The 144,179-nt window shown below is 43.7% G+C and overlaps 1 protein-coding gene across 1 annotated transcript in view; it reads right to left on the reverse strand.

The window, feature by feature from the left end:
• The window catches only part of ST6GALNAC3 (ST6 N-acetylgalactosaminide alpha-2,6-sialyltransferase 3), a 392,299-nt gene extending 391,952 nt beyond the window's left edge, over positions 1 to 347 (reverse strand). Inside the window, exons 1-2 of the mRNA XM_036754108.1 lie at positions 336 to 347; positions 1 to 27 (exon numbers count right to left, since the gene is read on the reverse strand). The exon at positions 1 to 27 is cut by the window's left edge and continues 168 nt beyond it. Coding sequence (XP_036610003.1) covers positions 1 to 27; positions 336 to 347 — 39 coding nt within the window. The remainder of the gene's footprint in view (positions 28 to 335) is intronic.
• Positions 348 to 144,179: the final 143,832 nt, after the last annotated feature.

Consider the following 144,179-nt stretch of genomic DNA (forward strand, 5'->3'; position numbering starts at 1 on the left):
GAAACTCACAGCAATCACGGACTTCCTCTGGAAATTCAAAAATGAAGAAGGAAAAATTAATAAGAATAACAATAATAGTACATGTGTATGTGTGTCTGTCTATGGGGCAGACAGATTGATCAACTTAGGGTACGCAAAGCACTCTGCACCTCTGAACTCGCTGGATCACACAACAGCCCTGGGAGGGAGGTGCTGTTGTTATCCCCACCATGCGGTTTCTACAAGACAGCACAGAGATCCCTCCTCACTCCAGCTCTAAGGCACCAAGACGCTTTCCACAGGAATACAAGGTGGAATAGAAAGCTGTAAGGCAATTTGAGGAGGACAGCACTGACCACTGGGGGCATCAAATAAGGAGGAGATATCTTGTACAGGCAGCCAGGCAAGGAAGTGACAGATGTCAGAAGGGACAACAAACCAGCCTAGATCCTGAAGGCAGAGGCAGAACAGCCAGGTATGTCTACCCAAAGAACAGCTGTGGACTCTCTCAATGCTCATCTAGGAACCTCTTGTCCAACAACTAGATGCCTTCAAGAAGACTCAGCTAGAATGGACATCTCCAGGTGACATTTACCCTGCAGTCCTAGAGCACACGTAGTGCCAAGCTCTGGTCCCTTTTCCTGCTGCTAAAGTCAGCTTGGGCTCTGGCTACAAAGCCTCCTACTGCCGAATCCAGTGATGGCGAGCAGCCACACATACATAATGTATACATGAGAGAAAATAAATCAGCCGTTTTGTGAGAAACTTCAAAATTGAGTGGAAATGATGGTTGCGAAAGCGAGCCCCTGGGTAATCCATGCCCACCCTGGATGTTGCATCTGAGCAATGAGGCCCTGGGAGGGGTAGAGCAGCAGCAGGGACAGAGGGCGGCACCTCCTCTTCTTCCAGCCTGACTGGGCTTTGATTTCCCCCATGCCAGATGGAGCTCTTCCTTCTCAAGTAGTGTATTTGATCTGAGTTCTAGTTCTTTTCTTGGCCCTGGTTTATTTGTGTGTGTGTGTGTGTGTGTGTGTGTGTGTGTGTGTGTGTGTGTGTGTGCAGAATGCAGGCTATGAAAATGCCACTGTTACAGACAGAACTACCCTAAAATGACATTTCCCAACTTCTAACCAATTGACACATGGATTGTCATTTATGTACCCTGGGAGAGGTAAGCAGAGGCTTGTGGGTGCCTGACCCAGAGTGAAGAAAGTGGTGACATTGTAGTTAAAAGAGAGGATCAGCCAAGACATGGTGGCTGCCTCTTCAGATGAGGCTGCTCACTCTGGCAGGGTCCTGATAAGATGGCCAAAGGCTGATCCTTACTTCCAGAGAATCAGATCACCCAGAGAAAGGTGACTCACCATAACCCTAATACACCTACACAAGTCACGGCACAAGGACGAAGGACTCGCACGTACAAAAATATTTCTAGTAGTTCTTCTTGTGGTGGCAAAGAATTGGAAATTGAGGGGATGCCTATCAATTGGGGAATGGCTGAACAAGTTGTAGTCTCTGTATGTAATGGAATACTACTGCTCTATAAGAAATGATGAGCAGGCAGATTTCAGAAGAACCTGGAAAGACTTACATGAACTGATGCTAAGTGAAGTGAGGAGAACCCGGAGAACATTGTATACAGTAACAGCAATATTGTGTGATGATCAGCTATGAATGACTTAGCTCTTCTCAGCATAATGCTCCAAGACAATTCTAAAAACTCATGATGGAAAATGCTATCCACATCCAGAGCCAGAAGATCTATGGAGTCTGAATGCAGATTGATGCATACCATTTTTTTTTCTTTTTGTTTTTTTTTTTCTTTCTTGTGATTTTTCCCTTATGTTTTGATTTTTCTTTCACAACATGACGAATGTGGAAATGTGTTTAATATGAATGTATATGTGAAGCCTATAACAGATTGCACACTGTCTCGAGGAGGGGAGAGGGGAAAGAGGGAGGGAGAAAAAAATTCGAACACAAAATCTTGAGTGAATGCTAAAAATTATCTTTACATGTAATTTGAAAAAATAAAATACTATCGAGTGGGAGAAAAAAAAATAAGTTATGGAACACCTGTAGCAGAAGGGTGGCCCTCAAGGTAGGGCTGCTTCTCTTCTTCCAGGCCCCATAGGAAGTCAGAGTGGGTGAGGCCTATGGGCCCCACCATTATTGTGAAATATAGTTATTAATATTTTTTTCAAGTTTACAAATTCCAGGTTAAAAGCTTCTGCTTTAAGGAGCCTGGAAATTTATTCATTCCCTCATTCATTCCTTCACCAAGTACTTCCTACATGCCTAACTAGCTGGACCCAGAGTGAAATAGGAGAAGGAGGGCTGGTAGGTCCCTTTCCACAATTTTGAAACCCTCCTACTGACCCCAAACTTCTCTCAGAAGTAAAGGTTGACCTTTGTCAACATTCCACCAATGGTGTCATATGGTGAGACAGGAGACACCACAGCCTCCAAGGAGCTGACAGAGAGTATCCCATTCCCCGAGGGCAGCAGAGGGGGGAAAGGAGAGTGGGTGTGAGCAGGTGTAACACATAACAAATAACAGCTCTAAAGCAGCACTGGAGGAAAGAACATCCAAGGGCAGAAGTACACGTGGAAAAGAAAATGAGTCAGTTATGGGTATAGAGATGTATAGGGATGGATGATGGATGGTCTTCCGGCGCTGCTAGGAGAGGAGAAAGCAAGGAAGGCCCCTCCTGTTGGGCAGACTTCCTATGGAGAACTTATGGGAGTACATGGATAGGAGTCACATGGAATGGGCATCATTGGGGAGAATTTCCAAACCAATAAGATCACACGTGATTCAGAGTATTTGATCATACATCAGGCACTTTGCTAGGAATGGAGACCCCAAGACAAAAATGCAGCACTCCCTGAATTTGGGGAGCTTTTCTTCTACTTTGGGATGGTGGGAACATGCACCCAGATAGGTCAAAAGAAGGTCCCTTTGGCAGCCATCTATCCCTCCATAATCCAAACCATGAGAGTCTAGAGCACCAACGCACAAGGCCACGTTCCCTCAGCCAGGGAGTCACAGCTTCCCTGAAGGCTCATACTCCAAAGTAAAAGGGCTTTAAATTCCCATCTCAAACTCTGGGCAAGATTACCTCTGAAAATGCTTTAAGAGAAGCATGCCACAGGATACTGGCTCATCCATCCCAGTCCCATAGATTTAGAGTTGAAAGGTATTTGAGAGGCATCAAGTCTAACCCTTTGATTTTACAGATGAAGAAACCGAGGCTAGAGAGACTGAGTAACTTTCCCAGAGTCACATAGCTAGTAAACCAGGAGACAGGCTTGAAACTCAGGTCTTCCCAATTTCAAGGCAAGCACTCTATGATCATGTCACCCAGCTACCCAGGAACACTTCCCTCTCCACAGCATCACCTCTGGTCACTAGAAATAGGGCTCTGAAGTCTTACTACACAGATAACCAGGTCAACATGTGCCACCCCTGGCATTTCTCTTACCCGGTGTCTCCACATTATTGTTGTTGTTCAGTTATCTTGTGTCAAATTCTTTGTGACCCCTTTTGGGGTTTTCTTGGCAAAGATACTGGAGGGGTTTGCCGTTTCCTCCTCTAACTCATGCCAGGTAAGTAAACCAAGGTAAACAGGGTTCAGTAACTTGTCCAGCTAGTTAGTGTCTGAGGCTGGATTTGAACTCAGGTCTTCCTGACTCCAGGCCCAGTACTCTATCCACCCAGCTGCCCCCAATGCCTACATATCCTCATCTATAGAAGGCACCATGGCATAACAAACAGTGTTAGACTTGGAATCCAGAAAACCTGGAGACACATCCCATCTCTGACACCTATTAATGTGAACATGGGCAAGATACAACTTCTTGGAAGCCCAATTTTTTTTTTTCATTTGTAACAATGGTAGCATGGCCTGAGAGTCAGGTTGGCCTGCGTTCAAGTGCTTCCTCTGACACAAAATGGATGTATGACCATAGACAAGTCAATTAACCTCTCAGAGCTCCAGGCCCCTCTTTAAGACTAAATGTTACAGAGAGGTTGCTGAGGAAGATTCCACCCTAGGAGTTTCCTACATTGGTGAAATGACAAGTCCAGACCAAAGAAAAACAAAAAAGCAAAACCCAACCCAGAACCTTTCTCATATAGTCTTTGTGAGCCTCCAATGAGATAATGAATGTAAAGTGTTTTACAAGCTATAAAGGGCTGAATAAATGTCAGTTACCATTACATCCACAAATATGAGGCTGTGCTTTGGAACTACGCAACCTAATTACAAGGAATTCATCATTCCCAAGGAGTAATCAAACAGTGCACTGAAAGTTGTGTGAATCACAGAAACATAAAAGCCAATTTAGGGCTGGAAGGGATGGAGAAGGTGCCATCTTGCCCCAGAAGCCCAGAAGGCAGACATTGGCAGGGATGGCTGAAGTTACTGGGTCTGACCCATCCCTGAGCACAAAAGCCCACTCCACTAGACTCCTGGAGCTTCTGCTTCCAGAGGGAACCCACCGCTGCATTGGAACAATTCTGAAATCCCATCTACCTTCACTTCTACCTTCTTCGGGGACTCCTGGTTCTGCTTTTGGAGGCTGAGCAGAATAAGGTTGATCCTTCTTCCTCCTGGCAGTCTAAACACTCAGAGACAGCTAGCACGTTCTCTCTAAGTGTCTTCTCTAGCAAGGCTCCCCTTTTCTCCAAATTACTTCGTGGCCATTTGGATCTACTTTGCATGTTTTCCTATCTGTGTACATAGCTTGGATTTTCCCATTCAGATATAAGATCCTTGAGAGAAGGGTCTGCTTCCGGGTTTTCTCATTTGTTCGTGTTTTCTTTTCTTTTGTTTTTTTTAATCTAGAGCCTAGTACAGTGCCATACGTGAGGTGTTGGACTGAACCTGTGAAATGAAATGTTATCTGTGAAGTGAATCTCCCCATTGTGACATCAGACACCCAAAGAAAAATATCATGAGACTCACCCATCAGAGTAAACTCCATGTAGGAAAAGATTGAGGAAATATCCAAGTCAAAACTGAACTCCATTGTTGCTAAAGACAGAGCCTGAAAATCATCAGGAATTTGACAACAGAACTGTAGCTTCCACAGAGCAATGCAAAGGGGACTGCCCCCTCCCTGCTTTGGGGAATAACTAGATATCAAAGACATTTAAAGCTAGTTTTGTTGTTGTTGCTGTTGTCATTTTAATGATGGGCTGAAATTCCAGACATTGACACTGGCTCTCTCCTCCAGTTCTCATCTATAGATTTGTCGGTTAACATAATGCTTTTCCCTTTCTTACAGGTTGCCCTCTTACTTCCCATGAGAAAATATCTATCTTTTTAATACTAATATTTTACAGATATTGCTTTATAGCAGCAACATGTAGAACACCATTGCCTCCAAAGAACTCCAGTGAAAATCCAAGAGAGGGCAATGGAAAGGAACATGGTGGACATGAGTAGATTGCAACATATCACCGATGAGGGGGAAAGGAGGAGGAGAAAGAGGAGGAAGAAAAGGGAAAGGAGAGAAGGTGGTGATGGGAAAGGAAGAGGAGGCACTGGAGGGGGTGGAGAACAAATGTAAGGGGGGGGAAGTGGATTGAGTCAAATAATTAGCCCACTTCGCTTCACCCTGATACATTTACCATATGAGAACACAGAATGATTGAATCAATCAGTTGGGGCTATGAACTAGGAGTCAACAAAGGCTAGATGACTGTTGAGTGAATACAAGGTATTTCAGCCTGGTGTGAGAGGAAATCTGTTTGAACTGGTTAGGCATTTGTGTCAAACTGGCAGTCTAGATTGGAACTGGGAAGCATTTTCAGCACCTGACATTGGAGAATAGAGTCATGCCATCCAAGACACTGAAAAGGAATCACTTAGGGGGAAGTAGAAGAGGAAAAGAGCCCTGGCCTCAGGCTCAGCCTTGATCTCCTCCCCAACTATATTAAGGAAAAGACTTTACCACCTTCAGCGGACCAAAGGATTTGGAGTTTTTCTTCGGTGTCATAGCATTGTTTCCAGAATAGCAGTACCTAGAAAGAGTGGGGACGCTGGCAAACTCAGGATAAACTAAACAAAACAAGGAATGATAACTTCTAGACTCTAAAACAGGGGTGGGGAACCTGCAGCCTCAAGGCCACATGTGGCCCTCTAGGTCCTCAAGTGAGGTCCTTTGACTGAATCCAAACTTCAAAAAATGAATCCCCTACATAAAAGGATTTGCTCTGTAAAACTTGGACTCAGTCCAAAGGCCAAATCCAAGGACCCACCCTTGCTCTAGAAGGATCCCAGTAGAAAGGCTGTACCATGCCTAAGGGGAATTTCACCAGTACCTTGGGAATAGGAGAAAAAGACTTCCAGCAACACAGAGTTATGTTATCCCTTTGCCACATGTACCCACCAAGTTTGGGAGCACTGTACTTTCCCAGGATTCCACATGTACCTGTGTGAAAGTATGTTAATAGATATTTAAAGGAATGTTTTGTACCAACCATCCTTACTCTATCACTTTAGTAAATGCTCCTTTCTAAAAACAAATTAGATCTGACTGACTGGTGATAGTAATTGATAATTATGCTTGGAGAGAGAACTAAGCTAAAGCATTAGAAAGCCATCTCTAATCCCTCAGGACTGCCTCTAGGTCCCTAGGGGGAGAAGTAGCATCCCAGCTCTCAGGACCCTGGGGATGTATATGACGCACTACAAAAGGATGCAATTGTAATTATTATAACTTAAAGAGAAGAATGGCTGGTTACATGACAAGAGCAAGTGATCTCCTTTGGACAGTCCAAGGGCTCAGCTGGTTGCAGTCTACACCCCTGAAGGGAATTTGTGAATCGATGAGATCAGAGATACATTCAGATATTGAGAAAACTTGCCAACTTCAAGCAGAATGGAAGCTCCTTGAGGGTCAGGAATATTGACTGGCTTGTATTTGTCCTCTCAATATATGGCACATAGTAAGCACTTAATAAATGTTTGTGGGATAGTACTGATGCCTCTGGTGCTGAATTATAGGCTTTGGAGGAGTCACTTAACCTCTGAGGTTGTTTGGATTTTTACACCAAAGCCTAGCAGCCCTTTTCTACCCCAGTCGGAGATACTGAAAGTATAAGGGAGGTGAGCTACTCTTGGTCCCATTTGGGGGTGTTAAGTTGAATAAAATTAAAATGTTTAAATGCTCCTTACTCTGAGAATTGTCTGCCACAAAGTACTTAGAACAAAGCCTTATTCTGATTATCTTCCCAAACTCAACACTGGACACGTTAGAGCTGCTACTCCTGAAATAAGAAGTCTCTAAAATGAGAAGGGAACACAATGTCAACACAAGCGCAACCTCCCAGCTCTCTGATAGGAAGATGGACAGCACCTGCTGATGGAGATGAGCTTCTCTAGTGTGTGCACCATGAAAACCACACAGCATTTCAGCAGCTACAAACGCTGGAACTAGTTGGTGTAACTTAAGAATGCATTTTTTAGTAAGAGTGATGCTGAGTTCAAAAAAAAGCTGATGAATTGCTTTAGGACAGGTGTCATCTCTCTTCATTCTTCACTTGGGGCCGGTATAAACAGAATTTGAGCAACAGAAACATGGAGAATCAAACTCCTTTTCTGCTGGAACAAACTGAACAGAGTGTGGAGTGCCCTGGTCTCTTTCTTGTGCTGGTGGTGGTGTCATATCTGACTCTCTGTGACCCCATTGGGGGTTTCCTTGGCAAGGATACTAGAGCGGTTTGCCATTTCCTTCCCCAGCTCATTTTACTGATGAAGACACTGAGGCAAACAGGGTAAGTGACTTGCTCAAGTTCACACAGCTAGTCAACGTCTGAGGCCAGATTTGAATTTAAGAAGATGAGTCTTCCTAACTCCAGGCTGAGCATTCTGTGCACTATGATGCCCTCTAGATGCCCTTCCAAGTCTGGTGTGCTATACGCTATGGGGTTCTTTAGGCCTCTTCCTAGTTTTGATAAATCAGTGTCCAGAGAAGAGAGAACTCTTGTCAACCAAAATCTGCTGCAAATACCTGGTAGTGGACATCAAAATTCCAGCAGAGACCTAGACCCACCAAGTTCACCAGCTACATTATTAATGCTAGTATCGATTTGTTCTTCGTATTCTAGAGAACTGGGCTCTGATCAGAAGAGGGCAGTCGGACAATGGAGCGAATGCACGGCCCAGAGAGAGGACAGATTTGAGCCCAACATCTCCAACATGTACTGTGTGATCCTGGTACGTCACTGGAGGTCTGTTTGCTTCCATTTCCTCAATGATAAAATGAGCGTAATGAAAGCATCCACCTCCCAGCGCTGCTGTGAGGATTAAACAAGGTGACTTTGTAAATAACGAAAACAACACAGTGCAGAGTCTTGCATCTAGTAGGTGCTATATCCATGCTTATTCCTCTAATCATCCAATTCCAAAACAAAAAGCAAAGGAGAACGAGGAGGAAGATTACATCTTAACGTGTGGTAGTCAGTCCAATAGGGGTGCTCACAATACTCCAGCATGATTCTGATCTCATCGATTCAAGCATTCTCCTCAAGAACATAGAAGGCAACAGCTGTCCAACCTGTACATTTCAGGCAAATGTTCTCAAAATCTGCCCTACACTTTCATCGAATGGCATGGCACCTTCCTCAGCTTCTCTTGACATCAGAAGGATGCTAGTTGAACGGAAGGACTTCCAATCAGTTCTTTGCTTTCACTATGTGGTTCACCCAGATTTTTTTTTACTAATTCCCTGTTTTCTTTGATGCCATGATGCACTGTGGGGCCCCCATTCAGAGAGCCTTTTTCAGGTGCTTTAGCCTGCTTACACTCACCTGAAGCCTTTACTTTTGACCTATGAATCAAATCATATTCAATAGCCAAAGTATCTGCACAAGGTAAGAATTGCACCAACAGTTATAAATTGCCTACTATATACAAGGTACTACATTGGATTCTGGAACCATTGGTACAAGAGTGGCAAGACTTGTGGTCTGAACTGACTTTGGACTAGGAGAAGGTTCAGGAAAAGGGCAGGATGGGGTTGGAGGACTAGAGAACACAGCTATAATAGTAATTAAGGTGGGACTTTTTGCTGTTGACCTTTAACGATTCTGGCCTTTGTTTGAATGGGGCAGATAAAGTGGGATGTTTTTGTATTTCTCAAAAGCGGTGAGACAATTGGAAGCCATTGATAGTTATCTGATGTGATATTGGGGATGAGGAACTTCTCCATGCCCAGCCTAGGTGAGGTCATGGCCCTCCGGGCCCTGAACAAGATATATAAGTGCAGAGGTTAGCATTCTCTCTCGGAGCTCTTAGCCGCAGCAGGAGTGGAGCATGACTCTGGACAAGCCATTATGAGCTCCCCGGCTGAACACCCAGATGTTGATAACTACGAATTGTATTTGGTCTGTAATTCAGGGTGCTGGTTTTTTTCCCCTGAACTCAGTAAATTATATTTGTATGCTGGATTAAAGTAAGATTGTTAACCCCCCTTAATGTTGCTTTTCTTAGTAAAGCAGATCAAAAGGACCTGGGCTTGCAGCGTTCTGTGAGCTGGTTGCTGCTGGCTTTACACCCGCACAGCAGCTGCTAGCTGGATTGTTGATACAACAGCCAATAAATAAAACTTAGAAAGTCTTAACAATTTCATTGACAGAATTTTCCAAATGTAGTGTTCCTCTTTAGTGAGGAAAGAAAACTTCCAGTGGTTTAAAAGAAGAGACCTTTCGAAGCCTCTGAGGAATTCTGTTCAGCAAACAGTCCTACTACTGCTACTAAAGGTCCCATTTGTATAGGTCTTAAGTGTTTAAAAATGCATCACCTACCTTAGACTTACTAAGCACCGACTAAGTGCAAGGTGTGATGGTGGGTGTTGGGAATTCAAATGCAAGAAAGAACATTCCAAGAATGCACCACCATTTGGACTGTATTGGCCACTGGCTTCCTGGAAAGGTTTCAGCGACTCCCTGTTGCTTCTACAGGCAGATGTTAACTCTCCAGCCTTCTAGCCATGATGTTTAGGGGTGACTGGCCATGATTTGTCTCAAAGATGAAAGATCTTAAATAATTATTTATACTTTTAAAATATTCTGCTGCTAACAGAAATTAATAAATAATATGAAGAGATGAGAAACTGAGTATGAAAAAAGAAGTTTCTCCAATTTATTAGATGCATATGTCCTTCATTTATTTAGCTTAAATCATGAAAAGACATATATTCCTTAAGGGAAGGGCCTAATTAATTTATTTCTTTGCTTTCTAATTTATAGCCCAGGACCAAACTCATGAAAGTTCTTAATAAATGCTTATTGATTGAGAAAAATTTAATAATAAATGAGATAATTTAACTATTTCTAATAAGACCATATCACCTCAACTGGGAACATAGGAGAATTCCAAACTGTTTTTTTTTAATGCTTATTTGAAACCCAACATTATTTTTCTCTCCTTCTGGCAATAATCAATATTTTTCAATTCAGCACAAGCCTGTGATACAAAGGCCAAAGCTCTGTGTGTGTGTGTGTGTGTGTGTGTGCCTGTGCATGCATGTGTGTATGTGTGTGTGTGTGTGTGTGTGTGTGTGTGTGTGTGTGTGTGTGTAGGTATGTAGGGGTGGGGGCATGTGCCCAAAGTCACACAGGGAATGTCAGAAATGTAAGTTGAATATAGGTCTTTTCACTTCATAGTCAGTGTTCCTTCCACTGTGGCTGATCACCTTTGTTTTACATATAAGGAAACTGAGGTACAAAGTCATAGAGAAGGCAACTTACTTGGGCTCATACAGATAGCAATGGAAGAGGTGGGATTTGAGCCCAACCATAGGATCATTGTATTATATGATCACAGACTGAAAGCTGGAAGGGTCCATTTTGTCCAACCTCCTAAAAGAGGCATTGTGGCATAATGGTTAGAATACTGGATGTGGAGTCAGGAAGATCAATCAACCAATCAAGAAATATTGATTAAATCCCTACTATATGCCATGCACCATGTTGGCCATTGGAGATACAAGTGCAAAGAAGGAAACAATCCCTACTCACAAGGAACTTATAACCTAATGGTAGAGCTATCAAACATTTATCGACTATAAAGAGCATGAATATTGAACACACACATGTGTGTTCCATGTATATATACAGAGACACAAGTAGTTAAAAAGGAAGTCTGAGAGGGAGACCATAATTCCACTGAAGGGAACAGGAAAGACTTTGTATAGAAGAGAGTACCTAGGTTGCATTTTAAAGGAAGAGGAAAGGGACTCTATGGGTCAGAGGTAAAGAGGGAGAGGTTCTCAGCCATGGAAGATGACCAGAGTCAAGGCACAGACATAGTACATGGAATATTGCGTGTGAAGAACAGTGAGAAGACTGGTATAGATCAACCAATGGGCGGGTAGCACTGCCCATAGTGGTTGGAAAGGTAGGTTGAGGCTAGGTTTGGGTGGTTTTAAAGCTAAAAAGAAGAGTTTTCATTTTCTCATAGCAGTGATAGGAAACCACTGGATTTGATTGCATAGACATGTGATACAGTCAGATCTGCACTTAAAGAAAAATACCTCATGTAAGATGAATTGACATGGTTAAAGATGCAAGGCAGAGTGACCCACTGTAAGGCTACTACAATAATTAAGGCCAGAGATTATGAGAGCCTGACTGAGGAGAGAGAAGGGAAGGGATGAAGGAGATGTTAGAGAAGGCAGGAATGATAAGATTGGATAAGGGGTTGGATATGTGAGGTGAGGATGAATTAGAAGTCAGGGATAATCAGAGATTCCAAACCTGAATCATTAGATCTTGGTTTGGATTTCATTTCTCAGTCATACTTCCTGTTACCATGGAACCATTACCCAATTACCCCCAGCTCTCTAAAACTTAGCTAATAACTTCTAGAATGTTATGACTCACCTCATTGGAGGGAGTCACTGTGTGAAGACATCTCACACCCTCTCTTTAGTGACTCATAATATTTACTAGAAGAATATTTTCAACTATGGATGAAACTTTGATGAGTCAACCAAAGAATAAAATTGTAGACCTTTTGCTATATTGTTGCATAGGAATGGCTAATCTGAGTAGAATGGGGGCAATACTTTGAGGTGTTTGAAGGTTCCCAAAGACATTCTTAGTAATAATCAGACCACAAAACTACATGTTACTTTAGAATTCGAGTATGATTACTAGTTTACACATTGTTAACCACATTCCAGTGTTCTGAAGGAAATGCTTGTGCCCCAGTGGGAATTTCAAGTTCAAGGAACATAGACCAAGACATTAGATTTCCCTGGGATACCTTTCTCTTATAATACAATTTTAAAGAAATCCATTTTGGTGAAAGTCTTCGGGAATCCTGTGTGTTCTGGTGTGTTTACACAAAAGACTTTTTCTGAAACATGGAGGTGAAAGCTATTGAGAGGTTAGGGTTAATATGAGCGTTAAGGGTATATTAGATGACCTAACAAGGGAATGATATTAAGCTTTTAGACCCCTTTTATGATTAATATGAAAAAAGCCTCTCCATCACTTTTTAATATACCTGTAGGTTAGCCTTGTTTTATTAGAAGAATGGTATGAACCTTGAAACAAGATTGTTTTTACTCGGTTACAATAGCAATTGGAAACAATCAAAGGAGGTGGACCAAGTTGCCTTCATTTTGTGAACTGAACAAAACCAGTTTTGTTTCATGGAGTCTCATCCAGTCTTTATCACCTTGATTTAATGCTGCTTCTCATCAAGACTATCTCGTGAGTGTTTTCTAAAAATACAAGATGGAGTTGATATAGTTATTTGGTGCTTATGAAAGGCAGCCTGGTAGAGTGAAGAGAACACTAGACAGACAGCCTGGATTCAAATCCTGACTTAGACAATTACCAACTGGGGGATCATGGGAAAGTCAATGAAAGCTTCTGAGACTCAGGCAATTCTCTAAGACTTATTTACTAATTTGTAGGTCACAATGTTTTTTGATCTATCTGAAAGATTCGAAAGAGGTTATTACCTTTGTATTATCTCTACAAATCTGTTTATATCTGCTCTATTTTAAGTTAATGATTCAAGGATCCATGGCTCCGTGGGTATAGGCCATCCACTGGGTCAAAGGATCAAATGGTCACAGATTTCAAGCTAGAATGGACCTAGAGGATTTGTAATACAACGCCTTCATTTTACAGGTGAGAAAACTGAGACCAAGGATTTTAAGTGACGTTTTCAAGATTACAGACCTATTAAGTGGAAGAGATGAGATTTGAAACCTGGCCTTTTGAAACCAAATCTAGTCCTCTTTTCACCTACCCCCATTTTGATAGAGTAGAAAGTTCTTAAGATTTGCTACAGTCAAAACTGCAATCAGTTTGCAGCCAGCCTAATGACAAGCTGGTCCTCAGATGGCAATGGATCCATACTCACAGAAATTCAAAATCATCTACTCCAACTCAAGGATTCCTGCACAAGGATTCCTTTTACCATATCCATCCCAAGTGGGCATCCAGCCATTGGTTGAAAATGACTGGTGAGGATGAATCCACTGTCTCCTGAGAAAGTCATATCCTCTTTTGGATAACTGAAAGAATGTTGTTTTACTTACACTAAATTTGTGTTTTTCTCCAATATCTACCCATTGCAACTATTTCTGCCCTCTTGGCCAAATCAGAAAAAAAATCCAATATGACTTCCATATGACAGCTCTAAAGATGTTGAAGACACCTAAGACCTTCCTCCACTAATATTCTCTTCTCTTTTCTAAGCTAAACATAATTTCCATCAGTTGACCCTCAAATGGCATGAACTCAAGCTACTTCTTAGTCCCTGTTTCCATTATCTGGATGTTTTAAGCTTATTAATGACACCCTGCTATGAAAATGATATGGTCAGCTCAGTGTCCAGTGGGGCTGTCCCCTGTCTCACTCTGAACAATAACACACTCCATGATGGCTTCATCTTTGCTGGCAGCCATTTCCCAGTTTGATGCTCATATATTCTGAGTGTTTTGAGCTTGATAGGGACCACCAGAGTCTGCATGCCCCTCACATTACCTTCAAGAGCACAGAGTCGCCATCTGAGGAGCATTTTACTACTCATCACTGCCCCCCCCCACCAGTTAAAACCATAACTTAAAAGTTTTTTCGTTGTTGTTGTTGGTTTTTTTTTTTTTTTTTTAATGTGGAAAGGTTAAGGAGAGATGGAGGGTAGAGGGTTGTGGGATAAGAAGAATACCTATTAAACTGTTTTTGTATGAAGTTACTTTGATATTGCTGATGGGATTTGTTCATCTGACTCTTAGTAATCCTGATTGGTAGCATTTTTCAACAAAACTCAAGCTGTTTTCTATCCTGCCCCAAATACAGTATAAAATTGTGTCCCAAATCAAGTCCTTCACAACTTGGTCCTTTTCTACCTTTGCAGTCTGTTACACATCAGACCCTTCCACGCACTTGACAGTTCAGCCTTTTTGCTGTTCCTCACACAATACTTCAGCACAATGACTTGCCTAGAATCCCCCAAATAGTAAGCAGCTGACCTCAGATTCAAACCCATCTCTACCAAGTGCAAAGCCAGAGTTCCTTCTCTCATCCCATAGTTCTGCATGTTAGGTAACGGTGAAGCAATCATCCCGCACTAATATTGCATGCTTCTGTCACATGAGCTGGTTGCAGATCAGCGACCCACCCAGGTAGCCTGTCGAGTAAAACTAATGGCTTTAGAAAGAGCTGCTACACGCAGGTGTTGGGAGCTATCCTTGGTCCTGGAATGATGCTTATTTCTTATCAGAAAGCCAGACATGACTTCAGATGCACACACAAGCCCACAACAGCTCCAGTGTAATTGAAATAGAAATGGGGTGAGAATTTGTGAACTTTCAGCTTGGCAGATAGCTTCTGCCACTTACCAAAGCTCCCACCCAATTGCAGGTATTTTGCCCCTGTGGAAAAGAAGTTTATAGGGGGGAAAACTATTTCCCAATTTTTTTTAATCCCTGGGCTGATTCTCCATCTTTTTTCCCCCAGCCAAATGACTAGAATAGGAATCAGATTTTCTGGGTGTCAGAGAGAATGTAAACCATAAATCTGACATCTGCTCAGCTCTGGCACCCATAATTATCATTGTAAATGTCTATCAAATTTCTCTTCTGAAAAGGCCAATTCTTGTAAGAAATGTTGTCTTTCCAAGCCAGGGTAACAGGTGATTTTTCTAGGTCTGCAGGTTTCTTATCAAATGTTTGATGGCTTGAATAAAGTGGTGCCAGAGTTGCATCTGTGTTGTAATTGTATCTGTAAATCCTGCAAACAACAGTCACACTAGGGTGCCTAAGTCTGTGTCACTCTACTCAAGAACCTTCAGTGATTCCCTAGTACCTCCAGGAAAAACATACTGCCAAGTTTGGCATTCAAAGCCCTTCGTAATCTGCCTTTCCACCCTTATTTCATACTCCTCTCATTTCTGCACTTGCCAAGGAAGTACCATTTACCCTGATGCAGGTAAGGCCAGTTTTTCTTTCAAAAATATTGAAACCACTGTCATTTAGTTGTTTACAGTCATGTCTGACTCTTTGTGACCCCTTTGGGGTTTTCTCAGCAAAAATACTGTATTGGTTTGCCATTTCCTTCTTCAGCTCATTTTACAGATGTGGAAACTGAGAAAGAGTGAAGTAATTTACTCAGGATCACAAAGCTAATGAGTGTCTGAGGTTAGGTTTGAACTCAGGTCTTTCAGAGTTCAGGCCTGGTACTTTATTCACTGTGTCACCTGGCTACCATTGAAACCATAGTCATAACTTGACTGCGCCAAAGGATTGAGTCTCAAACATGGACATAGTTCCTGGTGAATTAAGTACAAAAAAGTCACAAGTCAAGGGCTCCTCTGTCAGGTTTCTGACCAGCGCACCACCATGGCATATGTGGAGACAGGGAAGCTTAGGCTAACTCAGCCAATGTTGTATTCTTGCTAAATATCCTTTCCATGCTATTGCTGAGAAGATTTGCTGTCACTGAATTTTGGAGGGGACACATGTCTCATTCTATTCCAGTGTGAACAACCACAGCGCCTGTTTAGGCTTGGTGTGTAATAGCCTTCTACATCATTAAATCTATCTGGCTATCCATCTATGTATCTATCTATCTGTCAACAATCACTACACCCTTGTTATATACCGGAGACCATATTAGGTTCTGGAAGTACAAAGACAAAAAGAAAACAATCTTTGCATGTCTTTCCATATCTACACAAATATAAGTGTATGTAAAATACATTTTAATTACACAAAATATACAGAAAATGGACTCCCAGTCACTTTTTCTGTCTCATCAGACACTATCCTGCGGCTATGAATGAAAACAGCCTATCTGTTCCTTATCTCCATCTACAAAAAATCAATTTCTTTAAGGTCTGGCTCATATACCAACTATTCTATGAAGTCTATGTGGATTCCTCCCTGGATTCCCACCCCATTCCATTCCCAACCTCAGGTGAAAGTTATGTTCCTCAAATTCTACCATGTATATTATTGTTAGGGCACGTGGCACGTTCCTTCAGCTCTTTGTTAAGTTCCATGAGGGCAGGGGCTGTGGTGGTATTCCTCACCTTTGCACCCTGAGCACTTCCAAGTGTTTTGTGCCTATTAAGCCCCCAATAAAGGCTGAATTAAACTGAATTATCCAATAGTTCCTTCCACAGAAATGTTTATGATGGCAGCCCAAGCTTTTACTCCCTAACATTGATTCATGAAAGGGAGATGGTACTTCTCTCCAGCCTTGATAAATTACTCTAAAAAATGAGGAAGCTTTGGTGCTTTAATATTTTAGTATTTTGACCAAATTGTAGCTCTGGTCCCATATTTTTTTTCTGTTCACTCTCCTCATCTCCATTACTTTGAATAATTAGGGGCCTATGGCTACAATGATTCAAAGGTATAAATGGATCTGGGATCTCATCAGTTTAGAAATCCCCTCTAGTGGAGCATCCCACAGACCACCCATTTCTGACCAACCATCCTGTGTAGCTGATCCATGCCCTCCCGTAAATGCCTCCCCCCGGGCTCACCCTCCCTGCAGGAGGCCTTCCTCACCTTCTCTCTATATCACCAGGGTGCCAGTGGAGCACCACAGTGATCTAGCCGCTGCCCCTCCCCCTCATCATGGGGTGAGCCTACCATTTCCTCCTTAATGAGATCTCTGCCCTCTTCTCTCCTTCAAACTTCCTTTCATTTATATATTAGAGCAGCCTACTCATACCCATGGCCATTTCACTTTCCTTTGCCCAATAGCAATAATTTAAGAAATGGTTGTTTAAGTGACCTAAATGATAGATTTCAGAGCTAGGAAGAGCTTCTGAAGTTCTCTAGTCCAATGCCCCCTTTGTATGAGAAAAAGGAGACACTGAGAGGTGATGGGCCTTGCCCATAGTTCTCCAGTCAGGAATGGTAGAGCCAGAATTCCAATCCAGGTTGTCAGCCCCCATATTCAGATCAATGTGGGACATGGATTTAAACCAGCATCCTGGCTCAGGCTCAGCCAGCACGGCCTCCCATAACCTGCGGGCATTCCAGAAGATGGGAGCAGATTTTCACAAAAGCTTTCTTGGCCCAAAGGGCCAGCTGCACTCAGCTCAAGGGGCATATTCATTTTGAAGGCCTAGCCCCCAGATTTCCAGAGCTCAGCACTGAAGGATCACATTCTTGTTCTTATATTTTAAAACAGCTTTGCTGGATTGTGTAGGTAATCTGCTGAAGCCAAAAGTTGGTCTGGCAAAATTTGACATTTTCAGGCCTTTTGTTATTTTTAGGTGATATTTTGCAAATCAAGCCTGCTCCCGCTTTTGACAAAAAAAAAAATCTTTCTCTGCTACAGAAAAATAGATCTGCAGTTCAGCAAGACAGGGCAGTTTTTATCTGCAAAAATCTACCTTTTATAGAGCAGACAATAGAGGCAAGAGGCAAACACACTCAATATTTCCTAATTCTAAAGCGTGATATTTTTTCTCCTTCCCCCATGGGTTCTGCAAATGGCAATGTGTTTCATTCCCTTGTGACTCTGACAGCAGGGCCTGAATACTTCTGAATATATCACTTTTTATTGCCTTTTATATTGAATTACTATGTGAGAAAAAAATCTTTTTGTGAAAATTCAAAATCAAAATACTTTAGGAGCCTTTCGAATCCACCTCCAGGACATAAAGAAAAGCTTGGGGAGGGAAAAAAACCCTCGTTCCCCATTGCTTAGCGATGCCAGCTGCCTCACCTACCAAGAAAGAGTTCCTCTATCAAAAGAGCGACATTTCTGAAGCAAATTCCAACGATTAGAGACAGAACCAAAGGAGTTACCTGGGGGGCGGGGTGGGGTGGGCGGCTGTCACTGGCTTCTCTCAATACTGTGTCTGGAGCAGAGTTAGCTTTCTCCATTGTGGAGGCAGCAGGTGCCAATCAAAGTCAAATCCCCAAAGGAAGGAAGGTCTATTTAAAAACAGCCTTTCAAAGGCGAAACCTCCTCGAAGCAGAATGAATGTGGGATTGGGAGTCAGAGTCTCCTATGCCAGGTCTGCTATTTAATAATTGTGTAACCTTGAGTCAAATTACTTCATCTTTATGGGCCTCATGTAGAGGACAGGTACAGTGCATTGGATGGCTGTTCAAGTTCCAGCCAGTTCTAAAATCCTATGAGCATGGCTCAATTTCATTCCCTCAATATGCATTTATTTAGAACTTATAGTAAGCTAGGCCCTGGGGATGTCAAAAGCCAAAACAAAAAGAAGCCCTGCCCTCAAGGAGCTTAAATTCTAACTCAGGAAACAAAGTGCACAGTGATAGATGAACACAAAATGAATGCAAATATTTTTAGTGGGAGAGGGAGAGCAATAACCACTGGGGTTCCTAAAGGGCTCATGGGAGGTGTGGCACCTGAGCTGGACTTTGAAGGAGCTTGTGATTCCAAGAGGAGGAGGGGGAAGGGCAGAGCATTGCAGATAAGGGAAATAGTCTGGAAATGGAATGGTCTGTGCAGGGAACATGAAGCTGGTTTGACTGAAAGATAGAGAGAAGGCATGGGAAATCAGCCTAGAAAGAGAAGTTCGAGTCACATGGAAAAGGGCTTTAAATGCCAAATGGAGGAGTTTGTATTTCATCTTTGAGATGATAGATAGATAGATAGATAGACAGATGGACAGATGGATGGACAGATGGATAGATAGGAGGCAAACAGAGTAGTGAAATGAGTACTAACCAGTCTTGGTTTGGTCATTAAATTGACTAGGATTTTGGACAAGCCATTTTCCTTTTTCTGGCTCTGAGTTTTCTCCTCTGTCAGATCAGGTTCCTCGGCTATATGACCACAAAGGTTTAGCTCTAGGATTCAATGAGTCCTCTGGATCAAGTTTCTCTAGCTTTGGAATTAAGCATATAAAAGACATCATTTGTCTGAGAAGTCTGGGACCTGAAACTCCCGTGCTAAGGTTGACTCTTTCTCTTGGGAGGCCATATAAGAAGCTCCTCAGTGAAGTGTTAGCTCTAAAGCTTCCTTCTCTCTTAGCCATACATCATAACGATTCATGTTCACTATATCCTGTTTCTTGATTTTTTAAATCAATTTCTACAGGATTCCACTTCTTCATATGGAATGGACAGAGTCAAACCCCCAGATATTCTGTCCCAATCACTTGAAGCCCTAACTAGTGACTTTTTATTGAAATCAAAGACAGCTAGGGGGAGGAATGCTCAATTAACAGCATGCCAACCCATCACAAAACCTGTTGTACTGCTTCCTAGAAAGGTTCCCACAAATCAATTCTATTCAATAAGCTCTGATTAAGCAACTGTAAGACAGGCAGTGTGGCATAGTGGATAGAGGATCAGCCTTCAAGTCAGAAAGAACCAGGTTCAAATGCCACTTCTGAAGCTGGTTGTATGATCCTGGACAAGCCACTAACTTCTCAGGGTCCCAGGAATTATACTCCTCTAGAACTCTAAGTTAGAAAGCAAATACAGATCTGCATTGCTAGAAGGGTTTGCTCACTGGAAACTCAATATATGTCTATATTCATGAAATCACAGGTTGGTTTTATTTATAATGTGCCAAGGGCTGGTGATATGAAGTCACAGATGGAACTACTCCTACACTAAAGTTATTGATATTGAGGGACAGAGGGGAGGGTGAACAACTGTAAATAGAGAAGTAAATGTAAAAACATAGGCAAAGTACATGGAAAGTCATTGGGGCAGACCATGCAGCACCTGAACAGAATCTGGAAACGAGCTGGGGAGTGAGGGCATTCTGGGAATGTGGACAGTCTGTGCATCAAAAGCACGGAGGTGGGAAGGACTTGTCATATACAGAGTTATTTGTTTGCCTCTTCCATGGGTGGTTGTTATTGCTCCTGCTTTTCTTCAAATGCTGAGTTAAATGACCACTGGAAATTTGCAGATACATGCAAAAAATATATAAATGAATCTGACCTTTCCTTCTAAAATATAAAAGATACACTCTCTAATTTAAGCAAAGACTTAAAATATGCTGCTAATGCCCCTTCCCAGAACAGGTTGGGGAACCGTCTGTCTCCAGAGAGTTTATCTTACATAAGGAAAAGGCATCATTTCAATGTCAGCACTTTTTTTTTTCAGGAGAAGACTGCCCTGGAGCTCAGGTCTCCAAATTTTTTTGCTCATACCCATATTAGGAAAACAATGGCCCAAAAGGTCATCAAACTGTGCCTACCCTTTGACCCAGCAATACTGCCACTAGGGCTGTACCACAAAGAGATCAAAGAAAAGGAGAAAGGACCCATTTGTAAAAAACATTTATGGCAGCTCTTTCGAAAGGATGTCCATGAATTGGGGAAATGGACAAGCTGTGGCATATGATTGTGATGGAAAACTATCACGTTAAAGAAACGATGAGCAGGAGGGTTTCAGAAACACTGGGGAAAACATAAATGAGCTGAGGCGAAGTAAAGGAAGCAGAATTAAGAGAACATTGTACACAGTAACAGCAATATTTTAGCAATGATAAATTATGAATGACTTAGCTACTCTGATCGAGACAATGATCCAAGACAGAACCTTCAGAGAGAAAACTGAGAGATTCTGAGTACAGACTGAAGGATAATTTTCTTCTTTTCTCTATTTTCTTGTTTTGTATCATTTCACAAGTATAATTAACATCATATTGTTTGCCTTCTCATTTGGTGGGGGAGGGGCTGCCATGAAGGAGAGAATTGGGAACTCAAAATTTTAAAAAAAAAAGATTTTTAAAAATAAATAACAAATTTTAAAAATTGCTAATATTATAGCTAACATTTACGTATTGCCTACTATGTGCAAGGCACTGGGCCAAAAATATTTTGAGCATTCGTTCTCAATCAGTGCATATTTTTTGGGTCCTACTGTGCCATTGTGTTCTGCACATTAGAAAGCATACAAAAACAAGCCTTAAAAGATATGAGGATATAATACATACTGTTTTTGAATAATTTACTTTCTATATTGTCTATTCCACCCCTTTTTTGCTCTCACTAAAATACATGATGTTATTTTGGAGAGAGTATGTGATGGAATACCCGCATTACTTGCTTAAATCTTGCTTAAATACTTCCCAACATCACGACTCCCAGGCCTGATTCTAAGCTGTTTACCTTGACATCTGATTTTGACAACACCTTGGCTAGAAAAGCTGTTTCGGGACACGCAGATACAAAAGAGAAGAAATGCTTTGGTGCTGGTTGGTATTAAATCACAGGGCTCACTTTCAGCCCCGTCCACTGATTCTGAGCACAGCCAGGGAAGCTGGAATGACACTTTACCAGCCTCCCAGCACCTCTTGGGAACAGGCTGGAGGATGAGACAGTTCTGGGCTCGGCAGCCCGAGCCTTCAGTCAGGCATCTGTCCCCTCTGCCTCCTGGCTGCCTCAATCCTGCTTTCTGGGGGACGCCTTTCCTAGTCCCCCAAACCGCTTGTTATGACCCATTTACACGGTGTACATCTTGTTTGTACTTCATTGTTACATGTTGGTTGTATATATGTATGTATGTTTATATGTATACACATGTATATGTGTATGTATACTTATGTATATATGTATATACACATACACACATACACATACACACACATACATAAATATATATACATAGATACACACACATACACACATATACATATATATATATGTATATATTTGCTTTGTGTTTTGTCCCCAGCATTTAGCCCAGTGCCTGCTTCATAGCAGGCACTAAATAAAAGTTTCACTGCCGTATCCACTCCTCTTGGGCTCCTCCCAGACCTCACTGAGCCTCCCTTGTTTGAAGCAGGGAGGGGAAGAGGGTGGATGGAGAAGATCTCCAGTGGGCAGCAAGGGAGATCCCCGGCTGGAGGACGTCTCCAGTCCACAGCTGCCAAAGGCTTGGAGAAGGCAACACCGGGCAGGGCAGGGGCTAAGCAGGGAATGACTGTCACCTGCCTGCCCCCTTCCCTGCCTGGGATGGAAAGCATGCATGGAAGGCATGAGTGGCTGGCACAACCTGCCTGGAGGGAAGCAGTGGGAAGGGGCTGGGACTAGGCACATGAACGTTCCACTTGCCTGTCCGTTGGCTAAATGTCCAGCATGGACCATACATGGGGCAGGCAGGGGATAGATGAGCAGCCACAATAGTTACCAGCACACTGAACATGGCACACACAGCTCATATATTCTTTTTATTAAATTATTTTTTTAGACTAACAACCATTTGTTTTCTATCCATCCCACCTCCCTATGGAAAAAAAAGGAAAAATAATCATTTCTTCCTGTGCTCCAATGGATCACATCCCATTGGAAAATAGTACATTCATAGTTTTCAGAGCTGAAAGGGCCATATGGTCATTGATTTCAAGTCACTAAGTTTACTGATGAAGAAAATAAGGCTCAGAGTAGTTAAACCACTTGCCCAGGGTCACACAACTAGGAAGTATCAGAGATAGAATTCAAACCCAGGTCTTCCCGGTTCTGAGTCCAGCACAAGGCACTAACCTAGACAACGTACTCCATTCTTATGTGGGCCTTCTTGGCCCTCCCAGGCAGGGTCTACTAGAGCCAAGTAGAAGAGGCAGGGATGAAGAGGGAGCCCCAGGGAGGTGGTGTCACCCATTTATGGGATACATTAAGCTTTGCCAAGCTCTTTGCATGTTGCCTCATTGCCCCTCACACCAAGCCACTGACATAGAGACAGGCAGGACTTCCTGTTCTTTTAGATGAGAAAACTGAAGCATACCAAGATAAAGTGACTTGTCCAGGGTCACACAGCTAGTAAATGACTGAGGAAAGATTTTAGGCTCATTGTTCTATTCACTGCACCACCAGCTGCCTTTGGGCTGGAATAGAGACTGCATGAAAAGGAATTCCATGAAATAAAACTGGAAAGGTGATGCAGGGGTGAAACTTTCAGCTTCAAGGGCACATGTGGCCCTTGAAGGGTCGCACTTGATTTCCTAGAGGGCCAAATGTGGCCGCGAGGCCACAGGTTCCCCACCCCTGGTAGGGGAACCATACTGAGAAGAAATTTAAATGCTAGGCTGATGAGGGGATATTTGCTCCTAGGAGCCATAGGGAGCCTCTGAAGGTTTTTCAGTAACCTAGTAAAGCATTCAATGTGATAAAAATGTTGGCACATTATTTGAACATGCTTGGAGGCATGGCTTTTCTTTTTTGCCTTTATGTCAACCCCCCCCCCCCACTGCAACATCTGATGTTTAAAAAGTTCGAGAGACATAATTTCTAGGTAATTAATCATTCTATTAATAATGCCATCATTTTAATATAAGAGGTCAGTGGCACTCTCTATGCCAAAGACAATCATGGTAGCCACTCACATCTTATATGCTCTTGGAAAAGAGGTGTTCCTGGGGGTGGTAATCAATTCTGATTGGTTAACAATTAATGAGAGAAGGAATATTACAATTAGGGGACGGACCTAGCTCAATTCCCTTGGATTATGTCATTACTTCTAAATTACCCCAGCCTTGGGCAATCTAAACAAAGAATCCCTGCCTACCTGCCTACCAAGCAAAAGACCAGGGGGATGGGCAGGGAGTTTCACCTTAAAGACTAGGAGGAGGAGCTAGCTGGGTGGATTACCAATACCCAGAATGAGGAGAATTTAACATTCTATTAAGATTCCTATCTTCCATCAGCCCAATCAGGGAGAGACTGGACAAATAAACAGGACAAGGAAAGAAAGCTGAGATCTCCCCAGTTTTAATCATTGGCTATTAATGTGAGAGAGAAATAATCATTTCTCTCAAATGCCTTGAATATAATAGGTGCTTAATAATGCTAAGATATATAAGACTAGGTGGTGCAGTGGATAGAGCCCTGGGCTTGGAATCAGGAAGATTTCTTTCTTTTCTCTTAATGAGTCCAAATCCAGGCCCAGATACTTACTAGCTGTGTGACCCTGGGCAAGTCACTTAACCCTGTTTGCCTTGCTTTCCTCATCTGTCAACTGAGCTGGAGAAGGAAACGGCAAACACTCCAGTATCTCTGCCAGAAAACCCCAAAGGGTTCATGGAGAGTCAGATGTGACTGAAACAACTGAACAACACAAAGTGCTGCATAACTGTGACCCTTAGTTTCAGTGTTAGCATTTTTTGTTGAATTTGGTTTATAAGAAAGTTGAAAAGGACTGTTTTGAACTACCGGAATGGCTTTCTGTTTTCACTAAAGGGACACAATATGACCAGAACATTCTGCCACTTGGAAGTTTTCTAGCTTTTATGTCCTTGTGCTGTGTCCTCCATCCCACCTCCAGCTTCCCCATCTTCATCTCTATACCTCCACACCTCTCCCTCATTGCAGAGTCAAGTATGACCTTCATGCATTTTATTTCTCCAATAATAATAAATAATGGAGCATTATTAGACCCAGGATCTCATTGGGATAAAGGGCTCCAGGGGAGGAAACTCATCCTATCTGTGCAGGGCAGCAGCCTCTCTGCACCTTAGAGCCTAAGAGAGTGTCTGGGGTCAGTGTGTGTCTAAGGTAGGACTAGAACCCAGTTCTTCAGGGCTCTGAGTTCCCCTCTCTATTCACTAAGCCAGGTATTTCTCAATAATAACACTCAACACCTGCATTGCTTTAAGATTTGCGAAACACTTTTCAGGCATTAAGTCTTCTTGGATCATTACTAAAGTCTTGGTAGATAAGTGCTATTATGATCTCCATTTTAAAGACAGGATCATTGAGACACAGAGGGGTTAAGTGGTTTGCCCAGAGTCACACAGCAAGTAATTATCTGCTGCAAGATACGAAAACAGGTTTTTCAGACTCCAAGTACTTCTGTCTATCCGATAACTTGAATTTCAATTTGAATGAACTGATTTGCCAAAGATGGAAACACAAGGAATTTTGACAAAGGGAATGATCCTGAGAATGATACATGTAACCCAACCTTCTGAGGACCAGAAGTACAAAGTACTGTGCTGATAGCACCTTAAAATACAGGCTTACGGTCTTTTTAGTTTCAAAAATCTTCAAGGATCTTTTTGATCTCAAAGAATCCATTTATTTTCAGTAGCTTTAAACTATAATTGCCAAGGCTCCCTGATGGGGAAAAAAATCAGGAACTCAAAAAAAAGCCTTAATGTAGGGTCTGGGGGTGGGGGATGCTTTTCTGTTCTTCAAAAATTGTCAGCAGAAAGCTGCCTGCAATTCTTCTACATGGCAAAAAGTGGAGGGAAAATTGGAACCAAGTGGGCATGAGCCAGGTGGTCTCCCTTACCAGATAGCATGAATATACAAAGAGCTCAAGAGACTCCATTTCCCAGGAAATTATGAACAGACATTATCTACTTGTCTTCATTACCCAGAACTATGGGATTTCCACTTCATTATCCGGGCCACTCTAAGTTTGTAAAATAAAAAAAAAAACTCTCCTTGGGAAATATGTCGGCCACTTTCTCTGAGCGATGGACAAAGGCATTACCTTCACACAAAAGTTCTTCCTCAATACCCAGGCTAACAACAAACTGTTTCACTGTGGTATCCCCCAAAAGAAGAAAATACTACCTTAAAAATTAGAATGGAGCAAATGGAAACTAGTAACTTTACGAGAAATCAAGATATTGTAAAACAGAAACAAAGGAATGAAAAAACGGAACGCAATGTGAAATATCTTGTTGGAAAAAACACTGACATGGAAAATAGATATAGGAAAGATAATTTAAAAATTATTGGACTACCTGAAATCCAAGACCAAAAAAAGAGCATAGATATCATCTTTCAAGAAATTATCAAGGAGAACTGCCCTGATATTCTAGAGCCAGAGGGTAAAATAGAAATTGAAAGAATCCACTAATCACCTCTTGAAAAAGATCCCAAAAAGAAAACTCCTAGGAATATTGTCGCCAAATTCCAGAGCTCCCAGATCAAGGAGAAAATATTGCAAGCAGCCAGAAAGAAACAATTTGGTTACTGTGGAAACACAATCAGGATAATACAAGATCTAGCAGCTTCTACATTAAGGAATCAAAGGGCTTGGAATATGATATTCTGGAGGTCAATGGAGCTAGGATTAAAACCAAGAATCACCTACCCAGCCAAACTGAGTATCATGCTCCAAGGCAAAATATGGATTTTCAATAAAATAGAGGACTTTCAAGTTTTCTCAGTGAAAAGACCAGAGCTGAATAGAAAATTTGGCTTTCAAACACAAGAATCAAGAGAAGCATGAAAAGGTAAACAAGAAAGAGAAATCACAAGAGACTTACTAAAGTTGAACTGTTTTGTTTACATCCCTACATGGAAAGATGATGTGTATAATTCATGAGACCCAGTATTAGGGTATCTGAAGGGAATATACATACATACATATATATCTATATCTATCTATCTATCTTTCTATATATATATATATATAGATATATAGATATGTACATATATGTGTATGTATAGACAGAAGGCACAGGGTGAGTTGAATATGAAGGGATGATATCTAAAAAAACAAAATCAAATTAAGGGATGAGAGAGGAATATATTGAGGGATGGAGAAAGGTAGAGATAGAATGGGGTAAATTATCTCATGTAACAGTGGCAAGGAAAAGCAGTTCTGTTGGGAGGGAAGAGAAGGCAGGTGAGGGGGAATGAGTGAATCTTGCTGTCATTGGATTTGACCTGAGGAAGGAATAACATACACACTCAATTGGGTATCTTACCCCACAGGAAAGAAGGAGGAAGGAGATAAAGGGGGGGGGGAACGATAGAAGGGAGGGAAGATATGGGGAGGAGGTAATCAAAAGCAAACACTTTCAAAGAGGGACAGGGTCAAGGGAGAAAATTAAATTAAGGGGGATATGATAGGAAGGAGCAAAATATAGTTAGTCTTTCACAACATGAGTATTGTGGAAGGGTTTTACATAATGATACACATGTGGCCTATGTTGAATTGCTTGCCTTCTTAGGGAAGGTGGGTGGGGAGGGAAGAGGGGAGAGAATATGGAACCCAAAGATTTAAAAGCAGATGCTCCAAAAAAAGGTTGTTTTTGCATGGAATGGGGAAATAAGATATACAGGCAATGGGGCATAGAAATTTATCTTGCCCTACAAGAAAGTAAGGGAAAAGGGGATGGGGGTAGTGGGGTGACAGAAAGGAGGGCTGACTGGGGAATGGGGCAACCATAATATATGCCATCTTGGAGTGGGAGGGAGGGTTGAAATGGGGAGAAAATCTGTAATTCAAACTCTTGTGAAAATCAATGCTGAAAACTAAAAATATTAAATAAATTAAAATTTTTTAAAAAGTAGCTGCTGAGAAGTGGACCCCGGGCCAGTCAATTTCACCTTTACCTCTCCACATCAGACTCACCAAGGACTGGGGCAAACACGATTCTCACTGAGTCACAAAGCACCCCCACGTCTCACCAGTTATCATTCACAGCATGAAGGTTTTGTGAGAGCATATGTGTTCATGTGTGTTTGTGTGTGTGTTTGTTGCACATGTAGAGAATGTGGCATAGAAGACAACTTTCTACAGGGTCTCTGTCTCTTTCTCTCCCTCCTTCCCTCCCCCATTCTCCATCACATTGACACTATTAAATCTTATACATGCCAAAATCAGTAATAACGTTAATGTAACATTTACTCAATGGATGGCAAAAGTAAGACAATCGAAACATAACAGAACAAGCACAAACCTAGGTCACAACCCATCAATGAACACAGTGCTTGTTGGGATGAGAATGGGGATAAATTTACAGAAATCTATCAATGATGCACATGAATAGAGAAATCTACGTTCCTGGGGCAACTCATGCCACTGAACTACAGGTGTAGATGTTTGTGCTCTCTTTGGGAAACAATATACCACCCTACATCTGCCTCTCTTTTTACCCTCCTCACTCTCCAAAGGGATGAAGACATTTCTTTGCTACTCTCAATCTTCTGAAACAGGATTAAGTTATTTAATCTCACCATAGCCCAAACCCTGGGGTCTGCAGAGCTTCCCATGTCTGCTCCCTTGGCTAGACACTGAGGCAACATGATACTCATTGGATGAAAATCAGTTCCCATCAGTCCTGGGATCTGAAAACCTGTTCAGATCTTGCTCTCCACATGTGTTAAGATGTTCTCCCCTTGAACTATACAGAGTGATAAAGGGCAATGTAGGTAGCCCGTCAAAGGGTTTCCCCTTCCCCTCCAGATAACACTGGAGAACAAAGAAGCCATTCACTAGCTACCTCTCCAAACAGAAAAGCATGATGCTTTTACCACTCAGCTCTCAGCATTATGGTTTTCCTCCAATCAGATCAACTCCTCACAACTACAACAGCACCAGCCTGCTACTTGTGCTCAATTCTTGTCAGCTTCTCATTTCCACTGGTTTCCATGTTACATCTTGTCTGAATAGGTTTCTTGACTGCTTCTCTAAGTCTTCTCAAACTATGGTTCTCAGTCAGTTTCTAATGGTTCAGATGAATTCCTCTTCATGTATAGTCACTCATCTCTAACTCAGTTTGAGAAACCCAAGTCTCTATGTCTGTAATTTTAAAATAAATCACTAATGTTTATAATAATAAAATAGATTCTATATAGTTATTATACATTAGTTCCTTAATCCCAAAACAGTTATTCAATTCAGAATTTTCTAGCATTAAGGTTCCCCCAAATTACCTTTCTGGCAACATAGCATTGTAGCCCCTCGGGCATTCCTTTGGTTTCTAAGAGGGAGCACTTTCTCTGAGATTCTCTTAATACTTTTTATCTGTTGAGGAATGCTTTCTCTCACTTCCTTAGAACCATCTATGATTCTCTGAAGGTGGCTTTTCACTGTATCTCCCAGAGTAATGTCCTTTTTATGCCCGTGTCAGAAAATAAAATGTTCATATAAGAAAGGGACATATTCATTTGTACATTAGTCACTTTGGAATTTTCAAATTTGGACTGTGGCTCATGAAATGTATAAGTGTATTTAAAAGCTGTATCTCACAAGGAACTTATGAGGAGCAATGAACAAGCCCAGTACAGTTATCTGATTTAATGTTATTCATATCAGACAAGCTTTATAAATCCAGCAAGACATGCTTTGGTGTTAAAAAAGTCAGAGAAAGGGGTGCTACCCTTGCCCTCCCCAATCACTGCCAGTGTCACCGAGGTGACACTTAGCCTTCCTTGGCCTCACTTTCTCCATTTGTAAAGTGAATGGGTGAAAAGTAGAACAATATATTATTGGTCTCAGCACTGAATCTGGAACCAAGAAAACCTGGTATTGGATCCTCAGTTTTCTCACCAATACAGTAAGGCGATTGGAACAAATACACTTTAAGGTCTCTTCTCACTTTATGCCTTGCACGAAGGCCAGCCTGTATCATTCAAACCTCCAAAGACTAGGAAGCTGGAATATATACATTCTATTTACTTGTGCATGTATTGTCTCTGATGATGGAATGCAAGCTCCTTAAGGGAAAAGATTATTTCATTTTTGTCTTGCATCTCCAACACCTACCAGTGTCTGGCACATAGTAGGCCCTTAACAAATGATTGATAGCTAATATGTGAGATGATTGAATCAGGTTGGAATGATTGGCTGAAATGAATGCAAGAAACGTCCCAGACCTGCACTGTAGTGGCCATTCACAGGCCCAATCCACTGCTGACTGGCATGGAGCCCTGAGCCGCTCTTTTTCCACCATGGGCCAGTTCCCTCCTCCTTAGGCAGCCAGGTGACCCTCTACTCCTGAGGGTTTGCCATATTGGTGCTCTATGTTTCAGGTCTCTTTAGCATCCTGCATCTCTGAACTCTCAAGATCAAGTGATGTACCAGACTGAGCTTCCCCAGCAGCTGTGATTAGAGGTAAGTGTAGCATCACTTAGCAGAGCCAGATTTCAACATGGCTTTTCACAATTTTTAAGGGTAGAATTGGAACATGTGACCTGGATGGCGACATAATAGGATGAATTCAAAACTGATTGAGTAATTGGACTCAAAGCATATGGATCACTGTATTGACAACCACCTGGAAGGAAGGAAGTCTATAATGTTTTAATCCCCCTGGTTATATGTCCTCATCTTCTAAGTCTTCTTAGCTGGATCATCATTCCTATTCTTCTCCCTAGCCAAGGATGCCCAAGGCTTTGTCAACAGTCTTTGTCTTTTCTATTTATCAGCATCTCTAGCAGTGACTTCATGAGCTCCTCTGGAGATAGTTCCCATCTCTCTGCCCACAATTCCCATATCTGCATATCTTGCCACAGGCCCTCTCCTGAGACACAGGTCCACATCACCTTTTTTATCAAATTGGTTGGATTGTTGATATCACAAACTCTCCCCCCCCAAACCCTCTCTCTTCTTCACTCCTCTTTTTTTCTGTTGAGACACTCGCATGCATCTAGTCCCCAAGATTTGATACCTTGGAGTCATCCTCAGTGACTCATTTTCCCTTTCCTCTTCATGTCTCATTAATCACACACCCATATCTCTCAGACTCCTCCCATTCTCTCCACTCACACAATGATTATCTTAGTTCTGCATCACTTCTCTGGTTAAATAAATAGTCTTCTAATCATCCCCCTCAAATCCTTCCCCCCCCCATCTACCCTCCACAAAACGTCCATAATGATATTCCTAAAGTCCAATTTTGATCATGTCACTCTGTTGTTCAAAAAGCTCCTGTGGACACCAGTTGCCTTCAGGAAAAAATACAACTCTTAAAAGCCTTCACCAAAAAGGGATGTCAGGAAAAACAAATTTTTAAAAACCCAAGCAAAAAAACCCAATTAACTTTAAAAACAAAAAACTTTCATAATTTGGTTCCACCTTCCCCATCCAGGTTTATTACACAACCTTCCATTTCATGAACTCACATTTCATCCGGACAAGATGACTTATTTTTCTTTGTATGTGTCATTTCATTTATTGCCTCCATGCCTTTGCCTCAGCTGTGCCCCATAGCTAGTATACATTCCTTCTTCACTGCCACCTCTTCAAATACTTATTTTCCTTTAGAGTCCAGAATGCCACTTCCTCCATGAAGTCTCATTCTTGCAACAAAATAACTCTGTGTTTCTACAGTATAAATTGTTTTTATTTACATATATGTGTGTGTATGTATGTATGTATATGTGTGTGTGTTGTTTCTCTCAATAGAAAAAGTTCCTTGAGGGTAAAGATAGTTCTGGTTTTTGCTTTCTATTCCCATCCTATAGCATAGTGCTCAGCACATAGTAGGCACTTGACAAATCCTTTTTGAATGAATGAACCAGTGAATAAATGAATAAATGTGCATCAAAGCTCTACCCACTGTGCGGTCCTGTTCAAGACTTTCTATCAGTGACTGAGATGAGGGTAGAGATGAAAAGCCTGAAATATTTCAGATAGTGGAAAGTGAAGAGGGATCACTAAGTGCTGGATGAGAGGATATGCATCCCTAAGTACATTTGAGTTTTTAAAAAAATCCACTGCCAAAAGATAAATGAGGAGGGAGATGAAGCATCCTTCAACATTTAATCCAGTGAAAAAGCCTTGGGAATCATACCTGACCCCAAGGTCAGTGTCAGCAGTGCCAATTTCCCCAAAAGGGCCATTGGATTTAGATTGACAGCTAGAAGGAACCTACAAGGCTGATATGGGTCCCAATGGCTAGAGAAGCAAACTGAGGACACCCAGAAACACTCAGGGATTTTCTGAAGGTCACCCACATGGAGAACTGAGACTCCAAATCCACTGACAAGATGGCTGGAAGTGAGATGGTTCCCACAGGCCAAAGAAGAGGGGGGATCATTTGCTTAATTCAATTAAATTCAATTTCAAATGAGTGTCCTGAGGGCCTACTGGGTCCCAGGTCCTGGAGAGAGGAAGACCAAAATGAAATTTCAAGAGACAGTGTGTTACCAACTGGGGGGGGATTAGAAAGGCCTGAGGGTCAGTCCCTGAGCCATGCTGGGCTTCTAAGCCCAGCTAGGGCTTCATGCCCCTCCCAAGCTAACTGATTGTTTCAACAATCTTGCTAGCAGCCACTATGGGAGTACAAGATCCACCAACAATCAGCACCCAGAAAGCTGCCAACACAAGTTCTTTGATCTGCTTTACCAAGTAACTTTAAGGGGTTAACAATCTCAGTTTAATCAAACATACAAACATCATTCACAGTTCAGGGGGAAATGATCAGCCCCCTGAACTTCAAGGCAAATACAAACAGAAATTACAAACATCAACAGACAGACCTTGTCAGATTCAAATCACAATACATAGATACCAGTGCCAACATCTGGGTTGTAAAGTTGGGGGCACAGTTTGCCGCTTGCCCAGAGTCTCAACACTCTTCCCATGAGTGTGCCCCAAAAGTCAAATGCCAAGCTCTCCTCAATTATATCCAGTTTGGAGCCCTGAGGGCTCTGATATCACCCAGGCTGGGTCTGGGAAAGTTTTCCATCCCCAGGATCACATCATATACAAATCAATGACTCCCAATTGTCTCAGGGCTGAGAAATACTCCAAGATAAAAAGATCCCACTTCCTCACCCCATTCAAACAAAGGCCAGAATCATTAAAGGCACTTAAGAGAAGAAAAGCAAAAAGTCCAACCTTAATTACTATTACATAATTCACTCCTCCAGGGTCCATGGCCTAACGAAAACCTAAATTAAATGGCCATGGATCCTGGAACAAAATAGAAGCATTACACATTGCAATCACATTCAGGGAAATATAACAGTATTATTCCCCAAATATTTGTTTACAATACAACATCCACCCTTAGGTCAAAGGGAGTCAATCTCTTTAGTCCAAGTAAAGTTCTTCTTCAGGGTGTGTCCTCCCCACACAATAGTTAGAGGCTTCCTCCTGGCACCCTCAGGTACCAGCATGCTTTAATTAACAAAGTCCCAACACAAAGTCCAAATAGAGTTCTCTTGGGGATGTGTCCTCCCCACACTGCTCCAGCACCCAGCTTCTGAGTCCTGAGGGGTAGCTGGGCAACAAAGCCAATGGGGTGGGGTCCCTGGGGGTCCATGGCACTTCCCCCACTCCACCACAGACAAATCCACCCCTCCCTCCTGGGTGCCAAACAGTCCCAGCAGAAGGGACCAAAAAGGCAGCCTCAGGGCCTTGCTGCAAACTTTCCATCTTTATTTTCCCCACTAAGACTGCATTAACGTCTATTTTCCTCACATCAGATTGGTATTTCCCTTCAGGTAAATTCAAGGTCATACCCTTCAATACATCTATCCCAATGATGTATTCAGGAATTGGCACAATAACCATAGCATATTCTTTCTTGGGCAACTGTCCAGTTTCCATAATCAATTTAACTTGTCTGGCTGATATTTCAGCCCCTCCTAATCCTGTGATGGTAATAGGAGTTCCATGGCTGAACTTGTCTGTATTTCCATAGATAAGGGTGGCCTCTGCCCCAGTATCTATTAATGCCCTAGTTACCATACTTGACCCATTTTTCCAATATATGGTCAAGTTAATGCCGGGTCTGCAATCTGGCCTGTGTATTTCCTTAATGTGGACTGGGGCTTGGCCTGTTTCCTAGTATTCCATAACATGTGACTCACTTGGGTATGAGGGTTCAGGATCTGTAGCATCTACAGGAGCAGTTCTTATTTCCCTATTTTGTCTGTTATCAAGTCCTTTATCTTGGTACATTCTGTATAGTTCATTAGTTAGAATGCCATCTATCATTTCAAAGTCTACCCCTGCTCTCAATAGAGCAGTGAACATTTCTTTTCTGGTCACTCTATTTTGGCACCAAATTTGCTGGCTATTCACTCTCCTCTCTCAGGGAGATCTATCCCTACCCCAGTTTCCTAAGTCACTTAACCGTAAAATCTTATCTATCACCACCAAAAGATAGCTCCCTATTTCCCCAAGTAACAGAGTCAAAATTAGGTGTTTATAAGCAGGAGAGGCTGCCCTGACTATTAAATTCTTATGAGGGACTCCCAAGGGATCATCGTAATATCTGTCTGCAGTTCCTCCTCCTCATAGCAGTCTTCATTACCTCCTCCTTTAGTTTTATGATACAATTTCTAAGTGAATACCAAGGTTTATTCTCAGTGGGCCACATAGAATCAGTAACGTATCTCTTATTACATTCCTCAGCAGCTAACGCCAACATATTAGTCCTGCTATCACCATCTTCTTGCTGATGATGTTCCCTAAATGCTTGCTGAACTACAGGATCATGGCTGATACCTGTGAATCTCATACAATCCACCCTATCTACTGATATTCCACCGGCCCCTTGATCACTGAGTCTTACCATCCAAGATATTAACGGTTCTCCCATTCTTTGGGTGAATCTACTCAAAATTTCTGTGATCTCTTGCTGTGAAAAATTTTCCTGAATTTCCCTCATAACTGAATTGTCACCTTGGGTTTCTGTCCTCCTCCTTTATATGGGATGAACATCTGAGTATTTGACCATCTCTCATTCTCTATGCAAGGGACATCCTGAACTCTAGTAGCGTTTTGTGCCTCAGCCCCTGACATTGTCTCATTTTGTCTCCACTCCCTTCCCCTGCCACTATGGCAAAGACAAAGCAGGTGGTCAGGCTACACCTGAGCTGAGTTGAAATGTACTCTTGGCCTATTTGGCCTCCTGTTGCTCCTAGCCACATTAACTGAAAAATTCTCATTTGATTCAGTAGACTCTTGAGCAACAATTTGTTCTCCTGATGTCTGAGATTCCCCATCTTGCCGTGGTGTAGGAGTGCCCCCATTTCTCTCATTTAATCTCAGTCTTTCATTTACTAGACGATAGGCTGATAACACTATCCAGCTTTGCCTAGCAGTGCCCCTGACTGAATTCTAACCTCTTGTAAACATCTTTCCAAATCCCTGGGATCTCCTCTCTGTAGCCTTGGTTCCCACTTTTCACAGTATCCAGCTCTTTTAGCCCATTCCTTTGCTAGGGAGGAATAAAATGGATCCTCCCACCGTGGGATATTCATCTCTTCCTTTGAAGTTCTTCTGCTTCTAAATAAAGATCTTATACCTAGCAATCCCATCCTCATAGCCAGATTCCTGGACTCCAGAAGTATGGCTGATGTCATACAAGCCACTTGGAGGGAAGGTGATCTTGTGTGATTAACTGTTTCAACAATCCAGCTAGCAGCTTCTGTGGGGGTGTAAGATCCACCCACAGCCAGCACTCAGAAAGCTGCCAACAGCATAGGTTCTTTTCATCTGCTTTAATAAGGAAAGCAAGGTTAAAGGTGTTGAAAAGCTTACTTTAATTCAGCATACAAATATCAGTCATTTAATTCAGGGGAGAAGGCCAGCACCCTGAACTTCAGAGCAACGTACAAACAAATTATAAACATCAACAGACAGACCCAATACATTTTATAGTTACCAACATCTAGGTTCAGCTCAGGAGCTCGGAACAAGGGCTGGCCCAGAATCACACGCCACCACTGCTGTAGGGAGGAGCTCCAAGGAAGAGGAGGACAACCCCTGGTTTTATATCTTTTTCAGCATCAGGGGTGAGTCACACATGCGACTCACCCACGTGACCTAGAATTGGCACAAAGAGGCAGACTTAAACCCACATGGTCTAAAAGCCTCTGCTCTCCCAGACATGTAAACTAGGCCCTCCCTGGAGTTAGCCCCACCTTGGGCCCCATCTTAGTTGCCAATCCACACCCACATAGGTTTTACACCTAATAGGGGTTTGGGCCTGGGGCTTAGCACTTAGTAAGACTCAATGAAATACACTGAATTACTCAAACAAAAGCCAAACTCTTCAAGGGCACTTGTTGAACTAAGTGCTAAGGAGCCCATTTTGCTTACCAACACATTAACAGATGAAAGTTTGTATACTTGAGTTAGGCTATGAGATCGAATCTTTGCATAATTGTATAATTGGAGTCTCAATGAAAACGGAGATGATTTTATTTGAAGCATAATAACCCATACTTACCTACACTTTTTGTTCTTTGTTTTGGTTAACTTTGTTGCTAGTTTTGTCTCCTTTAGGCTTAGGTACCCTAAGTACCCTACACTTTCAGATGACTGACTGCCTAGGCACCTAGCATTCCTGGAACTCCTGCCAGCTTGCTAAAGAACTGACCTCTCGAATGGGATTCTTGGGGCTGGGACAGCTTTACGTCCAATTTCAGCAAGAAGAAGCTATGGAAAATGAGACCTTCACCCCTTACCCCAAGATTTTGAGCCCCATTCATTCGAGGGGGGGAATGATGATATTGTTCTGTGTACTTGTTTTGTATCATCCTGCTGTATTGTTTTATTGTTATGGTATTATTAATACCCATTTCCCATTGACCTGTGTAAAGGATACAAAGATCTAGGGGCCGACAAGTGAGCCATGTGGCCACTCTGATGATGAGATGTTATGGTAAGTATTTTGCAAAAGTGATGTGTTCATTTTGGGGCAGGTCTTCTATTGTACAAAAAAAGGGGAAGAAAAAGAGTTTGTACCTATTTAGACACAAGTTGCCTATGTAATGGATGTGAAACATCTTGGGGCTGAATTTAAAGGCAATCAGTAAATGAGAAGATCTTTCCTGTCCATTTGAATAGGCTTGGGGGTGGGGTGATCTCAGGGTCCTAGGGGGAGTGGCTAAGACCAGAACTGATGGTAGGCACCTCAGTTCTGGTCGCTCAGATGACGTTCTAGTAGATGGGAGGACATCTGGCAACTATATATAAAGGAGAGAACACAGCTTGGAGATTGAGACATAGTGGAGGGAGGAGAAGGAGAAGCGGTGGCAGCGGTAGCAGCAGCAGCAGCAGCAGCGGAAGCAGCAGCAGCGGCAGAAGGCACTACTAAAAGCAGGACTGACCCTCGTGCAGACCAGAGAGTGCTGAGCAAGGGCTGGAGGCCAGTGGGTAATCTTACTGGAGGTCCCTAGCATTTCGGGGAAGCACCAGTATGGCTTGGCTTGCTGCCATAATATTTTTCTGTAACCTCCTCATCACTATTGTGAGATGGGCATATTGGTTTTGGAAGGTTCTTGCCAGGATATAGAACTGGGGACACTGGTCTGTGGGTCTGCTATTTTGGAGTTTGAATAAATGCTTTAACTCCTCTGTCTTCTACTTAGAGAATTCCTTATATCCTGCGATTCTGGACCATTCAGGCACATTCATAATTTTCTTTGAAATCATGAATTGTGCCTTAATGATATACTGGTGTGACTCAAAAGGCACAGAGAATAGACATCTCATAGAAAGCTTGGTTCACAGGCCACTTTTCTGATGACTGTCTCTGGGGGGATGGGTAGGAAAGCATCCCCTTTCCAAGTCCATTCTGGGATGCCTGACCTTTCTGAATGTTTGTTTCTAAAAAACCGATGAGTCTAAATGGGGGCAAGGGGAGTCTTCCTTTCCTTTACAAATGGACATGAACACTTTCTCTTCTCCAATGTCACTGACAGAATATTAAACTTCCAAGTAAGTTTGCCACTCATTACCAGGCCAGCCCAGCTTTGTGACAGGCTGGTCCTAAGAAAAATCTTAAGAGTTATCTTCCAAAAACAGCAGTGTTAGATTTCTTTAGTGTATGAGAGGGTGAGGGGCTATAAATCTCCATCAATATTGCTGCTTATTCAGTTTAAAGCTGGGAGTTTGAGCGAGATTAATGAGATCAGTTGTCCACTGGTCGAGGGGAGAACAGAGGCTCCAGCCTATCTTATCCCATCTCCTGGCTGAATCATTGTTCGCGTTATGTAATGTGACATTCACACATTATTGAAGCGCGCTAATCAGAGGGTCATTTTTCATTTGCTTGCAGACTCTGAAATTAATGATGCCCTTCTTTTTCTATTAAGGCTTTAAAAAAGTTATATTAAGTAAGAAAGGGAACGTAGGAACAATAAGAATCACACTGTCGAAATTCCATCATATTGCCCCACACTAACAAATCCCATCGGGGCTGGAGCACGGGCTCCAAAAACCAAAACGCATCTTGCTGGGTTCATTAGATTTCTGACAAAGCACGTGGTTAAATGGGATATTTTCACAGAAGCCACCCAGTCCAAGTCATACCTTCATGGGAATCCCCTCCACAGGATAGCTGAAAAATAGGGTCCTCCAGCATTGCTTCAAGACCCATCCCCTCTCAAGTCCATTTGTTCCAAGTTTGTGTGTGTGTGTGTGTGTGTGTGTCCCTTTCCCTTAGGAGTTATAAGGAACTTGGATGACATTTCTATTCTAATTGTGTTCAGGGCAGGGCAGGGTCCTTCATGGACGGTGGGAAGGGAGGCCAGGGTGAACGGGTCTCTCTAAATTACCCAGAATGCCTCACTCCTGGGTGACCCTGGTCACAGCCACCACAATCAACCAAATAAAGGAAAGTCCAATACTGAATTTCCCCTGAGGATGCACAGAAGCCTCCCAGGAAGCGTTCTGATATTTTAATTACATACGAAACTGTTTCAAAATGTCATCATAAAAAAATTAGAAGGACTCACTCCAAACACATGCACAAGCACACTTTCTTCGGGAGTGTAGCTTTCTATATCGGCTGGGAACTAGACTATTTGGAACCTGTCAGTCACCTCACAAGTCCCTGCCTTCTCTCTTACTCCAGCTCAACATAAGCCCCACCCCTTTCAGTGTGTTAGTAACATTCTTGTTAAATCATTTAACCATCATGCTTCACCCAGTGAACCTGCTGCAGGAAAAGCTTTGGCCTCCAGCTTAGAGGAGGTAACTTTGTATCAGGTTTTGTGAAGCCGACTGGTAACTAGCCCAAGTCTGGGGCCGCCAGGTGGCACCATCGTGCACAGAGCCCCTGGCCTGGAGTGGGAGACTCCTCTTCTTGAGCTCCTATCTGACCTTGGACGTTGCCTAGCTGTGTGGCCCTGGGCAAGCCACTGAACCCTGTCTGCCTCAGTTTCATCCTCTGTAAATTCAGCTGGAGAAGGAAATGGCAAAGCACTCCAGTATCTCTGCCAAGAAACCTCACCTGGGGTCATGGAGAGTCAGACACAACTGTAAATGTCTAAACAACAACTAACCGAAGTTAGGAAGGGGTGTATTCTTCCTCCTCTCTGCCCACCTCCCACACACTGCTCATGTTTTCTGCTTTCTCTTCCATGAGGCAATCTCCCACCTCCATGTTTTGCACAGACTGTTCCACCTGCCTGGGATGCCTTCTCTCCTCAGAAACTTTCAAGATTCAGCTCCAGAGGCACTTCCTACAGGATGCTGATCTTAATCTCCCCAGCTCCCGGTGCCCTCCCCTCCCCACCTCGGGACAGGAACTATCTTGTTTTGACTTTATAAGTTTCCGTCTGTCTGCTGTTTTCTCCCAGGAGAACAGAAACTCCCTAAAGGCAGGGTCTGGTTGGCTTTTTCATTGCTAGTCCCTAACACAATGACCAGCCCAACTCCCCTGACTCCAGAGTCAGTGATTTTTCAACTGAACTAACCAGAGGAATTCGAAAAGGCACAGGAAAAGAGAGATGGTTTTCCAGGCATGGGGATCTGCCTGTGCAAAGGACTAGGGGCTGGAGAACTTTGAGTGAACTGGAATGAAAAGGATACACTCATTGGCCAGTGCAGGATGGACACTGAGGGGCTGACTGAACCCTTTGGGAAAAAGCAGGGATTCTTCTAGACCGAATTGGATGGACCTCAGGGTCAAAGGTCACTTTCTGGACTTGGGTCAATTCATGGCCCAAAACAAGCACCAAGAGCTATAAAAACCTATTAACAAGGAAATGGGCCTGTAGCCCGGAAGCACAAAGAGGAGAGACAAAGGAAAAATCAGCTTTCCCACTGAATTTAGTTGTATCATAGTGGTAGCAGGAAGACAATAATAAATACGGATAAAGTAAATGCTAATAACTAAAACGTGAATGTCTCTTACAGTCATCAAAGTGTTTCCATAAATTCAGCTTCATTTTATCCTCAAAAGTTGCAAGTACTACTTACCAATGAGGATGCTGAGGTCTGAGTGGCACGGTAGCAAGAGATCTCTACAAAGATTTAAGGGGCCTGGGTCCCAGATTCAGGTCTGCTGAGTGAGCCAGGAAGGTTTTATCCCCACTAAGAGCACCCTCACTAGCTCCAGCTCCCCACGTCTAAAAAGCCATTCCCTAGACCTGGAGGTGAAGGAATGTGGAGCCTCATCATCAGGCTGATGATGCAGGAAGGACACTGAGGGTTTGACTGACGCCTCTAGGGGAAAGCAGAGATTATTCTGAACGGAACGAGATGGACCCAGGTTCAAATTTCAGTTCACCCATCAGACCTGCGCAAGCTTAGGCTAGTCACTTTATCTTTCTGGGCCTGGCTCCTTCACTCATAAAATAAGGAAGTAGGACTGGGCTCCTTTTGTGGCATTTTCCAGCCCTGTTTAACTCTATATATGTCTATAATAGACACATATGTATGCATTGTGCAAACACAGAAGCATGCGTATATGTCTGCATGTGTGTGTGCCCATGTATATCACATGTGAATCTTACGCTCTGTATGTAGATGCCTGCATTCACTCATGTGGGTATAAAACCAGTTATCAAAGATACGTAATCTAGAATAAGATGTATTTGTATGTATACCACATGAATATGTGTGCACGCATACCGTATGTATGTGTAAATGTATCATGTGTGTATATAACACATGTGTGTTGTGTGTGTATATCATATGCATGTGTGTACCATATGTATATATGTATATGCGTGTATACCATGTGTGTGTGCATAGCTGTATATGTATGTATCACACACACACACATGCACACATGCACCCAAGTTTAAACATAGAATTTAGAAGTAAAAGGGACCAGATCCTAGATGCCATTGGCTCTAAGTGCCTCATTTTACTGACAGAGAAACTGAGGCCCAGAGAGATTTCACTGTCCCTCCAGGTCCATACAAGTAACAAGGGTGTGAAGCAGGATTTGGACCTGGCCTCCCCTGGCTCCATGGATGACTTCGCTTAGCCTCTTACATTTCTTTCTGCTCCATGATTGTCTGCACACAGTCGGCATCCCCTCTGGATGATCCTGGGTCATCCTCCCCTCCTTCCCCAGTGCACTTGTTGCTTTGGCTCCAAACCTGAGGATGGAACTGCAGCCTCACGGGGGGCGGGGGGAGGGGGGGGAGGGGTTGCACTTTCTCCTTTCACTGGTTCCTCCCTATGACCATCTTGGGTGAGATGAAAGGGCTGGGACTCGGGCAGGTCCAAGTGCAAATTCCTTCATTCCTTTGAGGTTTCTCAGAGGGCATTAAAAAACTCTGAGCAACAAATGCCTTCAAAGTATAATTTCTTTTTCATTTGCTTGAGACAGTAAAGCTCAAAAGAAACTGGTCTCATCTGCCCCCGGTTGGCCCACACGGCTCTGGCCCAGAGTCCCATCTCCCTCCTGGAGGAGAGTGGGAGCAGCATCATCCACAGCCATCCCAAGGAGGTCAAGGACAGGGGGAAGTGGTCTAGCTACACTCAAATATTCACAGCCGCATGTCCATGGAAATGCAAAGCTGGGGACAACGTGCTAGTCTGTCAATAAGAGACTGGCTGAAGAAAGAGGGTGCACTGGGTGGCAGGAGGTGATCTGGAAAGGACCGGCCTTGCCTCTCAGCCTCTGTGGGCCTCAGTTTCCTCATCTGTAAAGTGAGGGGGGTGGACTAAGATGAGATGGGATCAGTTCCAATGTTAGATTTTGGTTTCTCTGATGAGAAATATGAAAGATATCGATAAAACTGTAAACGCCTCAAGGAAGGATGAGGCATCAGAATGTCTTCATCACAGTTTCTCCTCAAAATGGAGCACTACCCAAGGCCAGGCTGGATGGGGGGAGCCTCCAAGGGCGTGTTCTCAGGTGGTGCGGTGGGCAGGCTCCCATCCCAACTCAGACACTTCCCAGCCCGGTGACCCTAGTCAAGGCACTCACATTCTATGGGCCTCAGTGTCCTCGTATGTTAAATGAGCAGGCTGGGGTGGATGATCTCTATGTCTGTTCCAGCTCTAAATCTAGGACCCTACAATCCAACAAAAGGCCATTTCTAAATTTCTTTTCCACACCCCCAGGGCCTCCTTACTCCACAAACAAATGAACACACACATGCACACATATGCATCCACATAGCACATGCATGTGCACAGAGATACATATTGCCCAAGGCGTACATATCATGAACACATGCACAATGCACACATAGACCGAAATGCATAGTACACACGTACCCACACAGACACGGACACAAGCACTGTGCCCAGGTCTGGGCTGCTAGGTGGCACAGAGGTTAGCAAGCTGGGCTTGGAGTTCAAATCTAGCCTAGCTGTGTGATCCTAGGCAGGTCACTTGACCTTTGCCTGCCTCAGTTTTTCCCACTATGATATGGAGATAATAAGAGCACCTACCTCATAGAGTTGTTGTGAGGATGGGATGAAATCATATTTTTAAAGAGCTTAGCACAGTGTCTGGAACATACCGGTGATATCTAAATGCTTATTCCTTCCTTCCCTCCCTATCCCCAAGAGGCAACACGCAGACCAGACACATTCTTGCCTACCTTGTTTCTTTGATAGTGCTAATTAAAAAGTCTACACACACACACACACACACACACACACACACACACACACACACAAGAGAGAAAGAAAAAATAAGGGCGAAAAACACTTTGCTATCTCCCTGGGAAATAGAATAAAATGAAATTGATTTTCTTCTTTATCAGCAAAGCTTGTAAATTGGAGGCACACATCCTGGGAAGCCAGCCACATTAAATTTATCTTAATGTTGCTAAATGAACAAAAATCCTATTTCCCTGTTAAAGTTATGAAAAATAGCTTAACCCCACCTGTTTCAATGCCACCACCCTGTCCTGGCCCCACTGAAGCAGGGAAAAAAGCAGGGTTCACACCAGATGGGAGTGAAGCCGGTTTATCTTCTGGCTGCTCCTGGTCTCCTTTCTACGTTTCTTGATGCCTCTTTGCACTCCCACTGCGGCAGCCCCTTGCCAGTCCCCCTCCACGTGCTGATGGATGGATTCTCGCACTAGATGCTGCTACTGGCATCCCTTTGCTTCCTAATGTCTCTGGAGCCTCCAAGGATTCTCTGTAATCTACCACAGTCCCAAACTAAAGAGACACAGAAGATGGCACATGAGATGAATGAGTGAATCACACCTCTCCGAGGCTAAGCTGGACACATGCGAGCGGTCTAGTTCTCTCCATCTCAGTTAGTTCAGTTCCTTCATGGAATGTTGATCTAGAAACAGGCGCAGAAAAGGGCTGTATGACAGCAGCAGCTTCATCATTTACAGACTGATTTCACTTCATTCTCTCTCACATACTCAATAGTCCAGCCAAATGGGCTTACTGACTCTTTTCTAAGCAAGTCTATCTCATCTCCCACCTCCATGCGTTTGCCCAGGCTGACCCCAGGCCTGGAATACCCTCCCTCTTCATCTCAGCCTACTAGTCTCCCCGGCTCCCTTCCAGGCTCTACTCCAATCACACTTTGATCAGTAAGTCTCATTTCTCTCCAGACTATACTCCCGACGCCTCAAGACTTTCTCTACAGCCCTCCTCCCCCCATTCTCTCTTCCGTCACCTCCTCTTGCCTGCCCCTCCCCCCAGCTCTCCAGGTTCCCATTAGGACTCTGGGCTCTTCGAGGGCAGGGGCTGTCCTCGTCCACCTTCAAAGGAGGTCACTCTGTAAAAGTAGCTAGCACAATCCCTGGAACATAGTACGTGCTTAGTAAATGCTCCCCCTTGACAAACAGGGCTTCCTTTCATCCTCCCAACAGCCCTGGAAAGGCAGGTCCTGTTATTAGCCCATTTTACAGTTGAGAAAACTGAGGCTGAGAGCGGGATGAGTGATTTGCCCAGGACCCCACAACTATGGGCTGGAGGCCAGATTTGAACTCAGATCTCCCTGGTTCCGGGTCCAGAGCTCCGTTCATCCCCACCTCCACATGACCAAACCATGACCCGCAGCCAGAACTAAACAGAAGGAGAAGAAGCTGGGCTGCGCTTGGGGAGCTGGCCAGGGATTACAGGGATCCTAAGCCACCACCAAACCCAAACCCATCGAAGAGATTCTCACCGGAGTCTTCCTTAGGGTCTCAGTGGTGCGTTCACGGTGTCCCTAACCCCCAAGCGCACAAGCTGAAATTCTGAATATGCTGTGAAGGCCCCGTGAGTTCATGCAGAGTTGGGGAGCCTTTGGTCAGATTGTTAGTATTGTTGGCAGAGTATGAGTACGGCGTCATGAATCACCGTGGGGAATGCAGGAGGACTGAAGTAACAGATGTCATTAAGGAAATTTGTGATCAGCAGCAAGAGGAAGCCGTGCCAAGTGGAGAGCTGCTGTGGTCCACTGAGACCCTCAAGATGTCATCAGGGAAAAGTAAGGAAGCCCCCCAGCACATTGGACAGCCCCATGGAGAAACCGTGAGCATGCGTGCGAAAGAGCTGCTCCACCTGGAAGGTGTGGGGGCTGAGATCTCCCTCATTGATGGGAATTTTCCAAATGAGATCGCAGATTAATCTGAGGTGCTACATGACTGTGGTTAGAATGCAGCTAGTGAGGAAATCCAAAGAACAGTGGAGATGTGTACAGTGGGGAATGAGGAAGCTACAGGCCAGTACCAAGCGTGACCTGGCCTAATAAAGGTCTATAAGAAACATCCTCTAAGACAAAGGACATGGTCTGATCCCATGGCAGTAGTGAGGAATTACAGAAAAGCTCCACTGCCTCCCTCTTGCCCTGAAAAACCTTACAGGAGATGAGGAATGCATCTAACCCATTGGTGAGACTTCCTACTTAGGATATCCAAAAACGCAGACAAGATTTTCACAGGATGGGTTGCAATCTGCCCCCAGAGAAGGGAGCACCTGTTCTGAGGAGACTGAAGATCCATCAGGGCATTGGAAAAGCCTAGACTGGGTGGATTGGGAAATGTCCTCAATGTGAGAAAGTAAGCCTCCATCAGAAGTCACCCGAAATCATCAGAAACCCTTCCCAAGCATGGGTGTTGGCTCTCTAGCTGCCAGACTACTGTGCAAACAGGCCAGTGACTTTGTGAATGACCATACCTCCTTCTATGAGCGATTCCAGAGGTTAGCCCAGAAAGGCCTTTCCTGCTGACATTTTGATGAACAGTGGGGAGGCTGCTGCTCCTTTAGAGCCACAACTGGGGTTTCCCATTGCAGGCTGTTCCCTATACCAACAATGGCTCACTTAGAGCGAACCTCATTTCTCTTTTGTTGCTTTTTTTAACCTGTGACTTCTTTGGTCTGAGGCGCTCTTGGTGAGAAACTGCCTATACCAAACTGGACCAACACCTTCACTGCAAATGATAGCCTTCAATTGCTGTTTGGAGAACCGAGGTGCAGAAGCTCACAAAAGATCTCACTGCCAGTAAGTGTCCTGGGTAGCTGCTGAGCCAAGCCCTTCCAGATACTGAGGCAGCTCCCTCAGACACCAGCTGATCGATCCAGCGGTTAGCGTGAGGCTGGAGATCGGAGAGACCCAAGTTCGAATACTGCTTCCGATATTTCCCAGCTGTGTGGCCCTGGGCCTGTCCCTCAACTTCTTGCTACCTGCTCTCTCATCTGGAAGATGGGAATGATGATGGCAGCTCGAGGAGGATAATATAAGTAAAGTGCTTCGCAGACCTGGAAGGGCTATGAAATCGCTCCGAGTCTCCCCATACCACCACACTGCCTCTCCTACCTTGGCTAAAATCCCTTCCTTTTCGTACATCCTCAGTCGGACTAGCGAGCACCTCCTATCCCTTCCCAAGAGGACTTTAGGCATGTGGAGGCTGTTATTAAATCCTTCCCCAGTCTTGCTCCCCCTCCCACACGGCTTCACATTATACTCACTACATTTACACTTATGAAGGTCTTTACGTTTTTCTCACTGCTGCTGTAGACCAGGTTGTTTGAACCAACATTTCCATTCCCCCAAAGCTCTTAACATTAATTTCACTTCTCAGCTGCTCTGGAAACCGATCCCATTCTCTCTTGTTATCTCGCCTTCAGTTTCCTCTCTAAACGCTCTCGAGATGCTCTGACTTAGCTGAGTCTCCATCTCCCAAGGTTTCTGCCTTACTGCTTTTCACTGTTTAGTGAAGGAAAGCTGTCCAGAGCCCTGTGATGTCTTTCTCCATCACAGCTTCCAAATGAGCCCGTATTCCAAGCCGCATCGACTTGTGTGTTGGTAAGCAAAATGGGCTCCTTAGCACTTAGTTCAATAAGTGCCCTTGAAGAGTTTGGCTTTTGTTTGCTTTGAGAAATTCAGTGTATTTCATTGAGTCTTACTAAGTGCTAAGCCCAAGGCCCAAACCCCTTTTAGGTATAAAACCTATGTGGGTGTGGATTGGCAACTAAGGTGGGGCCCAAGGTGGGGCTAACTCCAGGGAGGGCCTAGTTTACATGTCTGGGAGAGCAGAGGCTTTTAGACCATGTGGGTTTAAGTCTGCCTCTTTGTGACGATTCTAGGTCACATGGGTGAGTCACATGTGTGACTCACCTCTGATGCTGAAAAAGATATAAAACCAGGGGTTGGCCTCCTCTTCCTTGGAGCTTTCACCCACAGCCGTGGTGGTGCGTGTGACTCTGGGCCAACCCCTGTTCTGAGCTCCCGGGCTGAACCTAGATGTTGGTAGTTACGAATTGGATTGGGTCTGTCTGCTGATGTTTGTAATTTGTTCATATTTTATTCTGAAATTTAGGGTGCTGGCTTTTTCCCCTGAACTAAGTGAATGATATTTGTGTGCTGAATTAAAGTAAGCTTGTCAACCCCTTCACCTTGCTTTCCTTAGTTAAGCAGATCAAAAGAACCTGTGCTGTTGGCAGCTTTCTGGGTGCTGGCTGTGGGTGGATCTTACACCCCCACAGAAGCTGCTAGCCGGCTTGTTGAAACAACTTGGGCCGCCACAGCTCGACTCGACAAGGAGAGAAAGCCTCATCCGGGAGAGGACATTTCAGAGTTCCGTTAGGCTTCTTCATTTTGCTTCCTGCTTTACTCCTGCTACTCTGTTTTAAGAAATAGTGATCAGCAGAATCAACGTCCTCCTGTTTGTCCATTTCTTATCTTTCAATAAATAGGTCGGTCCAGCACCATTTGGTGCTTTCTATTCCCTCCCTGTGTTCTACTTTGATGATGCTTTTTTTTAACCTTTGTTCTAAGGAGCTGATGATCAGACAGATGATTCCAACTGGTTCTCCTACATGTAGGCTCTCTTCATCCCCACCCAAATACCACAAGGCAGTCAAGGAGATTTAACATAAAGTATAGGCTTGACCAGGATATTCCCACCTACTGTCTGTAGGATAAAAGTATCAATTCTTTTGTTCGGCATAAAAGTCCTGAATGATCTGGACCCAATCTACCTTTCTAGCTTCCTTCCCTATCATTCCTCTCCCTGGAGTGTACAGGACAGCCAGACTGGTTTTCTTGTTATTCCTCACACATAACGTTCCATCTACCACCTCCGCACCTTGGCCCTGAGTTCCCAGTGCTGGGAATGCAGTCACTCCTCAGGTCCACCTCATTAGAACCTTTACTTCCATCCAAATCTACACTACCTAAATGAAGCATTTCCAGATTTACCCAATTACTGACATCCTCCAGTCCAAAACCACTTGTCATATTTCTTCATCTGTAACATGGGGAGAATATAGCAGCAACCTCCCAGAGTTGTTGTGAGGATGAAATGAGATAAGGTGCTTGGCACATAGTAAATGTTCTACAAATGGTAGCTATTCAGTGAGTTATCTATCATCCCCTTATCCATCTCTGCATGTGTTTATCTATCCATCTGTCACCTCTCTGCCTGTCCATCCATCTAGCTAGCCAGCTGTTTCTCCGAGTCCTCAATCAGTTTGGCTCCAGCTCTGTTGTGGGCATGCAAAACTTGATTGTGATAGGACCAGATGTGATGACCATTGTAAAGCTCTTAGCATGATGCCTGGCACAGAGCAAGTGCTTTATAAATATAAGCTATTCTTATTATATTTCTTCTGTCAATATTTATATGTATGACGGTCTCCCTGGAGAGTCTGTAAGCTCCTCGAGAACAAGGACCATTGCAGTTGGTCCTTACATCCCCTAGCACCAAGTGGCCACTTAATAGATATTTGTTGATTCTTGATTACACGGGATGGCTCTTGAGGGGGCAGAGGGGAGAGGTACACAGGAATCAAGGCAAGGTGAAGACAAAAGATATCAATGAAGATTATTCTGAGAATAAGTGTCAGCTGAGAGCGTACCCATCACTCATATCACTGGGCCCTTCTGGTGCCACAAATCGTCGAGCCTCACCCATCTTCTCATAATGCACGTAAGTCTGCCCAAGGAGCAACGCTTCAGAGTTCTGAAACGTGAGAGTAGCCAAGGCGTGTGAAAACCACTTTCCTTGAAAGTTCCACAATGTTCAGCACAAACATACAGCTACGAGAGCTTGGTGCTTTCCCAAGGTCCAGACATTGGAAAGTGAGAACAGTCTGTTCAGTGAGTCCAAACCCCAGCCAGTTCTCTGGCCAGCACTTCCTCATTAAACAGAAGTGTCTGCTCTTCTGGCAAGGGATCCTCACCCGGCTTCCTTTGCCATCTGCAGGCCTCTATAGACTGAGAGGAAAGACACATCACTGAAGGTGCCCTGGACAGACTTTGCACATTCATGCATCCCTGATCCTTCACTTAGAAGAAAAGATCCTAAGGTGCCAAGTTCTCACACAGAGCCTGAGAGCTCCATGGCAGGGTTCCCAGTGGTGCAAGACCCTCAGTTTCTCTTCCAGCTTACTCAAACAAGAACCAAATACTGTATACTGCCAGGGTACCAAGCCACCTTCTAACTACAGGACCATATTGAAAAGTATCACAATTAATGCACTTTTATTAAACACTGCTTCTTCTAAATCTTCTAAATGCAGAGATTTGAGGATGAAAGAAAATCCATATCTGGGTTCCAAGGCAATCTATTCTGTCATATGAAATGCAAAGGAAAAAAATCACACAGTGCATTTATATCATAGACTAAAAGCTGGCATAAGGTGCAAATCTCAAGTGGAAAGAGGCCATCAATTTCAAAATAAAAGAAATTGAAGCATATCAGGACTTTCAGTTTCAGAAAATTTTGGCAAAATGGATAAAGGACAGGACTTGGGGTCAGGAGAGGTCTGAGTTCCAATCCTGTCCCTAATATTATGAGCTGGGTAAATATGGGCAAGTCACTCAGTGTCACAGTTTCCATTTCATCTGTAAAGTGAATTTGAAGGGTTTTTTCTAGCTCTGTGGTTATTATCCTAAAATACAGGTAACAACAGTGCCAGGGTCACTGTGATGAAACAAATGAGATGGTGTATGGAAAGTGCTTTGCAAACCTGAGAACATCATATCAATAGAGACTGGAATACGGATCACACACCTGCCTTCCTTTGTTCAGTGAGCTTCTAGCACTGTCTCTAAATTCAGAGTCTCAAGATGGAGAAAAGGAGGCAGAACCAAGATGGTGGAGTAAAGGCAGGGATTTGGCTGAGCTTGCCTAAATTCCCTTCTAAACAATATTAAAATAACTCTTCAAAACAAATTCTGGAGGGGCAGAAGCAACACAAGGATGGGTAGAAACAATTTTCCAGCCCAAGATCAGCTGAAAAGATCTGTCTCACTGGCAGTGCAGCATAGAAGTGTGTAGGCAACCCCCAGGCATGCCTACAGCAGGTTGGGGGGGATGCCTGAATTTGCCCCAGTGACTTCCGGAGCTCTCAGCCCACAGACAGTAAGAGGGCTGAATGACTGGTCAGAAGGAGATTACAGAAGACTCTTTGCTGGCACTGAGAGTAGACCGCTATGGCATTGCCAATACATATTTCAAGGTCACAGTCCCAGGACAAGGAGGAGCACTAGCAGTAGCAGGAATTCTGGTCACAGTTCCAGGGTAGAAAAGAATGCAAGTAGCTACTCACAGACCAGAGCACAAGCCAAGAGAGTAGAAAACACAACACTACTTAAATCATACCACCTCAAAGAAGTGAAAACTTACAGACCCCTGGAACTGGGAAGGAAAACAACATTAAAAAACTTGAAGCTTGGAGGAGAGTGCAAATTTAACATAGAGTTAAAAGGTAAGAAATAGGTGAGAAAAATAAGCAAACAACAAAAAAGAACCTGACCATAGAAAGTTATTATGGTGATAAGGAAAAACAAAGCACAAACTCAAAAGAAGATAACAAAATCAAAACAGCTACACCCAAAGCCTCAAAATTAAAAGAAGTGAATTTGCTTCAGCCCCCAAAATAGAATTCTTGGAAGAGCTCAAAAAGGATTTTAAAAATTAAATAAGCGAGGTAGAGGAAAAAAATGGGGAAAAGAAATGAGAGTGATACAAGAAAATTATGAAAAATGAAAGAGTCAACCTCTTGCTAAAGGAGGCACACACACACACACACACACACACACACACACACACAATACTGAAGGAAATAAAACATAGACCAAATGGTAAAAGAGGTACAGAAATCCACTGAAGAGAAGAACTCCTTAAAAAGCAGAATTGGCCAAACAAGGAAAAAAAGATGTACAAAAATTCACTGAAGGAAAGGAACTAAAAAACTAAAATTGGCCAAATGGAAAAGTAGGTACAAAAACTCATTGAAGAAAATAATTCCTTAAAAATTAGAATTGGACAGGAAGTGGAAGCTAATGACTCCATAAGACATCACAAAACAAAACAAAAAAATCAAAAGAATGAAAAAAGTAGAAGAAAATGTGAAATATTTCCATGGAAAAACAACTGACCTGGAAAATAAATGGAGGAGAAATAATGTATGATCACATAAAGAACCTAGACATCATATTTCAAGAAATTATTAAGGAAAACTACCCAATATCTTAGATCCAGGGGATAAAATAGAAATTGAAAGAATCACTTCCTGAAATAGATCCCAAAATGAAAACTCCCAGGAATATTATAGCTAAATCCCAGAGATCCCAGGTTGGGGAGAAAATATTGCCAGCTTCCAAAAAGAAACAATTCAAATATCGTGGAGCCACAGGATTTAGCAGCTTCTATATTAAGGAAACAGCAAAATTGGAATGTGATATTCTGGAGGCAAAAGAGCTAGGATTACAAGCAAGAATCACCTAGACAGGGGGCAGAGTCAAGATGGCACCTGGAAAGCAGGGACTTGCTTAAGCTCTCCCCAAAATCCCTCCAAATGCCTGTAAAAAATGGCTCTAAGCAAATTCTCGAGCGGCGGAACCTATGAAATTCCAGAGGGAAACTGGTCTCCAGTCCAAGAGATCCTGGATAGAAACCAGGAATGATCTATTGCACGGTGCTGGGAGCAGAGCGCAGCCCAGCATGGGCCACACCAGGACAAACCAGAACGGGAATCAGCCAGCTGGAACTGGCCTTAGGGCCATGAATCATTGAGCTGAGGCAGTTACCAGACTTCTCAACCCACAAATGCCAAAGAGGAGGTTAGTGGGAAACTGCGGGATCGAGTTCAGAGCAGTCCGACCACTAGCCCTGGGGCGGAGGTGGTGCAACTCTGGCAGTGGCAGGAGCAGGAAGCTCCTGAGTCTGCCTCCAAAGGTGCAGTATCAGCTGCTTCCCCAGTCCCACGCTCACATGGTGGAAGGAATCTAGCAGTGGATCAGAGAGGGATTGCAAGGAGCACTTTGTGGGCACAAAGGCAGGTTCTCTTGCTGTGCCCTGCTTGGATCAATATTGTGGTCCTGGTTGGCAGTTCTTGGGGGAGGAGGAGTGCTGCTCTGACAGAGCCTGCAGTGACAATGGAGTAGAAGTAGCTCTGAAAACAGCAGTATTTGGACCCTAAAGCTTGGGACACAGTACTCTCTACTTTACAAGCAGTCATACCCTGACAAAAAGCTCAAGGGTCAAATAGTTGGCTGGAAACATGAACAGGCAGCAAAAAACAAACTGAGACTCAAACTAAAACTCTAGATTGCTTTATGGTCACAAAGAAGATCAAAACATACAGCCAGAAGAAGTCAACAAAGTCAAAGAGCCTACATCAAAAGCCTCCAAGAAAAATATGAATTGGGGTCAGGCCATGGAAGAGCTCAAAAAAGGATTTGGAAAAGCAAGTAAGAGAGGTAGAGGAAAAAAAGGGTCAATAAATGAGGGTGATACAAGAAAACCACGAAAAAAAGTCAATGACTTGCTAAAGGATACCCAAAAAATACTGAAGAAAATAACACCTTAAAAATAGACTAACTCAAATGGCAAAAGAGCTCCAAAAAGTCAATGAGGAGAAGAATGCCTTGAAAGGCAGAATTAGCCAAATGGAAAAGGAGGTGCAAAAGATCACTGAAGAAAATATCACCTTAAAAATTAGATTGGAGCAAGTGGAAGCTAGTGACTTTATGAGAAATCAAAATATTATAAAACATAACCAAAGGAATGAAAAAATGGAAGACAATGTGAAATGTCTCATTGGAAAAACCACTGACCTGGAAAATGGATCCAGGAGAAAGAATTTAAAAATTATTGGACTACCTGAAAGTCATGATCAAAAAAGAGCCTAGATATCATCTTTCAAAAAATTACCAAGGAAAACTGCCCTGATATTCTAGAGCCAGAGGGTAAAGTAGAAATTGAAAGAATCCACCGATTGCCTCCTGAAAAAGATCCCAAAAAGAAGACTCCTAGGAACATTGTCGCCAAATTCCAGAGCTCCCAGATCAAGGAGAAAATAGTGCAAGCAGCCAGAAAGAAACAATTTGAATATTGTGGAAACACAATCACGATAACATAAGATCTAGCAGCTTCTACGTTATGGGACCAAAGGGCTTGGAATATGATATTCCAGAGGTCAATGGAGCTAGGATTAAAACCAAGAATCACCTACCCAGCAAAACTGAGTATAATGCTCCAAGTGAAAATATGGATTTTCAATGAAATAGAGGACTTTCAAGCTTTCTCAGTGAAAAGATCAGAGCTGAATAGAAAATTTGATTTTCAAACACAAGAATCAAGAGAAGCTTGAAAAGGTAAACAAGAAAGAGAAATCATAAGGGACTTACTAAAGTTGAACTGTTTTGTTTACATTCCTACATGGAAAGATGATGTGTATAATTCATGAGACCTCAGTATTAGGGTAGCTGAAGGGAATATACACACATATATAGACAGAGGGCACAGGAAGTTGAATATGAAGGGATGATATCTAGAAAAATAAAAGCAAATTAAGGGATGAGAGAGGAATATATTGAGTGAGGGAGAAAGGGAGAGATAGAATGGGGTAAATTATCTCACATTAAAGTGGCACAAAAAAAGCAGTTGTGATGGGAGGGAAGAGGGGGTACGTCAAGGGGAATGAGTGAATCTTGCTGTCATCGGATTTGACCTTAGGAGGGAATAACATACACACTTAGTTGGGTATCTTACCCCACAGCAAAGAAGGAGGAAGGAGATAAAAAAGGGGGGAAGATAGAAGGGAGGGCAGATGGGTGAGGAGGTAATCAAAAGCAAACACTTTTGAAAAGCGACAGAGTCAAAGGAGAAAATTGAATAAAGGGGAGAGGATAGGAAAGAGCAAAATATAGTTAGTTTTTCACAACATGAGTATTGTGGAAGGGTTTTACATAATGATACACATTTGGCTTATGTTGAATTGCTTGCCTTCTTAGGGAGAGTGGGTGGGGAGGGAAGAGGGGAAAGAATTTGAAACTCCAAGTTTTAAAAGCAGATGTTTAAAAAAAAGTTTTTGCATGCAACTAGGAAATAAGATATCCAGGCAATGGGGCATAGAAATCTATCTTGTCCTACAAGAAAGTAAGGGAAAAGGGGATGGGGGGAATAGGGCAACAGAAGGGAAGGCTGACTAGGGAATGGGGAAATCAGAATATACGCCATCTGGGAGTGGGGGGAGGGTAGAATAGGGTAGAAAATTTATAATTCAAACTCTTGTGAAAATCAATTCTGAAAACTAAAAATATTAAATAAACAAATAAATAAATAAATAAATAGATAAATAGATAGATAAATAAATAAAGAGGAACAATGGAAAAAAGAAAAGTAATTCATTGTAAAGCAAGGAAAAGGTAACCAACATGAGGAAGAACATGAAAAAACCAAGGACCATTGATTTTTTTTTTTCATGGAGGCAGCGATGATCAAAATACCAATTCAGAAGAGGACAGCTTTGACACTATACCCATATTTGATACCTCAAAAGGAAATGTGAACTGGTGTCCAGCCCAAAAAGCATTACTGTAAGAGCTAAAGAAGGATTTAAAAAAACTAAATTAGGGAGGTAAAAGAAAAATTGAAAAAAAAAATGGGGAAAAAGAACCACTGATGAAATCAAGTCCTTTAAAAATAAGATCGGCGACATGGGTACAGAGATTCAGAATCTAAATAGAGTATAATGACACCCTGAGAGGTAAAATCAACCAACTGGAAAAGGAGACTCAAAAGCAAAATGAAGACAGCAACTCACTAAAAATTAGAATTGAGCAAGTGGAATCTAATGACTCTATGAGGCATCAAGAAGTAGCAAATCAAAACGTAAAGAATGAAAAAAATAGAAGAAAATGTGAAATATCTGATTGGAAAAACAACTGACCTGGAAAATAGATCCAGGAAAGACAATTGAAGAATTATTAGTCTACCAGAAATCCCCAATGCAAAAAAGGAGCCTTGACAGTATCTTTGAGAAATTATCAAAGACAACTGCCCAGAGGTCCTAGAAACAGAAGGTAGAATAGTCACTGAAAGAATACACTGATCACCCCCTGAAAGAGATCCCAAACTGAAAACACCAAGAAATATTATAGCCAAATTTCAGAATTACAAAGTCAAGGAGAAAATACTGCAAGCAGCCAAAAAGAAACAATTCAAATATCAAGGAACTATCATCAGGATCATGCAGGATCTTTCAGCTTCTACGTTAAATTACAGGAGAAATTGGAATATATTATTCTGAAGGGTAAAGGAGCTAGGCCTACAACCAAGGATCAACTACCCAGCAAAATTGAGGATAAACTTTCAGGCAAGGGGATGGACATTCAATGAAATAAGAGAATTCCAGACCTTACTGATGAAAAGGCCAGAACAAAATGGAAAATTTAATCTTCAAATACAAATCTCAAAAGAGACATAAAAAGGTAAACAGGGGAAAAACCCCACAAACTTTATTAATCAATAAGTGCAAATTATTTACATCTTTATATAGGATTATATCATCTTAGGTATGTTTTATATATACATATATATATATATATATATATATATATATATATATATATATATATATATGTCAATCTTGAGAATAGTACGTTCATTATGACAGCTGAAAGGGATCCACATAGACTGTGGATGTCTATACAAAATAACTGACATAAGGATAAAAAAACATAATTAATAGATGTAAAGGGAGGGTTCTGGGAGAAGAGGTAAGGAAGTAGTGGAAAAGGGTAAATTACATCTAATGAAGATGCACAAAAACACATTATACTACAGGGAAAGAAGGGAGGGAGAAGAGCAGTATTTGAGCTTTACTCTCATCGGATCTGGTTCAAAAGAGAATAACATACCCCAAAATGTATAGAAATCGAACATGTCCTACAGGCAGTAGGAGGGGAAAGGGGGAAAAAAGGGAGGGGGGTGGTCAGAAGGGAGGAAAAAGTAGCAAGTGGAAAATAGTAAGATGAGGGAGGGGAATCAAGAGGGAGGTTAAACTGAGGAAGGCGGTGGTCAAAAGCAAAAATTTGTTGAGGAGTGGAAGGGGAAAGGGAGAAATAAAAGCATAAACAGAGGAAATACAATAGAGAAAAAGACGCAGATAGTAATCATAGCTGTGAATATGAATGGGATGAACTCTCCCATAAAAAGGAAGTGGATAGCAGAATGGATTAAAAACCATAATCCTACAATATGCTGTTTACAAGAAACACATTTGAAATAGGGAGATACACACAGGGTAAAAGTAAAAGGCTGGAGTAAAACATATTGTGCTTCAACTAAAGTAAAAAAAAAAAAAGCAGGTGTAGCAATCCTAATCTCAAACAAAGCAAAAGTAAAGATAGATCTAATTAAAAGAGACAAGGAATGATGCTACATCCTGCTAAAAGGCACCATAAACAATGAAGCAATATCATTGTTTAACATATATGCACCAAGTGGTATGGCATGCACATTCTTAGAGGAGAGGATAAGGAAGTTACAGGAAGAAATAGACAGCAAAACTATAATAATGGGAGACCTCAACTTCCCCCTCTTTGAACTTGATAAATCTAACCTCAAAATAAATAAGAAAGAAGTGAAGGAAGTGAACAGAATTTTAGAAAAGGCAGATATGATAGACCTCTGGAGAAAACTAAATGGAGATAAAAAGGAATATACTTCTTTTCTCAGTGGTACATGGCACATACTCAAAAACTGACCATGTACTAGGGCATAAATACCTCACAATCCAGTGCAGAAAAGCAGAAGTAGTCAAAGAATCCTTTTCAGATCACAATGCAATAAAAATTATTTGTAATAAAGAACCATGGAAAAATAAGATAAAATTTAATTGGAAACTGAATAATCTAGTTCTAAAGAATGAGTGGGCCAAAGAACAAATCAGAGAAACAATTAATAACTTCATTCAATAGAATTACAGCAATGAGACAACATACCAAAACTTATGGGGTGCAGCAAAAGCAGTTCTTAGGGGAAGTTTTATATCTCTAAATGCTTATATGAATAAAATAGAGGAAAAGGAGATCAATGAATTGGGCATGGAATTGAAAAAGCTAGAAAGAGGACAAATTGAAAATCCCCAATTAAATACCAAATTAGAAATATGGAAAATCTAAGGAGAGATTAATAAAATTGAAATCAGGAAAACTATTGAATTACTAAATAAAACAAAGAGCTGGTTTTATGAAAAAAAAACAATAAAATTGATAAACCTTTGGTCACTTTGATTTAGAAAAAAAAGAAAGAAGAAAATGAAATTACCAGTATCAAAAATGAAAAGGGTGAATTCACCTCTAATGAAGAGGAAATCAAAACTTTAACTAGGAATTATTTTGTCCAATTCTATGCCCATAAATTTGACAACCTTAGGGATATGGATGAATATCTACAAAAATATAAATTGCCCAGGTTAACAGAAGAAGTAAAATTCCTAAACAACACCATCTCAGAAAAAGAAATTGAGCAAGCCATCAATGAACTGCCTAGGAAAAATCCCCAGGACAGATGGTTTTACATGTGAATTTTATCAAACATTTAAAGAACAATTATTTCCTATGCTTTATAGACTATTTGGGAAAATAAGTGAAGGAGTCCTACCAAATTCTTTTTATGACACAAATATGACACTAACACCCAAACCAGGAAGAGTCAAAACAGAGAAAGAAAATTATAGACCAATTTCCCTAATGAATATTGATGCAAAAATTTTAAATAAAATATTAACAAAAAGATTGCAGCAGCTTATCATGAGAATAATACACTATGACCAGGTAGGATTTATTCCAGGAATGCAAGGCTGGTTCAATATTAGGAAAATTATCAGCATAATTGGTAATGTCAACAACAAAACTAGCAGAAACCATTTGATCATCTCAATAGATGCAGAAGAAGCCTCTGACAAAATACAACACCCGTTCCCATTAAAAACCCTAGAAAGCATAGGAATAAATGGAGCCTTCCTTAAAATTATAAATAGCATCTACCTAAAACCATCAACAAGCATTATTTGTAATGGGGATAAGCTAGATGCATTCCCAATAAGATCAGGGGTGATACAAGGATGTCCATTATCACCCCTACTATTCAATTTGGTACTAGAAATGTTAGCTGTAGCAGTAAGAGAAGAAAAAGAAATTGAAGGAATTAGAATAGGCAAAGAAGAAACTAAATTATCACTTTTTGTAGATGATATGATGATTTACATAGAGAATCCTAGAGAATCAAGTAAAAAACTACTTGAAATTATAAATAACTTTAGCAAAGTTGCAGGATACAAAATAAACCCACATAAATCCTCAGCATTCCTAAACATTAAAAACAAAGTCCAACAGAAAGAGACAGAAAGAGAAGTTCCACCCAAAGTTACTGTAGATGCTATAAAATATTTGGGAGTCTATCTGCCAAGACAAACCCAGGGCCCATATGAAGATAATTATGAAACACTTTTCATGCAAATAAAGTCAGATCTAAATAAATGGAAAATTATCAGTTGCTCATGGTTAGGCCAAGCTAATATAACAAAAATGACAATTTGACCTAAATTAATTTATTTATTCAGTGCCATACCAATCAAACTACCAAAAAATTATTTTACAAAGCCGGATAAAATAATAACAAAATTCATCTGGAAGAACAAAAGGTCTAGAATATCTAGGGAATCAATGAATAGAAATGCTAGGGAAGGTGGCCTAGCCATACCAGATATTAAACTGTACTAGAAAGCAGCAGGCATCAAAACTACCTGGTACTGGCTAAGAAACAGAGCAATGGATCGGTGGAATAGGATAGGTACACAAGACGCAGTGGTCAACAAGTATAGCAATCTACTCTTTGATAAACCCAAAGAATCCAACTTCTGGGCTAAGAATTCACTATTTCACAAAAACTTCTTGGGAAATTGGAAAATGGTATGGCAGAACCTGGGCATACACCAATATCTTATACCATATACCAAAATAAAGTCAAAATGGGTTCATGATTTAGGAACAAAGACTGATACTATAAACAATTTGGGAGACCAAGGTATAGTTTACCTATTACATCTATGGAAAAGCAAAGAATTCATGACACAAGGAGAGAGAGAGAGCATTACAAAATGCAAAATAGATAATTTTCATTAGGTTAAATTGAAATGCTTTTGTATACAAAAAGCCAATGCAACAAAGATTAGGAGGGAAGCAGAAAATTGGGAGAAAATCTTTACAGCCAGTGTCTCTGATAAAGGCCTCATTTTTAAAATATACAGGGAACTGAGCCAAATTTATAGGAATACATGTCATTCCCCAATTGAGAGATGGTCAAAGGATATGAACAGGCAGTTTTCAGAGGAAGAAATTAAAGATATCTATAGGCATATGAAAAAATGCTCAAAATCACTACTGATTAGAGAAATGCAAATCAAACAACTCTTAGGTACCACTCTCTCCTGTCCGATTGGCTAACATGACAAAACAGGAAAATGATAAATGCTGGAGTAGATGTGAGGAAATTGGAACATTAATACATTGTTGGTGGAGTTGTGAACAGATCCAGCCATTTTGCAGAGCAATTTGCAACTTTGCCCAAAGGGCTATAAAAATGTTCATACCCTTTAACCCAGCCATACTACTTCTAAGATTGTATCCCAAAGAAATCATACAAGTGGGAAAAGGACCCATATGTGCAAAAATATTTATAGCAGCTTTTCTTTGTGGTAGCAAAGAATTGAAAATCGAGGGGATGTCCATCTATTGCGGAGTGGCTGAACAAGTTGTGTTATATAAAGTTAATGGAATACTATTGTGCTATAGCAAATGGGGATGAGACAAATTTCATAACAACCTGGAAAAACCTACACAATATAATGCTGAGCAAGCAGAGCAGAACCAGAAGAACATTGTACACAACCACAGATATTTGGATTCTGTGCTGACTAACCCTGATAGACTCCACTCTTCTCAGCAATACAGGGTGGAAAGACAACTCCAAAGGACTCACAATGGAGAGTGCTATCTACATCCAGAGAAAGAACTATGGAGTCTGGATGCAGATTGAGGCATACATCATGTTTGCCATTTTTTCCTTTTGTTTTTTTCTTCTCTTTTGTTTTTGTTTTGGGGTTTTGTTGGTTTTTTTTTGGTTCTGTTTCTTCTTTCTCACAATTCATTTCATTGGTCATAATTCTTCTTTACAACTTGACTATCATGTCAATAAATTCAATGCAAAGTTATATGTAGAAGATATATTGGATTCCACGCCGTCTTGGGGAGGGAGGCGGGGGGAAGAAATTCTGGAACTCAAAATTATGTAGAACCAAGTGTTGTAAAATAAAAATAAAAAAATCTCAAAAAATACTTAATGATTTAGGGAATTGAATTGAGAATGCCCACATCAAGGGTAATATGTCTTTTCTGGGTCATCCCAAATTAAATAAAGACATCATGCCCTAAAAAAAAAGAAATAAAAAATACTCTAAATCACTACTGATCAGAGAAATGTAAATTAAAATAATTCTGAGATACCACCTGAAACCTATCAGATTGGCTAATATGACAGAAAAGGAAAATGACAAATGTGGAAGGGATGTGGGAAAATTAAGACACTAAAGCATCCTTGGTGGAGTTGTGAACTGATCCAACCCAGATGCAATTTGGAAATATGCCCAAAGGGCTATAAAAAATGTGCATACCCTTTGACCCAAAAATACCACTTGCAGGTCTATATCCAAAAGAGATTTTAAAAGGGGGGAGGGAGATGGGAAGGACCTATAGGTACAAAAACATTTATAGCAGCTCTTTTTGTGGTGTCAGAGAATTGGAAATTGAAGGGATGCTCATCAACTGGAAAATAGCTGAACAAGCTGTGGCATTTGATTGTGACGAATACTATTATGCTATAAGAAATGATAAGCAGGATGCTTTCAGAAAAACCTGGAAAGACTTACATGGACTGATGCAGAGTCAAGTGAGTAGAACCAGGAGAACATTGTACACAATAACAGCAACATTGTAAGATGATCAACTGTGAATGACTTAGCTAGTTCTCAGCAATACAATGGTCCATGGTAATTGAAAGGACTTAGGATGAACAATGCCACACCCTCCAGAGAAAGAGCTGAAGAAGTGTGAATGCAGATCAAAGCACACATTTTTAAAAATTTTCTTCATTCTTCTTGAGGATTTTTGTCTGTCTTTTCTTTCCCACAATGACTAACACAGAAATATGTTTTACATGATGACACATGTATAACCCATAACAAATTGCTTCCTTTTCATTGCGGGGGAGGGTGGGAATTGGGAACTCAAAATTTTAAAAAGTACATGTTAAAAGATTTTATGTGGGGGGGCGGAGCCAAGATGGCAGCTGGTAGGCAGGGAATAATGTGAGCTCCCTACGGAGACCCTCCAAAAACTTATAAAAAATGGCTCTGAACCAATTATAGAACGGCTGAACCCACAAAACAGCAGAGGGAAGTAGGGCTCCAGCCCAGGACAGCCTGGATGGTCTCTGGGTGAGGTCTATCCCACACGGAGCTCGGAGCTGGGAGCTGGGAGCTGGGAAGGGAGTGGAGCAGAGCCTAGCCTGAGCGGCATGGACCATCCAGACCAGAAGCCGGGCGGAGGGGGCTCTAGCGCCCTGATTCAGTGAGCTGTGGCAGTTATGAGACTTCTCAACCCACAAACACCAAAGACTGCGGAGAAGGTTAGTGGGAAAAGCTGCAGGAGTAGAAGGAGTTCGTGGTTCGGCTTCCAGCCCCGGGGGCAGCGGAGGTGGGGCAGCTACAGCTGTTGTTACTTCCGGCTCCAGGCCCACCTGCTGGGAGGAATTAAGTGGCAGATCAGAGCAGGGGTGCACAGCCTGCCGAAGATCTAAGCCAAGTTCGGGTTGGGGGCTGGGGAAGGAGCAGTGCTGGGGTGGCAGAGCTGGCACCTCCCCCCCAAACGTGGAACATAGAACTCTGTAATCTACAAGCAGTCATACCCCACTGAAAAACTCAAGGGTCAAGTTAGTTGGCTGGGAATATGGCCAGGCAGCGAAAACGCACGGAGATTCAGTCTCACACTTTGCATTCTTTCTTTGCTGACAAAGAAGACCAAAACATACAGACAGAAGAAATAAATAAGGTCAAAGAGCCTACAAGAGAAACCTCCAAGAAAAACAGGAACTGGCCCCAGGCCATGGAAGAGCTCAAAAAGGAGTTGGAAAAGCAAGTTAGAGAAGTAGAGGAAAAATTGGGAAGAGAAATGAGAAGGATGCGAGAAAACCATGAAAAACAAGTCAATGACTTGCTAAAGGAGACCCAAAAAAATACTGAAAAATACACTGAAGAAAACAACACCTTAAAAAACAGACTAACTCAAATGGCAAAAGAGCTCCAAAAAGCCAATGAGGAGAAGAACACCTTGAAAGGCAGAATTAGCCAAATGGAAAAGGAGGTCCAAAAGACCACTGAAGAAAATACTACTTTAAAAATTAGATTGGAGCAAGTGGAAGCTAGTTACTTTATGAGAAATCAGGATATTATAAAACAGAACCAAAGGAATGAAAAAATGGAAGACAATGTGAAATATCTCCTTGGAAAAACCACTGACCTAGAAAATAGATCCAGGAGATATAATTTAAAAATTATTGGACTACCTGAAAGCCATGATCAAAAAAAGAGCCTAGATATCATCTTTCAAGAAATTATCAAGGAGAACTGCCCTGATATTCTAGAGCCACAGGGCAAAATAGAAATTGAAAGAATCCATCGATCACCTCCTCAAATAGATCCCAAAAAGAAATCTCTTAGGAATATTGTCACCAAATTCCAGAGCTCCCAGATCAAGGAGAAAATACTGCAAGCAGCCAGAAAGAAACAATTTGAGTATTGTGGAAACCCAATCAGAATAACCCAAGACCTGGCAGCTTCTACATTAAGAGATCGAAGGGCTTCGAATGCAATATTCCAGAGGTCAATGGAGCTAGGATTAAAACCTAGAATCACCTACCCAGCAAAACTGAGTATCATGTTCCAAGGCAAAAGATGGAGTTTCAATAAAATAGAGGACTTTCAAGCTTTCTCAGTGAAAAGACCAGAGCTGAATAGAAAATTTGACTTTCAAACACAAGAATCAAGAGAAGCATGAAAAGGTAATCAAGAAACGGAAATTGCAAGGGACTTACTAAAGTTGAACTGTTTTGTTTACATTCCTACATGGAAAGATGATGTGTATGATTCATGAGACCTCAGTATTAGGGTAGTTGAAGGGAATATGCATATATATATGTTTATGTATATATATATATATATATATAAGTGAATGTGTATGTATGTATCTATGTGTATATGTATGCTTGTGTATGTAGGTATATATATATATGTAAAAGAGAGAGAACAGACACAGGGTGAGTTGAAGATGAAGGGAAGATATGTAAAAGAAATAAAATGAAATTAAGGGATGAGAGAGCAACATAGTGAGAGAGGGAGATAGGGAGAGATAGAATGGGGTGGATTATCTGGCATAAAGGTGGCAAGAGGAAGCAGTTCTGTGGGAGGAGGGGAGAGGGCAGGTGAGGGGGGAATGAGTGAACCTTGCTCTCATCAGATTCGGCCTGAGGAGGGAATACCATACATACTCAGTTGGGTATCTTACCCCACAGGAAAGAAGAGGGAGGAAGATAAAAAAAAAAAATAAAAGGGCGGGGATGATGGAGGGGAGGGCAGATGGGGGTGGAGGTAATCAAAACAAACACTTTGGAAAGGGGACAGGGTCAAGGGAGAAAATTCAATAAAGCGGGATGGGTTGGGAAGGAGCAAAATGTAGTTAGCCTTTCACCAACATGAGTATTGTGGAAGGGTTATACATAATGATACATGTGTGGCCTAGGTTGAATTGCTCAACTTCTTAGGGAGGGTGGGTGGGAAGGGAAGAGGGAAGGGAATTTGGAACTCAAAGTTTTAAAATCAGATGTTCAAAAACAAAAAAAGTTTTTGTATGCAACTAAAAAATAAGATACACAGGCAATGGGGCGTAGAAATTTATCTTGCCCTACAAGAAAGGAAGGGAAAAGGGGATGAGAGGGGAGGGGGGTGATGGAGGGCAGGGCTGACTGGGGAACAGGGCAACCAGAATATATGCCATCTTGGAGTGGGGGGGAGGGTAGAAATGGGGAGAAAATTTGTAATTCAAACTGTTGTGAAAATCAATGCTGAAAACCAAATATGTTAAATAAATAAATTATTTAAAAAAAAAGAAAGAAAAAAAAAGATTTTATGTGTAATTAAAAAAATATTAAAAATAAACTCAAAGTCTCGGACAGTTATCTAGAGCACTGGGACATGAAGGGACTTGCTCAAGGTCACCTAGTCAGAGGTAGAACTGGAATCTAGGATTTCCTGGTTCTCTATACACTATGCCAAGATGCTTGTCTGCTATAAACATATTAGCAATTATTCTTATCAGTAGCTCTTAAAATTCCCATCACAGCCAGGCTAGAGTCTGGAGACCTGCCTCTTCCTAGCACTTAGCACTGTGCCTGGCACATAGTAGTCACTTAATTAACGATGATTGATTGATTGACTGTTGCTTTCTCACCCTGGAAGATTCTTCTGTCTCTATAGCCCTGTCCTGCAGTTGGTGAGCTGGTCCTAGAACTGCCATTTTGAGGAAATGCCCAAGCTAACCATGGTCATCCCTTTACTCTTCTCATGGCTCTACTCCTGACTCTCTGGACTGGTCCAGCATGCCTCAGGGCAGATACCTCCCCTTCCCTTCTTTGGGTTATCTGCTTCCATTAGAATGCCATGAGGGCAGAGGCAAATTTTATTTTTGTTTCTATTTACTTCCCTAGCCCTTATCACAGTGCCTGGCACATAGTACATGCTTAATAAATGGTTAGTAACTGACAATATAGTGTATATCATTTGTCATTATCTAATTATCACCATTCTTCATGACGTGGTGTTCTCAACTGTCTCCCTTCCTTGGTAACTTGGAGTCATTAATAAAGGACATGTTTTAACTATTTCAACAGTTCTACTGTCCCCTACAATGACAGCTAATGACCGACACACACTGTCTAGATGACTAGGAGTGAGGAGTAGGCCCCTCCCCCATATGGCTTACCATCCCAAAATACTTCCCAGTGCATGATGGAATTGTTCCTATTGTCAGATGGAATGGAACCCACAGTGGCCTGAGAGAGGCAGCTTCCAGTTCTTACTCCAAACCAACCTTGCCTCCCCCAGTTAGAATGTGGGCTCCTCCAGGCAGAGCGCCATCACCATTTGTATATGCAGTGCCTTGCACATAGAAAGCACCTAATAATCGGGTTTTTGTACTCATATATTCATCGTACGTTGCCTGGGGAGGGGCCTTCCCTGGGACCCCGTCTCTCCAGAGCAATGGGCAGGGCTCCAGGGGTTCTGCCCGCTTCCTCTCTTGCCTAACTTTTCCAATGGCTGCTTCATTCTTATTCTCCTTTCTGGTGATTGGAGACTTAAGAGGAACTTCAGGATGGAGACCGGATATTTTCCCTTCAAGGCAGCTCTGCAGGAGAAGCTGGAACATCATCATTCTCCCTTGCTGTTTGCCAGGCAGCTCATGGCCAGAGTATTGGGCTTATGATAGCAATTGACTAATACACAAATATGTTATAATTCACCGTAATCTTCTTTGTATAAATAACTGTGTGCTTTATAGCTCAAGGATTATTGATAAAGGTCCTGTTTTTATCATATAGAGGGCATTATTAATGAATTGGGATGTGGCTGAGCTGATAATTCCACAAATGGTCCAGGAGCTCCTTAGTCTGACTTATACTAGACTGGTACGTTCTTTACCGAGCTGAGAATCCCCCTAAAGTCTGTATTTTTATAACCTACTAAATGCCTCTCCCTACAGCAAAATGTCTGGTATCTTGTGCAGTGCAATTGTGAAGATGCATAAAGACCAAAGTCAAAAGCTTGGAGGACTCCTAGTCCCACCCCTCCCAAGAGATTGGATTCAATACCCGGCAGAAGTTGGGTGCTGGGCTCCCCATTTCACCCATATCCACAGACATTGAGCTACTGCCAAACCAAATTACCGGATGCTCTGGGAACCCCAGAAGGAGTTGGTGGTGGTAGTGGCAGGAGTAACGAGAAAGGGCCATGAGAATTTGGAGAAGGCTCCTTTGGGGTTATGTATAAGAGAGTTTTAGAAAAACTCTTTCCCAGGTGAATGATGCATCTTTCTTTGTTCTATTTTTTCTCACTTAGCTCAAGCAATGTAGAAATTCCTAAGCCATTTATCAAGAATGACTTTCAGAGAATTCTTAACATCAGCTTCATGACTGTCAAACACAATGACAAGAGGTCCTTTAGGTCTGGAGTACGGAGCCACATTCTTCAATTCTACCTGGGCCTTAATGATCACGTAACTTTCCTGAAAGAAGATTACTTACCATCTAAGGTCTCTCATTTCTGATTTGTACAGCTGTTGGAGGACGTGGATGAGCCCCCCAAAAGAGATATTTTTAAAATTGTAACACAGGTTCCCAACGTGGGCATCTTGGCTGCTGAACACTCATGGTTAGGTCAGTCCTGTGTACCTCAGATGGCACATTAAGAAGACCAGTTATTGTTTTCCTCTGCACACAAAAAAGGTAGAAAGAAAGAAAAAAAAGAAGGAAAAATGTTTTTCTTTGCTGTTTCTTCTGCAGGAATATATTCCTGAAACTCTGAGGGCCCATTAGATGGCACAAGTTGATTGATGCTCCCCCAAATGGAAGATTCCACCCACAACGACCACAGATGGAGACATTACTCGCTGTCATTTCTCACACAAGAAGGCTGGGCTCAGGCTTCCAGGCCACATTCAGCACAGAATCATCCCCCAATCTGATGACCGGGGGGGAAATACTCAGCAAGGAGCTTCCACTGGAGTCATTAGCGGAGTTCTCCATCACTGGCTGTTTAAGAAAATATTAAAACAAGCTCTTTACCCAGGCTGGTTGGCTTGATGATTTCAGCCTCCTGCTTAGCTGTGTACATGGAAATGAACTCTACAGAGGTGTTCCCTGATTTTCCTGCTCCCAGCTTCCCTAACTGTGCAAAGTCACTTTCCTCTCCCCCAAACAGTGCCATCAATAAAAAACAAAGCCAAAAGGAAGTAAGTTATATCGGATTTATCCAGATCCCTACCAGATCCCAGTCCTATCCCAGAGGCTGGGTCAGAGGGTACCCTTGAAGGATGAAAGGAGCCAGTCCCCTGGGCACCCATCACAAGATCCCCCCTCACCATTGCAGAAGCTTCTGGATGAGATAGAAGGTGCCCTCTTTGCTCTTCATCCCCCATGCAAGAGCCTGCAGTGAACCAGCATCTAGCTGCTGTATTGTAGTACATAATTGAAATCCAGGCAGATTTCCCTAGGTTAGAGCATGGAGCCATTTCTAATAAGACAACACTAACGGTGATCAATGGAAGGTTCTATGCTTGGGTTCAAATGAGCGACTGTACAAAAAGGAGCAATCAATCAACAAGCACGTATTTAATGGTGCACCATATGCCAGGCACTGTCCTAGGGACCAGAGACACAAATACCCAAAGAGCCCCTTCCCCTTGATCATTACCTCCTGTACAGATTGCATTATGGAGAGCCAGAAGGGACCTCAGAGTTAACATATCTATGTTAACACTTTCATTTTGCAGATCAGGAAACTGAAGCCCAAGGAAGGTCACCCAAGGTCACACAGGTGGGAAGAATAAGAGCCAGGATCTGAACCCAGGTCCTTTTCTCATTCTGGTACAGGCTGGTAGAAACATGACCAAAACCTGAATGGAAAACTCATGGGAGGTTGGCAGATTCTAAGCTCACTATGAAGCTCAAGTGTGTCAAGGCAATCAAAAGAAGCTGATTCAAACTGAGGCTACATCCTCCTGAGGCTGTGGTGTGCAAAACACAACATGGAAACAGATGAGAAGACATGTGTGTTCATGAAGATGATTCAGAACTGGCTGACACAGTATAGGACAGAGTCAAAATGGGAGAAAAATCCAAATGGGCAGAACAACGGGCCAGAGCCAACGGAGGACATTTCATGGCAGCCAAGGTCAGGACAGATTTGCACTCAAAAGTCTACTGCACCCATTGGATCGTGATCGGGGGGGAGAGGAAGGAAACATTGACACCTCAGCAGGTCAGGAAGGATTTCCCATTGGGGATGTGTCTGAAGCAAGGCAAGGAAGTAAAGCATGGGGCTACCTATGGGAAGGCATGGTTTTGATGGCGCCTTGCCTAGAGTACTCTATGCCAACTGGAAGGATGGCTTTGCCAGCAACAAAAATAAAGACACTGGATGGCATGAAGAGGCAGGTTCAGTGTGGAAGGTGTGGAGGCTGAGGCAGAGGTTGAGGCAGTTGAACAGGCACAGGGAGATACTCACCAGGCAGCTGGAAGAGTCGGGACTAAGAATCTCTGGAGAATTTAGGGGCAGAGATTCAGAGTGAGAAACTCATAAGTACAGTGAAGAGCTCTGGATGGGAGTTGGGGCAACCTGAGTTTAAATCCAGCCTCTGACACTTACTGAGCTGGGGCAAGTCACTTAACCTCTGTGTATCTCAGTTTTCTTATCTGTAAAATGGGAAATAATCATAGCAGCTACCCCTGAGATTGTTACCAATGAAATTACACCTGTAAAACCTGTAAAGCGCTTTGCAAACCTTAAAGCACTATCTAAATGTTAGTTTTTAGCTATTTTTATCTGTACTGATCCACCAACAACCATTTTTAAAGCACCAACCACAGGAAATAGGTCAGGAACTGGAGATACAAAGTCAAAAATTACAGTCTCTCCCCTCAAGAAGCACACATTCTATGGAGGCAGACACGTTCACACACACACACATACACAGAAACATACACACACACATGCAATATGGAGGGTCATTAACAACTATGGGGATCAGGAAATGCCTTTGAAAGAAACTAGGGTCTTGATGAGGCTCAGATGGAGAGGAAAAGCATGCCAGGCATGGGCTGACCACTGCGTGCAAAACCAGCTTGTGAAGGGCATTCAAAGTCGTGGAGGAGATGAAAGAAACCTCCAGATTTTCCAAGTGGCCAGCAAAGCTTGGCCCCCTTTCTGGAAGGCAGGCCATGAAAGCCCGAGTTAAACAGGAGGTGCGGGGAGCCTCCTTCTCCCCCCACAACAATCAGGGAAGAAATCAGTAGGGTTTCCGCTGATCAAACGAAGGAGGCAGCCAGGCCTCCCAAGCAAGGCTGGAGATCCTCAGATGAAAGAGGCTGAAGTACAGGGGTATCTTCCCCTTCCTTTGAGCCCAGGTTCTGTGCAGGGACACCCGGAGAGCTGTTCAAGCATGCTCACGCAAAGACCTCTTGTTTGTCCAAAGCAATTTATTCTTCCCCAACGACCTGAAAGGTCAGACCTTTCAAAGCCGAGCCACGCTCCCATCACTCTCAGACAAATCCCTCCCCAGTGTGAGTTCAGAGCCAGGCTACCAGTGCCTCTCAGCCTCACCCATGGCCACGAGACACAGAAGCCCCACCCCTCCCCAATACTCCTCATTCCCTGGGCCATAGACCTCCCCTTTGGCTCAGTCTTCAGCCCCTGAAATTTGGATCTAACATATTTAGGGAATGATTTAGTCAGAAAGCTCCAAAGATGGTGATGATTATAATAAGACAGTTCACCTTGACCTGTCAGTCAATCAGTCACCAAGCCCTTATCGGTGCTGGGCATTGATCTAGACTCTAGGGATACTGAGACAAATTGACGAGCCAATGCCCAGCATTTACTGCGTGCCAGGCACTGTGCTGAGAAGAAGCTCACCGTCTGACAGAGGGAGACAAAGCAGATAAGGAATCAGCGAGTCAGTCAACAAGCATTTATTAAAGGCTTACTCATGCTGGAGTAAGGTGGGCTGAGGTAGGAAAGCAGAGAAAGGCAGCACTCTAGACCCTGACTCCTCCAATGGGGGAAACAAGAGGCCACTGATGACCTAAGTCATATAACATGCTACTATCTGCAGAGGGTGGGATTTAAGCTCAGGGAGACCAGGAGTCAGAGGAGTCTGGGGAGCTCACTCCAGGCTTGGGGGAGGGCCCTGAAAAGTCACGGAGTGCCAAGGTGGAGGGCCAGGTTCAAGAACAGCCTGAAGGAGAGTGCTGCTGGGTTAGAGAATAAGGGGTTGGTGATAAGGTATAAAAAAACTGAGGAAGGGGACAGAGCAAGAAAGGCATTAAAATCCAGCGTTTTACCCGGAGGTCATCGAGAATCAGAGTTTGGCAGGGTCAGCAAAGGTGTGACCTGGTCAGACATCCACTTTAGAGATATCGTTTGGCCCTGAGTACAGAAGGGCTGGGAAAACTCGGTTGACAGCTGAGGGCCAGGCCCAGGGCTGGACTCAAACTCCAGCCCTAACCCCATCCATCTACACTGCCTAAGGAGAGGAATTCATATTTTTGTTTTATTTACTATTATTTTTGTCTTTGCTTTTTTACTTTTCTAGTTGCCTTCCAATTGGGGAAGGCCTTTAGAAGCACCGAGGCTGACTAGAAGTACTTTGTGCTGAACACATATGAATCTATGTTTGGGGGGGACCAAAGCCACGGGCACTGTGGTGACTGATGAGAAATCTGGGCACACACAGTGAAATTTGGGAGTGTCTAAGAAGCATGTTCGAGGCTTGGTTTGTGGATCCAGGGGAGCGATTCTCTGCAGCTAATGGGCTCCTGGGCGGCCCTCGGACTGGACAAATAAGCAAGGACTTGACTGGGGGAAGTCAAGGACAGTGGCCAGTCCAGGTGGAGGGAGAGATGCAGGAGCATCTCCTGACTGGCTGAATGGGCAGCGCCCTCCGGCCTGCTGGATGGACCTGGGCGCAGCAGCAGAGGGTGAGGGAGGGGTGGCTCCCTCAGCCCCTCCCCCCACCTGGAGCAGAAGTTGCCTCAGAAGCCCTGGGGCATGTGCAAGTTGCCTCTCCTCACCTGCTTCATGCTGGGCACTTCCCTCCATGGGGCATCTTCCATGAATGCCTCACCCTTCCTGTCTGCCCTTAGATGTGGGCATGTTGTTCCCCTTCCCATGAAAGCAGGGAATGTTTTTTGTTGTTGTTTTTGGTTTTTGCCTTTCTTTGTATTCCCAGCACTTCTCACAGTACTGGGCAAACAATCGGTGCTTAATAAATGCTGTTGCCTTCACTTGGTCAGGCACACCCCCAGCAGCTTTAGCCATAGCCCAGATGTAGGGAGATGAGGGTGGGATCTCGGTGAAGGCAGAGTCAAGATGATAGATGGGGGATTTTGGGGGGTGAAGGTAGAAGCAACCTTGGATGGGGGCAGGGTGAGAGAGACACAGGTCAGTCAGTCAGTCAATGAACATTCATTCAGTGTGGATGACACTGGAGAGAGGGTCATGCCCTCAACAGTAAAAGTCTGGGAAAGGGGACAGTTTGGATGAGAGGGAAGGAGTGAGTGTGGGTCTGAAGCAGCAAAGAAAACATGAGACAGGAAAACCAACTCGAGACTGAGTGTCAGTCCAGGGCGAGCACCTGTCCACGAAGCCCAGGGTCACTCAGCTGACGAGGGTCAGAGGCAAGCTGCCACATCATCTCTGGCCCACTGCCTCAAAACAGGTCTCACTGAGTGAAGGCGCCAGACAGTGTGGGGGAGGGGGTCGGGGACAGCCTCCAGTCTGGGGCCAAAGCTTGCTTCTGACACGTGCCAGCTCTGGGGCCCTGGCCCCCAGGAGACAGAAGCTGCATCATCAGATCAGGGAAGGGATTCTCCATACCAGGAGTTCCCTCTAGTTCTGAAAGGAGAGACTCAGCACAGAGTCCGTGTGAGGGTGTGTGTGTATGTGTGTGTGTGTGTGTGTGTGTGTGTGCGCGTGTGCACATGTGAGCACAAGCATATGTGTATATCTATGTACAGATATGAGCAGGTTACATGTAGGTGCAAGTGTGTGAGTCTGTGACCCCTGTTCTGGTGGAAGGTGTTTCTAATACCAATTGACTCACCCCAGATAAGCATCTCACGTACACGCGCGCGCGCGCGCGCGCGCGCGCACACACACACAAATGCATGCACATTCACACACACTCTCCACACTAACACACATGCACACACACATGTGCACACACTCACATGCAAATATACTCTCTCACTCTCACACACACACATATGCATGCACATTCACACACACACTCTCCACACTAACACACATACATGTGCACACACACACACCCATGCACACACACATGCACATACACACACACGTGCACACATACATACATACTCGCATGCAAATATACTCTCTCTCTCTCTCTCTCTCTCACACACACACACACACACACACACACACACACACACACACACACGCATGTGCCAGGTCTAGAACACCATTCTCCTCTCCTTTTTCCACACCACCAAGGGACCACTGGGAGAGGAAGTCACAAAGCCAAGACCTTGTGAGCTTGGGATAAGCAGCAGCCACAGGGCAGCAGATAGGACACCGAGCTTTGGGGCCAAATCTGGAGGTTCCACGGAAGGAGGGTTGGATTTAGGGTCCAAGGAGCTGGGTTCAAATCCTGACTCTTCTATTTCCTACTTTATGAAATTGGACACGGTACTTAACTGCTCATGGCCTCAGTTTCCTTATCTGGAAAATGAAAAGAATGGACTGAGAATGTCGGAGACCCAGCTAGCTCTAAGTCTGTGATCACTGATGGACAGGTGGGGGGAGGGGACAGAGAGAGACAGACAGAGAGGAAGAAGGAGAGAGAGGGAGGGAGAGACAGAGAGAGAGAGAGAGAGAGAGAGAGAGAGAGAGATAGAGAGAGAGAGATATGGAGACAGAGAAAGAGAGAGATGGAGACACAGACACAGAGGTAGAGACAGAGAAAGAGGGAGAGAAAGAGAGAGAGAGAGAGAGTGAGAGAGAGAGAGAGAGAGAGAGAGATGGAGACACAGAGACAGAGGGAGAGACAGAGAAAGAGGGAGAGAGAGAGACAGAGAGACAGAGGGAGAGCCAGTGACAGAGAGAGAGAGGGACAGAGAGAGAGACACAGAGACAGAGGGAGAGACAGAGAAAGAGAGAGAGAGAGATGGAGACAGAGACAGAGAGGGAGGAGAGAGACAGAGACAGAGAGAGAGAGAGAGAGAGAGAGAGAGAGAGAGATGGAGACACAGAGATAGGGAGGAGAGAGAGAGAGACAGAGACAGAGAGGGAGAGGGAGAGGGAGACAGACTGACAAAGAGGCAGAGAAAGAGGAATAAAAGACAAAGACAAAGACAGGCAGGCAGAGACAGAGCCAGCCCCAGAGGCAGGAGGGATCAAGTGCTGGTTTTGGACCAGGAAGACCTAGCCATGAGACCCTGAGCAAGTCACCACAATCTGTCAGTGGTCTGGGCAACTCTCTAAGACCAGAAGCTGCTCACCGACATCGGTAGGTAGAGTTTCCTTGCCTGGGAGTCCCCTCCACCACTGAAGTCACAGGTCCAATGGCTACCGCTGTGGAGATGAACTTCTGAAATGCATTTGTTAATCTCGAGTGCTGTCCTCTGAGGAGGGAGGGCGGCTTTGTCTGGAGCTCCCCGTGGGGGCTCTAAGGAAGCTGGGCTTGGGAGAGGCCTTGATGAATCCGAAGGACTGGAATGGGCAGAGAGCTCAGGGGCTTGTAGAACCAACAAGTCATTTTTTTCCCCAGCGAATTTAATGTGACAGTAAAGTTTATTCAGTAATATTTATGCCATGAATTTTGAGCCAATTCACAATGCTTAGTATGGATATTTTCTGTGTGTCTGTTGTTAAAAAAACTCTTCTGTTCAGGCTGGAAAACCCAGGGCTCACTTAAAGCCCGAGGCTGCTCTGAGCCGGCTGCTTTGGGACCTGGGGGCCTGCTTTCTGCTTTCTCCTCCGATGGAGATCGGCGGCCAGCGTCCTCCCTCACCTGTTTGCTGAGGGCTGAGAATATCAAGAAACAGGCCAGCATCTCCTGTGCGCCTTCCAGGAGCTGGGCCAGCGTCCAAGCGCCATCGCTGTCCACCCCGGGCTCGGCTGCTCTGCCACGATTGCTAATTCTGGCTCGTTCCGTCTCTTAAATCTGCATCGGGCATCATCCTGACATGTCTTGGCAGTCACGCAACCGTCCCATTCCTATCTCTGCGTGTCACAGGCTTTCTGGGGACTGAGTGAAATTCACGGGAAATTGAAACAGCCAAACAGACCTCGATGAACAAACTCTGTGCGACCCTGTCTCCATGAACAAAGAGAAGGGGAGAGACAGATTGCTGCGCATTCTCTACCATTCGATAGCTTATCTATATGAAAATAGGGATGAGGGTTCAGCCCATCAGTGTTGGAATTTGAAGCCACGGAGGGGCCAGGCCTCTGAGAGACTTTCCTAAATAAACAAAGATTTATGAGTTTCTGAGCAAAATGGACTGTCTCCAGACGACATCATTATAAAATTAAAAACAAGCCAGCTGCTGAATCAGATGGAGATGAGAGCATCCCACCCATCCCATCTCCCTCTTCCCTTCTTCCCCCTACCCTCAGTCTGTGTCTCTGTCTCACTCCCATTCTCTGTCTCTATTTCTCTATTTCTGTCTGTCTGTCTCTCTCTGTTTCTGTCTGTCTCTGTCTCTCTCTCCATCTCTCTGTCTCTCCCTCTCTCTCTGTCTCTCCCTCTCCCTCTGTCTTTCCCTCCCTCCTGCCCAGCCCTCCCCTCTCATGAGGAAGTTTGAATCTTTTTTCATCAGAACTTGACATTGTCCTCATACCATAGCAGATTTGTGAGAAAGCCTGTCTGGGGACAATTTACAGTGTGTTGCCTGGGTCTGATCCACTGGAAGCTGACTTGTCTCTGGCAATGCAAATTCTTTTCATTTATGTCACATGGACCCCAACTCAAAAACCTATTTTCATTTTGACCTCTTTGGCCTCTGGCAATGATAATTGATTTTACAATGAAGAAAACAAGCCTCCACAGTCCTCCCCTCCCATCTTGGCATGAAGGTGACCCAGCGCTGGGCTCATGAAGGCCTTGACAGGTCCTTGGAGAGGCTCTAAATGTGGACCTGCTGATGAGCTGAATGTACACAGAAGCATCCAGGAGACATAGTAGATGAAGTGCTGGAAGTGAGAAGATATAAGTTCAGATAGTTTTAGACACCAGGTGAGCAAGACACGAGATGACTGAGACACCAGCCTCAAGGACACACAGGCTTCATGAAGCGCTTTGGAAATAAGAATGGGGAGGAAGGGCTATTCCCATCTCTACCACTGGTTAGCCTTAGAAAAGCTGCCTGCTTCTATTCAATGGGGGTGGGAAACCTTACCTAACATGAATGGGGCAAGCAGAACTGATGAAGAAAGGGAGTGGGGATTATGAGAATAGCTCTCCTGACTTCAGCCAATCTCCCTGCTGGGCTCTGCTCACTCTCCAGACTTTCCAGCCCCCACAGCTGCTTCACCACATTCAGCCGTTCTGAGATACTGCTCTTTCTCCCATTACATGTTGAAAGCTCCTTGAGAGTATGGATCATCTTGTATCCTTTCACCTGTATCCCCAGGGCTTAGCTCAGTGCCTGCCTGGCACATAGTATAATAACCAGAAAGACCTGAGTTCAAGTCCACCTCTACCACGTACTTGTACATAGTAAGCACTTAATAAATTTATTATCCATCTACCATCTATCTATCCATCTACAATCTATCCATTTATCTGTCATCCATCTATCTATCCATTATCTATCCAACTATCCTCCATCTATTATCTATCTACCCACCTATCATCTATCTATCCATTTATCATCCGTCTATCATCTATTCATCTATCCACCTATTATCTATCCATCTATCTATTCATTTATCTATTATCTATCCATCTATCATCCATCTGTCTATCATCTATACATCTAGCCATCTATTATATATCTATTCATCTATTATCCATTTATCTATCTATCCATCTATCATCTATCTATTCATTTATCTATCTACCCATCTATTATCTATCTATTTATCCATCTATCTACCCATCTATCATCCATCTGTCTACCATCCATCTATCTGTCCATATCTATTGATCTATTATCTATCCATCTGTTTATCTATAATAAGCAGTATCACTGTCTTCTTCCCCATGTATCTCTGATGTCTAATCCCACATTTCCCCACTTTGAGCAAAGATTCCAAATCATGAAGCCAAGCCTTCCTATGAACTGATCCCCACATCTCTAACCTTGCACCCCATCATTCATAAATAAAAGAAAGGGTTTTTCAATGGCCCCAAACCCACTAGGTACATGAAGGCCCCTTAGGAGCAGGTGTTTGGGGGAGCTCTTTACCCTCTAACCTTACTGCCAATATTTTCTTCTCTTCCCTCTCCTGGATGGATGCTGAATCCTTATCCTCACCTCCTTTGGAGGGAACACAGAGCCCCCAATCCACTCTAGCCCTTGAGCCCACTTCTTTCCAAACTGTCATGTGTCAGTCCCCTGTAGTCCCATCTCCATAGGGAGGGCATGTTTTCTCGTACTGCTTGAATGGGTGGGGATTCACCAACTACAATCCTTCTGATCAAGATAAAGATATTTATTTTTTAAAAGAGCTTATCACAGTGCCTGGCACATAGTTGGCAATATATAAACACGTATTCCCTTCCCCGTTGGGCTTTGCCCCTCTACCCTGCTGCTCCACCCTCCATCCCCCACCTGACCTGCCAATGCCCTTCAGCACCACAGTGTCTTGCCATCCACCCTGACACTACATCTATAGGAATACCAGGCCTTTCCACCTGCCCAGCAGTTGAACCTTTCTTTATGGTTTGTCTCGCCCGGACTCTGTGAGTTCAAGTGCTGAGTCAATCTTATGTTTGTGTCCCCAATGCTTAGCACAGTTCTAGGCACATGGCAAGTGCTTAATAAAGACTTTTTCATTCATTCATTCATGCTACATACCATAAACTGTAAATTCATTGCTCCAAAGGACTCAGACAAAATCATAGAGATAATATAACAGGGTAATACATGGTGCTTAGCCATCAACAATCATTTACATATCAGGCCCTGTGGTAAGTACTGGAGGTGCAGTCCCCCCTCATCCTAATGGAGAGGCTCACATTTAAGGGGCATCTATTACTTCTGGGAGGGTGGAGGGGAATACCTGATACCACAGGACAGAAGGTCCTGAGGCCAGTGCCCCAGAGAAAGAAAAGTAACTGGACTAGGTAGACCATGGTCTTTATGTCATGCTGCCATGTTTCTTGGGTATATTCCTCCTTTTCTATTCTGTTGCTTCCTCCCCAAAGCTGGGTCCTCATTATTGTACATTAAGATTAGAGCACCAGCCTCTCAGCTGATCTCCCATCCTTTTATTTCTACCCCTTCTCATCCCTCCTCCACACAACTGCCAGGTTACCTCTAGGACCATGTAATTTAGAGCTCCAGGACGTTAGCCATCATCTAGTCTAATCCCCTCTTTTTACACACTGAGCCACCCTTCCCCCAGAGGTTTAAGGGACACACAGGTAACTGGGAGCAAAGCTGGGAAGTTTTGAAGCCACACACTCTCAGTCCATGCGCAGCCCTTTCTACTCACACAAATCACCCTGTTTTCAGTACACCACCCTCAGAGGGATGGAATGCATGTTAAAGGCCAGAGACAAGTAGAGGCCGATTCAGCTCTCTCACCCTGTCTCCTCTCTCTTCTTTCTTGTTCCCACTGTTACCGCTAGCATGCACACATGGCACCCCGGGGCACACACACATGGTGCCACAGGGAGCTCACACGGCACCCCTGGGGAGCTCACACAGCTTCTTTTCAAACACAAACTTCCAGGATAAACAAGACAAGGCAACTGGGGGACAGAAGGATCATTCCTCTCTTGCATATATCCAATCTCTCTGTCTTCACAGGTTTCCTTCCTATCCACCTAGAAACATGTGTAAGTCTCCTCAATATTTAAAAGAGGCTTCTCCTCCATCCTTCTGTCCCGTTAAGATGTTATCCTATCTCTTTCTTCTGTCACCATCAAACTTCTCGGAAAAAGTTTTCTGTCCCTGCCTCCACTTCTCCATTTCTCAACTCCCCACCCCTTTTCAGACCACTTCCTGCCCTCATCATTCTTTTAAAACTCTTCTCACTGAGTCCACTAAGGACTTTCTCATCAATATATCCAAAGTCCTTTTTCAGTTTCCATTTGCCTGTAGTCAACCAATCTTTAAGCATTTATTAAACACCTACTATACACCAGGCACTGTCCTAGGCTCTGAGGACAGATACAAAGATTCAAATGCTCCCTCCCATCACATCCCTTCTATTGTAAGCTTCTTAAACACTAAGCTCACATCCCTGCCCTTTGCACAGCTTCTGACATTCATTACTGATCACCCACTCCATCACTTGACTACTAAATAGACTCTCCTGTGGATTCTGGCCTGACTCTTGGGCCACTGCTCTGTCTCCTTTCTTCATCGCCCTTCTGCTTCCTTCCCCTATCAGAAGGGATGGTCCACAAGGTTGTTCCTCACTTCTTTTCCTGTTTTTCCTTTACACTACCTCTCTCTCAGTAATGTTCAATCTCATCCACATCCGTGTTGTCAACAGGACGCCAACATCTTCAGCACTGCCCTTTCCCCCACACTTAGTTCCTTCACAAGGAATGGCACAGACAACACCTCTTCCTGATTTGTAGGGGAGGAGAGAGGCAGAGGAACAATCACAACAACTTACTATCAGTGAGAAATGCCCCTCAGTGCATTGGGCTACTTGGAGAGCTGGTGGGTTCCCCCTCTTCGGAGGTCTTTGAGCAGAGGCTAGAATAGCACTTGTTGGATACATGGTAATGAAAAGTGCTTCTTGAAATGGGTTGGCCTAGATGCCTCCTCAGGGCCTTCTACATATCAAACTCTGTGATTTTGTCATCTCAAACTCAGCATGCCCCAAACTGAACGTATTGAATTCCCCATAAAGCCTACTCCCCTGTTGAGTTCTCTCTTTCTATCAATGGTAGCACCATCCACCCATCACTTAGATTGAAAATATGGAGGTCTACCTTCACCTTATCCTTCTCTCCCGTTCCCACCTCTCCACATCAGACCAGTCTGCAGTGACCATCAGTCTCACATCTGCAATCTCTCCTTCCCCTCCGTTCTCTCTGCTATCCCCCTGATGGAGGCTCTCATTGTGACTCAGCTCAATGGTCTCCCTAACTTGACTCTCTCTCCTCTATTCCACCCTCCACACTACCAGGAGACATTTATCTTATGCCAAACTTTGGTTTGTGTCATTCCTCTGTCTACAGAATAAAGTGTGACTCTCTTATCCAGCTACTCCATGCCTCTCACAGTCTGTCATGTCTTTATCTTAAAGGCAGCTCTGCAGTATGGTAGATGAGCTTTGAGCCCAGGAAGACCTGAGTCTGACTCCGGCCTCTGATACTTAGCTGTGTGACTCTGAGCAAGTGACTTAGCCTCCTCTGCCTCTGTTTCCTCAAATGTAAAGTGGCAATACCAGCACCTATTGTGCAAGATTGTTGTGAGGCTCAAATGAGATGATGCTTGTAAAGTGCTCCTCACAGGACCTGGTATACAGTAGGCACTATATAACTGCTAGCTATTATTATTAATAACAATTATTATTATCAACAATTTGCCTTTCTGATCTTATCTCACACAATTTCTCTGCAAGCCCTACACTCCAGTCTACTACTTACATGTGCTTGTATGTTTCCCACCTTTTCTTATCTCCATGTTTTCCATTATGACTGGGCCACCATTCATGCCCCAACTCCTTCCTCCATCACCGCCTATGGGAATCTCATTTACTCTTTGATGTCCTTGATCAAATGAAATTTCCCTGAAGTCTCAGCCTAGGTTTCTGCACTCCAAATCAACCATGAAAGTGATTTTCCTAAAGCCCAGATCCAAACGGGTCATCCTGCCTTGACTCAATAAACTCCTGTGGCTCCCTATCACCTCCAGGAACAAATACAAAATATTCTGCTTGTCCTTCGACTCCCTTCATAACCCAGGCCCCTCTGACCTTTCCAGTCTTCTTACGCCTTACTCCCTACCATGCACCCTTCAATCCAGTGACATTGGCCTCCAGCTGTTCCACCAACAAGACCCTCCAAATCTGTTTGCTCCAGGCATTTTCTTTGGCTGGGCCCATGCCTGGAATGCTCTCCTTCCTCAACCCTCTACTGAGCTCGCTGGCTTACTTTAGTCCCGAATGAAATCCCACATTCTACAGGAAGCCTTCCCCAACCCTCTTAATTCCAATGCCTTCCCTCTGTTCATTATTTCCTATTAATCCTATATCTAGCTTGTTTTGTCTGTATTTGTTTGCACGTTCTCTTCCCCATTAGACAGTCAGAGACTGTCTTTTGCCTCTAAGTGTTCCCAGCACTGAGCACATAGTCAGCACTTAATGTTTGGTTGAGTGATGACACACTTCTCCTTTGTTGTATCATCTATTGACTAATCAATAAGCATGTATTAGCCACCTACTATGCGCTAAGAATGCAATATTCACATAAACGAAAAGGAGCTTACATATGTGGAGAGACAACATGTATATGTGAATGTAAATACATACACATATGAGAGAGGAAGAGATCCGTGATACCATAGATTAAAGGAACTCTCAGGGAAAAGTCTCTCTGCCAATTCAATCAGCATCTTCTCTGAGCTGTACAGCTGAGCCCCTAGAAATGAAGGCATGTGAAAGGTCCCCAGCCTAGTGTTAAATCCACCTCCTCTTGTGTCCTTGAGGCCAGCTCTCTGTTCAACAATCTCTGCCGGCTCTTTGTGCATCCCAAAGCACGTACACAATAAGTGCGCGACAGTGAATGCCAAGCGATATTTATATGCACATGCTTATAGTAGCAGCGCCAGCAGCTGCAGCAGCAAGAATAACCACCGACTTCTAGATCCACCCTAGACTTCCAGAGCCCTTGACAATGTCAGCTCCTCTGACTCTCACAAGGACCCTATGGGTCACCAGCATTATTACAATACCCATTTCTCCATGTTTTCTGATCACCTGAATTGTGAAGGCTCCCCCCCTTCCTCAAACCGTATCACATTGACTTTTCTCAGTAAAGGGCGTCTGTTGTGATCTCTCCCCATCGTACCCCTCCCCCAAACTCTCCAAGGGCAGGAATTGGGATTGGGATTTTGTATCCCCCCAGTTCCTAGTACAATGATTGGCACACCAGATACACTCGACACAGGCCCTTTGAATTAAGCTGCATTACACAAATGAAGAAAACTAAGGCTCAGAGAGGTTAATTTGCTTACCTGGTCTGTGGAGTTCTTCCCAACTCCAAGACCAGCGTTCTTTCAATCATTCCACTCGCCTGCATGGTGAGCATTACATATCATTGGGTGGTAGAATTACTTCTACATGAGTCATACTGCCCCTAAAAAAATGTGGGCTCCATGAGGGCAGGGGCCATGTTTGGCCTACTCTTTCTATCTGACTCCATACCTAGAACAGCCAACTGCATTCAGTAAGTGCCTAACACATATTTGCAGGAGAAAAAAACTAAAATGTAAACCCTATCTTATGAGGTTTCCAAAAAGAGATGTTGTGGTTGTTTTTTTCCTGCTTGCCTAAGGAAACAGCCCTCAAAGGAAAAAGGCAGCATTTCTAATGGCTGATGCTTCAAAGACCACTACAGGAGGACATCAGCTGCTGGTTCCTGGAAGGGCTGAGGCATAGATGACATTTCTTTGAAATCCCAACATTTCCCCACTTTTGAATTTTCTAAATTGGCACCTACCTTCCCTGCCTCTTCTGGCTGCCAGCTCCCCCTGCCCCTCTCATTCTAAATATAAGATCATAGGCTCATAGATTCAGAACCAGAAAGGACCTTAGAAGCCATGGAGTCTAACCCCTTCATTTTATAGATGAGGAAACCGAGGCACAGCGTGCTTAATTGACTTGCCCAGGGTTAGGGCTAAGTGTCTGAGGTAGGATTTAAACCCAGCTCTTTCTAAATCAAGTACTCTAACCACTAAGCAGAGTTGCCTCTCAGCATGAGCATTCCAAAGGCCAGATCTAGAACCTCAGGTTCACTGTCTACCATTTGCCTAAAACATCCACCATGCCTTTGAGCCCAAAAGAATGATTAAGTGTAACTATAAGTCATGCTGCCATCCGCCAGGACATAAGGACTGCCCCCCCCCCAGCTTAGGAGTCTCGTCATCTGCCCTAACAACCCTATTGCCCAAGCACTTTGGTCAGGGTTAGGGTTAGGCTTAGGGTTAGTTAGTCAGAGGTACTATGTGTCTAAGGTGGGGCTTCAACCCACATCTAATGACCGGTAATGACCAGGCTGTCTCCACTGCTGCTTTTGTATTAACTGATTGGCTTGCGGCAGGTCACGGCCAGTGTATGCTAGAAACAGAACTTGAGCCCAGAACTTCCTTACTCTGGCTGAATTATGTATATATACTAGCAGTGTATGTGCGTGTGCATGTGCCTCTACATTTACATGTGCCCACATACAAATAATACACACGTATCACCGTAGGGATTGGACCGGATGGCCCCGCGCCTGTGATTTCATGGCATAGGGAATTTCTAATGAGGAAACTCTGCCAATGCCGTTCAGAACCCACCGCCACTCGGTGTTAGAGAGCTGGCTGGGGCACTGAGAAGGGAGGTGCCCTGCCCAGGGTCCCAGATCCAGGGATGTGCCTAAGCCACAATTTTGGCACATAACAACAACAAACAATAATAATAATCTACAACGACCACACTAACATACTTTGTAAATATTACTTCATTTGACCCGCATTACAACCCTGGGGGGTAACTGAGGCGCAGAGAAGTTAAGTTCCTTGCCCAGTGTCACACAGCTAGTAAGCATTTGAGGTCACATTTGAACTCGGGACTTCTTGATTCCAAACCCAGTGCTCCGCCCCTGTACCACCTAGCCATGCACACACGGGCAGACCTGCATAGGAACATGTAAAGATGTATCCGTGCAAGCGCAGACGTGCATAAATATCCGTGTGTGCACCACACAGCTATTCCTGCTCTCTGAATATATTCCTGATTTGAGCAAGCTGAATTGCATTTGGCGAAGGGGACAGCCAGGAATCTTCAAAGCCCCAGCTGCTTTGTGTGCAAAATCAAATCAATCACAGCGCAGGATGGAGCGGACCCCGCCCCACTCACCATTCAGAGTGCCCTGTTGATGTTGACTTCAAAGTACCTGTGCGCTCCACATTGTCATTTACATGATAACGGAGGGAGAAATTCCTCTGGAAGAACTTCAGCTCTCAGAAGGAGGGCCTGACCCTACAGGGACCAGGTTCTCTTATACTTTTCTCCTGTCTAGTCAATGGGTAAGTTATTGGCTTTGAAATTCTGCCTTCTTCTCCCCGAGGCTCTGATAGAATTCTCCCGAGGTGGCCGGGCCGGCCTTCCCCAGCAGAAAAGTCCTCCCTCTGGAGAAAGCGGTGTGAGCGGGAGGCAAAATGAGTCTGTCCTGACCGAAGCCCTGCTTCTGCTCAGCATCTGAATGCAGTCCATTTTTAAATGCCACCATGTAAAAGGTTCCATCCTGAGGCTTCACGCTGCTGCCTCCAGACTTTGTAAGCACAGAGCGCCTGGGTCATTTAATTCCAATACTTTCCACATGCATTTTTAACTTCTCCACTAAAAAAAAGAAAGGATGGAAGGAAGAAGAAGAGAAAAAAAGAAAGAAAGAAAAGGGGAGAGGAAAACCCTGGGCTTTGCATCCAGGCATTGCCCCATAGAGTCAGAATTTTGAGCTTCTCTTCTTTAAGCATGAATTTTATTTCTGAACTGAGATTTTATTTGGTGCATAGCCATAGGTAAATGATTTGCTAAGACAAAGAAGGATGGAAATCATCTGAAGGAAACAGAGCACCTCGTGGCCTGGGAGCCAGTTGTCTGAACTTCGGAAGGGAGAATCCTGAGGATGAGGCCCCTCCCGGGGCCCCAGAGCCCCACTCCAGACACCCGCGTGGTCAAAGGCAGCAGCACACCGGCCTTTGAAATTCACAAGAGGAAACAGACCCTTTTCAGAACCCAGGCTGCTTTGCCCTAGGAGCCCACTTTTGATGTCCTCTCTCCCCAAGGAGGCCACAAGTGCATTATGGATGGGGACTTTCATCTCCAGCCCTCAGCACCGGGCTGGCCGGCCGCATCTGCGGAGATCACCTCGCTTTCATTTCCTCCTACACTGAGAAGCTCATGGAGAGCTGGGACAGAGTCACTTTGGTCTTTGTATCTCTGGAGCACTTTAAGAAATGCACCTGTATTGATTAACGGAGAGCTGCATTTAAAGGTAGGAAGATTTGGGCTCACGCTCTGCCTCAGATACTAGTTGTGGTTCTGGCCAAGTCGCTGAACCTCTCTGCTCCTCTTTCCTCCTCTGTAGAAGAGATAATAATAGCCTCTACAATGCGATGAGGCTCAAACGAGATAATTCCACAATGATCCTTGTAAACTTTAGTATACCACAGACATATCTCTAGAATCAAAGTCCTATTTCCCTTCCTTTATGAGAATCTCAGCTCCATTAGCCCAAGGACCACATTGTAAGTCTTCTGGTATACTCATTTCATAGCGTGAGAGCAACTGACGTTTGCAGAAAACTTCGAGGCTGGCAAAATGCATTCTTCCTAATGACCCTGTGAGTTAGGTGGTCCAATCGCTCCTGGGCCCATTTTGCGGATGATTAATAAGAAAGGGAATGTCCATAGCACTTTCAAGGCAGTAGGTGTCTCAGTGGATACAGGGCTAAACCAGGAGTCAAAAAGACCTGAGTTCAAATTTCATCCTAGATACTTACTAGCTGTGTGACCTTGGCCAAGTCACTTAACCTCTGTTTATCTCAGCTTTCCCAACTATAAAATGGGGAGGATCACAGAGCCTACATTGGAGTGCTGTTGTGAGGATCAGATGGGATAATACCTACAACACGCTTAGCTGGCTTGTAGCAGGCACTGTGTAAAAGCTTGTTTCTCTTGTTACCCCCGTGTCAAGCACAAAGTACTTATCATGTAGGGAAGGCAATCAGGGAGTGTTACTTATGTGGAAGGCATCATCTGAGCCTCCCAATGAACAAGAGGGTTGACTAGATGGCCAGGAAACAAGAATCTCAGCTCTGAGCTTCCTGCCTTTTCTTAGCATCATTTTTCATTGAATCAGTTCTGCCAGCTTAGTGCTCTAAAGGTTATCATTTCCATGTTCTGAGGTAAGGAAACTAGTGCTGTGCAGAGTTAAGTTGCTTGTCCAAGGTCACCCAGCTAGTTGGTGTCTCAGGCAGGATTTGACTCCAAGTCCAGAGGTCTATCCACTCAAGACAGACAATTTTAAAATTCACATCACAAAAATTCCCTGTCAAATAAGAAGTACAGACATGATTGTCCTCATCTTATAGATAAGAAAACTAAATTGAGAGGGGTTAAGTCATACATCCCAGATCATACAGCTGTTAATTACCACAGCAAAGATTTGAACCCAGGATTCCTGACTCCAAGTCCTGTTCCTTGAAGGGAAAATAACTATGTTCCTGAAGAACCATTTGTTTTGGGAAACAAAATGTCTTCATGCCTTAGCCTATTTTTCCTGTAACCTTTCAATAAGAGATTTGAGATGTATGCGGCAGGAAAGTATTTTAACACCCCTCATTCCCCCCAACACAGTAAAATCCACATATAAATTACTTTTTAAAAAATCACCTCTCTAAAGGAAAATTATGATTTTTGAGAAAGATGCCAATCAATAATAATATTCAAAATGTCATCCAAAAATCAATGCACTCTGCCTGAGGTTATTTTCATGTTCAACATAATAGCTTAAGGTTCCAAAGAGAAAGCAACAGTCCTAGTTAACTCAACAGGATATGCTGGATTTAAAAATCACTAGGCTATTCTCATGACCCTTTCTTCCATATCCTACAGCATAATAAGTATAGGCTTCTGGCTATACTGTCCCTGAATCTCAACCCTGGAAGAAACTGTTGTCTTCTACATATGAACACAAAAATAGGGGCTAGAAACAAGGAAAAGACATAGGGGGAGTATTGATTCATGACGCATTCATTATTTAATAGATGGAGTAACAGATTTAATTATGAAGGATCACAATTGAGACACAGTGTGAGAGGACACCCAGGCAACGCACAGAGTTTCACAGTAAGAACGGACCTCCATGGCTATTCAGTGCCCTCCAGATGGGAACAAGAATCCATTCCACAATCCACCCTTTGTGTGAAAACTTTCATCAGGGACTAGGATAGGAGAATGACATTCCTAACCAGCCTGTTCCATGATAGGGGAACTCTAATCATATGGAAGTGTTTCCTGGCATCCATACTAAATTTTCCTTGGAATTTTCACCCATTGCTCTGGGTTTTGCCCCCTGGGACCAAACAAACAAGTCCAACCCCTCTTCCACATCACAACCTTTTGAATACTAGGGTTATGGTTAGAGTCTGGAGGCATTTAGGGTTAGAGTCGGGTTAGAGTTAGGGTTCGAGTTGGTTTAGGGTCCTAACCCTAACCCGACTGATGAGTATTGTCAGTCTTATTACTAGGTGTGAACATTTTCTTCTGGTAAAATTGTGATGAGGAGATTATGACAGGCCACTGTCCTGGGGATGCCCAAGTGATGAGCCATCAAAGAGGACCTAGAGAGACAGGTGGTGTGGTCTATGACTTGAATCTGTTCACTCAGACAACCAGTGAGATGAGTCGATGGAATTACTGAGAGAATTATCTAGTACAACCTCCTGATTTTACAAGTGGGGAAGCTACAAAGCAGTGAGAAGTCAAGCTATTTGGTGACTTGCCTGAGCTCATGTGGGGAAGAAGCATCAGAAGTGAGAATCAGATCCAGGTCATCTTGACTAGAAATGTCCTCCTACATGACAACTGCTTGGCTTCTCACCTGTACAAAAGAGCCTAAAGCCAAAGGGGTCCCTAACAGAGAAATGAGGATCTGCTGAGAGGAAAGAAACTAGAAAAGAATGAAGTCTCTTCATGGAAATGGGAACAATCAATCAACAAGCACTCATGGTGGAAGTGAGCTGATAAAATGGTCCAGGGATCGTGATGGGGGCCATGAAGGTAATAAGCCTTGGAAAAGTCAATCCAGATTTAGTCAGAATGGCAAGACACAGAGCAGAGCTTTACCATAAAGGTAGAAATAGGAATTCTGTAGTGAGTTTGTTTCAGGTCACATAGTCAAGACTGAGAAATAGAAATAAAGGATGGGAAAGGATTTCTAGGAACAGTCACAGGGATCTTCAGGGACAGTGACTACAATATCAGAACTAAATAGCTGGAAGGCAAAGGGACTGCCTCCATGACATTCCTATGTCTTCGATTTCCAAGGGCATGGAATCACAAAACCATCCTAGAGGGTTGAAAGGAAGCAAGCACTGGGTCCCAGAAGGAGCTGTGACTCCCAGCAGCCATGTGAATGCAAATATACCTACTGCATTCTGGAGAATAAGAAAGTCTGGTTTAATGTATAATTCAATCAGGAGTGGAATAGATCCAGAGAACGAAAAGTTGAGTCAAAGCAAGAGGGGAGAAAATGCAGTTGTTCTTCATACCTTGGAGGGAGTGCCCACTTCAATGAGAAAATCAGTCCTATTGAATTCAATGCAACAAAAAGGAGCATGAGATAAGGCACTAGATTTGGGACTCACCCTGGGTTCAGATACAGCCTCAGACACTAATCCCCGGGTGCCGGGGAAAGTCCTGGAATTCACTTTGCCTCAGTATCTTCACTCATAAATGAAAGGATCAGGACCAATGGCTTCTAAGGTCCTTTCCATCTCTGAATCTATAATCTTGTTTACAACAAGCGTTTATGAAATACCATGCTCAAGGTAGAAGGCAGCATAGTGTAGTAGAGGTTTGGCCCTAGAATTAGAAAGATCTCAGCCCAAGCCTTGTTTCTGATACATACTGACTGTGTGACCAGGGGCTAGTCACTCAAGCTTCCATTGCCCCCCAGGCAGAAGTCTAAGACTTAAATTATAGACAATATGTCCATTGGCATCAATGAAGAGAGTTTTATCAGAGATCCACAATAAAAACAAAAGAAAAAAAGTATTAGGCATTGTAAATCACAGATCTGGTAAATTTAAAGTCCCATTGGAGCTGGGTCAATATTCATTAAAAACAAGAACGAACTTTGTTATTCTGAAAATCTTTGAGTTAATACCTATTTATAAAATGAAATGTATTGCAGAGATGTCAAGACCACTTGCTCCCATGCAGCCATGGCTCTCTGGACACACAAGGGATGAGCAAACTCCCTGGCTTCACACCATAACGAGCTGCTTCCAACAACTGTCAAATTTTCTTATTGCTGAGGTTTGGAGATTCGTCAGAACTGACTGCCAATTCGACATCTGTTTTTTGTGAATTTCTTTGGAAATCTAATCAGTAGGCCTGGAATGTGGACAGGCTATTTGGAGTGCTATGAATGGCCCAGATTACACTGATTTTAACTTTGGTGACTGGGCTTTTTCTTCTAAGTACAATCCCTATTCAGCACGGCCTGCTCATCAGCCACACAAGCACTCCAATTCTCAAGTCTCCTGGAGACTTCAAAATAAAATAAAGAAAGAAAACATAAATCTAAGAATCTTTATGCATCTTAGAACTTTATGAGCTTCAAATGATTTCCTCAGAGACATCTGCTGTCATCTCCTAGGTTCTTAATAGCAAACAAGCATGCAGCTTATGAGATATTTTCATCCTTTGCTCTTTTTATAAAAAAGGAAAAAAAAGTCGCTGTCTTTCTCCCAGACTCCTTTTTAATTGGTTTCAGTTTTCTCTTCAGATGGTACAATTTAAACCCCCAAAGTGGTGAGAGACGTGCTACCACTGTCTTCTTGTGTTATAACTTCCATGTCACTTGCGGGAGGAAGCTCAATGTTCAGCTGCTGCATTGATCCCCAGGGTTGGTCTCTCCTGCCCTGAAGGAGGGCCTCTCATGAGGGTCACCTCCCCTAAGTGCTCGGGTCATTAGGATCTCGGGTTTAGCTACTTGCTGGGGCCCTTGGACTCTTCTCCCTTTGAACGGCCTCTTCTCTTTGACTCATTTTGGTTTTTAATTAGAAGGAGTCTTCTCTCTGCCCCTCACAGCTGCCTCCAGGTTGGCTTTCTCTTCACTGGAGCTGCCTCCGAGTGTCTTTCCTGGGGCTTTTTCCCGTCATGCTTTGACACCCTCTCTCCCTGACAGCCCTTTTATTTCTGACTTGGTTCCAACTCAGTGTTTGCATCGTCTTATTTAGTATCTCATTCCCTCAGTGTCTCACGTTTGTTCTTTTTCCTGTCTGGCAGCTCTCATCTTAGTGGCTTTAAAAAAAGAGTTTGCTTTACCCTTACTTCTTCCCTCAGTCTCCTGTCTTTCAGTTCTTCTTTGTTTCTCCCTTCTCCCACCCCAATCTGCACTCTTTTCTTCAAGGTCTGTGGATGGTGGTGGTAGTGGTAGTGATGATGGCGATGAGGGGGAGGAGGAGGAAGAGGAGGAGGAGGAGAAGGAGGAGGAGGAGGAGGAAGAGGAGGAGGAGGAGGAGAGCTGGCATTTATGTAGCATTTTAAGTCAGTGAGGCAAGTCTCATGTAAGCCTCACAATCATCTTAGGAGGCAGACACTACAAAAATCATGATCCTCATTTTACAGATAAGGAAACTGAAGCTCAGAGGACTTAAGTGACTTGACCAACTAGTAACTGTATAAGACAAGATTTGAACATGTTTTCTTTATTCTAAGTCCAAATGAGGAAGCTGAGGCAAACAAGGAGAAGTGACTTGCCCAGGGTCACACAGATAGTAAGCATCTGACCCATTTTCCTGACTTTCTTTTGAGCAGGCTTTCCAATAGATGCAATGGCTCTAATGGACAGGATCTCCTTCTGTCAGAGGGTTCCAGTTTCCAGTACAAGTTTTTTAATCAGAAGGAGACCGAAAAGGGCCTCAGAGTCTAGTCCAAAGACCTCATCTTGGTGAAAAGAAGACTGAGACTCAGCATTGCTAAATGACACACCCTGGGACAGCCAGGTAGTCACCACCAGAGGTCTGATCCGAGCCTGTGCCTTCTGTCTCCAGAACCAGATGCAACCCTTCCACTGGACTAGCTGATGCTGCTTTGCAGAAAGAGAGCTGGGTTAGGATTCAGTGGCCACAGTCTAGACTCCTGCTTCTTTCTTCAGTCTGCCTTTGTTACCTTGGAGAAGTCCCCTAACATCTCTGATCCTCAGAGTCATCATCTGTAAAATGAAGAGGTTGAACTACAATGCTTCTAAGTATACTTCCAATGTGGAATCTAAAATCCTATGATGCTAGAGGATCTCTGAGTGCCCTTTCCAGCTCTAAATTCTGTTGTCACACAGTACTCTAATCTTGAGGCAGCTAGGTGATACTGTGCATGGAGCACTGGGCCTGGAGTCAGGAAGACCTGAGTTCAAATACAGCCTCAGATATTTCCTAGCTGTGTGACCCTGTTTGCTTCATCTGTACAGATGAGTTTCCTCCTCTATAAAGCTAGCTGGAGAAGAAAATGGCAAACCATTCCATTACCTTTTCCAAGAAAACCCCAGGTGGGGTCACACAGAGTGGATATGACTGAACTGACTGAACAGTAACAATACTCTAGTCCTCAAGGAGGCATGTAGGTAGTTTGTTAGATTGAGCGCTGGACTCAGACTCAAGGAAAACTGAGTTCAAATCCAGACTCAGATACTTACTGGAATGGGACCCTAGACAAGTCACTTAGCCTCTCTGTGCCTCAGTTTACTCATCCCTAAAATAGGAATATTGATAGCACCTACCTCACAGGATTGTTTTCAAGACCAAATGAAATAACATACGTAAAGCATTTTGCAAGCCTTAAAGCATTATATGAATTGAAGATGATGATAATGATAAGCACTCGCCTATGGGCATTGGAGAAGTAATAAAATTTCTAGAGCTAAACCATAGAGTCAATGACTCTGACATAGGTCAAGGAGTTACTTTTGATAAAAAAATAAAGGCACTAGATTCTGCTCCCCAGCATTCTGCCACTGCCATCAGAGTTCATTTTTTCCTCCATTCCCTCCAAACCAAGCACAAAGAGGAGGGACTTGAGATCCCTCAAGCTCTCACCTGACAAAAGCATGCTGCCTCTTGTCAAACATAGAAATGAAGCTATACCGAAACTAATTGTCATTTTCCTCCATCTCAAAAGGGAATTTTCCTAAATAAACAAAAAAAAGATGCAAAAAGCCAGGCAGCTATGACTGGATACACACTGAGTCAGCTATTCATTCTTGAGCAATGCCCTGGCCAGTCTCCAGTCTGGAATGACCATCATCTCACAGTTTATCGTCAGCTTTCGAAGTGAAGACACTTCCCTAGCGAATCAGCTTCCCCATCAGCTGAGCCCCATGAACTGGGAGCTGTCCGAAGTACCAATAACAGAGACATTAAATAATGAACACTACAGCATTTTCTAAGGGTTTATCATCCATCGAACAATTCCTTCTACTGGTGAGACCAGGCAAATTCAATGGCTTAGGAGAAAAGGGGCATAGACCTGGGGTTCTGAGGGCCCTTAGAGGCCATCCAGGCCACCCTCCTCACTTTCAGATGAGGAGTGGAGGACTCTGTTCAAGGTCACCCAGTAATCAGTTGCAGGATGATTATGAAAGAATCTGGATGAGGAGCAGGGACAGCGATTGTGGCGATGAGGATGGCATACATCTACATAGCTCATTGAATTAAGTAAAACACATCTCCCCATTTTTCTGAAATTGTAGCCACTTCTAGACAGTTTCTCCAAACATCTGAAGGCACAGCACTGAGGTGAAATGCACGTGCATTTGGAATTAGGAGATGGAGCCTTGGATCCTGGCTCTGCTGCTTCTCGACTATGTGTGACCTTGGGAAAGTCACATAACTTCCAGGGCCTCAGCTCTTTCATCTCTAAAATTGAGGTACTAATACTTGTATGAGTCATCTCACAGCTACTTATTGGCTTGGGGAGCTTGAGTAAGTTGCTTGATGACTCTGAGCCTCAGCTCCTTCATCTCTAAACTAGAGATCAATTCATATGGTCCCTCCTCATAATTACTTATTAACCATGCGGCCTTGAACAGGTCACTTAACTTCTCAACCTCAGTGTCTGCATCCGCAACATGAAGATGGTCATGCTTCCTAAGTAGTTATTACACTGGCCTAGTCACTTAGCCTTTCTGAGACTCAGTTTCTCCCTCTATAAAAGAGGTGCAGGGATGGTTGCAGCATGCCTTCCATCACAGGATTGCTGGGAGGAAAATTTTTTATAAGGTATAAAGCACCAAGCTGTAAGGTATAAAGACAACATGATATTGCAGAGGGCCAGCCTTGGAGTCAGGATGGCCTGGGTTCAAGCCCTGTTTCTTGACACATTCTACCTGAATGACCATAGGCAAGTCACAGTCTCTCAATGCCTTCAGGGAAGCCACTAAAGCAATAAGTCACAATGGGATTCCCAATCCGTGATGGTGGAGGAGGCTTCCACACCGGTAGTTCTCCAGAAGGATGAAATCATAGGGCAAGACCAAAAATAAAAATCGTTCTTATATGTCTCCCACCACGAGCATTTAGATAGTGCCCACTATGTGCCAGGCACTGTGCCAAGCACTTCAAAAAATATTATTTCATTTGATCCTCAAAACAACCCTGGGAAGTAGATGCCATGTTATTATCTCCATTTTACAGTTGAGGAAACTGAGGCAATCAGAAGTTAAGTGATTTGCCCAAGGTCACACAGTAAGTTATCTGAGGCTGGATTTGAATCCAGGTGTCTCTGATTTCAGGCCCAGTGCTCTCCCCACTGTGACACCAGCTGTTTAATGGCCTAATATGCTTGAGGCTACTTAGGTCACACATCCAGCATCCTTCCCTTCAAATCAGTAAAGTACAAAGAATGTGGGTTTGGGTTCAAAGGTTCTGGGTTCAGATCCAGGCTCTGCCAGTTACCGTTGTGACCATGGGCAATTCATTTAACCTTCCTGGGCTTCCTCCCCTCCCTTGTAGAATGAGGAGGTTGGATCAGCTCACCTCTGAGGTCGCTTCCAGATCTAAATCTGTGACCCTGGAATCATATCAGGAAATGAATTATGTCTTTGTGATCCTTCTGCTAAAACACTGGAAACTCAGGAAGGGGGAAAGTGGCGTCAAAAAAGATCCGCTGAAATAAGGCAATAAAACCTGCCAGGGCTGCCTGAGTCCCAGCAGGCTCAGTCACATTCAGAGGGACTCAGTTATTGCCATTGGGAGCAGCATTAATTTGGGCTGATGGATACCTTCCCAGACAAGGTAAATGCGACCCGCTTGGAAGAGGACTCTCTGAGGCAGTTTTGGTCTTTTTCCTACCACAAACCACAAGCAAAACAGGATAAAAACAAGACAAAATCTCTTCTCTTATGACTGCTGATTGTCAGGAAGCCTGGTGCCCCCACGGCACACCACCTTTCTGCATTGGTCTAATCCATCTCTCTGTCTTGTCCTCAGAAGAGGTTTGGTCCTTGACAGTGCAGCTTTCATATAGGGATGGAGAAGGGAAAAGCTTTACCTTTGAAACAGGCTCCCACATCCTCTATGTAGAGCAAAGCACCGGTGACAATGCCACACCTTTCACTCTTGATCTCAAAGATGCTCTCACAAATGTTTGTTTCCACCACTCCCTGGAGCCACAGGCCCTCAGCACCTGTCTCCTAGACTCCCTGCTATCACCACCTTGCCACAAGGCTCTCCCCTCTCCAGCAGTCCTCCTCACCTCTGCTAAAGTGATTTGGGCACCACAGAGCTGACCGGGTCCCTCCATTCCTTTGCCCCAGAAGGTCTAGTGGTTCCCTATTGCTCTGGATCCCACCCCCTCTGTTTAGCATCTCAAGTTCTTCTACATCTAGCTCCAACTTTCCTTTGCAGGCTTACTACCCTTGACACTCCATGTATTTGATTTTCCCGGCCAAGCTGTCGTACTTGCTGCTGCTACAGCATGCCTTGCCATCTCTCACCTTGGCATCTTGGCATGGACAGTCCATCATACTTGGGGGGAGCACTCCTTCTTCACCTCTGACCCTTAGAATCCCTGGAAAGAGCCCCAACATTCTACAAGAGACCTTTACCCACCACCAAAATTATGGAATCACTTTGTATGTCTCCTGCCCTTGTACACCCAGAATTTAGCAGAGTGCCTGGCACATAGTAGGAACTTCATAGATGTTTAATGTCTAATTGCTTTCTTCCCATAGAATGTAACACCCTGAAAGTTAAGCACCCTTCCATTTTTGTCTGTCCCCAATATTTAATAAGCATTTACAGAATGAACAAAGGAAACAGGGAGGTAGAAGACATGATTACTCCTATCGAGCTGATAGAAGCTGCTTCCATCCATCACTTGATCCAAAAGACATCCCCAGAATGTGGGGATTATCTCCATTGCTGGATGAAATCACACAATAGTTCCTTCCAAAGCCAACTGTTGGATGGTATGCCTTTGTTTCCTGTGTAAAATAAAAGCACTAGAGTTGATTATCTCTGAAGTATTATGAAGGCTAGAAGAAGAGGAGAAAGTTTAAAAAAAAACATCTCCTACCCACATAGCTGGGCAGCTATGTGGCTCAGTGATAGAGCATTGGGTTTGTTGTTAAGAAGACTCGTGTACCAGAGTTCATATCTGGCCTCAGGCACTTAGCAGCCGCGTGACCCTAGGCAAGTCATTTAACATTGTTTGCCTCAGTCTCCCCATCTATAAAATAAGCTGGAGAAGAAAATGGCAAACCCCTCCAGTATTTTGACCAAGAAGACCCTAAATGGGGTCACAAAGTGTCAGATACAACTGAAACAACTGAAGAATAACAAAAATGCCCATTTGGCTCATAGATTTAGAGGAAGACAAGATCATTGAGTCTAGCCCCTGCATTCTACAGATCAGAAAAGTGAGTCTCAGAGAGGCTTAAGGGTCTCCCAGAGTCACATGGCTTATAGTTGTCAGAAGTAGTATTTGAGGCCAGGCCATGACTCCATTTGGGGGTTTCTTGGCAAAGATACTGAAGTGGTTTGCCATTTACTTCTCCAGCTCATTTTACGAATGAGGAACTGAAGCAAACAGAGTGTCTATTTGTAAGTAAGATTTTGAGGCTGAACTTGAACTCAGGAAGATGATTCTTTGTGACTCCAGGCTGGGCACTCTATCTATTACACCCTCTGGCTGTCCAACAACAACTTCCTAACTCGAAGTCCATTGTCCACTGGGACACACTGCCTCTTATAGGACTGACACCCCCAAATCTAGTTTGGAAGTGCCTTTCTTTTTTTTAAATTTGTATTCCTGGCTCTTAGGCCAGTGCCTGGCACATAGTAGGCACTTAATGAATGTCTATTGATTTGACCTTGTTCTAGGCTTCAGGCAATAAAACACTTAGTAAATTTAAATCTCATAAAACCAAGTCACAATCGCACATTTTTAAGAGACTGAGAGACCAACACACAGAGACCCAAAGACAAAGGGATGTAATGGGACCTGTGAGGGGCATGGATTATAAGGTAGATTCTCAGCCCAATGACAAAAACACACAGCCAACAGAGCAGCAGGTGGACTAACAGGAAAAATGCTTTGCTTAATGAAGGTAAGTATATCTATCGAAAATGACCCATGTATAATGAAAATAGAATTGTTAATACAACTACACAACAGTACAAAAGAGAATGATAATGGGTCGACAGTCAACACAGCTCCTAAGCTCTGCAGGGTCTGCCATGTGGCAAGAGTGGACCAGCAAGGAATGTTCCTAGGCCCATAAATAAAATAACAAAAGAGAAACTGGAGAAAGGAAATATCAGAACAGCCAAGAATTTCTGCTCTCCTGGCTTCTGGAAAGAGGAAAGAATAGATCCAGAGTCCAGAAGCTTTCATGGCCAGCCAGAAAGGACTGGGGAGCAAAGGCAAAAGAGCAAGAGCAGGAGGATGCAGGCAGGAGGATGCAGCCAGGAGGAGAGTGTCCAGGGTCAAGGGAAAACCCCTAGAATAACTGGGCCTTCTATCCCTGCCAAAAACGTGTTTTCTCAAGTCTCATTCCTCCTTCTTCTGACCAGTTCACAAGGTCAATTGGAGTAGCGTCCTTTTTACAGGGTGGGGACAGGGTTCATTTTGAACTGAAGAGGTCCTGTCCCATAAATAAATAGGGAGCTCTTCCTTAATCTGTGACCTTGTTGGGGTCCACTCTGTCATGGTTAGAAACCAGAAGAAAGTGTAGATTTTAGACTGCCTTCCCATCACAAATGCCTAAAAAGTGGTATGACGTCAGTTGTTAACTACAGTTGTTCGTATGATTTACAAGCACCTTCCTAATAATTTTGAGGAATGTGCTGCTTCTGGAGGCAATGGGTTGGTTTCTCCTCAGTGGAGGTTTTCAAGGAAAGACTGAATGCCCACTGGCCAAGCAGGTTGTAAAAAGGATTCTTTGGGGAATGCAGGTTAGACTAGATGGTATTAAAGCCCCTTGCAGATTCTGCCACTCTGTGACCCAATTCTGCGAAGAGTGGTAAAGTCACTGGTTCATGCCAAAGGGCCCCTCTTTCTCCAGCGCACTGGGAGTATTTGGTTTCCTTTGGAAAGAAGAATCTTTGGGAACTCAGATAAAAATCCAAAGTGGATACCAGCTGAGTAAATTATAGTATGTGGATGTAATGGGATTCTCTTTCTCGATGAGAAGTGAAAAAATATGAGAGATTTGGAGAAATGGGGGAGGGGAAGGAGAGAGGGAAGGGAAGAAGCATTTATAGGGAGCTCACTCTATGGCCGCACCATGCTAAGCACTTCTCACAAAAAGGAAGCCATTTTATCCTCATAACAATTCCAAGAGGTAGGTGCCATATTGTCCACATTTGATAGTTGACAAAATTAAGACAGATAGAGGTTAAGTGACCTGTCCAGGGTCACACAGCTAGTAAGTGTCTGAGGCTTGATTTGAACTCAGGAAGATGAGTCTTCCTGACTCCAGATGTAGCATTCTGTGCACTGTAATACCAACTGCCTCTGATTATACAGGTCATCCAGGGAGAGATATGTAGGATCTATGCAGAATGAAGATGCATAATAATGAAAATAAAGAAGAATACTGAACGGGATTTAAACATTCTATAGTCATAATAAATGATCTTGGCTCCAGAAAACAATAGGTGTCTATTCATAGTGATAATAATAACATTGTAAGGTTTGCAAAGAGTTTACATATACCCAACAACTCGGGAATATAAGGGTCAACATTAGCTCCATTTCACAGAAGAGGAAACTGAGGCAGGAAGAGATGGAGTGGATAGAGTGCTGGACCTGGAGCCAGGAAAGCCTGAGTTCAGACACATGACTAGCTGTGTGACCCTGGGCAAGTCACTTAACCTCTGTCTGCCTCGATTTCTACTATAAAACAGGGATAATGGCAGCACTTGCCTTTCCGGGCTGTTGCGAGGATCAAATGGAATGATGTCTGTAAATTGCTCTACATAGGGCAACTACTGGCATAAGGGAGCAAGCAAGCGTGGGCAAGGGAGCGCAGTAAGTTTGGGAAAAATGAGAAGGTTCAAAACAAAGGCACAAAAAAAGCTTCTACTTTTGTTTTCTTCTCTTTTGTTTTTTGAGGGTGAAAAGGCAGGGCAATTGGGGCTAAGTGACTTGTCCAAGGTCACACAGCTAAATAAGTGTGTCAAGAGTCTGAGGCCGGATTTGAACTCAGGTCCTCCTGACTCCAGGGCCAGGGCTCTACTCACTGCACCACCTAGCTGCCCCAAGGAAACTTCTACTAAAATGGAGTCAGTATAACAAGGCTTGTTAATCTGAGGTCTAGGAATCGTTTAAAGAAATATTTCATAAATTATATCAATAGCATTTGCTTCCTTTGTCATTCTACCTTGCGAATTTAGAAGAAAAAGGACGTGGCTGAGAAGGGGTCCGTAGGCTTCACTGGACTGCCAAGGCCTCCACAAAACAGAAACACTGCCAGAGGCCCGGTCTCTCTCAGTGCCACAAACCAGCGGCAGATCCACGGAGAAACATTCCCCTTGTATATTCCTAGTCCCTCGCAAGTGTCCTGCCATCAAAACTCAAGTCTGTCACTTCACGATGACAGATAGCCATTTCATTTTAGAGACATGACAAACAGGGCAACTTCATCAGTGATCTTTGGGTTCCATCGAGCCTGGCTTGATGGTATTGCTCTCCACAAACTTAATTTCAATTGAACTCTACCTCCCTCGAAAGAGCTCAACAATGAATTCAAGGTGGCTTCCTACAACACACAGTCACAGACATTGTTATGTAAGTGTCCCAAAGCTAAATCTGAGAAACAACTTCCCTTTCTACAATTTCCATTCCTCGGGACCATTCAAGAGTGATAGCCCTGGCTCTGTGGCCCTCAGAGTACATGGTGAGTGAGAGGAGAAGACATGCACCTTCCTTGCTTCAGACTCCCTTGAACAATGCAGGTGAAAGGGTCCTTACAGGTGACCTCATCCAAGCCCCTCCTGTCACCTCCAGCCACCTCTTCCTGCCGCTGTTCTGGAGTTAGGAGGAGCAGCAGCACATTGCAGACTCTCAGCACAAGGAAGGAACCCCCAGTCTGGAGACATAGAACCCAGCTTCAAATCATCGGCTTTGCTGCTTCCTGACCCACTTTGGACCAGTCTGTCTACTATGCTGTAGAATGAAGGAACAGGAGCAGACAGCCTTCGAGGCTCCTTCCAGCTCTTGATTTGGGCTTTTTCAGTCATGTCATCTAGTCTGAGTCATACTTGAGTTAGCACTGCCTCTGGGCCCTACCCAACAAGTGATTCAGACTCTGCTTGAAGAGTTCCAGTGAGCTAGAGCCTTCTGCCTCACAAGGCAGTGCACCGTATTCTTGCTTAGCCCTGATCATGGCAAGATTTCCCAACAACAAGACTAAAACCAAAGCCTTCCAGTGTTCTCAGGAGGAGCAAATGAGATAACTTATATAGAGTACTTAGCAAAGGACCTGGCCCATAGTGGGTACTTAATAAAGGCTACTTTCCTTCCTTGCTTCCTTCAAAAACTGCTACTTTTCAGTTTGAACACTCTCTTTCCTCCCCTCTGACCACTGACCTTCCTGGCTTTCTTTGACTCTCAGCCCAAATCCCACCTTCTACCAGAGGCCTTCCCCAAATGCAGTCCCTTTCCTACCACAACGCCTCCTGGGACACCCCAGTCACCCCACTTGCCACTTTCTCTACAGGGCTGGAATGTTCCTTGCCCATATGACCACCTCACTGTTTAATAATGGCCATCTTGTACCACTTTCTAGTCAATAAATGACCATATATTAATTACCTACTATATTCCAGGACATGGGTTGACTAACGAGGACACCACGAAAGGCGGAAGTCAGTCCCTGCTCCCAAGGAGCTCACAATCTAATGGAGGAGACCACAAACAAATATGTACAAATAAGCTCTAGACAGGATAAATAGAAGAAAAAATGACCAGAGGGAAGAATCATTCACCTTTCTATAGAACTTTCAAATTTATGAAGCTCTTTCTTAACCATTCTACTAGACTGGTAGTACAAGCATCGTAAGCCCAGTTTTCCAGATGAGGGCCCTGAGGCTGCAGGGGTGGATTTGCCCAAAACCCCAGGACCAGTAAGTGTCAGCATCAGGATTCAAACAAGGGATCCCAACTCAAAGTCCAATCCCCTTCATGGTGCCTCTCTTCAATGTGATGGGAAATTATCAAGAGAAGGGCTTTCTGCTTCTCTCTTTAACCCAGTATGGCTTCCAGCACAATGCTGGGTGCATAGAAATACTAGATACAACACAAAGTCGAATTTCTGAAAGCACAGATCAAACCATGTCAGGCCCCTGCTCAAGAATGAAGCCTCAGGGGCTCCCTATCACCTCTAGGACAAAATCCAAACTACTCTGCTTGGCATTTAAAACCCTTCACAATCTGCCTCCAAACTACCTTTCCAGGTCACTCACACATTCCCTCCTCCCTCCTCCACCCCCACCCCACTATGCACTGAACATTCCAGCCAAACTGAATATTCCTTGCTGCTTCTTGTACACAACATACCATCTCCATCATTGTCTGACCCTGTTATCAGAATGTTTTCCACCTCTTGGAAGCATTAGCTTCCACCAAGGCTCAGCTCCAGGGGCACATACTGCAGAGAGCAGTTGTGATTGTCCCCATTTGGTGGCAATCCCCTTACCAATATTACTTGAAATCTATTTAGCACATAATTTTGTGTTTCTCTATCAGCATATGGACTGGCTCTTCTCATAGAACATAAGCTCCTTGAAAGCAGGATGGGATTATTTTTTTTCTGAATCTCCAGCACCTAGAGCAATGCCTGGCCCATAATAGATGTTTCATAGATGTTTGTTGAACTGAATCAAAAAGATAAGGTTGCAAAAGAGACAAACAGGAGTGCCTCTTGCCAATTTGGTCTAGAGAAAGCAAGTTGGCCATTGGCTGTCTCTTGAGAAAGCCCTGGAGCTGGAAGACAGACAGCAGCTTGTAGTCTGTCACCTCCAGTAAGAGCCTCTCCTTAGTTTCCATGGATTAAAACCTCTGAGGGAATATGATGCCACCTGCTAAATAGGCTAATTCTGTTGGCTAGTATATGTCATTTAAAAAGTCATTAAGGAGTCACAGTGGAGGGGGCAGGGGTGTCCAATTATGGAGAGCACCCAGTGTCCAAAAGTCCACAGCTATGCCCCATGTGCCCTGCTGGTGAGCTACAAAAAACAGATTTCCACAATTCTTGGGTTACACAGTCACAAGATCTGTCTGGAAACCATTGAGGAGTTCATCAGCCTCTTCTGGCTGTCCTTACACATTAAAGTTCAGGAACAACGAGCCTTATTTAGAAGGATAAATATCAGGATTGCAGATTCACTCAATCCCCTAGCTGGAAGGCTGTGCCATCCAACTCATGCCTGCAGCAGAATGCCTCTCAACATATACCTGACAAGTGCTCCTCCAGCCTATGCTTTAGAACTTCCGAGGACAGGGGACTCCCTACCTACTGAATCAGTCCAATGGCCTCTTGTATAGCTCTTAAATAGAAAGGACATCTCAATTCACAGACATAGGACTATTCTCAGGTACAAGTGGTTTCTCTGAGCTGTCTTCATGCCCATTTCTACCCAACACAACATGACGCCAGAGGAAAGAATTAATTCATGCACGTGAACCAAGCAAGCAAAACTCCAGCCATCAAGCAATCAACACATCATGATTCAGCACTTACTGTATGTCAGCTACTGGGCTAAGGCCAGAGGATACTAAGAAAGCCCACCCCTGGCACTGCAAATATAGGCTTTGCCCTCAAAGAGCTCACATTATAATTGGGGAGTAAACACACAAACTCTGAGGTACAAATAAAATATGTACAATGCAAATGGGAGCTAGTTCCAGAGGGAAGACACCAGCAGCATTTAGCTGGTGCCTACTGTGAGAGAAAAAAAATAGATATGACTGCTAGGAGCTCACATGAGACATGAAATGAAACTCACTGCCTACAAAGCAGCCCATCCCACTTTTATGGGGCTCTTCTTCAAATAGGCTTTCTCCACTCATGAAAAATTAAAAAAAATCCCGATTATTCTCAGAATACTCCTTGGGAGTAGGACTTGTTTCATTGTGTATGTTTCTCCAGTACGTAGGACAGCACCTGACATATGGTAGGTCACTGATAAGTGCTTGTTGTTTGACAATTCTATTCCAAATACATAGAAAATAAATGGGTTTTGCTGCCCTGAAAGATATTCCATCAAAGAAAGTTTTAGGCTCCAGCTCTAAGAGCTGGATGGACCTGAGGAAATAATGGAACCCAACCCCTTCATTTTATGGGAGGAGGGGAGAGGGGTGCATAAAGAGACTTGCTCAAAGTCCCACAGGAATTGAAAGCAGGTTCCCCTGACCCCATATGCAAGCCAGCCCTGTCCTCTTTACCATAGTGCTAACTCTCAAACTAGTGTAGGTTGTTCCCAGAACCCCAACCAAACAAATGCTCATGGACTCCCACCTATTTCTCACTTGGGCAACCTAGGACCATTCTTCTGACTACAGCCACCTCCAGCCCCAGGGGCAGCTTATGGGTTTGAAAACTGGGGCTCTGGGCAGTCAATACTGTTGAAATAGTGGATCATGGTGAGAGCCTTCTAGGTGATCAGCAGAGGGCCTGAGTTCCAAAGTGTCTGTAGAAGAGCAATGGCCAAAGAACCAACAGACAATCAGGTCTGCCACTAACTCACTGGTGCTTGGTTTCTCTTCCTCATGCAACATCCTCTCTGGTTGTGTCTGGATGAACAACCCAGGAGTAAAGAAGAAAAGATCATGTTGCTGGATAAAAGATGTCCTGGGTAAGATAAGGCATAAGGACTCGGCCTTTGACTCCACTGTCATAGGAAACTCCTCCTACCAAGACAAGTTGGCACCTTCTAGGCTTCAGAAGCTGCCTAGACCAGAGTGTCCAGGGCCATGCAGCCTCCAGCGGCCATGGTACAGGGAGGAGCTGAGCTCATCTCTTCCTGGCTCTGTCCTCGGTACTCATAGCCACAAAGACAAATTGTCAACTAAGAGCAATGACCAGGAAGGTGAACTGCCATGGGATGGCCAGAGTGACACATACTTCAAATGAAGTCAAGCTTTTCTGAGGAAAGCAAGTTCAATTAAGGAAAAGAGCCAGACTGATGTGGGGAGGGTGGGCTTTAAGCAGAGGCTGCCACAAGTTCAACTCATTTCCCTAATTCAAGAGAAGCTCAGTGCTCTCTGTTTCTTTAGATAATCTCTGGAGAAATGTGACTGGTTATCCCCACCTGCTTCTTGTAAGAGACTGTTAGTGGAGATGGGAACAAGGAAACCAAAGCGAGAAAATTAACCAGAGATGCTGCCAGCAACAAAGCATGGCTTCCCAGCTTTGATTTTCAGAAGCATGTTTCAGACTCTTCATTTCAAAGGAGAAGAATCAAAGACAGCAGCTGGTGACCTGGGGAGTAGCTCTAGTATGGGAGAGGAAAGCAGCTCCAGGAAAACAAAGAGAAGAGCACCATTTCTTTCCTCCATTTGGCCCAACAAGAGAGAGCCAGTGAGGTAGGCTAGTGATCAGAGCACCAGACAGGCAGTCAAGACTACCTGAGTTCAAAGTCAGCCTCAGACACTTACTAAGCTATGTGACCCTGGGCAAGTCACTTCATCTCTGCTTCAGTTTCCTCATCTGTAAGATGAGGGGATAGGATTTCATGGCCTTGAAGGTCCCTTCCAGCTCCCTATATAGAACCTCTGATTCCATGGGTCAGTGAGCCTCTGGAAGGCAGAGCAAAGACCAGTGGATTTAGATTCAACAGACCTGAGTTCAAGTGCCAGGCTGGACATTCAGCACCTGTGTCTCACTAGGCTTCTCTGGGCCTCAGTTTCATAGTCATAGCAATCAGACTGGGCAACCACAGAGTCCAAGCTTGAAGGGATGACAGGGACCATATTATCCAACCCCTCCTTTTACAGGTGAGGCATAAGTGAGGTACAAGGACAGCAAGTGACTTGTGCAAGAGCATACAGGTAGTAAGCTTCAGGAGCAAGAATGGGACCCAGGCCCTTGACTCCAGAGCCAGCATTTTCCCATTAAACCCTACTACCATTAAGGTCCCTCACAGCTTAAATCCTATCCAAAGGAACCCAATAGAGGAAGAGTTTAAGAAAGATCTAGATTGCAGGGAACTTCTGAGTATAAGAAGACTGTTTGCATGGCTCACAGCTATTCCCAAACACCACCTTGAACTCCCTGATGGGCTCTACAACGGCCTGTACAAAGGCCTCCATTATGGCCTCTATGATGGTCTCTACAATGGCCTCTATGATGGCCTCTACAATGGCCTCTCTTATGGCCTCTACAATGGCCTCTATGATGGCCTCTACAATGGTCTCTATGATGGCCTCTATGATGGCCTCTACAATAGCCTCTATGATGGCCTCTACAATGGTCTCTATGATGGCCTCTATGATGGCCTCTACAATAGCCTCTATGATGGCCTCTACAATGGCTTCAATTATGGCCTCTATTGTGGCCTCTATGATGGCCTCTCTTATGGTCTCTATGATGGACTCTACAATGGCCTCTCTTATGGCCTCTACAATGGCCTCTCTATTTGGGCCTCTACGAAGGCCTCTACGATGACCTCTACGATGGCCTCTCCAATGGCCACAGCCCCTACTGTACTTGATAAAGAGCCAATGTTTATACTCACTGGAATATTGCCGTTGTTGTTGAGCCTTCATTCTCAAAGAGTACCAATGATATCAGGAAGGTGATATCTTGACTTGTGAATGCACTGGATTGAAGCGAGGGAGGGCTATGCAAAGTGACCAGCCTCATTTTCTCCTCAGGAGTCATTCAGAGTCCAGTAGTGTTTCAACAATCTGGCTAGCAGCCATTGTGGGGGTGAAAGACCAACACAAGCCCAGCAACAAGCACGCTACCAGCATGCTGCAAAAGCCCAGGTTCTTTTGATCTGCTTTAGTAAGGGAAGCAACGTCAAGGGGTTAACACGCTTACTTTAATTCAGCACACAAATCCCATTCACTTAGTTCAGGGGAAGAGACCAGCACCCTGAACTTCAGAGCAAATACAAACAAATTACAAACATCGACAGACAGACCAAATACAATTCATAGTAACCAACATCTCATAACAAGGGCTGGCCTAGAATCACGCAAGCCACTAAGGCTGTGGGTAAGAGCTCCAAAAAAGAGAAAGCCAACCCCTGGTTTTATATCTTTTTCAGGGTCAAGGGTGAGTCACACATGCGACTCACCCACGTGACCTAAAATGGTCACAAAGAGGTGACTTAAACCCACCTGGTCTAAAAGCCTCTGATGTCCCAAACATGTCACTCAAACTCAAGTGTAAACCAGGCCCTCCCTCGAGGCAAGGAGGTCACCACAACTCCCAATCTAATCAAGGAAACAAAGGACAAACTCTTCAAGGGCACTTGGTTGAACTGAGTGCTAAGAGCCCATTTTGTTTGCCAACACAAGTGGCTAGACATAAGTCACCAGGACTTCTGATGGTCAGAGATGCGATGGGAGTCCTTGGCCTTTCTGAGCTAAAGTCTCTCCCACCTCTCAGTTTGTCTGAGGCCACATCCATTTGGTGAATAAAGGCTAGGCAAGAATTGAGGAAAAGATGGTCTCCTTTGTCTTCCAAAAGAATCACTGTGGAGGGGAGGACCCTCGGGTTTCCGGCCAGGAGAGAAACAATTCTTACTGACTTTCCTCTATCCCATCTGGAGAAGAAACAAGCTGAAGCATCTGCAGTATGGGGATGGGGGGAAGGGAGGAAGGGTATAAGGGAGCTGTAGAGGATGGAGGTAGGCCACCAAAGATAGCACTGCTGACTGCAGTTTGGCTCAGCCCTGGCTCTGAAGAGAGAGTTCTTATGGAAGGGAAGGGGGTGCAGGCCTGGAGCATCTCCTCAGTTACAATCAAAGATCCTAAGAGGGCAGCCTCATTTTCTGCTTTATCTGGTACTCCATGCCCAGGGGATCTACTTGGGAGATTTTTCATCTCCAGCACTGGCTTCTTCATAACATGCATTTCCTTGTTCCATCTGAGCACATAATTAGTTATTTATTAGATTTAAAGAACAGCCTTCAACCAGAGAGTATGGTGTGCAGATAACTTGGCATCAATAAGAATGGCTAGTGGGAGGTGGGGGTGGGGTGGGATGAGAGCGAACTGGGGCAGGAAAGGGCAGGGCAGGCAGGAGGGACAAAGAAGGAGAGTCTGAAAGTCTCTGGCAGCCTTTCCCACTATCATGGAGGTCTACAGTGGTGGAGTCCATGTTCACCCTGACACAAAACTCAACACTTGCCAGATGGCATGGCATGAGAGCTATGCGCCAGCACTTTTGGAGGCAGTGTGGAAGGCTGGAAAGAAGCCTGGGCACTGAATCAGCAGACCTGGACTGGTCTTGGACCCACCTCCTCGTAGGGTCCTAGAGAGATCCTGAGAGAGTGAATGGGCCTTTCTGTGCCTCAGTTTCCTCATGAGGACAATAATGCACTATCTATTACAGGCTATTATTTTTTTTTCTTTTTTACAAACATGCAATATGTGTAACACATACATGTGTGCGTGTAGATATAAACATATAGTGTGTGTGCATACATACACAGATATACGCATATTCATAGGTGAGAGGAAGTATGGCATATTGGATAGAGAGTTCACCTAATGACCAGAAAGACCTGGTTCAAGTCCTCTCTCTCACACATATTGGCTGTGTGACCTTGGGCAAATCATTTAACTTTACAATGCTCTAAGCAATTCTCTAGAATAGAAAATTTCAGAGAAGGTACTGAACTCTATGGGTAGGAATGTCCTCCCTGATAGAATTACAGGACCAGGCCAGTCTCTTGACATGCTTGTTTCACTCCCACCTTTGGTACTTTCATCTCTCCAACTGCCTTACTACTGCTGAGGAACCCTTGCCCTGAGGCAGACTCTCCTGATTGGCAAGTTCCCAGCCTTGAACACTCTATCTCGAGGTGCTCTAGTCATGCTCCCTTCATGTTTGGCCTGACTTGTCCTCCAGACTTCTCTACCTCTTTGCCATCCAACTTATCTCTGCCAAGGTATCCTTCCCCCTCCTTGGAGGTCCAGGGACTAGTGGCTCACCATGATGGATTATCTTATCCCATTAAAATACAGGCTCCTTGAGGAGAAGGTCTGCCTTCTCTTGTTTCATTCTATTTGTATCTCCAGCACTTAGCACAATTCATGGTCCAAAGGGAGTGCTTAATGTTCTATCATCAATCTATCTATCTCTCAATCTGTCTCTTCTTCCATCCATCTATCATCTATGCATCTACTTATCTCTCCATCTACCTGTCCATCCTTCCATCTATCATCCATTCATCTACCTATCTATCTATTCATCCATCTGTCCATCTCTATATGTATTTATCCATCTATAATCCATTTACCCATCCATCTATCCATCCATTTATTTCCTATCATCTCTCCTTATGTATTTTCTACTCTCATTCACCTCCTTGTTGTAAGGACTCTTTCATTTTTGTCTTTGATACCCCAGCATCTAGCACTCGGCAGGTTCATAATAAATGCTGTTGACTGGGAATGTAATGTAATATGAATAATCCAGAACTTTATGAATATGAACAGTAATTTACTAGTAATGCCAGACATGTGGATTCAGAAATGGAGGGGACCTGAGAGTTCATCTAGTCCAAAACTCACATTTTAAAGAAAAACTGACAAGTCAAGTAACTTCACCGGTCACATAGGTAAGAAGTAAAATAATGAAGATTTGAATCTTAGTCCTCTCCAGAGCAAGAGGGTTCCGCTGCTGTAGAATTTTTCCTACTGTACCACACCAAATCTCAACTTCATTTCCTTTTTTTGATAGGGTTCCTAGGACAGAAAATCTAAAAAATATAGGCATAAGATACCTAGATTTCAGCAAGGCCATGATAAAATTTCTCCCCACTCTCAGACTTGTCATGTGGACAAGGTGGAAAGATGTGGGCTTGACAATAGTCAGATTAAGTGGATTCAGAATGAGTTGCATTATCAAACACAAAGGATTCCAGTTAATAGGCAGATACGAACCTGAAAAGAAGTCTCTAGTGGAGTGCTACAGATATCTGTTCTCAGCCTTATTTTCTTTATTATTTTGATCAATGGGTTAAATGAAGAAATAGATGTCAAGTTTATCCAATTTTCAGATGCCAATGAGACTTGAAAAGACATCTAACACACTCAATAAAAGATTGAAGACTTCAATAGGCTAGAACATTGGGCCAAATCAAATAATATAAAATGTAATAGAGATAAATTTCAAGTCATAAATTTTAGTAGTAAAATCAAAGTACACCAAGATAAGATCTTGGAGGTGTTAATAGATGTGTGAACAAGACTGGAAGGTTTAAGGGGACTATTATCTGATTATGAGTCAATAGAATGACACGGTAGCCACAAAGAAACTAGTGCCACCTTAGGCTGCATGAACATAATTGAGAAAAAGAAGAGGAGGAAATGGTGCTTCTGGGCACCTCTGGGTGCCACATTTTAGAAAGGACGTTGACAAACTGTTGTGCATATAGAGGGAAGCAGTCCAACCTGTAGGGACCAGAAATGATTCTATACAAGAAAAATGTGATGGAAACGTTTATCCTAAAGAAGATCTGAGTGGGTGAGGGTGACACGGTGGCAGTCTAAGGGTTGGAAGGGCTATCATACGGGGGAGGGTTAGGCTTGTCCTATTTGGTGCCCTAGAACAGAACAAGGGCCAATAGGGCCAAGTTGCAGAGGAATAAATTTCAAATCAACAAAAGGAAAAACTTCCCAACAATGAGAGCTGAGAACTGCCCAACAGCAGCATAGGCTGCCTTGGAATCTCCATATTTACAAGTGGAGGATGGAATAGTCCTTGTCATGGAAGCTATACTGGGGATGTGCTTTCCCAGACACAGGTTTGATGAGAGAGACAGAGACAGAGAGATACTATAAAGCATTTATTACATGGCAGCTACTGTTCCAAGCACAGGAGATTCAGATACAAAAAAAAATACACTAAGCTCTCCTCTCAAGGACTCACGCTTATATCTTAACAGAGAAGGAAAACCCAGACACAGAAACTACAAAAGGGGGTGGGGGTGGGGGCAGGGATGGTCCTGGAGAAGGATTTGAGTCAAGAGTAAAGTGAGTATGGCTGGGTTCTCTCACAAAATGGGGCTCCAGGCCAGGTGGTCACTAACCAGGAAGGAGAGGAGGCAGGTCTCTAAGGCCTTTCCTGTCTCTGGAGTTTTATAATTCCCTAATTCTATCCCCAGCTGGTGACAAGTTGTCAAATGCACTTGAACAATCTCCTGCCCGTTCTGAAAGGGAGTTGTCAACTGTTCTGGGAAGGCAGATAATGGCTTGGTTTTTCTCTTCCTGCAGATAACAGTGATTACCTCATAGTGTCCTGGCTTCTGGCACCCATTTTACAGCCCCAGTGCTCCTGAAGAAAGCCACCACCAAAGGTCTCCATCAGTGACTCACAACCTTTCCTAGTGGAGGAGCTGAGGAGCCCATGTCAGGAGAATGAGAGACAGTGAAGGACATTTATCCCACTGACTCTCATGGGCCATGTCAGATAAAACAAAAACATCCTGTTGGGCCAATCATTCGGGCTTTTGCTGGGGCAGCAACGAGTGATTTCCTGGTGAGGAAATATACTCTAACCAATTTAAATCAGCACCTTTAGGCCACCAATAGGCTCAGAGAGTCCCTGGGAGCACCAAGTGTCTAAGGAATGTGACCAGAGTTGCCCAGCCAGTGGACATTGGAAATTGGACTTGAACCCAGGGCTTTTGGACTTGTTAGCCAACTCTCCGAATGCTCATCAATGCTGCCTCTCCAATGAGGAATATCAAAATTAAATGTCTGGTTTGTGTTGGAAATGCAAGCATACACCCACTGAAGTGAGTCTCAAATCCTTAGCCCAGCATTAAAGGCCTTTGGACCCAATGGCTCCCAGCCACCTTGTGACCCTTATCCCATACAATCAGTGTGAGATAAAACAAAAAGCATTTTCTTTGGAGTTAGCAGATCTATGATCAAATCCCAATTCTTCCCCCTATCATTTACCCCACCCCTTACTGTATAATCTGTGTGACCCACAGCTGAGGTGAGTGGGGTCACAGAGTCAGAATACACCTGTAACTCTGGGGCCCTGTGACATCCCCTGACAATGGGATGCAGGGCTGGGGCTGCTCCCCCTCCCGCTACCGGAAGAAGGCTAGTTATTTAATATCTGTGGACCTTAGTTTCTCCATCTGTGAAATGAATGGGTTGAAATTGAGTCTAAGGTCACTTCTAATCCAACATCTGTGATCTCAAGACTTTGTAGCAGATCTCTTATCTATCCCACATGCTGAACTTCCTCTACGCAAGGGGAGAGTTGGGGGCCTCATCTCTCTGAAAAGCAAACGGATATAGTGAATAGGGCACTGGACTTGGCATCAGGAATACCTGGGGTTAGCTTCCACCTCGGACACATACCAGCCATTGATCCTGGAAAATGACTCGACCTCTCTGTGCCTCAGTGCGCTCACCTGTAAAAGGAGAAGGCTGGACTAAATGCACTCTAAAGTTCCTTCCAGCTCTGAATCTACGGTCCCATGAGCACATTGAGAGATGACATCTGGGAAAGAAGGCAGTACCTTCAATGATTCCCAAGCTGTCCACACACACATACACACACACACACACACACACACACACCCCACGTGCGGACACACACATGCCCATGCACATACGTGCATATGCACACAAAGCATGCATGTACATACCATGTATATACAATGCACCATACATACATAAGTACCGCATGGACACACACATGCATGGACAGTACACACATGAGTACCTGTAAGCAACCCTGAACATGCACACACACTGTCACACATGTGTGTGCGCCCACACAGACACTCATCTTTTTAGTTTTAATAGTCTCCCTGTTCTCCTATCATGCATTACCACATTCCCTTTGAGTCAAGGAATCTCCTAACCTCGGAACACTTCAAATTGTGAATGAATCAAAAAGCAATGGAGAGCCATGACAAAGGGAAGCTGCCGATTACCAAGAGCCCCGTGCGGAATACTCAGAATCCTACTCACTTCCATCGACATGGCGCTCGCCATGGGCCTTGCGCTGAACTAAGCACTGTATGGTCATTATCACGTTTGATCTTCACAACAACCCTGGGAGGGAGGTGACGTTATTATCACCATTTTACAGATGAGGGAAAGAAAGGTTAAATGACTTGCCCAAGGTTCCCAGGCTAGTGTCTGAGGCAAGATTTGAACTCAGGTCTTCCTGACTGCAGGTCCAGCGCTCTATTCACTGAGCCACCTAGCCTCATGCAACAATCAGCATGAAAGATGCCATTCAGAGTGTGGGATCAAAAGGGGAGGGGGCGAGGTTGGTCATAGAAGAGATAAAACGGATGGACAGCGCTGGTGCTGCCCTGGACCTCAGGGAATGAAAGCTGAAAACAAACCTAGAAGAATGCTTCGTAGATTCTCTGTGGGTCATGCGGGGGAGAACATGGGCAAGAATTATACAGACTGAGGAGGCACGGATAGGGTGGCAATCTATACCAATGGAGTGATGCCTCACATCAGTGTGACTGAAATCCTTGGAAGTACACAGACAATTCCCAAACTCTTGGGGCGGTCATATGTTAAAGGAGAACCTAAAAGCTGCAGAGAGCAAAAGCCACAATGTTTCTTCGCTTACTCCTTAGAAAGAAGCTCAGACAACTCTAGCCAGAAAACAGAAAGGAGACTGTGTTTGGCATCCCACCTCCCCACTCCCCATAGCCTACTAGTCAGTCATTCTAGTTTGCCCCTCAAATGGTCCTCACCTAGTCTGCCTTCCTTGGAAAAACTCAGAGGGATGGATGAATTTGGACTGGGTAAAGAGGTTGGTATAAGAGAAAATGAGCACATATGTTCCCTGGATCAAGCTAGTGTCTCCCTTTCCAAGGCTGTTTTAAAAGAAATGTTTTGGAGCCTCCAAACAGGCAGGAGAAAAAAATAGAGACAAATGATGTGCCTACCCCCTCAACAGTCACAGAATCTTAGGAAAAGCAGAAGATGAAAAAGCCATGCCAATCAGATAGCTAGGTGAACATAAAACTGAAGGAAGATCAGTTAATCAGTTATTACTGAAGAAAAAAATAACCATCTTTGCTGTTGATGAATTTGTGAACTGGATTATAAGCAAGATAGGCAGAGTTGGGTCTAGACCAAATCATTAAAATCAATAGATCTGTCTTCAGTGTTCCCTCTCTCCATTTTGTGAACCTCTCCCCTCAGTCAGCCAGTGCCCCAGGGATGACCAAGACCCCACTGCCAGTTCCTAGAATAGCCTAATAAAATCTTCTGAAGACTTGGACCTAAACCTCACCCCCTGTTTAAATTTCTATATCCTTTATCTCCTTCTATCTAGCGAATGGATTTTCTGTGGATCACATTCTTGGCTAGACAGCTGGCATTAAATATAGGGAAATTAATTCATGTGTTAGTCATCCCATGGTTGTTGGCCTTTGTATTCTCTGCTTCACGCAGTGACTAGCACATAGTAGGTGATTAATAAAGGCTAGCTGGCTGACTGGCAGCAAGTCGATAAAATAATAACGACTTCTCAGAGACAATGCATGGTGTCCTTCTGATTCACCTCAGTGGTGGGAGAAGCTGAGGAGCTAAAGCCCAGGGCCACCCTTGGATCAGGATACACTATCAGCAAGACAGCCTGGCTTTAGTACTGCTGAACCCAATGTTAGTGGTGCCAGTGGTCAACCTAGCTGCTCTAAGCAGTAGAGCCAGCCCAAGCAGCCATGTGGTGCAATGGAGTGAGCACAGGGCCTGACAAATCTAGCCTCAGATACTTCCTAGCCGTGTGACCCTGGGCAAGTCACTTAACTCTGTTTGCCTCAGTTTCCTCATCTGTAAAATGGGCTGGAGAAGAAAATGGAAGACCACTCCAATATCTTTGCCAAGAAAAACTCCAAAGAGGGTCACAAAGACTGAAAAAATAACTAAGTAACATCAATGTCAGATAAGAGCATTTCCTGATTGAATGAATCAGAATTAAATAGGAACTGGACCAGTATAATTCCCGGCATCAATCAAAGCCATTGTTTGAGAAACCTCCTCATACTCCCAGGATAAAGGAGGAGCTATCAGCATTTACAGACTAGAAGAATAGAGAATAGTCATGCCAAGTTAAGCCACAAACAACCTATAACCCAGGAGCAGCCAGCAAAAGCAGAAAGAGAAGGTAGATCTGGGTTATTGCAAAGAAAGGAGATATTGAGGAGGACAATTCCTCCGGGAACATTACTCAGGCTGATGCCACCAGACCTATGTACCATCCAAAGCTTAAGGGAAGTTTCGCCAAAAAAGACATGTCTTCTCTTTCTCCAAATTTCCCTTCCAGTGCCTGTCCGTCCTCAGACATTGCATATAATCGGCTGATTTGTTACCCAAATGTTTCTGGAAATCTGAATCTTGCCTCAAGCACAAGGAGGACAAGAGTTACCGTATTCCCCCGTGTATAAGACGCACCTTAATCTTGGGGCCTGAAATTTGAAAAAATAATGTATTACACAACGTTATGGAACTCAAGGTTTATTCATAATAAAATTCACACAATAATACAATGAAATTCAAGGACCTTCTGCTTGTAGCTTTCAGGCATCTTTTGGGCCAGTCTGGTGCTTGTACGCATGCTTAGTCCATTCTGTTTCATGAACCTGAAGCACCAATTGTGCCCTCCTTTGAAATCAGTAACTTCTTTTCCATCAGTGATTCTTCTTGCCTCGTGATGAACCATCCTTGTGGACACAGGAATTCCAATTGCCCTTTGATCTTCAACCCATATCTTCAATTTCCTCTCTAAATCAGGCCATTGTGCTGACTTGCCTCTCATGGCCTTCTTCTGCTCTGGCGTTTTCAGTAGGGCTTCTTCTTCCTGTAGCCAGTCTCGGATTGTTTTCTCAGTTGGAGGAGGATGAAACTTACATTCAGCAGCATGATTTCCATTCACTTTTGCAAACTGGATCACTTTTAACTTGAATTCAGCACTATACAAAAATCTTTTCTGAGCCACTTCTGGGCAGAACATGGCAAAACATAACCTAATATACCAGTAACAAATGCAAAACAATGAGCGCAAAGACAAAAAGCATGGAAAAGTGTGAAATGCAAGTAAAAAAAAAAAACTTTACAACCACTGTATAAGATGCACCCAGTTTTTAGACTCCAAATTTTTCAAAAAAGGATGCTTCTTATGCATGGGGAAATAGAGATAAATATAAACTAATGGAGAGCCAAACCTTTGCCTAAAGGGCAGAAATTTCACTACCTGGGGGCTTTAAATCTAAAATAAATACATAAGGTCAAAGAGGAGAGAGGGGCAGCTAGATGGTGCTGTGGATAGAGCCCTGGGCTTAAAATCAGGAAGACTCATCTTCGTGAGTTCAAATAGCCATGTGACCCTGGGCTAGCCACTTAACCCTGTTGGACTCCATTTTCTTCATCTGTAAAATGAGCTGTAGAAGAAAATGGCAAATCGTTCCAGTATCTCTGCCAAGCAAACCCCTGATGGGGTCACAAAGAGTTGGACATGACTGAACAACAACAACAAAGAAGAGAAAACTACAGGTACATGGTGGGGCATTATACTGTACTTAGGCTTAAAAATGTGCTATTTATTGTAACAGGGTTAGGGTGTTGCAACTCTATTTCCTAATTTGACTTACTTGGTGTAAAGGATCAGACATCTCGACCCCCTTAGCTTTTGAGGCTAACATTGTTCAATTTTCAGCATGCATTTCAGCTGTGGACAGCTCCCCACTCCTGCCTGCGCTTCCCATTTGAAAAAGATTAGTCTCTGCAGGAGTGACTCATGGTCACTCTTGCTTTAGTGGCAGCAGCTAATATACTTTTGTGCAAGTACTAAGTAGGTGCTAACAAAGAACTTACTACTGCAGACTGCCTCAAACCAAAGGTGTGGCGCTAATGATTCAAATCTTTGGCACTCTTATAGCCTCCTTGAGGAGATGCTGGGCGGGGCATGTCCTATGGTTACCCCTCAAATTACCATATGGAAAGCCAGCTCTGAAGACAACCCGGAGTGCACCAAAAGCATCTCACAGGGTAATTCTTGAACTTTACTCTTATAGGAATTGGTTCAAAGAGTAAATACACACACACACACACACACACACACACACACACACTCAGTTGTGTATAGAAGTCTAAGTTATCTGAAAGAGTAAAAGGAGGGGAAGATAAAAAAAAGGAGAATACTCTTTGAAAGCAGGGGGAGGCTGGGCAAAGGGAGGCAGTGTTTAGAAGCAAAATAGACTTCAGGGGAGAGAGGGGGAGAGAGAGAGAGAGAGAGAAAGAGAGAGAGAGAGAGAGAGAGAGAGAGAGAGAGAGAGAGAGAGACAGAGAGACAGAGAGAGACAGAGAGAGAGAGAGAGAGAGAGACAGAGAGAGACAGAGAGACAGAGAGAGAAAGAGACAGAGAGAGAGAACAAGAAGAAGAAGAAGAAGAGATAGAAGGAAATAACAGTTAATAATCATAACTATGAATGTGAATGGGATGAACTCACCCATAAAATGGAAGCTGATGGAAGTATGCATTAGAAACCAGAGTGCAACAATATTTTCTTTATGAGATACATTTGAAGCAGAAAGTCACCAAAAAAGTTAAAATAAAAGGCTGAAGCAGAATCTAATATGGTTTAGCTGAATTTTTTTAAAAAAAGCAGGAACAGCAATCATAATCTCAGATGAAGCAAAAGCAAAAATAGATCTAATTAAGAGATAATCAAGGAAATTACATTTTTTCTAAAAGATACCATAGACAATGAAATAATATAAAAAAATTTACACCAAGTTTCTTTGATGAAGGCCTCATTTCTCAAATATATACTGGGCACAGAATTGAGTCAAATTGATTTCTTTAAAAAGAGCCACTCCCCAATTAATTATCAAAGGAAATGAACAGGCAGTCTTCATAAGAAATCAAAGTTATCTATAGTCATATAAAAATGCTCTAAATCCCTATTGATTAGAGAAAGGCAAATTAAAACAACTCTGAGATACTACCTCAGACCTGTCAGAAATGACAAATGCTGGGGGAGGTGAGGGAAAAATAGGTACATTGATAAAATGTCAGAATAGTGACCTGGTCCAAACATTCTGGAGAACAATTTGAAATTAGGTGCAAAGGGTCATAAAACTGTGCATACCTTTTAACCCAGCAATGCCACTATTAGGTCTGTATCCAAAGATATAAAAAGGACCCATTTGTAAAAAAAAAAAAAAAGGAATTTCTAACAGTTCTTGGAAATTGAGAAAATGCCCATAAATTGGAAAATGGCTGAACAAGTTGTGGTGTATGATTGTGATGAAGTAGTAGTATGTTATGGGAAATGACAAGGGTGGGGATGCTAGAAAAAACATGGCAAGACTTATACAAACTTATGCAAAGTGAAGTGAAAAGAACCAGGAGATCATTGTGCACAGTAACAGCAATGTTGTCATGATGATCAACTTTGAAAGACTTGGCTACTCTGATCAATATGATGATCAAAGATAATTCCAAAGGATTCATAATGAAAAAATGCTATCTACCTCCAGAGAGAGAACTGCTGAACTCTGAGTGCAAACTGAAGTATAATTTTCTCCTTTTATTTTTCTTGGTCTTTTGGAATATTTTTATTATTGGAATATGTTTTCCATGATTTCATATGTCTAATTGATATCATATTGCAGTGGAAGAGAAGAAAAGAATCTAGACCTCAAAATTTAAAAAGAAAAGAATATTAAACAATAAATATATAATATTTGTTAAGCACCCCACAGCAGTAGACTGTCTCATCTGCCTGGCCTTTTCATGTTCTTCATAAGAGCTAGCAAATTCCACAAGTGGCAGTGACCAGAAAGGAGACTATTCCAGGCATGGGCACAGCCAGTGCCAAGGCATAGATGGTGTGCCATAGGTATAATAACGTATTCATTTCTTTGTTTAAAATAAAACAATTAATTAAGAGTCCCTTTAGGTATCCTCTCCCTCCCTCACTCAAATCAAAGTCAATTGCAAGTCATCATCTCCCTGATGTCATGGTCCCCTTCGAGAATGAAGGACAAACCTCACACAACACAACCCTCCCCTGCCAAATATTCACACACGCACACACACACACACACACACACACACACACACACACACACACCCAGACCCATGCAACTAAACTTTTGCTCAATTCACAAAAGTGAAATGCACGCAACTTCTCAATAACTCATTTATCACACATCCAGATATTTATTGGACTAAGAGAATAAAAGTAAAGTTCTTCCAGTGAAATAGCCAATATGTTCACCAAATGTGTGCCCCATTCCCCAGGCACCCCCATTCTACAGGCATCCTTTCCTTACTGCCGAGGCTTGTGCCCTCATTTCCATCATCATGGCCACATACCATCCAAGAGCAAGGTTTCCCAAACCTCAGTTGTTCAGCAGCATATGAGCTGCAGGTCTCAACCACTGGGTTGAAAATTTAGCTTTCCCAACTATATCCCGGGCTAGAATCATCTCCCAGATGAGTGGTTTTAACTGGAAGAGAGCTGTCTTTGGGGCTGTGCGTATTTGTATCTTGTTATCTAGGTAGGGCCCTCCAGGGCACTCTTAGGAAAGCTTTTAAATATAAATTTGATTGATTGAATATTACAACTTAGACTCTAGGTTTTCCATAGGACCTTGGGGAACTAGAGAATGGAATCCAGTGGCTACAGACAAAGGGATGGAGACAGGCTGTCTACACTAGTTATAAAGCTAGGACTGTCAGTTCTTTCAAAGAAACAACAAAATGTTTCTCATGGCTGCCCATGTTTATGATAAAGTGATGTCTGAAGATTGAATTTGCTAAAAATTGCTTCATGACGAAACTCAGGTTTCACAGGCTGGCTTATAAAATCACAGCAGGGGATTAGAGTCAAGAGGGTTGAAAGAAGACACATTCAGTACAGTATCAGGCTATTGGCACCTGTGCTTTCCTGCTGCAGTTCAGTGTTTCTTGGAAGACATCAGTGGGCCAAAAATACCTACCCTTGGGACTGCCCTGAAATATCACCATGAGAGATTCATTCCATAAACTGGGTGCTCAGGCAGCATAATGGATAGAGTCCCGGACTTGGAGTCAGGAAGACTTGAGTGGACCTCAGATACTTACTGGCTGTGTTACCTTGGATAAGTCATTTAACTTCTCTGTACCTTAGTTTCCTAATCTATAAAATGAAGGTGTGGGATATAATCTAAATTTATGATCCTATGATCCTTAAGGCATTGCATTGCACAGATGCTATCACCATCATTATCATTTTCATCAGATCATTATATCACTCAATAAGCATTTATCAAATATCTGGGCTGGGCTGTTCCAAACTGAGAACACCAAAGTTTGTGACAGTAAAATTCAATTCATTAAGTATGTATTGAGCCACTATTATGTGCTGGACGCTTTGTTTAGACTGGTGACACAAAAGCACAAAAAGAAAAATAGCCCCTGACCTCAAGAAGCTTCCATTCTTCCGGGTGGCCACATACAGATATACTGGAAGGTATGAGACAACATTAAATCTTTTTGACATTGGAGGAGAATCTTTGGAATCTAATTAATGTTAAATTGCCTTTTAGTGAAGCATAGACCCGGTGAGGTAGCAGAAAATTCACCATAGATGAAGCCATATAAATACAATGGAATTTTTCCCTGAATTTCTGAAATTTATCAGCACCAGTTTAAGAAAGAGGAAAAGGATGGCAGAAAGGAAGGTCATAAATGACCTATTTCACCTCCCTCATTATTTTGCCCACAATTAACCTTTCATTGTACATCTACCCAGGATCATGGAATGTCAGAGTTGGAAAGAATGTCAGAGACCATCTTGTCTAGGCAGTACCTTAAATAGAACCCACCAAGTGGTCATCCAGTCTTTGAAATCCAGTCCAATTCACATCCAATCATTATCAGGCTGGGGAAGGAGGGGTGGAAGAGCTCCCAAAACAGCCCATTTAAGTAACATTTTCTTCAAAGATGCTCAAAGCCCTTTAGTGATAACATCATTCATCCTCTTAACCCAGTTCCCAATAAAATAGATAGGCATTCCTACACATATCTGTGAGAGGTGAACCATCCCCCTACAGAGTGGTTCCACTACCATCCGACTTTAATGTTTCATCTTGATATGAAACTGAGCATGAATTCTTGAAAGCTCTGTCAGAAGAGCAAAAACTCTATTTTGACAGGTAAAAAGCCTAGATTATGAACTCAGTGATGAACTATATTTCTGCAATTTTAGGATCAGCCCAGTTAAATTTAGGAAAGATTATAACAAGGTAGCATATTGAGTGGTTAATTTTTCAGTCACTATAACTCTTAGAGAATACCTGCTATCATTTGCCTTGGTTGAAAGAGAAGTCACAGAACAAAATCACTGATTATTGAAAGAAGTACAGGCAGTGAACAAAACCATTCAGAGGTAATATGCATGAAAATCTGAGGCATGATTTAGAACCAGGATCTTTCAGGTAATAAATCAAGATGAATATGTCATTAAAATAGGCCAAGATTACAAGGATGTCTGTTGCCTTGCTGAGTAAACAAGTGAAAAAAACAAAGCAACATTATGGTGAGAGTATACTAAGGTCACCAAGCCAGAAGTCAGAAATAGATCAGTTCAAAAAAGGGGAGAAAACTAGCACAGAGCTGTACTTCTCCATTACTGTTGAGGGCACCACCATCCATCCTCCCATTAACCCAGATTTGAAACTTAGATGTCCTCACTCTCTCCACCCCATTCAATCTGCTGTCAAGTTCGACCTTGGAACATCTCTCCAATGTGTCCCCTTCTCCCTTGGGCACTGTCACCACCCCAGGGTAGACTCTCAACACCTCAGCTTCAAGGTCCCTACTTTAGTCCATCTTTCACTCAGCAACCAAAGTGATCATCTTAAATTGCTGGTGCTACCATGTCACCCCCATACACAATAAACTCCAGTGTTTCCCTTTATGCTCCAGGATCAAATATAAAATCCTCTTTTAAAGCCCTGCATAACCTGGTTTTTTCCTATGTTTCCAGTCTTCTCAGACTTTATTACTTTGACATAGGATGAGGTTAGAGGTCTCAGCAGATAGAGCAGGAGGCAGGAAGACCCAAGTTTGAATCTGGCCTCAGACACTTAATAGCTGTGTGACCTTGGGCAAGTCACTTGACCTCTGACTCAGTTTCCTCAACTGTGAAACGGAGATAATAATAACACCGAGCTCTCAGGATTGTTGTGAAGATTTAAATGAGATAATATTTGTAAAGTAGCGAACACAGTGCCTGGCATGTAATGGGTACTTAATAATCTTAATTCCTAATTCCTTCCTTTCATGTACTCTATGATCTGGTGACACTGGCCTCCTTGCTCCTTGCACAGGATACTCCACTCACCATCCATGCATTTTGACTGTTCTTCATGCCTGGAATTCTCTTTCTTCTCATCTTTGACTCGTGGCTTCCATGACTATCCTTCAGCCTCACCAAAAATCCCAATTTGTGCAAGAAAAAAAAGCTTCTCTTGATCCCCCTTAATGATGGAGCTTTCCCTGGAGATTAGTCCTAATCTATCTTATGTATATCTCATTTGGACAGAGTTACTTGTCAATTATTTCCTCCATTAGACTATGAGCTCCTTGAAGGCAAGGACAGTTTTGCCTTTTTTGCATTCTCAGTGCTGGGCACAGTGTCTGGCATGTAGCTGGCACCTAACAAATGCTTGTGGCTAGACTTGATATATTGCTTCAATTATCTTGACAACTGCTTGAGCTCTCCTTCCAGAACCAGAGCACATGGCAAATCCTCGACCTGCCTTAATCATTTCATTCCTCAACAAATAAAAGAGCTGGCATAGAGAAGTGCTATGCTGGACTTCATCCTCACCAACAAGTAGGAACTGATTGCTGAAGTTGAAACAATGGGATTATGAAAGCTACTCCATCTTCCAAAACTGAGTCCCCAGATCTGGACCGTGGGTCTATACAATAAGCCTCCTTCCCTGCCTGATTTCTCCCCCTTGGATTGCTCAGTCAGTTGGGTTTACTGAATGGCTCTAGATCCCACTGCTATGCTAGGACATCACAGAATGTCACTGAATCCTCCCTCCTCCAGGCAATTAGAAGTCACCCAGCCTCTGCTGCAGACTTCTAAGAGCAAGGACAAGCCTCCCTCAATGGAGCCCATCCCACTTGGAGCAGCTCTGAGTTTTAGGAAGTGTTTTTGGGCAGCTCAGAGAAATAGGACACACAGGAATTAAAACAACCTTGAGCTGGGATCTCCAAGATGTGGTTTCAAGTGAGATGACATATGCAAAATTCTTGGAAAACCTTAGAGCATGATACCGATGTTGGCCATCATCATCATCATCAGTCTTAACTCTGTCACTAACATTCTATTTGTCCTTTAATCTCTCTGAGCCATGGCATTGTCATATAGAAAAAGGGCAGGGGAGGTGGTTGGTATGTTGTAGAAAGTGAGTCATAGAATCCTTTCCAGATCTAAAAGTTTCAAAGTCTAAGATCTCCTTCTGACTCTGTGGTCCTTGATTCCAACCAATCTGTTAATAAACATTTATTAAACACCTACTATGTCCCAGGCACTATGCCAAGCTTTAGGGATACAAAAAAGGCAAAAGATGGTTCCTGCCCTCAAGAGCTTATAATCTAATAATTCCATGTCTTATCCCTGAGCTACAAGTCAAGAAGAAGAAATTCTCATGTAGATAATTCCTTGTTTTCATACAATTTATTATGTTTATCAGTGCCTCTTGCTTTTTATGTTTTGTTTTGTTTCTTTCCCCACTCCCACTACTGGTCCTGAAGCAAGGAAGAAACATGTCTCCTGCCTCTCTTTGGATCAGACTACCACTCTTTGGATCTTGGCTCTACAACTTATTACCTGCGTGGCCTTGGGCAAGATACTTAAAATCCCTGGGCCTCTATTTCCTGACCTGCAAAATAAAGGAGTTGTAATAGATGACTTTCCCCTTCCAATTCTAAATTTAGAATCCAGTGAGACCCTAACAGGAATACCAAGATGGTTCCAGTCAAACATGATACCTGGGCCAGATTTTGTGTGTGTGTGTGTGTGTGTGTGTGTGTGTGTGTGTGTGTGTGTGTATGTTGGAGTGCTGGGAGAAGAAGGAAAGGGGTTCCCATATATTTCCATTTGACCCCTGTTTCAATTTCCCAGTTATTTAATGTAAAGTCATGTGAATGGAGAAAAATGAAGAGGGAAAGATGGGAAGCATCCTCACCTTATGCTACCCAACAATGCTAGACTTGGAGTCAGGGAAAACTGGGTTCAAATCCTGTGTCAATCCCTTAACCATGCTCAATCTCAATTTCCTTATTGGTAAAAAAAAATGACTAGGTTGGACTCCTTGGTTTCAAAGGTCTTTCATCTAATTGGGGAATTAGCCTCTTTAGCCACTGGGAGAACTGGGAAAGGTCACATGGTGGTGTCTGATCTATGTCCAAAGTCTTAGGGTTGAAAGGGACCTCAGAAGAGGTCTGGTACAAGTCCTCTTCATCCCCACCCACCATTTATAAATGAGGAAATTCAGGCCCAGAGAGCCAATGTGACTGACCCAATGTCACTCCAGCAGTTCATGTCAGAGGCAAGATTCAAACTCAGGTTCTCTGACTCCAAACCCAGTATTCTTTCTCTCTCATCTGTATTGGCTTGTGGGCTGGTCACAGCCACCATGAACTTCTCAACTACCCTCAGCAGTTGCCCTTATTTTTAGCTCTTTGGAGACTTGACGTCTCACAGCCTTATACCAACACCAGAATATCACTGCTATGAAAAAGATGGCGTTTTTGTTTCAGGGACAAGTTTGAGGCCATCAGAGGAATTTGGCAGTCTGCTGAAGGAAATACAGATCAACCTTCTCCTCTAATTCAATTTTGGGCCCAACTCATTGTAGCCAGTCAATGCATTTACAATTCTGAAGTACCTCCACTGAGTCTTCTCAGTCTTATGCCCCCTTGTGGCACGGATGCCACTCTGCACACTTGAGGGATATGGCAACAGGGCAGGATCTGGAAGCTTTGATCTAAGAAGCTAGCTAAGGGAAGTGATGAGTATAATTAAACTCCAATTTGGGGGCACTGTGCAAGCAGATATTTATTTAAGTATACGTTGTTGGTCCCAATAGAACATAATTCCTCAAAGAATGGAAATACCACATTCATATTTTTGTATCCCCAGAGCCCAACAAAATGCCTGGAACAGAGTAGGCACTCAATAAAGGACTGTGGCTTGATTGACTGGTTCCATGTCTGTCATCTGAGGGCCAGCCTAGATTGATTCACAGTCTGATGGAGAATCATTTCCAACCATAGGAACTCTCTAATACTATCTACTAAGGCATAGAAGAGTATTATTTTCATCAGAAGCGGCTCTTTTTCCTGTGTGACCTGAGACAACCTCTGTCAGTCTATTTCTTCACCTGTGAAATGAAGGGGTTGATGAATATGGCTTCTAGGGTCCCCAAAAGCACTTGATCAACAATCCTATGACTAGAGGAGAGAGAAGTAGCCCCCATGAAATCATCAATACTTGAAGGAAGACAGTCGAGTACAACGGGATGATCATAGACTCTGAAGTCAGAAGACCTAGGTTCAAGTTCCACTGCTGATGCTTCCTGGGTGACCCCTGGGCAAGTTGTACGACCTCCACATTTATAAATAAGCGGCCTCAGTTTCCTCATTTACAAGGTAAGGAGGTTGTATCAGATCAAATGAAGTGTTTAGCATAGGGCCTGGAATATAATAGGCACCTAATAAATGCTTATCTTCTTCCCTCATTAGATGGCCTCAAGATCCCTTACAACTCTAGATCTGTGGGACAAAGTAGGAGTCAGAGGACCCAGGTTCAGATCTTGCTTCTGACACTTCAGTTCAATTCAGTAAACATTTATGAAGTGTCTCCTATGTGCTAGGCACTGTGCTAAAAACTGGGGATAAAAACATAGAAGATAGTTTCTGCCTTCAAGGAGCTTCCACTCTAATGATCTCCCTGTATGATCTTAGCGACATCACCTAAACTTCTGGCTTCTTTTTTCCTCATCTTTAAAATCAAGGAGTTGGACGAGGTAGTCTTCAAAGTCACTCCAACTCTTGGTCTCTGATCCTGAATATAATGTCAATTTTCCAAGCACAGCAGTACTGGTGGCCTAGAATCCACAGTACTTGGCAGCTGTAGAAAGACAAAGGATCAAGACTAACATTGCAAATGCAAGCACCAGATGGGTGCAACACACTGACCAATGGAATGTCAGGAGGAGTTTTAAGTGTGTGTCTGGGAGCCCCAGTGAACTTAATATAAGGCGTGATATTTGAGGAGAGGGTTTCACTGAAATTGCCATTAAAGAAAGGAATAAATTGGCTCCGTTTCCTTGCATCCTACCATAGCATGTTCCTTTATCAGTACCAACAAGCCTCTGGGGGAGCCCAGGCTTCAAAGTTCACTCTTCCAGAAGTATCCGTCCCTCGGTGACCCACTAAGCCCTGCTTGACTATTTCCAAATCCATTTTAAGGGAAATGCTTTAAAGGTTTCCTCTTCTCCATTTATATATTTTTAAAACTTCTTCCATTGATTTCTGCTGCAACCCTGTAGCTTTCCCTTCTGTCCTGAACTTGTGCTGGGGAAAGGCAGCACAGTCTCAGAATTTTAATGGCTAATGTATTCATTGACATTTCATAATGTGCTTTACTGCTCTGCCCTTTCAGGATGTGGAATGGTGACTGGCTGGCCCTGCCACCCATCCCTCACAGGTCAGCTACGGGCATCCTCAAGAGGAAGGACATGAGAAGGAAGAGTTTTACTGCAGCCAGAGCCTTCCTGCAAAGAACAAGAGATTTTCATATTGTAATTGCAGAGCAGGATGCCTAAAACAAGCAGTGGACAAGTTTGAGGTCAGAAAATACTTTCTCCCCTTCCGAGCTCTCACAAAGTCAAGTGGGCTGCTTGGGGAGCTCCTTGGAGGCTGCCCAAGGGTGAAGGTATGCTCGGTAGGAATCGATTATTAGAACCATAGGTTCATGCGTGTAGAAACGGAAGAGATCACAGAAGTCAGCGCATCCTCATTGTACAAATGAGAAAACTGAGACCAAAAGAGTTTGTCAGCCAGAATCACTCAGGTGCCCAAGGCATGATTTAAGCATGCATTCCTCTGCTGCCCAGGATCAGAGACATAGGGCAGGATGGGGCCTCAGAGACCACCCGTACTACCCAATCATGTGACAGATGAGAAGATAAGGCTCAGAGAGGCTAAGCCAGTTGTGTAAGGTTATAGAGGTAATTGTCAGAGGCAGGATTTGAACCCAGATCCTCTGACTAGAGCTCTTTCTACTGTACCATTCAGTCATCTAGCATCTAGTGTTTAACTGTGCCAATACATAATAGGTGCTTAATAGGTCTTTATTGAATCAGATTGCTCTATATGAATCACATGTGTGTGATGTGGCAGCTAATAACCTAAGGCCATCTTGTGGCTTCACCAGGGCTTCCAGGAATAGGGACAGATCATTCCACTGGATGGCTCAGACCTCATCAGGGTCAGTGTGTCCTGGGCACTTGTTACAAGCAAGACATTAAGAAGCTAGAAAGAGCCCAAAGGAAGGAAGACAAGCCAGTGCAAGGCCCTGACTTCATACCATTTGAGCATGGGTTCAAGGGATCATGAGAAGCTTCCAAGTATTTAAAGGGGGGCCGGGACATTCTGTCTGGCCCCAGAGCCAGAATCAGGAACAGAAGCTACAAAGAGACTGATTTAGCTGGTGGTCAAGAAGTTTGCCCTGACAATCAGAGCTCCCCAAAATGGAAGGGCTTCCTAAGGCAGAGGCCACAATGCCTTAGCAAGTATGTTAGGGGGGATTCCTTTTGGAGACTAATGGCCATTGAGGCCCCTTCCCAACCTTTGAATTCTGTGGCTCTGTAGAGCTGGATTAAAAAAATTACCAAAAAAATAGCAAAGCTGGGATTCAAACCCAGGACCTCTGATTCTAAATCCAGATCAGCTTTAAAAACAAAAGGGGAAAGAAGTGATCCAAAGAAAGCTAAAATGTAAATACTTTCCAGCAGCTGAGCTCAGTATCTTCTAATCCCTGGAAAATAGAATCAGCTCTAAGTTTTCTGACGGCAAGGTTGAAAATGGCAACACACTGGGCTGGGAAGGTTGGATTTTGACAAGAAATGAGCATCTGCCTTTGTTTTATAGAGAGAAAACCCCTTTTTTCTGGAAGCAGATCAATGAGAAATTCTTTGAAAGGAACAATCTTATTTTTCATGATTCGTGAGTTGGCCAATGTTTCTCTAATGTCCTGAATCTTCAAATCATGTGATAAGACACGAATCCCATCCAATGGCACGGAACGATTTTGCAAGCTTCCCCCCTCCAGCTCTCCCTCCACATGCACAATGGTTTGCCAAACCAACTTTCAATTCCACTCATGAAATGCTTTCTTTCAAATGCATTACTGGAACAGTTATGAATGTACAAACACATGGGTTCTTGCAGGAACCAAAGTCATGTCCATTCTGTGGGTTTTATAAGTTAAGGCAAAAAAGAGAATGTGGAGAGGAAACATGTGTTTTAATTTCCTTCAAAACTTAGTTCAAACAACACCTCCTACTATGTCATGCATTTCCTGATTCTCTCAGTCGTTAGTCTACTTCCCACCCAAAAATAAATGACATTGTACTTATTTTGCATATGCTTATATGTTTTTCTGGTCAGTCCTCTGATAGAATATAAACTCTATTAAGGGACTTTTGCATTCTGTCTTCGTATAACCTGTGCAATAGTGGGAATGCAGGAGGTAAACAGAAGGCTTAGCCAATTGATTGTGTGAGTATATGCGTGAGCGGCACTAGCAACTCTTTTCTTTTCCCCATCTTGACCCAATGGTGATCTCCGCATATCCAATGGCTGGTGAGGAAGATCAAGCATTTGGTGAATGGGGGTGGGCACCTTTTGGACCCATGCCCTCCTTTCTGGGAGCCAAATTTCCAGGTTGCTTCCTCCATCCTACCAAGGAGCCAGCAAAGGATTTTCCACTACACTGTTAGAGTCATGGGTCTTTGATGGCGCTTCGGTGTGCTCAAAGGTCACTTTTGGGCACAAATTAGAGACAGATCAGTGTGTCAGTGGTACTCACAGCTTCAGCATTATGATGGAAGAGGTCACTGAAAGGTCTTGGAAAAATCCCCCCCTGAAGTCAATAGATTTGGAGAGGGTAGAGCAGAGGTGAGCCATTCTTGGCCATGGATAGAGCATGGGGATGGTCAACAGAAGGAAAGAACCAGCCATTGGGAGCCCTTGGAAGGGACAGCACTACACAGAAAGGACTCCAGCAAAGAAGAGTCATTGGTTGTCCAAACCTGGGATTGCATCAGGATAGGGAACTCTCAGTGTAGAAGTTCCCTCTGCCAGTTCAGACTGGCAATTCATCAGTAATGTATAGGTCTAGAACAGAAGGTCTTATGAGGCCTGGGAAATTTTTTAGAAAATATTTTGATAACTATGTCAATACAACTGTTGCCTCAATAATTCTATGTATTTTATTTTATGCACCTAAATATTATTCTGAGAAGGAATCCAAAGATTTTGATAACCCACCCAGAGGTCCAAGGGCCAAAAAAGGTTATGATCCCTGCCTGAGGGATTGCCTGTGGCATTGCAGGGTTAAGTGACTCCTTCGCAGTCACACAACCAGTGTGTGCCAGAGGGGAACTTGTCCCAGGTCTTCCTGATTCCAAAGCCTGCCAATTAATCAAGCAATAAATATTTATTAAGTACCTGCTATGTGCCTGTCACTGTGCTAAGCACTAAACAATGCTGCCACTGACAAATACAAACAGTAGTGTTAGTGGTTGGCCAATGCTATAATTGTAAAATGGCTAATGGGACCTTGCTGAGGCCAAATATGGAAATCAACACATTGGTATGCTAATGAATAATAAAAACTTCAAAAGCAGCAGTTGCTTGGGATATAGTCTAGGACTGGATTCACAAGCTCAGCTCATGGGAGTGTCAGGTCTATAACTTTTTATCCTTTTGTATGAATTGTGTGTTCTGCACCCAGCCTGGAACCCTAGTAGGGGAGTGTCCATTAGCTAATTTAGTCAGGGGGTTGTAGCAAAAGACCGAGTGAGAGACTGAAGCTCATTATTGCTATTCAGCATCTGCCTGAAATGATCATATTTTATCCAGTCTTGTCCACTGAAGCTGGGTACCCTAAAGGACATGCACTAGATCATCATGCGGGTATTTCCCAGGGGCGATTCATCCTGCTCTCCTGTTACTACTCAATTCTTGGTTCAGCTCATTGCCCTTTCCAGGTGTCTGTCTATACATATGCACATATACATACATACACACACACACCCTGAACAACCTCTGTGGTTTGTCCACCCAACAGCACATCATAGGCTGAAAAACATTCTTCATCCAGTTGTTTTGTCCTGTGTGGATGGTTCAACCAAACTCTTTCGATAGACTGTGAACTTCAAAGGCTCTGCAGGATTCTGGTACTGAATGCAGTCACCACAATTGCTCCTTCACACATGCTGCCTTTGGGAAATTTCACTGTATCTTTAGTGACCTCAATTTTTTTTTAAGACCCATGTTGTTCTATTGAACCCATCTGGCTAAAATGTCACTGAATGCCAGGGTCTCTAAGGAATCTGAATACCTTGGACAGTTGCCAGCCATTGCCAGGGCAATTGATTAATGCATAGACAAGAGTAGGCTGCAATATACTCTCAAGGAGTTGTTGGTAACACCGATGAGGAGTCGCATTGAAGAAATGGCATCCAAGGTGTGATTAGAAGGAGAGATGATGGAAAGAGGCAGAGCGTCAATGGAGAGCTAGGGAGAACCAAGCAATAGTGAGCGTGCTCTACCATACCCACGCATTGTCAAGAGAGAGAAAGATTGACAGGACGTGCGGCTGGGATGAGAAGGCAAGGATGCCTCAGGATCTACACCATAGGAAGCAGTCTCATGGATGGGATGAAGCACTGCTGAAGCGCCACAGCATCAGTGAGGCTGTAATAGTGAGGAAAGACAATACCAATCCCTGGGAGACTTTAAAGCTCAGGACAAACGCCCCTGAAGGTAATGCCTCTGGGAGAGCCTGGAAAGTCTAAAAGTCCACGGCAGAAAAGAAGAGTCCTGGGATCTTAGATTGAAAGCTGGAAAAGAAATCAAGGGTCATATAGTCTAATGGTGCCATTTCGTATTTATTAAGAATAATAATTGAAAGGCAGGCTAGTATAGGGGAACAAGAGCTGGCCTCACAATCCAGAAAGATCTGAGTGCAAGTCTGCCTCTGAGACATGCTGGCTGACCTTCTTCCACAAGTTCTGTTTGGGGCTCTAAACAACTCTCCCAGACTATATGTCAGAGACCATATGGGGATGTGCTTTGGGGGAGGGAGCCTCATCACCTGGGCATTCATTCCCTACACCAGGAAAATCACAGGCTCAGGGCCTGTTCATATCCAGCCTTCTAAGCCTTGGCCCTTCATCCCATGTCGGTCTGCTTACTTCCCAACACATCCTCTGCACCTGCAGACACTGCTGACCACATCCTCTGCACCTGCAGACACCGCTGACCTCATCCTCTGCTGACCACATCCTCTGCACCTGCGGACACCGCTGACCTCATCCTCTGCACCTGCGGACACCGCTGACCTCATCCTCTGCATCTGTGGACACCACCGACCTCATCCTCTGCACCTGCGGACACCGCTGACCACATCCTCTGCTGACCACATCCTCTACATCCGCGGACACCGCTGACCTCCTAGACATTCCCCACCCAGGATACTCCATGTTCCTTGGCGGCCCCTCCCTCCTTCCTCATTGCCACCTCAGGCCCCCAGAGCTTCCTTCAAGTCTCAGCTAAATTTCTACCTGTTACCAGGAGCAGCTACCAGTCCACCCACCTTTTCTGCCTTCCCTCTGAGACAATTCCCAGTTTTTTCTGGTAGATCTTGTTTGTCACTGGTTCTCTGGATGAGACTGTCAGTGCCTTAAGAGCAGGGACTGCTTCTATATCTCTTCTTTTGTGTCCCTAGCACTTGGCACAATAAACAATGGGCGCTTAATAAATGCTTCTTGGCTAAACAAACCAACAATCAGAGCTGCCACTTCTGTTGTGTTTAAAAGTTTATGAAGCATTTTACATAGTGTCTGATTCTCACAAAAACCCAGTAAGGGAGGACTCATCTCCATTTTGCAGATAAAGAAACTGAGGCCCAGAGCGTAAAGTGACTGACAGACACGTAGGATGACCCAGCAGAGCCAAGGTTTGGACCCAATGCTTCTGGCTCAAAATCTAGCACCTTTTCCAACCTTACTAACTACAACATTTCCCCAAGGCAATGCTGCTAAAGTCTGCATAAGAATATTACAATATGAGGACCAGAAGACAAGACAAACTCCTCAACACAAAATCCAAGACTGTCTTCCCAAAACATACTTACTACGCAACTTTTAAAAAAATAAATTATCGGTTTTTAATGCCAGTTTCCAAAGAAAGCTATCATTACTTACAGCTGGTTTTGGTTTTCATTATGGCAAATCATGGACTCAGTTTGCTTTTAAAAGTCAAATTGATCAGTGACAAATGAATTCTTCTTCTCTGAAGGAGCATAATAAGATGATGACACAATCTCAGAATCACTGTCTTAATTCACAATTGTAAGAGTTTCACCAAATATTTAATTTGTAATCCCCAACATCCGTGGCATCATGTTGCCTTCAGAATTACTTTTTACTGAGTGGGATGTGAAGAAAATTCGATCTATGCAAGACAGGGGGAGAGTGGAGGAGGGAAGGTGTTTGAACCCAGCTTTTGGAAAGTCCTTCCCAAGTGTGTGCTCTGAGCCAAATCAGCCATTGGTCATAGGGAAATACCTTTTTTCCCCAAAGAATCACAATTTCCAAATATTTCAAACATCCCATTGTCTGTCAGACAGAAGAAAACCCAGACGATGGTGTTCTAGCCAACGGTCTTGGGGCCATTGATTTACTCCTCTTGAAATCACTCATCCGTCAGGGCCGAAAACATAAATGTCAAAACAACCATAATATATTTGTGCCAATGAAGTCATCTGTTATGCTTTCATACTGCAGTGAGAGAGAGGACTTTATTAAGCTCCATCAAGAAAAAAACAGAAGAAATTTCAAATAGAAGAATTGATGGTGGGCTGGGTGACTGCCGTCTGTAAGAGAGGGTATTGGGAGCCGGGTGAGACACCCAGGAACAGAGTGAGAGAAGCAATCGATGCTCACAGGAGGCGTCCTCCCAAAGTTCCAGCCTCCAGTGCCTCTACATCGCAACTTGCCTTCTTTCCTCCTCATTATACAACTCGTGGATGCATGCCCCTTACTGAAAAAGCTGTCTCCCTGCCATTTTCAACAAATCTATTCCACAAGCAATAGCCTCTCATTACAGAATCCATCTCAAAACCAGCAAGCCCTGGGTTCATATCTCACCTGATACATCCTGGCTGTGTGACCCAGGGCACATTGCTTAATCTCTCATTCTAGGGAACTCTCTAAAGTTACAGGTTTCAGAGAATGTGCGACCTGCACTAGCAGAACCCCCATCTGGAAGTTCCCTTTACCAGGGAGGTCACAGGTCCAGTCTCTTATCTACAGAACCAGGCAGGCAAGGACATGCATTTATTAAGCACCTGCTACATGCATGCATGGAGACACAATGAGGCAAAGCAAGTCCCTGCCCTCAGATTCTAATGAGAGAGGCAACATGCAAATGATTGTACATCGAAGACACATTCGGTGTAAATTAAGATGAAGTTCCAGGTCACCAGGGATGGACACAATCAAACTAGGAAGATGTGACATTTGATTTCAGTATCTCTCCCTTCCCTTCTAAGTTATAATAATAAAGTAACACTAGGAGCCAGCATTTAGATCACACTTTAAGGTTGGCAGAAGCCTGAGTCAAATCTGTCCTCAGACTCTTCCTAGCTGTGTGACCCTGGGCAAGTCACTTAATGCTGTTTGGTGAACTGCTCCAGTATCTCTGCCAAGAAAACCCCATGGATGACGCTGGCACGCTGGGGTCCATGAGGCCGTGAAGAGGGGGACAGGCCTGAGCTACAATGCTAAAGTTTGCAGAACACTTCACGTGTGTAACCTCCTCTGTTACCTCACAATGACCCAGTGGAGCAGGCACATTCTTATCCTCATCTTGCAGGAGAGGAAACTGAGGCTGGGAAAGGTTGAAAGATGAGTGACATGCCCAGGATCCCACAGCTGGCAAGCATCTGAGGCAGGATTTGAACTCAAGTCTTGACCGCAAGTCCAACATTCTAATGATTCCTCCCATCTCATTCTCAGGGTCCTTAGTCTCTTTACTTTCCTTCCCTGTCAAAATCTACATTTGGGAAAGAATCTTTTAAAGTCAAACAACACAAAAGGAGAGGTTCCTTTTCAAGTTTAATATGCAGCTACAAAGAGACCATATCCTGGAGAAACGCTTGCTCCCCTAATTGGCTCCTGCCCCTCAGGACCAGAACACACTTCTCTTCACCTCCATTCTGGCCCTGACCTGCACAACCTCTTCCCCACCCCCATACCATCACTTTGTTCCAGTTCTGGAACCAGGAACCAAGTTCCAAGTAAGGCATTGCTCCTGGATGGGCTGTGTCAATCTACGTCCGCTCTGGTCCCACTCCATCCTAGTGACTTTCTGGAACAAAGCACCCCTCCCTTAGAAGAATTAGGTTCCCCATTAGAATGGAAGTTGCCCGAGGACAGGAACTATCTCTCCTTTACAATTTGTATCTCCAGGACTCAGCACAGTGCTTGGCACACAGTAAGCCCTTAACATTGTGTTTCAATTATTCATTTATATTTACATTTTTATGGGAACGAAGCTTCAAGCCAGAGGCATGAACTTCTGAAATTTCCGGGTGTTGGGTGGTTAGTGAAGTCTGAGGAGTCTCATGAAACAGTAATCGTAGGCAGTTCTCTCTTTCACCTGCTTTTATGTCTTAGGTCACTGTAGGTCAGATTTCATTACAATTAATGCCCCAGATTTCAAGGGTCAGACTTTTGGTGGCTACACAGACTCCCAAGGTCAGTTGGTCAAACTCTCATTTTACAGAGAAGGAAACTGAAGATCAGAGAAGTAGGTTCCTGGCAGTAGAAGGATTTGAATCCATGTCCTCAGACTCCAAAGACTTTCCCACTCTCCCATGAGACTCCATGCAATTATAATTGAATATTATTATCAAACATTAATCCTGGAAATCAGTTATGAGGCAGTAATACTATTTTAGTAATATGTTGGGAACAGGATTTGGCCTGTCACTTCTCCCAAGTCTTGGGAGGGCCCAGAGTTGGTCCCTCACTGTGCCTGACTCCCCAGAAGCTCCGGGATATGACATAAGGAGACGTGGGTGCTTGTTATCAGAAGAACAGGGTTCAGATCCTGGCTTTGCCCTTGAGTGCCCGCATGACCTCAGGCAAAGCCCTTCACCTGAGGCCCAGTCAGGACCTCAGTCTCCCCATCTGTAAGGATGAAGGTGCCACAGGATCATGGAAGTCCTGGGAGGGGCCTCTGCACCACCGGGACAACCTGTGCTGCCCACAAAGAAGAGCTTCTCTGTATAAGGAGGAATCACCAGCCTTTGCTTAAAGCTTTCGGTGAGGGGGACCCAATGCCTTCTGCTCTTGGGGCCACAGCTCTTTTATCAGTAAAATGGGCCCATCCAGCCTCGAAGGGCTCTCCTCCCTCTCCTCCACCATTCCACCGACCTGAGGCCCTGCAAAGTTCCTTCCAATTTCAATCCAGGGTCCTCTGATCAATCAGTCAGCCAACAAGCACCTGATCAGAGCCTCGCAAGGTGCTGGGAGGCAGAGACCAGCTCTCCTCTCTGCTCTCACAGAGCTGATGGCCAGCCCCCAGCTTAGGGGTGGCCTTCGATTCTCCTTCCTACTAATCACAGAAAATGCACCAAGGAAATGTGAAAGGGGTTTTCTGTGAGACGGATGGCAGAAAATCCCCTCAACGCAGGGACAGAAAGAGGTTCTGAGCTCTGTGACCCAACCGGACACCCACCTCCCTCCTCCCTCCACTGTAGTCCAGGCTGACTCTTCAAAGTGACCTCCACAGATAACAGCGGGAACCTCATAACCCCTAGAGCTACTGCAGGCGTCATTATCTATAATTTACAGATGAGGAGACAGAGGGGGAGGGGGGACACATGCCTGGCCCAGGACCACACAGGTCACAGGAGCACAGGCAAGACTTGAGTCAGGCTCCAGAGCCCAAGCTCTTCTCACTGCATCCCTTCCTCTTCTGTGCTGGGCTCTGGGAACTTTTGTCCAAAGTCACACGGTTCATAAGGTTTTGGGATAGATTGAGCTCTGTTCTTCCTGACTGCAGGCTCAGCACCCTATCCAATATGCCACCTGCTTAGTCCTCATTGCAGATCCTTCCATCATCAACTGATGGGACCTTGATCCACAGATGCCACGTAGCATCTCTCTCTGTCTCTGTCTCTCTCTCTCTGTCTCTCTCTCTCTCTCTCTCTCTCTCTCTCTCTCTCTGTCTCTCTGTCTCTTTCTGTCTCTCTCTGTCTCTCTCTCTCTGTCTCTCTGTCTCTCTCTCTGTCTCTCTCTGTCTCTCTCTGTCTCTCTCTCTCTGTCTCTCTGTCTCTCTCTGTCTCTCTCTGTCTCTCTCTCTGTCTCTCTGTCTCTCTCTGTCTCTCTGTCTCTCTATCTGTCTCTCTCTCTCTGTCTCTCTGTCTCTCTGTCTCTCTCTCTCTCTCTGTCTCTCTGTCTCTCTCTGTCTCTCTCTCTCTGTCTCTCTCTCTCTCTCCCCTCTCTCTTTCTCTCTCTCTCTCTCTCTCTCTCTCTCTCTCTCTCTCTCTCTCTCTCTCTCTCTCTCCCCCTCTCTCTGCCTCTCTTTCACCTCCTCGCTCTCTTTTTCATCAACGTCAATGGAGCTCATGGGCTGGCCCCCCAATTATCCTTTGCTGTTACAATACCCCAGAAATCATGCAGAATAGAGGACTTGCCTCATGGGATTAATTTATGGGGGATGACTTGCCCATGGGGGATACAAAATTTAAAAACCCAGAAGCAACATGGATTATGCTAGAATGAACCTGAGCCACCTTGGGGGGAGGAGAGAGGAACAGGAAGACAAGGCTGCACCGGCCTGGAGCCACCTCTAGAGTCTGAAGTTAGAAAGAACGTTAGCTCTCCTGACTAATCCCCTGATTTTACAGATGAGGAAATTGGGAATGAGAAAAGGGAAGGAAAGTGTCTGAGGTCATAAGGGTAGAAAATAAAAGAGCCAGGCCTAGAACCTATTCTATAGACCTAGAACCTGGTAACCCTCTGACTCCCGCTGCAGACCTAGAACCTGGCCTGCAGACTCCCACTCCAGACCTCATTCCATGGACCTCTGCTTCTGGGCCCTGGGGCTGCATGTGGCTGATGCCTTGTGACCTGGGAAATCTCAGCCCAGTGTCAGTGAGATGGTTTGGACCAGGCTATGTCTATGACATTTTTTAAATGGAAAACCAAACAATTCAGGAGGAAGGAAATAGGGTCTAAATAGAGGCTCAGTCACCCAATTCCTACAGTCCCCTCCCCAAATTCCACAAACTTCTAACTTAATTCAATTTAAATGTGATAATTATTTGTATAAGAATTGAGATGCAGTAAATGGTCCTATTTTGGACAACTGATGCTAGCCAGCATTTGCAGAGAGCCTCAAGGTTTGCAAAGCACTTTACAAATAGGACCTTATTTGATTCTCACAACAACCCTGGGAGGTGAGTGCTACAGTTATCCGCATTGTACAGAGGAGGAAACTGAGCTAGACAAAGGTGAACACAGTTAGGCTGGATTTGAACTCAGTCTTCCCGATTCCAGGCCCGGCACTCTCTCCTCTGCGCCACCTAGCTGCTGTCACCAAATAAACGCGCCCCCCCCATAAATGGGATCTATTGGGCGGGGGGGGATCCATATACATCATACTCTGAAGAATAAGACTATATTTGAGGCGTCAACAAGTTTTATGCAAGGTAGATCAGGCCAGGAAGTGCATCCTCTATTCAGAGCAATATGGCGGCACTTCCAGGAGAAAGGCCCAGCAAACGACCACACTTTTTAAAGGCAAGTCCGACATGGCACAAACCAGACAAACAGATGGTTGACAGTGATCTTGTTGTACGCCATTACTGCGTGTAGAGACAATAATTACGGAGGTAAGCATTTTAATGTGCCGATGTTGTCAACAGGACAATTTACTTAATACAAGGACTTGTCAATGCCGGCTGTTCATACCTGGGCATGATCTCCTTGGCACACGCCAAATGAGCAGAGGCCTTTCAGGACCCGTTTGTGCTAGGGCTCTCTGGCAGCAAAGCCACGTGTTTACATAGCAAAGCCGCATCCTTATTCCTTTGACCAAACCCACCCGACTGTTGTGGGAACTACCGGGAAATCAGCCAAAGACACAGAAGTCCACAGAGGAGAGAAGTTTAAGACGACATGGCTTCTACTGGCAAGAAGAGTTTCCTTCATAGAACATGATTAAATGATCCTAGATTTAAGAGCAGGAAGAGGCCTAAGAGGGAGCCATGCCCAATCCTCTCATTTTACAGAGGGGGAAAGTGAGACTTGAGCAGGAGCAGTGATACCCCAGGTCACACAGCGCTGGTGGACACATCTATTAGCAATGCTGCAAAGTCTCCTTGGGAAGGGGTTTTTGGCCAAGAAGATGTCACTTTGGGGTCTAGAAATGTAGACTTCTAGAAACTCTCCATGGAAAGGTCTTCTGCAGCCATCTGGAATAAGACACCCTACAACAGCAGCCCAGGAGAATGGCACCTTCCAATCTATAAGCATGTGTTAAATATCCACTCTGTGCCAGGCACTCTGCCAGACCCTGAGCCTTCAAAGAGAAAGTCTAAGAAGTCCCTGCCCTCTGGGTGCTTCCATTCTAATAACTGCGTTAGCAGGGCTCTGCCAGGCATCTTCTCCTTCAGGTCTCAATACAGCCCTGGGAGATGGGCAGGATAGTTAGTCATACCCCATTTTACAGGTGAGGAAACAGGCTGAGAAATTAAGAGACTTGCCCTGGGTCACATAGCTAGGGAGTGCCCAAGGCAGGACTGGATCCCAAGTCTCAGACACCTTTAAGACCAGCCTTCTCTTCCCGTTTCATTCTCTATATGGCTCTCCATAATCATAGCCGTCCTTCACACAGCATTTTATGGTTTACGAAGTCCTTTACATATATAATATAAAACCCCCGACCAGTGTCTGCCCAGATGGGCTTCTATAGATAAGACAATGCTTGCATGAACCTCCCTCTGGGATTTTGTCTATGAAACAGGCAATGAAAAGCATCATATCAATGACAAGTCATTCCTTCAAGTCCAGCAGTCAATAGGCATGAAGTCTCACCCTCCTCTACAGGGCCACAGACCGGCTAGGGACCTGGAAGAAACTGCCCCTCTCATGAGAGGCCTTCCCAAGACTCTCTTGGGCTTTCATGGGGCTTTCCTGAGGCTTTGCCATGAAATGGCAAACAGCTACACAGTCAGTAAAGGTCTGGAAAATAAAAATTAGAGAGGGAAAGGGAAGGATTGAGATTATTCATTCTGGAAAACACAAAGATAAGGGGAGAGTCAATCATTAATATACCACAGAGAGAGTTCTTACACAGAAAATTGAAAGATCATTCTATGTCCACTGAGAAAAGAACAAAGAATGAGCAAAACCACCTTGGTTCTTTAGGTTAAGTAGACAAGAACTTGAACCCAGAAGGACCCCAAGTGTCCCATTGAATTCACCACTCCATCACATCACATCAGTCATGTCAGAGACTAACCTCACACAATTCAACTGACTGTCTCTGTCTCTGTCTCTGTCTCTCTCCACACACACGCACACACAAACACACACACACACACACACATGTGTGTGTGTGTGTCTATGTATACATCTATATCCATAATATATATTTATATACATAATAAATATATTTAATTTATATATGTTTGTGTGTCTGTGTATTAAACCAACATTTCTTCACCATGGCACAGTAGATAGAGCAGGGAATTTGGAGTCAGTAAGACCCAGATTCAAGTCTTGCTCAAATATTTACTAACTGTGTGATACTGGACAAGTCACTGCCCTTGCCTTGGTTTTGATTTCCTCATCTGTAAGCTGAATACAACACTGTCCACAGCCCCTGCCCAACTGGGATGTTAGAGAATTTTGTAAATCTCAAAAGGCTGGGGAAAGGTGAGCCATCGCTGTCTTCCTCATCATTGTCAGCACCTTCTAATTTGTATGAAGTTCAGACAGAAAAAGCTGAGGAAAAGTTACTAACCGGCTAGGTTATATTTACAAACTTAACGTTCTATGAAATATTGTGTCAGTTGATAAAATAACTCCCATCTGCTATTAGACAAAAGTGTCGGATGTAAGCTTGTCCTCAGCAGAGTCACTGGAACCTTTGAGAGGACAGGAACGGAGCAGCACCTCCTTTGATTCCCATGATTTTTATTTCTTCTGGTATGTGCCACTATTGTGAGAGCTTCAGCATTCAAGATGGCCACATCTATTTAAGAAATGTTCTCCTGTCTTTATGGATCAATGCTGAAGGCTCAGAGAATCATCCATTTTGAGCAGGCAGAGGCCTCTGAGACTGTCTGACCCCACCCCTCATGTTACATCTAGAAGATTTGGGGAAGCAGATCCTTCCGTAACAAGACCTTCATTCAGTGTGGTTTATTGATTGGATTCTCACGTTTGTTCAGGGCCTTATGTTTGAATCATGAATCTGTTGTCTGTTGTTCTCTCTATAAAGAGAAGACTGAGTTTCCAGTGAAAAATTCCAGTTTTGTCTTTCATCCAATGGATGCTTCATTTTTGTTACCTAAAATTTCTGCTAATGCTAGCATTTTTGTTGTTATCATTATTAATCTTTGCTGTTAGGGAAGGACTAGACTTGTTGGATATAAGGAATTCCCAGAAGAGGCAAATCCCTGCAGCTGGTCTGCTAGCATCATTATCATCATTATCATCGTAGTCATTCTTAATCAGTAAATCAGTGACTTTGTCAGCATGCCGCTCCCTCCAATGATGCAGCTCTCCACCCCTCCGCATCTCAGGAGATGATTTTGGTGGCTTCATGTTCAGTGGCCTTCTGGTGATGAGATTCTTCAAAACAGATGAGACAGGCCTCTGGCAGCAAGCAGTGGGTCCCAGACCCACAACCACACCCCATGAGGGGAGAGAAAAGGGTGGGGATTCTGGATTGCTGCTGTCCAGGCCATGTGTATTAGGCGAACTTGCTGTTTTGTTGAGTTGTTGGTTTTTTTCTTCTTTAAAGGTGACAAAGCTACCTCTGGGACTTGATGTCTATGGTTTGTCACTTGACTCAGCTTCCTCTGGTCCTACTGACTCACCTTTCTGCTCACCTACCCACATAAGCAGGTTTGCCTCCCAGGGTGGAAACCTTGCAGACTTGCTGGAAAACCAGAGGCCATGTGGGACAATGCCTTGCCCTGCTGATGTACCAGTTTCCACACAAAAATAGGACAGAGAATCTAACAGTCACCGTGGGGAATCAAGGCTTGATGGGTGGGCACGCAAAGTCAGTACTTCACCCTACCTGACTGACCAGACCTGCTTCTGCATGGAGACCCGGGATCTGGAATCTGCCTGAGCTCAAATGACATGTTGATGAACCACTCTGGACACTTTAAAGGGCTGCATGAATGTTGCCTGTTGTTTCTCCTGAGCATCCTGTGGAATCTCATTAGTGGAGGAGGACATTTTGGATGCAGCAGACTTGGCTTTGAACCCCAGTTTCACTGTTTACTCTCAGGGTGATTTTCAGACATTGCAGCCTCTCAGCCTCGGTCTCCTCATCTTCAACACCAGAAGGGCGCATGAAATGACCGCCACATGCCCTCCTAGCTCTAAATCTATGGCGCCATTTTTCAACCGAGAGAGGGGCGCGATTTCCACTGGATATGCAGGCAATAGCTGAAATTCTGCTTTTCGAAACCAGTCCATGAGAGGCCCCTGAATTAATAGATCTCTTCCTGTACTAAATTAACAGGAGGCACTATTTTTAAAAGCTGTGTTGACTTCGACACAATTCCAGCCTTCTGATATATGCCCAGGGCTGATTGTTCCTCAGAGCTGGCATTTTAAAAATCGCTGGGGATAATGCTAATATTTTTTCCCGAAACAAGATTTGAAATTTATGTAGCAGGAGCAGCTTAATGTGCGCGGCGCCGTCGGAGCTCTGCCACTCTAATTGATGACCAAGCACTAATTTTTATACATCACAGAAATTAAGCAGAGTTTTCCAATGCATTATCGACCTTTACTGTATGTAGAGTGACTTGGGAAAAACAAATGACTCAGCAGGAAAGTTCCCGACTTCTTTTGGGCTCTTGTTCCACTGCAAATGAGAAACTGTTGGCCTCGTTCGCTTCAAGAGGTGCTCCGGGTAGACGGGAGAGCAACGCTGGACAGCGTTCAGTGAGTCCAGTAAAGAACTCAGCCTGCTGGCGGCCCCTCCCCAAGCTTGCCCAGGCCTCCGGGCTCTGCAGAAAGGCTCAGGAGGGCTGAAACATGCCAACAGCACAGAATAGGAAGGGCCTGGGGACTGGGCGGATGACTCCGTTCCTATAGGGGGCTTCTGGGGAAGGATACTTCCTCCTCCAACGCCGGTGGGCAGCTTGTCGGCTTGAATAGTTTTAGAAACACGCTCAGAGCAAGCACTGAGCTGCTTAGCCGTGTTCTTCCTAACATGAGACACCCAGGACTGAAGACGTGGTCTGAGCGGCGCAGAGGACGGTGGAACGGCGGGACAGTCACCTCTTGATCTACGCCCGCTGAACTACCTTCAGGATCCTCATTTTACAGATAGGGAACCTGATGTCCAGAACGGGCAAGCGTCTTCTCCGTGGAAACATTGAAGCATGTGAGTAGCACAGTCCGACGGCAAAGAAGACAGCGCTGACTCTAAGGGCAGGGGCGCCACCCTCCCCGCTATACCCCCCCTCTGCTGGGAGACAAAAGCATCGAGCTAATGGGGCAGAGGTGTTTCTAGTTCTCAAAATAATCGAGTAGAAATGCATGGGAATGTACTTGGTGTATGCTTGGTATTTACCTACCTCTAACTCCATATATGAGTATCTATCTATAACTATCTATCCAAATATTTATTTCTTTATATCTATGGACATTTATTTATCCACATCTATTTGTATTGTTTCCCCCAGCTGCTACTGCTTTCACCTCAAAAATTATCCTGTAATGATTACACATATTACATATACATATGTGCATATATAATATTCATACATGTATATACAATCTCCTGTACTTAAATATTTCCACGTCTCCCCTGATGGAATATTAACTTCTAATTTAGTATTTTATTTTTGCCCAACTACATGCAAAACAATTTTTAACATTCATTTTTAAAACTTTGCGTACCAAATTCTCTCCTTTTTCCACCTCCCACATTGAGAAGGCAAGCAATCTGATATAGGTTATACATGTGTAGTCTTGCAAAACATATTTCCATATTAGTCATGTTGTGAAAGAAAACATTGACCCCCCCAAAAAAACCTCAAAAAATAAAGATTCAATCTGTATTCAGACCCCATCAATCCATTATCTGGGAATGGACAGCATTTTTCATCATTACTCTGGAGAGTTGTCCTTTGTCTTTGTATTCCAGAGAATGACTAAGTCATTCACAGCTGATCATCAGACAATATGGCTATTACTTTGTACACAGTACATTTCACTTTGCCTCAGCTCATGTAAGTCTTTCTAGGTTTATTCTGAGAGCATTCCGATCATCATTTCTTATAGCACAATAGTATTTCATCATAATCACATACCACAACTTGTTCAGCCATTTCTCAATAGATGAACATCCCATTAATTTCCATTTCTTCGTCACCAGAAAAGAGCTGCCATAAATATTTTTTGTACATATAGGACCTTTTCCTTTCGTTTTTTGTCTCTTTTAGGATACAGACCTAGTAGTGGTATTGCTCGGTCAAAGGGTAGGCATGGTCTTATAGCCCTTTGAAGCGTAGTTCCTAATTGCTCTACAGAATGGTTGAATCAGTTCACAACTCCACCAACAATGCATTAATGTCTCATTTTTTTCCCACATCCACTCCAACATTTATCACTTTCCTTTTCTGTCCTATTAGTCAATCTAATAAGTAGGAATAGTTTTAATCTGCAGTTCTCCAATGAATAGTGATTTAGAGCATTTTTTCATATGGCTAGAGATAGCTTTGATTATTTCATTTGAAAACCATTGATACCTTTTGATCATTTGTCAGTTGGGGGATCACTCTTATTCTTATAAATTTGACATAGCTCTCTATATGTTTGAGAAATGAGACCATTATCAGAGAAACTCGTTTCAATTTTTTTTCATTATTACTATTGCTAATTGTATTTCCTTCCATCCTATTTCCCCTGCCCCCATTTATTCTATTCTCTCTCTCCTCTCACCCTGTCCTTCCTCAAAAGTGTTTTGCTAGGTTCTCCCCCAGCTCCCTCCAAACACCAGTAGAAAATGGCTCTGAACAAATTCTAGAGCTGCAGAACCCACACTATAGCAAAGAGAAGCAGGTTTCCAGCCCAGGACAGCCTGGATGGTTGCAGGGAAGGGTCTGTTGCATGGACCTGGGAGCGGAGAGGAACGTAGCCCAGCCTGGGCCGCGCCAGGACCAACGAGACCAGGAGCCAGGTAGAACAGGCGGTAGGGCCCTGAGTCATTGAGCTGTGGCAGTTACCAGACTTCTCAACCCACAAACACCAAGATAACAGAGAAGGTTAATGGGTAGAACTGCTAGCATGGAGTGAAAGGAGTGTGCGGTCAGCCCCAGCCCCAGGAGCACGGAAGTGGTGCAGCTCTGGGGCTGCTTCCAGCTGCAGTTGCCCACCCGGTGGGAGGAATTAAGTGGCAGATCAGAGCAGGAGTACAGAGCCTATTGGATCTGAGTCATGGTCCAGCTTGGCAGTTCTTGAGGGAGGAAGAGTGCTGGTGTGGCAGAGCTTGCTGTGTAGAAAAAGCTCTGAAAACAGCAGCACAAGGCCCCTAAAGGTTGGGACAAAGTACTCTCTACTCTACAAGCAGTCATACCCCAAAGAAAAACTCAAGGGTCAAGTAGTTGGCTGGGAACATGAACAGGCAGCAAAAATGGACCTAGATTCAGACTCAGACTTTGGAATATTTTTTTTGGTGACAAAGAAGACCAAAACATACAGCCAGAAGAAGTCAACAAAGTCAAAGAGCCTACATCAAAAGCCTCCAAGAAAAATATGAATTGGTCTCAGGCCATGGAAGAGCTCAAAACGAATTTGGAAAAGCAAGTTACAGACATAGAGGAAAAATTGGGAAGAGAAATAAGAGTGATGCGAGAAAACCAGGAAAAACAAGACCCAAACAAGACCCAAAAAAATACTGAAGAAAATAACACCTTAAAGAATAGACTAACTCAAAAGGAAAAAAAGCTTCAAAAAGGCAATGAGGAGAAGAATGCCTTGAAAGGCATAATTAGCCAAATGGAAAAGGAGATCCAAAAGACCATTGAAGAAAATACCACCTTAAAAATTAGATTGGAGCAAGTGGAAGCTAGTGACTTGATAAGAAATCAAGATATTATAAAACAGAACAAAAGGAATGAAAAAATGGAAGACAATGTGAAATATCTCATTGGAAAAACCACTGACCTGGAAAATAGATCCAGGAGAGATAATTTAAAAATCACTGGACTACCTGAAAGCCATGATCCAAAAAGAGCTTAGATATCATCTTTCAAGAAATTATCAAGGAGAACTGCCCTGATATTCTAGAGCCAGAGGATAAAAGAGAAATTGAAAGAATCCACCAATCACCTCTTCAAAAAGATCCCAAATAGAAAACTCCTAGGAATATTGTCACCAAATTCCAGAATTCCCAGGTAAAGGAGAAAATACTGCAAGCAGCCAGCAAGAAATAACTCGAGTATTGTGGAAACACAATCAGGATAACACAAGATCTAGCAGCTTCCACATTAAGGGATCCAAGGGCGTGGAATATGATATTCTGGAGGTCAAAGGAGTTGAAATTGAAACAAAAAATCATCTACCCAGCAAAACTGAGTATCATGCTCCAAGGCAAAATATGGACTTTCAATAAAATAGAGGACTTTCAAGCTTTCTCAGTGAAAATACCAGAGCTGAATAGAAAATTTGACTTTCAAGCACAAGAATCAACGGAAACATGAAAAGGTGAAAAAGAAAGAGAAATCTTAAGGGACTGACTAAAGTTGAACTGTTTTGCTTACATTC

Source organism: Trichosurus vulpecula, chromosome 4 (genome assembly GCF_011100635.1).
Source record: "Trichosurus vulpecula isolate mTriVul1 chromosome 4, mTriVul1.pri, whole genome shotgun sequence".
Classification (NCBI taxonomy): domain Eukaryota; kingdom Metazoa; phylum Chordata; class Mammalia; order Diprotodontia; family Phalangeridae; genus Trichosurus; species Trichosurus vulpecula.